Below are 142,487 nucleotides of genomic sequence, written 5' to 3'. Positions count from 1 at the left end.
GATGGGAAAGGCTAAAATTGTTTCAATTATTTTACCTGAAGCTGTTTCCAAATCAGATTGGAGGAGAAATCAGTAAGGGCCAGACTGAGCCAAAAGCAAGAAGAGACCATATATATCTAGAGTCCTGGCCCCATACCCTTAAAATTCTTTTTGGTACTGCTACATCCAAATCCACCAGCTAACAAATGCTAATCCCCCAGCTGTGAAGAATCCAGGTGACACAAGGGCACTGTGGTCAACCAGAGTTGGCATTCTGGTTTAGAAGGAAGCAACTCACTCCTTCCCCTCCCCCTGCCATACCCTCTGGCCTGGCTGTGCTTTCCCCATGGCAGAGACAAAATGTGGTGAGTTACCTGGGCCCTCTACTTTCCTTTGAATCTGGCCAGAAGGCTATACCTGTGATGCTGGCCATATACACCCAACAGAGAAGATCCTGGCTAGTCCTTGTTTCCAATGAAGGAAGGCAAAGCTCTGAGGCCTGAGCTAGACTGACCCTGGCTGGGCTGAGCTCCTCCTGGAGCTGGCCTGGCTTTTGGGGGTGCAGAAGCACTGACCATCTGGTCCCTGCGTCTTCTGGGGAGCTGAAACTCACAGGACAGAACTGAGCAGCACAGAACCTGAAAGCTGCAACTATATATTATGTTAAGGATCCAACCCCACTCCATCACCAATTAGAGTGCTGTGTCTCAGTGGGTTCCTTAGAAATCAGAATTCAAGGCAAAGTTTAGAGGCTGTAACACTTTATCGTGGGTCCAGACTTCAAAACGAAAGGACAAAGGGCAGGGAGTGGAGGAAGGAGGGCAAGCAGATTCAAAGAGGCCTGCCACAGAGCTGTCCACAGCCTCACCAGAAACACACCAGCTGCTCAGTCATCCACAGTGTCTGGGAGAAGCTTCGGAGAATCACAACGCCTCACAAGAACCTGGCAGGGACTGAAAGAGCAGGAACCTTCTCTGTTAGCTCCTTCCTCTCTCCTCTCGCTCACGCCCGTGGAGAGTGAGCTCTCCTATACTTCCTGCTTTGTTATCCACTGCTGGGGAAGCCTCAGGTCTAACAAAGTCAGGCTGCTTTTCTAGAATCCTTGTGGCCATAGAATATGGGAGAGAGAGCAACACAGACTTACTTCTCTTTATCTTCACCATATATATTTTTTAAACTGGCATCATCCAAAAAAAGAGAGGGTTTGTGCAGTTTGGGAGTTTAGTTGTGATGACTTAAGAGTCTTGGCCAGTGTCTAAAATCGCTGCAGTATTTCTCAAGAACTTCAAATCAGTTTTCAGAAACAGGAGAATATTAAAGAATTTATTACTTTTAAAACAGATATTTTAAAATAATATGCATTCAATTTTTTTTAGTGCACAAAAGAAGTCTAAATAAGACAACCACAAAGGCTAGTGAATTGGACACTTTTTCTCAGCTCCCTCCCCCACTTTTTAAAAACTTTTTATTTTGTATAAACAATATTTGTGATAGTTTCAGGTGAACAGCGAAGGGATTTAGCCGCATATATACAGGTATCTATTCTCCTCCAAACTCCCCTCCCATTCAGGCTGTCATATTCAGCTCCCATTCTACTCTTTCCATTGCTGCAGCAATAAACTTCACGCAGATGTAAACTTCCTCAGTGCTCTGTGTTTCTCTTGCTCTCTTCCCAGTGTGTCTCTAATGCAGGGCCATGGGACTCATGGGTGGTCTGAAAATGTAAGGGAGTTAACAAACCCCGGGACAACCCCTGACCAAGGAGGGAGGGAGTTGGTGGACAACGGATCCCCCTCCCGACCTTTGAGTGGAGAATCCAGGGTGCACTCTATAGGGCTTCTCAGAGGATGCCAGTGGCTTGAGGCCCAGTCTCCAACAGTGGTGAAAAACTGGAAAACACAGCTTTGCTTTGGCTTTCCCTTCCTCTCTGGTTTACTTTCCCCACTACCTCCTTCCTTCTCCTGAGAGTATCCTCCAAAAATTGCCTACATGTAACCCTATGTTGGGCTTTTACCTTTGGGGGGAATTGGAGGGGGTAGGCTAGAAGAGTTGGTACCAGAAATAATCGAAAGGAGACCCTAGAGTAGGATCCTGGATCTGAATCACTCTGTGCTCAAATGCAAGTCAGGAAGCTTCCTTGCCTGACAACATGAAGCAGGTATGACCCCTGTTGTGCCCAAGCATCCCAAGATTCTGAAGATGGAGATGCAGTGCAGGGTAATCAAGCGTTGGGATACAAGGTTGCTAAGGCGCTTGAACAATATGGGGGCAGTGATGATTGTAAGGACTGAGAGTTTGCTGGCTTATTAACTACTTTATAAGCCTTAAAGAAAGAAAGTAACAAGCCCAGCTTAGTCATAAGTAACAAAAGTCACTCTGTGAGTTCCAGAAAGATCCAGCCATTTTATTATTTAGATTAACTGCCTGAACTCTGTAAAATGTTAAGAGTTTGAAATCTCTGCCCTGGAGTCTCCCTGGGGGCCATGCTTCTCCCATCCAAGAGAGGCAAAGACTGCTTTTTTTTTTTTTCCACTTATAGTCAGCATCATAGACTGAGGGAATGGGACAAAAAAGGATATTATTAGTCATGACCTTTCACTTCATTTCGCAGATGAGGAAACTGATGAGTAGGAAGTCATAGAACATAGTCAAGGTTACACACGGGGTGGTAGCAAAACCAGGAGACAGTTTAACCCTTCGTTGTCTGAGTGCATAGCATTTTTCTTAGTGTACCCATCACATTTTGGAGGCCAGGGAAGGAGGGGAGGTAAGGAGACCTTTCTCACTTCTCCCTTTAGCAGTTATATTGACTTGACACCTGCTGTGCCCCAATACAAAACTATCTCTCTTGACAAATTTGGGTGTCTATAAACTACCAATGTCTGGCCCACTATTGGATAATCAAGCAATTATTTTTTAATGTAACCCAGGGATCACACTTCCCTTAAGTCTCCCTGAATCCCTATCCTGCTTACTCATACAGAACCCCATTTTTTTACCAAGATTTCTTGATGTTTCTGTTTATCCCCAAGATAAGCTTGCTGCTTAAAGATGCAACAATTCCATCCAAACTGTCCCTGCCTCTCCTGCCCCCTTGCCTTGGTCAGGACAGCTACTTTTTTCTACCGCAGGACAGTCTTTTAATCTCATCACTAGTTCTCCACACATGCAGAAAAATTTCCCCTCAAACCACTTTCTTTCAAGTCTGGACACAGATATATTCCTATATTTCCCAGGCATAGCATTTCACAAAATTTTGCTTCAGCCTTATATAATAATAGGACCAAGTCACACTGCAGAAAAGAAAATGCGTAACAGGTAACAAGTTGCATCGGCTCCTACATTGCCCAGATTATGCTCATCCATAGGAGATTACCCGTTAACCAGGGCTCTTTTTGCTCCCCCCCGGCCAACTTGCAGCAAAGTTGCAGGGGCTAGAGATGGGCCATTGGCCATTTCTGTACCTGGGAACATATTTCCAGTGAAACAAAGAAAATCTAAGTTTAAGGTCAGCTTTCCACCAAGTATAATGATTTACAGAGATGCCAAATCTACGCACAATGAAAACAAATGGTTGCATTATCTCCACAGCAGTTTGTTTCTTTCCTGTCCACTCCAGAGTAGTATTTTGGTTTGATTTGGCATAACCAAAAGGCCCTTGAAATATTTTCAGAGTCAAAAAAGCAAGGGCCCTGCTCCCCAAAGATGAATTTGAACCTTCACCATTGATGAAGCAAAACTTACTGGCATTGCAAATGAATGTGATTAAGAAGTCTTCGTCAATCTCCTACTGCTCAGGCTCCTGCACGGAGGTTGTGAACATTTGTCTTCTACTGCAAGGATGTTTGGAGTTGATGGCATGAACCATGTTCTTAACATCCCGTGCTTTCAGTATTTGGATGTATATTAGAGAAGGATTCTCTCTAGTTGCAAAATGTCCTAGAGTTAGTCTCAGGGCAAGGATGCTGATGTCAATGTCATTGCCTGTGCTCTGCAACAAGAGAAACCACCACAACTAGAGAGTTGTCCCTGCTCGCTGCAACTAGAGAAGGCCGTCAAAAAGAAATGAAGACCCAGCACAGACAAAAAATTAATAAATAGTAAAGATCTCCTGGAGGAGGAAATGGCAACCCACTCCAGTATTCTTGCCTGAAGGACCCACGGATAAGGGAGCCTGGTGGGCTACAGTCCATGGGGTCACAAAGAGCCAGATACTACTGAGCAACTAAGCACACAGCATGTATTTTAAAAAGACCATCAAAAAGAGAAGAAACAGGCCTGCTTAACAGCAAAACCATGCAACAGAAGCATGAGATACGCCCCAAACAGTAAAATAATGGGAGAATGAGAGCCACATCCTGCCCAGTGATGTATGTTAATGATTCCTAGGACATGTTCTTCTACGGCATTAAAAACAAAACTATAAGGATAAGGTGACTGTATACTGAAACCTGAGATGATTTACCATATCTTAGTATGTGTTACCACCCTTCTGCTAAATTGAATAGCACCATGACAGTCCTGGCTTGACCATGAGGGACAAGAAAACTCCCCCACTTGACAGGAAGGAGGAGCTGATGATGGAAATTTGACATCTATTCAAGAATGAGGAAGAAGGCCTTCTTCCTCTCCTCACTTTTCCTCTGATTGGCAGTGGTTTAGTTGCTAAATTGTGTCCGACTCTTATGACCCCCAGGATTGTAGCCCACTAGGGTCCTCTGTCCATGGGATTTCCCAGACACATATACTGGAGTGTGTTGCCATTTCCTTCTCCAGGGGATCTTTCTGACCCAGGAATTGAACCCAGGTCTCCTGCATTGCAGGCAGATTCTTCACCAACTGAGCTATGAGGGAATCCCGTTTCCTTTGATTATAAAAACGTAACCCAGTAAGTTTTCATGGCAGCACTCCCTTGCCTGGCAACCTGCATCTCTCACAAGCGTCCTATATTAATAAACTCTTTCCTTACTCGTCACTGCCTCTCCCTGAATTTTTTCTGTGCTGAAACAGAAGAATCTATGCTCTGTGTATGTGCATACTCAGTCTCTTCAGTCATGTCCGACTCTTTGCAACCCCATGGACTGTAGCCCGCAGGTTCCTCTGTCTACGAGATTATCCAGGCAAGAATACTGGAGTGGGTTGCCATTTCCTCCTCCAGGGAATCTTCCCCACCCAGGAATCGAACTCAGGTCTCCTGTATCTCCTGCCTTGGCAGGCAGGTTCTTTACCACTGAGCCATCAGGGAAGACAACCTAATTTCTACGAACTTCAAAAAAGAATTCTGTGGTTTCAGCATCACCTTAGGGAGGATGCTGATTAGGGAGAAGGAGAGATGGAGCTGGGAGACAGGGCACCTGGCGCTTCTGTGGGCTGATTGAACGCCAGCAGAGCTGTTGCGCATCAATTCTGGGAAATCCCTTCTATTTAACTTGTGGTAAAAAATTTATCATGGCACAAGATTCTGACCCCTTACAAATTCTTTTTGCTTTCTTTTTAAGAGAAAAAAGATGTGGAGGGAAAAAGGCAGAGTGGGGAGTTGTTGTCTAAGGGGCAGAGTTTCAGTCGGGGAAAATGAAAAAGTTCCATGGTGGTGATGGTCACACAAAAATGTAAATGGACTTAATGTCAGAGAAGTGTACACTTAAAAATGGTTACAGTGATAAGGGTTATGTTATGTATATTTTACCACAATCAAAAATTTATTTTTTAAATTTTTATGGAAATATAGTGGATTTACAATATTGTATACATTTCAGGTATACAGTACAGTGATTCAGCTATATATGCTTATTTACATGTATTATGTATTCTATTCTCTTCCATTATAGGTCATTACAAGATATTGATTATATTTCCCTGTGCTATACAGTAGGTCCTTTTTGGTTATCTGTTTTATGTATTTGTTGTTGTTCAGTCACTAAGTCGTGTTCAACTTTCTGCAGCCCCATGGACTGCAGCATGCCAGGCTTCCCTGTCCTTCACTGCCTCCCAGAGTTTACTCAAAGTCTTGTCCATTGTGTTGATGTTGCCATCCAACCATCTCATCCTCTGTCACCCCTTCTCCTCTTGCCCTCAATCTTTCCCAGTGTCAGGGTCATTTCCAATGATCATCTTTTCCCATCAGGTGGCCAAAGTATTTGAGCTCCAACTTCAGCGTCAGTCCTTTCAATGAATATTCAGGGTTGATTTCCTTTAGGATTAATTGGTTTGATATTTGTGCAGTTGAAAGCACTCTCAAGAGTCTTCTCCAGCACCACAGTTTAAAAGCATCCATTCTTTGGCACTTGGCACTTCAGCACTCTTTATGGTCCAACTCCCACATGCATACATGACTACTGGAGAAACCATAGTTTGACTATACACAACTTTGTCAGCAAAATGATCTGCTTTTTAATACACTGTCTAGGTTTGTCATAGCTTTCCTTCCAAAGAGCAAACATCTAATTTTATGACTGCATTTTCTGTATAGTGGTGTACTTTAATCCCAAACTCCTAATTTATCCTTCTCCCCTCCCCTAAAAAAATTCAAAGAAAGAAGATGCCAGCATCGGGAAGGACTTTATCCCCAGAAGCCAGGGACAAGCTTGCCAAGGGCGTTGCTACTTGGACCACGTGAAGCAGTGAGAGATTAGGAGCCGACACCAGAGCTATCAACTCCAGGAGGAGACACTTGGACCACAGTCCATGCCTAGCTGCCCCCACAAAGCTAGGGACTGGGTATTCATAATTCTTTAAAGCCAATAATGACAGTCTTCACATTATTAGGTATTTAGGTCCCATTGTATACATTTAAGAGAGTGATATAACAGTTTTATTTCAAAATGAATATTTAAGTTATGCCAGAAATTATTTTCTTTATAGTGATTTAAATGTAGATGTTAACTCAAGAATGGGTGAGCGCTGAATTCGTTTTTCAGAATTCTTTCCAGGGTTCATGGGCAAGAGTGTGGGGACCACGGCTTTCTCTGGCACTGTGATTGCCTTCGCACATGTGAGAGTGATGTAGACAAGAGAATGTTGGAGTTCACGCCAACCGGGTTCAAGTACCAGTGCCCACAGGCTTGTTCTCCCACACGTGTCATGTGGGTCTCCACTCAGAAGTCACCTGGACCTCCCTGGTGGCGCAGTGGGTAAGAATCCACCTGGCAACGCAGGAGACAGGTTTGATCCCTGAGCCAGGAAGATCCCGTATGCTGTGGAGCAACTAGGCTGGTGCTCTGCAACACGAGGAGCCACCGCAGCCAGAAGCTGGCACACCTCAGGGAAGACTAGCCGCCACTCGCTGAACTAGAGAAAGCCCATAAAGCAATGACAACCCAGCACATCCAAAAATAAGTAAATAATTGATTTTTTAGAAAAAGAAGTCACCTCCTCAAAAGCCTTCTTTGACCCCCTCAGAAAGCAGCAAGCCAGCGCCTTCTGCCCTAGATTTCCTGGCTTGATCTCCCAATTCTGCAACATGGTGCGTATTTCTGTGTTCACCATCTGCATCCCCACTAGAAGGTGACCTCCTTGAGGGCCGGACCTGAGTCTCTCTTGTTCTCTGTGGCATCTCCTGAGCTTAGGACCATGCCTGTCAGGGTGAGGTAGACTGGTTCACCCAACATTCCAGCCTCAGGACTCGCCTGATCCTCATAGCTTGGGTTCTATGGGAGATGATTTTGCCCCCAAGCAGACCCCCAGGCAAGACACGGCAGAGAGAAGGGAGGCGCAGTCACCACCGCAAGTAACAAGCAACTCGCAGCCCTGCTTAATGAAGCTCAGGGACAGAGCCACACAGTCGCAGCCCACACCTCACTTCTGCTTTCCTAGCTCTTAAAGAGTCTTCACAGACCAAACACAGTTTGAAAACTATGAGACAGAGAATGTTTTAAGCACAAACAATAGGAATAGGCAATTTAAGAATGCAAAATAATTGTTAGTTGCTGAGAAAACACAGAGAGTGCCAGTGGTGCTCCCACCTCAGAGCCAGGGGCCGGGGGGCAGAGCAGTTCTTACAGAACAGAATGCTCTTCAGGCGTGTTCTGGCAAAGAAACATGTGAGGCAGGTGCGGAAAGAGGTCGTTGACATCAGCTGGCAGGGAGCAGAGTGGGAAGCTACCTATCAGATCTGACATAACCTCCATCAGAGACTGCCCCAGGCCAAGTTCATCAAGAGGGTGACCCGAGAGAGGCCAGCATGTTTTAAGACAGCAGCCTAGGCCTGCTACCCCTCGCAGTCTCTCTCCTGGAGGAGCACCAGCAGCGGAGCCAAGAGCAGAAGGACATCGGTCAATCAAGTTAATCAGCCAGGTTACTGTGATCACACGGTCCACAGTGGGTAAGAGCCCCTCTGAGGGGGTCCATGGGGTGACGAGTGACCCTGAGCTATTGGCTTCATGCCCTGACTCACCTCATCACTCCTAGCCCTCTCACCATCCATAGGTAGAGAGAGGGCTTATCGGCTCTGGACTGTGGAGGAATCCAAATGGCAGCGGCAGGGGACAAGGTCTCAGAGAAAGAATAGCCTGAAGAGAGGGGCTCAGCCCCAAGCTGATTTGTCATTTTCTCCACTTCTGCTCCCAGCTTTGGCTTCACCATCACCAGGCATCTGTCCAGGGATGGATGGGGCCCATGTGGTGATCAGCAGCAAGAAGCAACGGAATGTGGGCCCGGCAGCGGCAGCGCTGCAGGGGGAGGGCCTGAGCATGAAGGGCACCATGTCCCATGGGACGAAGGGCAAGGGCCCAGACAGTTGATGGCCACTCTGAGGTAGAGTGATTATCTTAAAACTATAACTTGGGGGAATATCCTCAGGGGCCCAGAGGCTAATATTCTGCCTTCCAGTGTAGGGGGTGTGAGATGGATCCTTGGTTGGGGAAGTAAGGTACCAATGTGCTGCTAAAACAAAAAGAATTTAATGTCAAAAAAAAAAACCAAAAAACTATAACCTTGGGAACATGGAGCTTCTGAGACTGAGATTCCAAAAGAACCACTGGGAAGAGCTTTTAGTGTTTCTCCTAAACATGACTGGTAGAGAACATCCTCAAGCCAAAAAAGTTATTCAGTTCAGTTCAGTTCAGTTCCTCAGTCGTGTTTGACTCTTTGTGACCCCATGGGCTGCAGCATGCCAGGCTTCCCTGTCCATCACCAACTCCCAGAGCTTGCTCAAACTCATGTGCATTACATCAGTGATGTCATCCAACCATCTCATTCTCTGTCGTCCCTTTCTCCTCCCATCTTCAATCTTTCCCAGCAACAGGGTCTTTTCCAGTGAGTTGGTTCTTCACATCAGGAGGCCCAAGTATTGGAGCTTCAGCTTCAGCATCAGTCCTTCCAATGAACATTCAGGACTGATTCCCTTTAGGATGGACTGGTTGGATCTCCTTGCAGTCCAAGGGACTCTCAAGAGTCTTCTCCAACACCACAGTTTGAAAGCATCAATTCTTCAGTGCTCAGCTCTTTTTATAGTCCAACTCTCACATCCATACATGACTACTAGAAAAACATAGCTTTGACTAGACGGACCTTTGCTGGTAAAGTAATGTCTCTGCTTTTTAATATACTGTCTAGGTTGGTCCCAGCTTTTCTTCTAAGGAGCAAGTGTCTTTTAATTTCATGGTTGCAGTCACCATCTGCAGTGATTTTGGAGCCCCAAAAAAGTAAAGTCTCTCACTGTTTCCATTGTTTCCGCACCTATTTGCCAAGAAGTGATGGAACCAGATGCCATGATATTAGTTTTCTGAATGTTGAGTTTTAAGCCAGCTTTTCCACTCTCCTCTTTCACTTTCATCAAGAGACTCTTGTTCTTCTTCGCTTTCTGCCATAAGGGTGGTGTCATCTGTGTATCTGAGGTTATTGACATTTCTCCCAGCAATCTTGATTCCAGCTTGTGCTTATAGTCTAGAATAAAGGCAAACTTTGGCTATATTTCATAAAAGTGTCCACACACGTACTCCTAAGTGGATATTGAGCATTCGAGGGCAGCATGAAAACTGAAAGGTGGCCCTGGCCCTCAGGATGCTCTTAGAAGACACAGGCTGGAGGAAGGCAGGAGAGGGCTCTAATCCTGACCTAAGCTCCTCTTGTTCTCCTTCACTGTCCTCAGTCTCCACTTCTGTTCATGCCCCAGCTGTCTGTACTTGCCCCATTCATATGTGGCTCCCTTCTTTCTCTTTCCAGGGGAAGCTCTGTGGTTCTGGTTTCCTCCACTGGGGTGTACGCCCAGAAGCTGTAAGTATGAAGCTCTATGGCTTTAGACTCAGAGGCAGGATACCACTCCATGTGCCAAGAGAAGTGGAGAGGGCCAGGAAGATCCCAGGGCAGGCCATTGCTGGGTGTGGCACATCTCCATAAAATTTGGGTGGGTGTCTCAGATCTTTCTTCTCCAGAAAGGACACATATGGCAGCCTTTTATTTTTTTTTTTAATGACGTTATCAATGGTCTCTACAATTGCTGCTGGAGGGATATATTTCTAGACACAGCCTAGAAATTCAACTGAAACTCTTCTCCCAGTTACCGTGTATGTCATCTGCTTTCTTTTCTGTTCACAAAAACAAGGGTCCTACAGTGTCAGTAAAACAACCCTGCTGGGATACACCAAGAACTGGCACCAAACATCTGGGTGAACGGTCTGATGCCAGGAGTTTTCAGCCAGGTGGTGAGAACCAAGAACAGCTCCTGCTCCTGCCTCTCTGAGCCCTAGGGTGCCTTCCCCTGCCAGGCCGTGTCCCACAGGGACTTGGACTCTCAGACCTGGACCTGTGGACTCTCTTCTGAGGCTCTCATCCACAGCCTTTGGGATCAACAGTAGAATCAGGACTTTAGTCCTTTGTGAAGGACCAGCTCGGAGTGTCCCTCATCAGCCCTTTCACAAAGACACAGGCCTGTATGGTGTGGAGCCCATGTGACTCCATTTGTGTAAGCAGCAGTGAACTTTTGACTTCTCCTTTAGCTATTTGAGGACTCAGCCTTCTGCCTCACATAAAGGGACTCCATGAAATACAGAGGCAGGCTGTGAGTGAGGCTGTGAGTAAGGCAGTGTCCTTTGTAGATTTGGATTAACATGACCCCAGAAACTTCATGATGGACAAAAGACCATATACCATCTCTCTGCAGGCTGTTACCCATTCCGCTTTCTGGGATCTGATGACTCACCAAGCCCTGGGATGAATAGAAGTCCCTGCGGAGTCATGTCTCCATTTGCAGCCCTCCACTCATCCCCAAGGGGGTCAACTTCACAGCATCCCAGAGGAGCCCAGGGCTCGTGGGGAGGTGTCATCACTCTCAGCCCCACCTCGTCTTTTCATGCAGAGTTGGGTGGCCTGGGGACTGTGCAGAACCTGTGTCCTTCCTGTGATCTCCAGAGGCCAGCTGGATCACCAGCAAGAACATCATGGTAGCTGGCTTCTCCCCCCACCTCGGAGGGACATGAGCTCAGAGCTCAGGCTTGTCTCTTGATGTGACAGCTCCATGTGATTCTGTGTTGGAACACCTCTATTAATGATAAGCCTATGCTCCAAATACACACTCTATTTCAAAACCTTCACTGCCAGAAATAATAAAGGACAGCAGGAAAGAGGGCTTGGGGTATGAAACTACCATTAAAACCAGCTAAAATAATGTCAGCTTTGCCAGAAAATAAAATATGTGCTTGAGAGTCTAGGAAAGGGGAAGGAGCTAAAGATAGGAAGAGAGAGGGCTATAAGGAAGGGGGAAAATGCATTTTGAGCACACCGGAAAATGCTTCATGTAGATTATCTCCTAAACATCTCTATGAGCCCGATGTTTGTGTCTCTAATTAATTCTATGGTTAAGGAAGCCAACATTTAGAGAGACTGAAGGAAAATGCTCTGAAAACACAGAGCTAGTCCATAAGCAATAATTGAACCCCAGGCCTTGGCTCAACAGAAAAAGACCACAACAGAGCCGGAGGTGTCAAGGAGTGAGACCAGCTCTTAGGATCCTCATTCTTGCCCAGATGCCCATCCTAAGCTATCTGTATTCATACAGCTCAGCATTCCACAGACATGTGCCAGAGCAGTAACTATGATCTTTCATACAATGAATTTAGATATTTGGTACCTGAAAGTCAGGGACAGCAGACCTTATGGGTATCCCACCCATATCCCCTCAGCCCACACTGAACTCGCAAGCATCTTCAATGGACAACTCCCATACATACTGAATGCTTCAAATTCAAACACCTGTGTCTCCCTCCCTAAGGGCTTTCTCTGGTCACAGTAGTGTGACTCTAAACAAGAAAGCAGTTAGTATCTACAGAGCTGCCCACCCTAATAAGGGATGTGAGTTCGAAGATCATTACCCCAGCTGCTTGTCACTTGGTGGGACATTGCTGGAATGTGTTCTGGAATGTGTCTCAGAGTGTGCCCAGCAGTGGGCACTAGCCCACAGCTTAAGAGTAATTTGCTTTTCAGTGGAGACACAGACATAGAGAATAGACTTATGGACACAGGGGTTGTGGGGAGGAAGGAGAGGGTGGGATGGATGGAGAGAGTAACATGGAAACTTACATTACCATATGTAAAATAGATAGCCAATGGGAATTTGTTGTATAACTCAGGGAACTCACCGGCTCCCTAACAACCTAGAGGGGTGGGATGGGGAGGGAGATGAGAGGGAGGTTCAAAGAGGGAGGGGACACATGTATACCTATGGCTGATTCATGCTGATGTTTGGCAGAAACCAACAAAATTCTGTAAAACAATTATCCTTCAATTAAAAAATCAGATCAGATCAGATCAGGCGCTCAGTCGTGTCCGACTCTTTGAGACCCCATGAATCGCAGCACGTCAGGCCTCCCTGTCCATCACCATCTCCCGGAGTTCACTCAAACTCACGTCCATCGAGTCGGTGATAAATACATTTAAAATTAAAAAAAAAAAAAAAGAATCTTCAGAAAGAATCTTCAGAAAAGGAGTAACTTGCTCTTAAACACACACTTTCCTGGCTCTTCTCCCTTCCCTGTCTCGTTCCTCCTTCTCTTACTATTCCCCTCTGATTTGTTTCCTGAGGGAACTACGTACACCCAAATTTTAGTCTGAGGATCTGCTTTTGATGGAATCCAAACTAAACTGGGGACAAAACCTTTCATCTCACATTTATAAACAAAAGGCTAAAAATGCAAAAGTCTCATTGAAGCAGCACCGCGGCTGAAAATCTTTACCCTAAAGAATAGTAAGTCAATTATTATTTATAATAAAGCACATATAGTTAGAATCAGATTACTTTTGATTGTTTGAAGAGTTAGATATCAGGATAGTTGTTGCTTAAAGTTGAAGAGAGATCATCAAGTTTGAAAAGAAGCAAAGAAAAGTAAGAATTTATGTAAATGACTAACATCAAACCCTTTCTAAGGTTATTAGGGAAGGAGATAATGAACAAGATGGTACCGAGTACTTAAAAGCTAAGGAGGAGGTAACCCTAGAGAGGTGATACACAGCAGGGACAGAGAATGAGATGCCAGAAACCCTGAAGGTCAACAATGATGTCTTCACATCTTTTCTGAATCTCTATTTTCTGACTTTGTTCTTGGATTCACAGAAATTTCCTAGAGGTATCCGCAGCCTATAAAAGTGTATACACAGTGAGGAACCTGGAAGATGGCAGAATAGGAAGGACCAGGAATCTGTCTGCCCACCTGAATAACAACTGCACCAGCAGAATCTGTCTGATGTAACTATTTTGGAACTCTGGAGTTTATGGAAGGCTTGCAACTTCCAGGGGAAGACTTGGATAGTAATTGCAGTTAATTCAGTCAATTTCAGTTCTTAGCACAGAAGCAATTACCAATCTCCTACCCTAACCACCTGGTAGGTAGGTAGCTGTGCATTTGTTCCTAGAGGAGCTTGCCTACAGCTTCCAGGAGCCAGTGTGAGCAAAAAGGATGCTATCCTCCAAATATCTGGGACCAGTGATCTGATTGCTGCTTCCGATCACAGAAGCGCAGACCAAGAGGCCAAGAGTCATTGTTATTGCACCTCCTCCCATTATTGCAAGCCTCTCCCTTTCTGACTGAACAGGTTTCTGGGAGAATTTAAAAGGTGAGGGAGTGCTCGCCACCAGGAATTCTCTGGTGGCCTATTGGTTAGGATTCTGAGCTTTTACTGCCATAGCCTGGGTTCAGTCCCTGCTTGGGGAAATGAGATCCTACAAGCTATTTAGCACAGCATATATATATATATAAAACACACGGCATATATATATATATATATAAAAAACACGTATAAGTATATATTTATATAAACATATAAATACATGGCTTTTATAAATAAAAGGCTGACACTCTCCCCCACACACTTCATTTTTTGCTTTTTTCCCCTTTTTTGGGAGCCAGACATTAAAGACTAGGACATTCAAAAACAACTGTATATATAAGGAAATTTAGAAAGTAACTGTGCAAGCATAAGGCTCAGAAAAGACCTAAGAAGACCTTTAAGTTTACATCTCAGGCTGATCCTCAGCACAGAGACAACTTACAATTAAAAAAAAAAAAAAACTAGCAATCCTTGGAGAAAGGGGAGAATCTGACTTTCAGAGTTTCCACATTATTACATTCAAATATCCAGTATTCAGCTACCAAAAAAAAAAAAAAAAAAAAAAGCCATACAAAGAAACAATAAAGTATGAGCCATTCAAAGGGAAAAAAATCAGCAGAAACTGACCTTGGAAAAGCCAAGATGACAGATATACTAGACAAAGACCTTAAAATAACTGTCTTAAAGATGCTCAAAGAACTAAAGGAAAATGTGAAGAAAGTCAGGAAAACAATTGGTGAGTGAAATAAAAATATCAAGAGATAGAAAACTTTAAAAAATAATTCTTGAGCTGAAAATTACAATAACCTGAAAAATTCACTGGAGAGATTCAAAGGCAGATTTGAGCAGGCAGAAGTAAGAATCAGTGAGCTTGAAGATAGGACAATGGAAATTATCAAGTCTGAGGAACAGAAGAAAAATTGAAGAAAAGTGGACAGAGCCTGTGGGTCAACATCAAGTGGTCCAACTTATGGACCAGGGGGGTCTTAGAAGAAGATGACAGAGAAAGGAAGAGAGAGAATATTTTTTAAAATAATGATTAAAAATTTTTCCAAATTTGACAAAAGATATGAGCATGAACATCCAAGAAGCTCAATAAGCTCTAAGTTAGATGAACCCAGAGACATATTAAGTTGCTCCACAAATCTGTGCACAGTGTTCTTTATGACTTTTCTCTACCACACACCACCTCACTTCCAATTTGACTCCACCCTCCTCCCACCATTTCCCCCACTTCTTGGTGTTAGTCTAAAGATAAGGATAAGATAATGCACTCAATTCAGAGAAGTGCCATTTGGGCAGTTGAAGTTGACATAAACTTATACACCAGAGATGGAATCAGCTTTCCAGAGGAAAACTTCTTAAAGCTACTCATGCCTGCAGTCTGAATTGAAGATGCCTAAGTTGGAGTTATGGAGAAGGCGATGGCACCCCACACCAGTACTCTTGCCTGGAAAATCCCATGGACGGAGGAGCCTGGTAGGCTGCAGTCCACGGGGTCTCGAAGAGTCGGACACACCTGAGTGACTTCCCTTTCACTTTTCACTTTCATGCTTTGGAGAAGGAAATGGCAACCCACTCCAGTGTTCTTGCCTGGAGAATCCCAGGGACAGGGGAGCCTGGTGGGCTGCCGTCTATGGGGTCGCACAGAGTCGGACACCACTGAAGCAACTTACCAGCAGCAGCAGCAGCAAGTTGGAGTTACAGGAAGAACCACTCTCTCTATCACCAGAAAGCAGACAAATTAAGTGCAATCCATAAAACTCATCTACAAACTTGAGAAACTTCAATGTACAAGGAAGTTCTTTTTCTTGATGTTACAATAAAAAATGAAAACAGAAGTGCACCCCATTAAGTCTAGAAATAGGAGGTTAAAATATAAAGATATGTCACTTTCTCTTGAGCAATCTGCAGGAGAAAGACAACAGGAAAATTTGGTCCAAGTTAAATATTCCTTAGCTGAGATAGATGACAAATTGTCCATGATTTTGAAGAATATGTTAACATCTACCCAATATCATTGCCCAAATGCACAATTTATATTCAAACTGGAATTTCAATTGGAAGGAAAGTTATGACCAACCTAGATAGCATATTCAAAAGCAAAGACATTACTTTGCCAACAAAGGTTCGTCTAGTTAAGGCTATGGTTTTTCCTGTGGTCATGTATGGATGTGAGAGTTGGACTGTGAAGAAGGCTGAGCGCCAAAGAATTGATGCTTTTGAACTGTGGTGTTGGAGAAGACTCTTGAGAGTCCCTTGGACTGCAAGGAGATCCAACCAGTCCATTCTAAAGGAGATCAGCCCTGGGATTTCTTTGGAAGGAATGATGCTAAAGCTGAAACTCCAGTACTTTGGCCACCTCATGCGAAGAGTTGACTCATTGGAAAAGACTCTGATGCTGAGAGGGATTGGGGGCAGGAGGAGAAGGGGATGACAGAGGATGAGATGGCTGGATGGCATCACTGACTCGATGGACGTGAGTCTGAGTGAACCCTGGGAGTTGGTGATGGACAGGGAGGCCTGGCGTGCTGCAATTCATGGGGTCGCAAAGAGTCGGACACGACTGAGCGACTGATCTGATCTGATCTGATATTCAAACTGCATTTGAATATTTGAAATATTCATTCCAGTATTATTTTACCTATAGTCCAAATTCAGATGTAAATGGTCTAAACATTCCAATTAAGAGTTGAAGATCAATTAGATTGGATTTTTTTTTTAAAGCAATACACAACTGTCTGCTGCCTACAGGAAATGCATTCTAGATATAAAAACACAGATATGTTCTAAGAAAATGGGGAGAAGAAAGATACACCATGCTAGCAAATCAAAAGAAAGTTTGAGCTATATTGATATCAAAGCAGATTTCAAAGTAAAGAATATTACCAGGAATAAAGAACGTCATTTCATGACAATAAAAGTGTCAATTCATATAAACTCTTAACAATCCTAAATGTTTATGTATTTAATAACAGTGCTTCCAAATACATGAAGCAAAAACTGGTAGAAATATGAGAAGTAGACAAATCCACAGTTACAGTCAGCAATTTAGCGTCTTCCACAAAAGATGTGAAAGATCCGCCCATTGATAACTACAAACTGAAACTTCGTCGAAAAAATTTAAAAGACATAAATAAAATGAGAGATACACCTTGTTCATTGATTGGAAGACTCAAAATTTTAGATGTAATTCTCCCTAAATTAATTTATAAATTCAATACAATCTCAATCAAAATCCCAGCTGGCTTTTTTCTGGGAACTGACAAACTGATTCTAAAATTCATATGGAAATGCAAATGACTGAGAATTAACAAAACAACTTTGAAAAAGAACAACGTTGGAGAACAAATGTTACTTAATTTCAAAACTTATATTAAAACTATAGTAATCAAGAGTGTGATATTGTTCCCCAATCTTGGAAAGTTAAATATATACCTACTTTATGACCCAGCCATTTCTCCTGAAAATATTTATCCAAGAGACTCCTGCAGACACATGTGCAGAGTGAACTCAGAGCTAGGGCTTAGCTCTCTAAATAGGCACCATGTATGGCCATGTAGATTACCGTAGTATATCCTTTTTTGACTTCTCAAGTTTTCTAAATCTCTGTTTTATCTTCATTGGAACTCAAGATATGGAAAACATCTAGAGATGTCTCTGGCCTACGCAACTGCACACAGATGTGGGGGGGTTGGTACACTATACAGTATCCTGTTCAGCTTTAAAAAGAACATCTCAGCATTGTAAATGATTTCCTTTCTACTTTTGCCACTTGATTCTAAGAACAATTTATTCCCAGAAGACTCATTAAGTAAATTGTCACTGCACTTAAATTCAACTGAAGCACAGATTATTTGATTTCAGCAAAACTGTCATAAATAAGGCTCATTACAATTATAGTAGTTCATTTTCTTCTGATGACTTGGTTTAGAAGCAGTGATTAGTTTCATCCCATCACTAAGCATTTACTCATCTGACTTGTGCTCTGATCCTGGCTGTTGAGAGTTCTCTTGGTTTTCCAGCAAGTTCACCTTTATTTTCATCAAGGACAAGAATCATCATATTTCAGGATTGGGAATATTATCTAACTTTAATCCCTACTTGATGTTTGAATTCCCTCCACAATACCCTTGCAAAATGATCTTTCATCCTGTGTCTGAATAACTCTAATGTTAAAGAATTCATTATTTCTTATGGCAGTATATTTTATCTATGGGCTGCTCTGGGCATTTGAAAATACTTTCTTAAACTGAGCTGAAAAATGTCTCCCCATAGCTCTTCCCCATTGGTCTTATAGCAATCCGAGAACCACCACTGATCAAGTCAATTCTCTTTTCCCCATGACACCTCCTCAAACGATAACACAGCTCTGTCATCCATACCCATCACACTTTGGTCTGCTCTGTTCTCTGCTAAATATCTCTAGTTCCTTCTCTAAGCACCTTTGATCATCAGATAAATAACACTTACTAGCATCACTCATCCCACCAGGAAGATATTGATTCGACTAGAACTAGAAGCACATGAGCATTATCAAAATCTTAATTCAGTCCACACATTTTTTTCTGAGCTCCTAGCTCACACTTTATTTGTAGGATAAAACTGTTCTTGAAGCTACTAAATCTTTAAGTATTCTGAAAACCACTCAAGCATCACCAGCAAGCATCACTTAATTCAGATGAGTCAGAAGATTTTGAGAAGATTCTCAAGTTCTCTTGGCATCCTGCAGAGAAGCATCTTTGGACCCGGTTACAGCTGGACGTTCAATGGGGCTGTTCTCCATTTGAGTACTTCAGAGGAGAGAGGAGCATCTTGATTTCCAAGTAAGCAGGTATCTTGCTAGTCTCTACCCTTCACCTGAGGTTACCCTTCAAATGCTAATGTGAAGCCCCCCCTACAGGACTGAGCCACCAAAGTTGCCCTCTGTGGGCTGTAACTTGATAAGGCACTCCTGTTTGGCCTCCACGTTGCAGTGATCCTACTTTCTATCTCCCCTGGTGTGTTCCTTTCATGGGAACACTTCCTAAAAACCATTTTTACACAAATCCTTGCCTCAGGGTCAACTTTGGGGATTCACTTCACTCCCATGTCACCATCAAGCAGGCCCTGGATATCAGTGATTATTCTAGAATCTCAACCTGAAGCTCTACTTGCTAGGGTCACTCCTGGGTCCAAGTTATCTTAATTTGTTCCCTTGAAAGAAGGCCCTGAGATAAAGACCTTGGTACCAATCGTTTATTTATTTATTTAGGCTATGCTGGGTCTTCGTTGCAGTGTGTGGGCTTCTCACTTTGGTGGCTTCTCTTGTTGCAGAGCGCAGGCTCTAAGGCATGCAGGCTTTAGTAGTTGTGGTGCATAGGCTTAGTTGCCCTGGGTCATGTGGGATCTTCTCGGACCAGGGATCAAACCCATGTCCCCTTCATTGGCATTGGCAGGCAGATTCTTAACCACTGAACCACCAGGGAAGTTCCCAGGTAGTTTATTTGGTATGTAGTCCTAGGAAGTAGGAGTAAAGGAGCGGGAAGTGTGACATAGGCTTGGTGAAATCCTTTCAGGGTCCTTGGTAGAAACACCCAACTGTCACTAGCATATTCCTCACTGCATTTGTGTAACTAGTGTCTTCTAGGTCCTCCAGGGGACCACGATAGGTCAACAGACTCTTGGTCACATCTTTGAGGCCTCAGCTCAGATAACCAGGCTATCTCAGCTCTGCTCCTTCAATATGATGCTCTAGTTGGCTAGCCCAGGCTTGCAAACATGGAGGCAGAGGTCCTAATACACGGATCAGAAACACACAAGGACTCTGGAGACCAGAGCTCAGAACTAGCACATGGTCACTTTTGTACTAGGAAAGAACAAATCTGACTTCAGGTTGGATCTGTCTCTTTTACTTTAACCTTTATATTCTATTGCTTTTGCTACAAGTTAATCACTAAAAGGGATGCTGCCCATAGCTTCTGTGTATAGGGAAGCTATAGGCAACATCCCTTTTAGTGATTAACTTATACTTAGTGCCCCCTCTCTGAGAACCCTGCCTCCCATGCCTGAGTGTTTAAGCTAAAACATCTTTGTTTAAGCTCGCAGGAAACATTCTGACCAGGATCACCTGTGAATGGCTGCAGGAAAGAGAAAATTAACACATCCCATCTGGAAATGTTTGCAACAACCCATCCCCTTTTTTCTTTACCTCTTCACCGCCCTTCTTTGTTCTATAAAAGAGAACTTGGGCAACATGGTTCTTTAGGACACTAGTCCATCATCTTCTCAGTCTCTGGCTTTCCAAAGAAAGTTACTATTCTTTGCCCCAACACCTCATCTCTTGACTGATTGGCATGTGGAGCAGTGGGCAGTATGAGCCAGTAACACTTTCACTCATTCTATTGGCCAAAATAAGTCACAATGCCAACCCAGATTCAAGGGAAGGGAAAATAGACTTCACCTTTTCATGAAAGGAGGTTTAAACTCACATTGCAAAAGGCATGGGTACAGGGAGTAGCGAAAAATTGTGGGTATTCCTTTAAACTACTACAAAAAGCTATGTAGAAACTAAAAGCAATAAATTACTGCCATACACAGCATGGATGACTCTCACAAGTAGTGCTGAATGAAATAAACCAGACATCAAATAATGTATACTGTACTATCCTATTAATGTAAATTCAGAAACAGGCAAAACTTAAGTATAGGGTTTATAGATACATGCTGAATAAAGTATTTTTTTAAGTTGTTTCAAAGTAGTTTATTTAGGGGTTCCATTTTCACTCCTCAATAGATTTTATGTATTTCTCATATGCTTCTTCACTCATTAGTTCATCTAGTTCTGAAGGGTTACTGAATGTCATCTTGATCAGCCAAACATCTTCATAACAAGACTTGTTGACAAGTCCTGGATTTTCTGCTAGAGCTTTATTAATTTCAGTTACTTCTCCTGATAGAGGAGAATAGAGTTCACTAGCAGCTTTCACACTTTCCAAAGCACCAAATTCCTCTTGTTTGTTCAACTTTGTCCCAACTTCAGGCAGACTACAGTAAACAACATCTCCCAAAGCTTCCCGTGCAAAATTGCTGATTCCCACTGTTCCTACACCATTTTCTGTTGTTACCCATTCGTGTTTTTCTGTGAATTTCCACACTGACAGTAGAGCGGGGCCGGTGCACAGCGCCCGACGGCATCTGCTCGCAGTCCCCAGAGCCGTGGCGAGCAGGGCGCGCTGGGTGCGAAGATGGCGCACAGGCTGCCGACCGCGGCCCGCACGCTCCGCACAGCGCGCAGTGCCGTGTTTGCTGAATAAAGTATTTTTTGACTTTTTATTTTGTATTAAGGTATAGTTGCTTAACAATGTTGTGATAGTTTCAGGTGAACAGCAAAGGGACTCAGCCATACATAATACATATATCCATTCTCCCCCAAACTCCTCTCCCATTTAGGTTACCACATAACATTGAGAAGAGTTTCATATGCTATACAGTAGGTCCTTATTGGTTATCCATTTTAAATATAGCAGTTGTGTACATGTTCATCACTAATTCCTCAACTATCCCTTCCTCCCATCCTTCCTCCCAGCAACCATGAATTTGTTCTCTGAGGCTATGAGTATCTTTCTGCTTTTAAGTAAGATCATTTGTATCATTTCTTTGCAGATTCCATGTATAAGGGATGTCATAACGATATTTCTCCTTTGACTTACTTCATTATGACAGTCTCTAGGTCCATCCTTATTGCTGCAAATAGCATTATTTCATTCTTTTTAATGGCTGAATAATATTCCATTGTAGGTATGTCGCACATCTTCTTTATCCATTCCTTGTCAATGGACATTTAGGTTGCTTCCCTGTCTTGGCTATTACAAACAATGCAGTGAACGTTGCGATGAACATTTGGGTGCATGTATCCTTTCAGATTATGTTTTTCTCTGGATATATGCTTGGGAATGGGATTGCAGTCTCATACAGTAGCTCTATTTCTAGTTTTTTAAGAAGCCTCCATACTGTTCTCCACAGTGGCTGCACCAAAGATGCTGGAGTAGAAGGACAGGTGCTCGTTTTCTCCTGCGAGAGCACCGTAATCACAACTCGCTGCTGAACAACCATCGACAGGAGGATGCTGGAACCCACCAAAGAAAGACGCCCCACATTCAAAGAAAAAGGAGAAGCTGCAACAAAACGGTAGGAGGGGCACAATCACGATAAAATGAAATCCTGTATCCACCAGATAAGTGACCCACAAACTGGAGAACAATAATACCAAAGAAGTTCTCCCAGTGGTGTGAAGGTTCTGAGCCCCACGTCAGGCTTCCCAACCTGGAGATCCAGCAAAGATACAGTCAGATTCAAACCCAGGGAATCTGACTTTGAAAGCCAGTGGGATGGAATAAAGTATTTTTTAAAGAAGGGGAATGATTATCATAAGTGTTAGGATGGTAGTTACTTAGGGATTGGTAGTTACTTTAAGAATAGTGGAAAGACATTATGACTGACAAGCAACACACAGCAGCTTCTGGGTTATTGGCAGTGGTCCATTTCTTAACCTGAGTAGTAATTAGCTGGGTGTTCATTTAAAATCATTAAGTGGTAGATTTATGCCTTATTTTTCTTTGTGCTATATCTCATGATAAAAAAATTAAATACTGTATGATATGAGCATAAGAATAAAAAATGGACAATGGAGCAAAGAACTGAGAAACAATTCACACCCACAGATGAGAATTAGATATATAGTAAATATTGCATCACAATTTAATGACAAAGGAAGGACATGTTGTTTAAAAGAAGATACTGGAAAGACTGATTCACTACAGGGAGAAAAATAAAACTGAATTCCTTACTTTCTAACGTGTACAGAGAGCTCCAAAAAATTAAAGACCTCAAGGCAAAAGGTTATAAGCTAATGGTAAATATTGTGGATTAATGTCTTTCTGACGTACAAGGCAAGGAAGGACTTCTAAAGAAAAGTACAAGAAGAAATCATAAGGCCAAAGCTAATTAAGTTAATTGCATCAAATTAAGAAATTGTGTTCACTGAAGCACATCATGATCAAAGTTGACAAACAGATGACAAATTAAACATTATTTGTTCTATCTAAAACTTATTTTTTTAAAAATGAATATCTAACATATACAAGGAACTCTTAAAAAATTAAAAAACAGGAACCCCAAAAGATAAATGGGCAAAGGAAATGAAAAGACGATTTACGGAAGGAGAAATTAAAAAAGCTGGCAAGCATGTGAAGAGAAGCTCAAACTTACTACTTATCAGAATAATACAAAGTTTTAAAATAATAAGATATTACGTTACTAAGCTGGCAAAAATATAAAGCTGAGAATACCAAGTATTGGCAGGGATGTGGGGATCGTGGGACCTCTTATACTGTTGGTGGGCATGTGAACTGGTGCAAAAAGGCTAGAGAACAATCAGACAGTTCTTAGTTATATGTCATTGCATTTCGTGACCAGCAAGCCCCACTTCTGGATATATGTTTCAAAAAAAAAATTCCACTTAAATTCACAGGATGACATCACTAAGAAGGTTTATTCCACTGTTTGTGGTGGTAAGGAGCTAGAGGTGACCCAACTGGAAAATAAGAAGGAGTACTGTACTACAGTTAGAAGCAACAGTTACACATACCAGAGCAATATGCATCACGCCAAGTAAAAACAGGGAGGAAATAATGAGACTTAGAGCACATACCACTTATATAAATGAATATACCATACCCAACAGACAGTAACATCTTACAAGAACACGTACAACTGAAAGCACATACATTGAACTGGACGGTTTTCTGTGAGGGGAAAGAGGCAAAGAGCTATGGGACAACATTAAACTCACCAACATTCTCATTATAGGGGTCCCAGGAGGAGAAGAGAGAGAGAGAAAGGACCTGAGCAGTTATTTGAAGAGATAATAGCTGAAAGTTTCCCTATTATGGGAAAGGAAACAGCCACCCAAGTCCAGGAAGCATAGAGAGTCCCAGGTGGGATAAACCCAAGGAAGAGCACACTGAGACATGTAGTAATCAAACTGACAAAAACTAAAAGCAACAAGGGGAAAATGACAAATAACATTCAAAGAAACTTCCATAAGGTTATCAACTGATTTCTCAGTAGAAACTCTGCAGGCCAGAATAGAGAGGCATGATATGTTTAAAGTGATAAAAGGGAAGAACCTACAACCAAGAATACTCTACCCAGCAAGGCTCTCATTCAGATTTTTTTGAGAAATCGAAAGCTTTACAGACAAGCAAAAGCTAATAGAATTCAGCACCACCAGGCCAGCTTTTCAACAAATGCTAAAGGACTGCCACTAGGCACGGATGAGACTAGCAACTTAAAATAACCTTGCACACATATAGACTGCTATATCAAAACCTCATGGGAACAGCAAACCCCAAAACTACAATAGACACACACACAAAAGAGAAAGCAACCCAAACACAACATTAAAGATGGTCATCAAACCACGAGAGAAGAGAACAAAAGAGGAAGAGAAGGAAAAAAAGACCTACAAAATCAAAGCCAAGGGACTTCCCTGGTGGTCCAGCAGTTAAGAATCCACCTTCCAATGCAGGAAACACGTGTTCAATCCCTGGTCCAGGAGGATCACAAATGGCCCATGTGCCACAACTACTGAGCCCATGAGTTGCAACTGCGGAAGCCCAAGCACCCTAGAGTCTGTGATTTGCAACAAGAGGAGCCACCACAACGAGAAGTCTGAGCACCTCAAGTAAAGAAAGCCCTCATGCACAAACAAATTATGTATATTTTAAAAATAAAATATAATTAATTAATAATAAAAATAAATAAAGTGGATAACCAACAAGGACCTATTGTATAGCATAGTATTATGTAACAAGCTAAATGGGAAAAGAATTTGAGAAAGAATAGATACATGTATATGCATAACTGAATCACTTTGGTGTACATCTCAAACCATCACAACCTTGTCAATCAACTGTACTCTAACATAAAATAAAAAGTTTTTTTAAAAAACAACAAAGTTCCCTCAAAACAAAGGGAAAACCTCAAAGAGAACAGGGAGGTTTGAAATGAAAAATAAAATCTTTCTTCCTCCATAGTTTTTCTTTTCATGGCATCTGCTGCTAATGTGAATGTGTGTACTGCACATTTTGTAGAAAAATACTGGATCACTTACTAGCACATTTTTTTTTAAATTTCTATCACATTATTCTCTACCTTTTTCTCTTTGCTTCAGAATCTATTTTGGACACATCCTTTTAAGCACCTACAAACCTATCTCCTTTATTAACAGCGATACTATATTGATATCCTTCAACTTAAGTGTCCTACTAATAGATATTTACATTTGCTTTTTAAGTTGTTTGCTATTAAACAAGTTCACTTTTCAAATTGCTATTAAACAATATCTTGCAAACATTTTGCGCATAAATTTCAGAGAAATTTTAGCAAGCATATTCACAGTGTAAACCCCAAGTAGTGAAATTTCTCAATCCACACAGTCAAAATATACATACAATTAAATATTTGATAGATATTGCCAAACTGCTTTCCCATAAGTTGCAACAAAATAAAGCCCCATCAAAAAACATCTAAAAGTACTTACTTCCCCATAATTTTGCTAGCTCTGGATATTATAAAGCTTTTCTTTCTCTCCAATCTAAAAGTTGAAAGATTATTGATGTTTTGATCTCCATGTTTTTAAATATGAATGAGATGAATATGTTTCCATAATTTTATAAACCATTTATACTTTTCCTGTGAACTGTCTGTTCTTATAACTTGCCTATATTCTTCTGAGTTGTTTTACTTTCTCTCACTCATTTGCATGAGGGTTATTTTGCAAATTAAGGCAATTAGCCATTTTATCATATGTTCTGCAATTACACTTTCACAGTCTGTCTTGTCTTTTGCCAAACAGAAGTTCAAATTTTTACACAAATTTTTCAATCTGTTCCTTTATGGCTTCTGGGAACAGATATTTTAAATTTTATTTTGTCGCTTGAAAGTTTAAGTGCTTTTCTGAGAGGGCTGATTGAAGTGTCTGAGGTAAAAAGGGAGAAGGGGAATAATTGAGACAGTTGCCACTTTAAGGCAGAACAAGGAAGTTAAACAAAGAGGTGGCAGGGGTGTTGGTGGCAGTAGAAATAGTAGGCCAGCTGAGGTCCATTCCAAGGGGGAAGCACCCAGCACAGCCTGCTGGGTCCTTTCGCTTACTGGGAGCTCTTAGCTACACCAGTGAGCAGCCCAGACTGGTCATGAGATCTGACAAAACACACCTAGTTCTTCCTGGTCACATCAGGGAAGGGACTTCCCAGCTAACTGAAATTCATAATTTCAGTTAAAATTGATCATTATCTGGGTCTTTGGAGACATTTCAAAATAGGGTGTCATTGTTTATTAAGCTGGCAAAATTGAGCGTACTTATAAACCTCTCAGTTTGAGTTTCTCCATCAAGTGTCCAAGAGAGATGAAGACTGAAAAATAATCATAAACACGTCTTAAACTTTGCAAATTGGGTGATGTTGAAACTGGCCAGTGACAGAGCAGCTCCATTAGCAATTTAATTAGAGTGCTTTTGAAGCCTCCTATGGCAGCAAGGGTAGAACTGTGGTCATTTGGTTGAATGCATCTCAGTTTTGGATTTGTGATAAAGAAGGACATTGACAATTGGTTAGCACTGTGTATCACACAAACCGATGATGTCAACCTCACCCTCTGGATTTACCTGTCCAACCTTCCCTGACACACCGCTGAACATCTGGCAGGGGTGAGGGAGCTCTACAAGGTTTACAAAAAATCAGAAGGAAATTTTCATGTTCCCCAGCTGCCCTACAAGAGGTTTGCTGTTACAAATGTCACAAAACTTGGATTATGTAGCCTGGAAGTGAATTGTACCTATATATATTAAAGAAAACTGGGGTTGAGGGGGCTTCTCTGGTGGTCCATTGGTTAAAACTTCACACTCCCAATGCAGGGGGTCTGGGTTCAATCACTGGTGAAGGAACTAGATCCCGCATTCCACATCTAAAAATCAGCGCTGCCAAATAAACATTAAAAAAAAAAAAAAAGAACTGAATTGTATTGTGGATTTTTCTGTCTCTTGCAATTCTCTCATTCTGTTTTATACTTAACTAGCATTTGTATGTTACTGGCAATTTTTGAAGATGTGAGATGGAAGAGGAGAGTTCTAGGCTGAGCCCTACGGGCAATTCTGATAAATGATGAAGAATTACAATCTTCTGAGTCATTCCACTGCACCATTGCAAAAAAAAAAAAACGGCCTAAGGAAAAAAAACAAAACAAAACTCCTCTTTAGATGAAAACTACCCCACAACGGATTTTACACATGTTGATAATCCAAGTCATCCTAGTGCACTGTGCTTCGTTTGAGGCGAAAAACTTACAAATGCAGCAACAGCTCCAGCAAAATGGAAAAGCCACTTAACAATAAATTACAGCCATTTGACCCAGAAAAGGGCTGAATATTTCTAATGGCTACTGGAAGCTCAAAGCAAACAGAGAAAATCTTTCATTTACAAAAAAAAAAAAAGTCAGTGAAAAAGCTCAGGAAGCAAGTGATGGAGTAGGAAACTTGCTGCCTGAAAAGGACAAGTTCCAGAGACATGGAAACCTCCTAATTACAGCGTGTAAAATTATAGTGAGTAAAATACATGGACAGACTCACCACAAGACACTGAAAACTGTCCGTAGCAGGGTACATTGATGTATTTATGACTTCTCATATGATCCTAAAAAGGTTTTTATGTAATAAACTGAAAACAACCTCTTCTGTATCCAGGCTGGTAAGTTGACAGCTTTCACCAATGAATGACATGCTACAACATTCATTAATGGGTAAATAACAGTAAAATTCAAGAAAATTTTTCTACTGCAAAGTGGTACCTGAGACAATCAAAAGCCAAGATAAATTTCCTATTTTGCTCAGTATCTGGAAATGAAAGGTGTATCTCGGAGGATATTGGCACTGGTATTGATGATGCCCTGTGGACGGTTGGCTTTTATAAAATGCTTTGCCCCTTGTGTAAGATGAGAGAGTCCTGACATAATCACAACACACTGCTTTCTTCCCAGAAAGGTGATGGTGTCAGAAAGTCTAGGAGATCAAATGAAAAAGTTCTGAATGGTGGTACAAAAATGGTCAACTTGGGACTTCCCTGGCAGTCCAGTGATTAGGGATCCGCCTTCCAACTCAGGGGATGGAGGTTCAATCCTCGGTCAGGTAGTAAGATCCCACAAGTTGCAGAGCAACCAAGCTGGCCCGCCACAACTATTGAGCCTGCACGCCACTACTAAGACCTGATGCAGCCAAAAATAACATAAATAAAATTTTTTTAAAAATGGTAAAGAATCTGCCTGCAATGCAGGAGACCCAGGTTCAATCCCTGGGTCGGGAAGATCCCCTGGAGAAAAGAATGGCTACCCACTCCTGTATTCTTGCCTGGAGAATTCTGTGGACAGAGGAGCCTGGCAGATTACAGTCCATGAGATCACAGAGTTGGACACAACTGAGAGACTAACACTTTCACAACTTTATAAACAAAGACCTGGTCACTCAAGAGTGTCTTTGAAGCTGGAGTTAAACCTGAACAAAGAACATATAAAAATCTCTGTTACATAGTGAAGCCTCTGGGCTCAGCAGAGGTAGACTTCTAACAGGGTGCTGTGCATGCTCAGTCGCTCAGGGGTGTCGGACCCTTTGCGACCCCAAGAACTACAGCCTGTCTGGCTCCTTTGTCCATGGGATTTTCCAGGCAAGAATACTGGAGTGGATGGCCAGGGTGTTTAAGCTCAAAGGTGAATGCCTGGAGTATGTTCCAGAAAGTCCTGGGCCAGATTTTGCTGAGTGCTTAAAAGATAATATGGAGAAGGAAATGACAACCCACTCCAGTACTCTTGCCTGGAAAATCCCATGGACAGAGAAGCCTGGTAGACTACAATCCATGGGATCGAAAAGAGTTGGACACGACTGAGCGACTTCACTTCACTTCACTTTAAAGATAATAATGACTGCAGAAACACATCTACCTAGCAGACCCTTTTTATCACACGAGCCAGTTGAACAAGCCAATGAATGGCTGGGGAAAAATATTTTGGCTTCAATTGACAAGATTTAAAAGGAAATGAAATCTTTGGAAAAATCACGTTGTAAAAGGAGATCTTAAAGTATTTCTGCTCCTGTTTGGACTTGAGAGTGAGGAAGAGAGTAGGTAAGTATGAAAGTCCCAGCTTACTGGGATCATTACATGGGGTAGGAAAAAAGAAAGTCGACGTGTAGAAAAGAGAAAAAAGTTGAGGTGATATGGGAAAAAGTCACTGGATCATACTATTCTCCTCCCATAGGAAGCATTCTATAGGAAAGTCTCTAGTGGGTGTCCTCCAAATCCACCCTGTTAGTCTGAGTACACACTTATGATGACATAAACCAGCCTTTCTTGCCTCTATCTCCTGCTTATTTTAGACAGTCAGTGTTCAGGTGCCTGTTCCAATTCTCTATCAAGGGCTTCCCAGGTGGCTCAGTGGTAAAGAATCTGCCTGCCAATGCAGGAGATGCAGGAGATGAGGGTTTGATTCCTGGGTTGGGAAGATCCCCTGGAAGAGGAAATGGCAACCCACTCCAGTACTGTTGCCTGAAAAATCCTATGGACAGAGAAACCTGGTGGGCTATGATCCATGGGGTCACAAAGAGTCAGACACAACTGAGTGACCGAGTACATTCTCTATCAAACTATTACTCTGAGGATGAGTGTGTTCCTTGAGCTGAAGAAATGTGACTCAGTGGTCCAAATTGGTACAGTATCTTGTTAACTGAGGTAAATACCATGATCATCAGAAAACTAATCCACCAGGGTTTGCATACAAAGTATATCAGGCCCTTCCTAGGAGGAGCCCCCCTAAGCATTTATAGGAAGAATAATCCCCCTTCTTCAGAGTAAACAAGTGTTATCATAGCTTTTTATCCAGTCCATTGGTTTAGGAATAATCTCCCGTGTGTCTGGGTCATACATAGATACCTGTATTTGTTTAGTAGTGAGCTATGGGTACTACATCAACAAAAATGTATTCTTCCATTTTGCCATATTCTAAGCCAAGATGTTGCCCCTAAATCAGTGACTCTCACAATCTTTTATTTTAAATTTTTAGTTATTTATTTACTTGTTTCATTTTTGACTGCACTGAGTTTTTGTTGCTGTGCTCAAGCTTTCTCTAGTTGCAGCATGTGGGAGATAACTACTTCACACTCTACGCTCTGGTTTCAGTAGATTCTTGGTCTTGCTGTCTTCCAACCTGGACAAACTTCTTAGTGACCAAAGGTTGTAGACATGCTGTCTGCTGTCCCAGCAAAAATTTTCCCTTCAGAGGTGGCCCTAAGGCTAGCGAACACATCTCAGACTGGCTGAATCTGAACTTGGTTCATCATCAGATTCTACTCCGTCACTCTTCTACTTCCAGTTTAGCTATTACAGATAATCAGTCAGTAGGTCAGTTCAGTCGCTCAGTCGTGTCCGACTCTTTGCGACCCCATGAACCACAGCACACCAGGCCTCCCTGTCCATCACCAACTCCCGGAGTCCACCCAAACCCATGTCCACTGAGTCGGTGATGCTATCCTCTGTCGTCCCCTTCTCTTCCTGCCCTCAATCTTTCCCAGCATCAGGGTCTTTTCAAATGAGTCAGTTCTTCACATCAGGTGGCCAAAGTATTGGAGTCTCGGCTTCGGCGTTAGTCCTTCCAATGAACACCCAGGACTGATCTCCTTTAGGATGGACTGGTTGGATCTCCTTGAAGTCCAAGGGACTCTCAAAAGTCTTCTCCATTACAGATAATGATAACCACGAATTGTATATGTAGCTTGCTTCCTGTTATTTTCCATTTCCTTATGTATCCAATGAGCCAACTCCTCAGCATCTGAGTCTACCATTTCCAAATTCCAATAATAACTTTTACCTCTACTGACTGATCACAGTGCTGACTTAGTTCCACACCGTGGATAACTTGGTAGCCATCCAGGAATTGAAGGTTTGTCAATCCCTGCCCTCTCAGCCTTTTTCTTCCCAAACCATGTGTTTCAGTAAGTCAGGGTTGATCTAGCAAATCCCAATCCAGATTTCAGCTGCAAAATTAGCCAACTGTGAAGCTGGGGGAATAGCTCATAAAACCACCCTCACTCCTGACACCAACTGCAATTTTGGAGAGCCTCAAATTTCAATACTTCACTGCTGCTGCTACTGCTGCTAAGTCACTTCAGTAGCGTCCGACTCTGTGTGACCCCATAGACGGCAGCCACCAGGCTCCCCCATCCCTGGGATTCTCCAGGCAAGAACACTGGAGTGGGTTGCCATTTCCTTCTCCAATGCAGGAAAGTGAAAAGTGAAAAGTGAAAGTGAAGTCGCTCAGTCGTGTCTGACTCTTCGCGACCCCATGGACTGCAGCCTACCAGGCTCCTCCATCCATGGGATTTTCCAGGCAGGAGTACTGGAGTGGGGTGCCATTGCCTTCTCCTAGAAGAATTCAAAGGGCTCGCTAGAAGCTGTTATACTCACAGTTTATTACAGGAAGGGGACACAGATTAAAATCAGCCAAGGGGAGAGACACATAGGGCAGAGTGCAGGAAAAGTGCCACATGGGGTTTCTTCTCCCCATGGAAGGAAGACAGCATCACTTCCCTGGCATGGATGGATGACAGTACATGCAGAATATTGCCAACCAGGGAATCTCAAATAAGCCTTGGTATGGAGTCTTCGTAACCCACTCCAGTACTCTTGCCTGGAAAATCCCATGGATGGAGGAGCCTGGTAGGCTGCAGTCCATGGGGTCGCTAAGCAGACATGACTGAGCGACTTCACTTTCACTTTTTACTTTCATGCATTGGAGAAGGAAATGGCAACCCACTCCAGTGTTCTTGCCTGGAGAACCCCAGGGACGGGGGAGCCTGGTGGGCTGCCGTCTATGGGGTCACACCGAGTCGGACATGACTGTAGCGACTTAGCAGCAGCAGCAGCAGCACCATGGAGAGTCTTCACTGGCACCCCATTGTGTAGGCATGGTTGAGTGAAACATGTCTGATCTCAGTTTCCAGCCCCCTTAGAAGGTCACAATGTTATCATTCCACTGGCTCAAGGCTCTCATGCAAACAAAGACACTCCATCAGGCATAACATTCCAGGGCTTAGAAATTACCTCCCAGAAGCTGGGTGCAAAGACCAGACATCATTTTTGGACAATGGTTAAATTTGAACTTGTGGTGAAATTGCTCACCATCTAACAAGTCTTAAGTGTGTTAGTCACTCAGTTGTGTCCGACTCTTTGCAACCCCATGGACTGTAGCCCGCCAGGCTCTTCTGTCCATGGAATTCTCCAGGCGAGAATACAGGAGTGGGTAGCCATTCTCTTCTCCAGGGGATCTTCCCAACCCAGGGATCGAATCTGGGTCTCCTGCATTCCAGGCAGATTCTTTACCATCTGAGCCATCAGGGAAGCCCAAACAAGTCTCAGATCTTACTGAAAATATCCAGGAAGAACAGTCTTGACAAGTACCAAATTTGCAGTATTTCTTTCCTTTCCAAATAAGCATATAGCTGGGTGAAGGATCGTGTGTCTGAATCTGGATTTTCTGCATATCTTGAGAACTTGACTTTGAGGAAAGAGGAAGAACTTTGTGAACTGAATGAAGTAAATCACATGAGATTCACTAGTCTGCCCTAGAAAGTTCTGGATTTACGTAAGAGAAGAGTATCCTACCACTCATTGAAAAGCAACGAACAGTCTGCTGAATTTTCAACTTCTTAATGTGCAAGCAAGCTTTCTCCAGTTTAATGAGCATCAAGAACAAGGACAGATAACATCTCATTTCAGGTGAAAATGAAATCCCTGTACACTTATCACAAGTTTGACCCAGAATTGAGTATTTGTGCAGTGAAAAAGCAAGCACAGGTTTTAAATGAAAAACATAGACTCTATTCTTTCTTTTTAGCTTCAAAAATAATATTTAAATGCACATGCTGCTGCTGCTGCTGCTAAGTCACTACAGTCGTGTCCAACTCTGTGCGACCCCATAGACGGCAGCCCACCATGCTCCACTGTCCCTGGGATTCTCCAGGCAAGCATACTGGAGTGGGTTGCCATTTCCTTCTCCAATGCATGCATGTTAAGTCGCTTCAGTTGTGCCCAACTCTGTGTGACCCTATGGACAGCAGCCAAGCAAGCTCCTCTGTCCACAGGATTCTCCAGGCAAGAATACTGGAGTGGGTTGCATTTCCTTCTCCATTATATGCACATATAGGTGTACAAAAGAGATCAAGAAATTTATGTGTGTGCATAACTTCGTAATTGCTAAACTTTTATTTGAGCCTGATCATGTCAGTTAGTGAGAACATTTTTCAGTCTTAATAAAATAGTGTCTTAGGCTATTTTTATTCATATTGCTTTGGCTTGTGATTAATTGTTTTACTATTTAAAATTGTAAAATGTTTTTATATTATAGATAATATTAATTGAAATAATTTTACTACCCTTGTTTAAGTTAAATCTATCAAATTGACCTTTCAAAATTTGAATCCCTACTTTGGTTTAAGTCAGGTATTAACAGAAATGTATTGTGCTTGCCTTAAGAGTTTTTAAAATTTATGAGAAGGAAAGAAAGAGATTAATTTCAAGTAAGGTTACTTAATCTTTAGCTACCTGATTCTATTCAAGACAAATTGGCCCCGAAAAAAACCAACCTTTCTGGCTTTAAATATAGATAATTACTCTTGCATATATTAAATACCATGTACCATATCTCATTAGTATTTCTTACAGTATGACTGTATGATAAAACTTTTAGACCTACTTGGCTAATGTCAGGGGACGTTCAACTTTAAGGGATCCATATGTTTTCTTCCTTTGTGTGCCGTTTCTCAAGGACTCTCTTTTTCTTATCAGTTCCTGGAAAGCAGGAACAAGCAGAGCTGCACGCAGTTCTCAGGACTGAGATCATGGGAAAGAGCACCTGCTTGGATTCCCTTCAGTGACTCTCTTCAGTGACCTTTTACTTAAAGGACTATCCATTTTGTTGCAACTGGTGGAATTTCATTCTTTTCAATGGCTGAGTAATCATTTTATTGAAGATATATAAGCATGCGTTTCTGCAGATAAAGTACCCTTGTTTCACTCAAGACTTGGGTCCCCTGTGTCCTTCTTCTCATCGATCCAGTCCCCAGGTCCCGGTCTACGAAGACCGTGACAGGCTAAGATTTTTTTTTAATCAAGTAGGATTTTTTTTTTTTTTTACGGGAAAACCAAAGTCTCCTTGTGTGTACCTGTTCAGTTGCTAAGTCACGTCTGTCTCTTTGTGACCCCATGGGCTGCAGCCCGCCAGGCTTCCCTATCCTTCACCATTTCCTGCAGCTTGCTCAAACTCATGTCCATTGTCTCGATGATGCCATCCAACCATCTCATCCTCTGTCACCTCCTTCTTCTCTTGCCCTCAATCTTTCCCAGCAGCAGGGTCTTTTCCAATGAAAATGTGTGCACTACTGACTTGTAACAGAGTAAATATCCTTTCTGGGGAGGGGAAATCACACAAAAAGAGTAGGGTAATAAATTGGCTATAGTAAACAGATCCACAAGAAGCATCATTCTCTACTCAAAAGAACATGACTATTAATATTGGATAATTATATCTGTAACTTACTATCATAGTAGTGAACCATCACTTCTGCTGTAACAGTATTTATGCCGGAATTACTCAAGATCTTCCCTTGAAAAATATTTCAAGCATTCCTTGCAGATAGAAAGATTGGGAATGGCCTCCCTGAGATCCTGCTACCAGTGCGTCAGTGTGACAGGTTCCCGTGCCCTCTGGCTTGCTCACTGTCTAAGCGCTAAGTGCTCTGAGGAGCAAAATTCCCCTGACAGCCAAGCCCAGGTCCCATTAACAATCTGATTTTTGTTCAACCTGAGCACCAATACCCACTTGGACATCAGCTTTACTGCAAGATTGAAACACGGCTGCTCATCTCTGTATAGTCTCATCAGTTTCTCAGTCAAAAAGTACAGAATTGCTATTAAATAAGGTAAATATACTAAATGCCGACACAAAAAATTTCCAGGACACCTTATAACATGAAAAAAGCCAAGTTACAAAGTGGTATATAGTGTGAAGCACATTTATATAAATATACCAAGTTATATAGTTACATGAGTTCCTGGCTGATTATACATTTAGAGACGTAGAGGTGAAGCTAAAGATAAATTTGGTGGCAGAGAGAGAATAGAAGGAAAAAAAATTGCCCCATCAAGAACCATGGAAAATAAAGCAATTATAGGAAAAATAAAATGTTAGATGTAGCAAATGGGATGAGAACTATTAAATAAAAAATTACAGTGTATGCATGTATATATACATATATATTATGTTTATCTGTGTAAGTATAGACATAATTATATATTTATACATAATTTTATATGATACTCCTAGAAGTCAATATCATATCATTGAATCTGATATTCATATATCTGCCTGAAGATGGGGAAAACTGGTTCTTTCTTGGGGCAGGAACATGGAGTTATACCTTCATGACCTGAATCATATTATTATTTGTTCTGAATAAAATAATCAAAAAGATAAACAAATACTTTCAAGTGTAGGTTCTAATGCCAGTTACCTGTCAAAGACGTAAATCACTTTTCCTCTCCAAAGCATAGGTGGGGCTTCAGTGGTGTCCTGGCGGAGTGGACAGGCCCCTCCTGGCAGAGTGGACAGGCCCTCCAGTTGGTGATATGTGTAACACACCGACTTACTGTGACCTAGGAAAGGCTGCCAAAGATGTCTTCAACAAAGCATATGGATTTGGCATGGTCAAAATAGACCTGAGAACCAAAGCATGTAGTGAAGTGGAATTCTTTACTTCTGGTCACGCTTACACTGATACAGGGAAAGCATCAGGCAACCTAGAGACCAAATACAAATCTGTAACTATGGACTGACCTTCATCCAGAAGTGGAACACAGACAATACTCTTGGGACAGAAATCTCTTGGGAGAATAAGTTGGCTGAAGGGTTGAAACTGACTTGATACCATATTTGTACTGAACACAGGAAAGAAGGGTGGGAAATTGAAGGCCTCATATAAACCGGATTGTTTCAGTCTTGGCAGTAATGTTGATATAGATTTTTCTGGACCAACCATCTATGGCTGGGCTGTGTTGGCCTTTGAAGGTTGGCTTGTTGGCTATCAGATGAGTTTTGACACAGACAAATGCAAACTGTCACAGAATAATTTCACCCTGGGTTACAAGGCCGCAGACTTCCAGCTGCACACTCATGTGAATGATGGCACTGAGTTTGGAGGGTCAATCTACCAGAAGGTGAATGAGAAGATTGAAATGTCAATAAACCTCACGTGGACAGCCAGCAGTAACAACACCTGCTTCGGCATTGCTGCTAAGTACAAGCTGGACTGTAGAACTTCTCTCTGTGTTAAAGTAAACAATGCCAGCCTGATTGGACTGGGTTACACTCAGACCATTTGACCAGGAGTGAAACTGACCCTGTCAACTCTAATCGATGGAAAGAAATGCAATGCAAGAGGGCACAAGTTCGGGCTGGGATTTAAACTAGAAGTTTAATGTGGCTTTGAATAAAGCATCCGCTTTGTCCCTGGAGGTGAAGAGAAATGAACCCTCTATGTTTTGGCCTTAAAATTCTTCTGTGAAATTCAAAAGTGTGAACTTTTTATTCTTCCAAAGAATTGTACTCCTCTCCACACTGAAGCTTAGGTACCGAGTCCATCTTAAGGGAGTGCTTGAAGGCATGCCCGGAAGCTGTCACATTCGTGCCACGTTTCAGTTCAGCTCCGCAGTGTTATTATCAATGTGCTCCTCAGCGACGGTGTAGTGTCATGTTACAGAGGAGATGACCCGACTCTCCAGTTGTCCGTCATGTCCTGCATGTCCCACACCACTTTTTCATGACCTTGTAATATATTGGCCTCTGTACAGCAGTAGGATCTTTGGTTTTGCATCACAGTAAAATAAAAGAAACCCATCACATTTGGAACATAAATTGAAAAAAAAAAAAAGCATAGGTGGGGAATTCCCCAGTGGTCCAGTGGTTTGAGCTCCACGCTTCCACTGCAGGGGGCATGGGTTCAATCCCTGGTCAAGGGATTAAGATCCCACATTCTGGACAGCCAAAGAAACCCGAAAAACAATGACAACAACAAGCACATGTGGACTCATAGCCAGAAAAGGCAAACTACACTAGGCATACTTTGGCAAGAAACTGCCCGATACAGAAGGATTGTCTCTGTGTATTTAAGTCTGACTCTAAAACTGGTTGCAGAATCCTTGCTAATAAGACTTAGACATGCAATATTTGAAAAAGAACAGAATTATTCCAGGTATAATTCCTATTCCAAGGAATTAGGAATGGTCACCAGGAAAAGAATAAGAGTTTAGGGAGGCCCAAATGAAAGCAGGATGGGGAAAGAGGCTCCACAGTTTTCATCTTCGGTCCACACTTAGATACCCTCCTATGTCCATAAAGGTGTTGGGTCAGAATTCAAAATTATTTAAGCTCACAACATTTGATCCATTCCATTACTGAACCAATAACACACACACACACACACACACACACACAGATATATAGATATATTAATGCTGCTGCTAAGTTGCTTCAGTCATGTCCGACTCTGTGCGACCCCAAAGACGGCGGCCCACCAGGCTCCCCCGTCCCTGGGATTCTCCAGGAAAGAACACTGGAGTGGGTTGCCATTTCCTTCTCCAATGCATAAAAGGGAAAAGTGAAAGTGAAGTCGCTCAGTCGTGTCCGACTCTTCGCAACCCCATGGTCTGCAGCCCACCAGGCCCCTCCGTCCATGGGATTCTCCAGGCAAGAGTACTGGAGTGGGGTGCCATTGCCTTCTCCAAGATAGATTATTAGATTATTATCTCCAAGATATATTAATAAATACCTTAGAAGTTAAGAGCATGGGGCTTAGAGACAAATCCCTTTACTAATGGACAGTGATGATACGTGGTTCGGCAAGTTATTTAACTTCTCTATGACCCGGTTTCCCTGTGTGTAATGGGGATAGTATCACCTACCTCAGTGGATTTTTATAAAGATGAAAATACTTAATGAATCTGAGTTTGATACACAGTAAGCACTTAAAAAAAAAAAAAAGGCAATTGGACCCTCCTTGGAAGAAAGAGGCTGATTGTAATAGAAAACAACATCAGCTCAACCACACATCTGATTCCTCCAGCTGAATCTTAGGCTTTGACTCTTTGGGTCTCAACACACAAGACACATGATGCCATAAGAGGCTCAAGGCATCGACAGAGAAATGTCATTTTTTAAAGAGAACTCCGAACAAAACATGCAAACCTGAGCTTGGAGAAGTATAAAATATCGACTCTCCCCTTAAGGTGCTATCAGCCTGAAGAGGGTAGGAGAAGGCACAGGGCTGAGACAGAGGGTTTGGTTGGAAACACCAAACAGGTGTATCTAAGAAACCTTCCCTGCAGACAAAATCACCTTCAGAGGAGATGATGCCTGTGCTGAGTCTGGAGCAAAGAGTAGGAGCAATCCAGAGCAGGAGATTGTAAGTATAGAAATACAGGGATAGTGTGAGATTTCGTGTAAAAGGAGCTTGCGATGGCAAAGAGAAACAGGCCAGGGACAGATCAACAAAATCCCAGCCTTGGAAGCCAAGGAATTTAAACTATCAGAAAAGTCAATGGAAATGGAGAAGGAAATAGCAACCCACTCCAGTATTCTCAACAGGAACACCCCATGGACAGATGTGCTGAGCAGGTTACAGTCCATGGGGTCTCAAGAGTTGGACACAACTAAGTGACTAATCAACAACAACTGAATAGCACAGGGAAGTATATTCAATATTCTGTGATAAACCATAATGGAAAAGGATATTGAAAAAGAATAATATGTATGTATGTATGCATGTATCTGAATCACTTTGCTGTACAGCAGAAATTAACCCAACGTTATAAATCAACTATATTTCAATAACATTTAAAAAAAGAAAAAAGTTGATGGAGAGCCATTGTTGAATTTTAGCAAAGAGATGGACTTGATTAGATTTTCATCTTGGAAAGATCACCTCAGCTTAGTTTGGAAGCAACAGCAGAAAAGAAGCTACAACTCTACTCCAGGCAAGATACATGACCACCTCAGTAAGATAAAGTAGCAGTGGGATAAGGAGGAGGTCAGCTTACACAGAGCAGATATAATTTTGGCAGGACTTGGTAACAGTTGGATGTGGAAGAAGTGAGAGGAAGAATCATGGCTGATTCTGAGGTTTCTGACTTGGACGACTGAATGAACAGTGGTTAACACAAAATACAAGAAAAGAACAGCGGTCTTGGAAGCAAATGAGTACAGTGCTGTAGAAAGTCACAGAGGTCACTGTGCATGTGATGATAACAAAAGTGTTTAAGAGGCCTAGTCTGATGGACACAATATGATTTGGTGTCTTTAAATACCTGGTTTGGGGCTTTGGCGACTCAACAAAGTGATGGCTGGAAAGAGAGCATGGCGATCTGGTGGGTGTGTCCTGGGAGGAGGAGAAAGGCGTGGCCTGAGCTAAAGCGCAGAGGGGAGTAGCCAGCTGCCCAGACCCTGAGGCCTGCACACCTGAGAGCTCTCACTGTCACTGAGATTCTCTCCAGGCATCAAGCACAGCACCTGGGGCTCACCACCAAGGTAAGAAGAATATGTACAAATAGAATATTTTATACAGATATATTTCCTTCCCCATGTTACCAAGTGTCCCACCCACTTGGCCAGAGAATGCTATAGAACAATACCTGAGCAAAGACTTTCCAAGTAGGCATACATATTTTCAAGAAATTGATTTCCTCATTTATATGAAAGTTTAGAGCTTCCCTGGTGGATCATCTGGTAAAGAATCTGCCTGCAATGCAGGAGACCAGGATTCAATCCCTGGGTTGGGAAGATCCTCTGGAGAAGGAAATGGCTACCCACTCCAGTATTCTGGCCTAGAGAATTCGATGTATTGTAGAGTCCATGGGGTCGCAAAGAGTCAGACACAACTGAGCAACTTTCACTTTCATGAAAGTTCAGAAAAGGGAAATATATATAAAATTAATAGAGGCAGAAAGTAGATCAGTGGTTGCCTGAGGCTGGGGGTGAGAATGGGGATTAACTATAAAGGACTGGAAGGATCTTATTGGAGTGATGAAAATGTTCTAAGACTGTCTTAATGAGATTGTTGCAATGTCACTGTATACTTAATTTTTATAAGTAAAATATACTTCAGTAAATTTGCTTTTTAAAAGGGAAATCAATCTGCAGATCTTCAACTTCTATCTGTGGTCTTTTTGAAAAATGATCTTCCTGAGAATGCACCTGTGTTCAAAGTTATGCAAAATCTCCTTTTCTACCTCCCCTTCCCATTAGCCAAACTTTAAAAAGGAAGAAAGTCACATTATTCTGCTGTGACTCAGAGTGAAAAAAGTTCCCAGTTGCCAAGAAAAACATTCTAAATATCGGTTTCTGGGATGCTTCATTTAATATTTAAATGCCTTAGTGTTTCTTATCTTTCTCTTGTTTATATTTAATTTTGTTAAGAGTATAGCCTGGTATTAGAAATTAAATGTTTCAGCTTGTGTTGGGCTGTTGTGAATTTAGATAGAATGGGGGTGGGCAGTGGGTGTGTGGATAATTTTCATTTAAGGACCTTTCCACACCTCAGCTCTCATCAAGGAACACGTATGGGGGGTGGGATGGGGAGTTATACAGGAACAAAGCAAAGATAATATTGATACAAAAAAAAGTCGGTGTTGAAACTAATGTTTTCAAGAATTGGATTGGCTAGATATTGAAGAGGTTCAGAACAAGCTTCCTCAAAACATACCACTTTGTCATTTGGATTATTTTGACTTGAAGTCAATCAAAGCCTAAAAGACTCAGGAAGACCTTTTTATAATACCTCTACCTTCGATGCCTAAAACAACTTAGATAGAGGGCCTGGTCTAGGAAGAGAACTATCACCAACGATAACCACAAAAAATATGGGCCAAAGATACGGGAAGCTGGCAGGGAGCTTCAAAGTCCTCTCTATGTCCCCATTGTCTCTTCATGGCAGGGCAATAATTTATTTACCAAACATTTGCTCTTCCCATCTTCCTATGAATTACCTTCCTTCACTTTGAAGCCCAGAACCCTACCTTCTCTCCTTAGCTCAGAATGACATATAAGCCTCAATTACCTGACTGTCTGTGACCCTCTTAGGTCTATGTGAGGTTCCCACAAGTATGAAGTTACATTTGTTTTTCTCCTGCTGATCTGTCTTATGTCAATAGAGAGGGCATATGTGTGTCTTTGGAGCCAGATGGCCTAGATTCAAATTCCAGATCTGACTCTTACTAGCTGGGTCACCTTGGGGAAGTTCTTTAATCTCTCTTTGCCTCATTTTGCCCATGTGTAATATGGGGATACTAAGCCATGCTGTGTGGGGCCACCCAAGATGGATGGGTCATGGTGGAGAGGTCTGACAGAATGTGGTCCACTAGAGAAGGGAATGGCAAACCACTTCAGTGCTCTTGCCTTGAGAACCCCATGAACAGTATGAAAAGGCAAAAAGATAGGATACTGAAAGGGGAAATCCCCGGGTCGGTAGGTGCCCAATATGCTACTGGAGATCAGTGGAGAAATAACTCTAGAAAGAATGAAGGGATGGAGCCAAAGCAAAAACAGTACCCAGTTGTGGATGTGACTGGTGATAGAAGCAAGATCCAATGCTGTAAAGAGCAATATTGCATAGGAACCTGGAATGTCAGGTCCATGAATCAAGGCAAATTGGAAGTGGTCAAACAGGAGATGGCAAGAGTGAAGGTCGACATTCTAGGAATCAGCGAACTAAAATGGACTGGAATGGGTGAATTTAACTCAGGTGACCATTATATCTACTACTGTGGGCAGGAATCCCTTAGAAGAAATGGAGTAGCCATCATAGTCAACAAGAGAGTCCGAAATGCATTACTTGGATGCAATCTCAAAAACAACAGACTGATCTCTGTTCATTTCCAAGGCAAACCATTCAATATCATGGTGATCCAAGCCTATGCCCCAACCAGTAATACTGAAGAAGCTGAAGTTGAATGGTCTACCGCACAACTGCACTCATCTCATACGCTAGTAAAGTAATGCTCAAAATTCTCCAAGCCAGGCTTCAACAATATGTGAACCATGAACTTCCTGATGTTCAAGCTGGTTTTAGAAAAGGCAGAGGAACCAGAGATCAAATTGCCAACATCTGCTGGATCATGGAAAAAGCAAAAGAGTTCCAGAAAAACATCTATTTCTGCTTTATTGACTATGCCAAAGCCTTTGACTGTGTGGATCACAATAAACTGTGGAAAATTCTTCAAGAGATGGGAATACCAGAACACCTGATCTGCCTCTTGAGAAATTTGTATGCAGGTCAGGAAGCAACAGTTAGAACTGGACATGGAACAACAGACTGGTTCCAAATAGGAAAAGGAGTTCGTCAGGGCTGTATATTGTCACCCTGTTTATTTAACTTATATGCAGAGTACATCATGAGAAATGCTGGGCTGGAAGAAGCACAAGCTGGAATCAAGATTGCCAGGAGAATTCTCAATAACCTCAGATATGCAGATGACACCACCCTTATGGCAGAAAGTGAAGAGGAACTAAAAGGCCTCTTGATGAAAGTGAAAGAGGAGAGTGAAAAAGTTGGCTTAAAGCTCAACATTCAGAAAACTAAGATCATGGCATCCGGTCCCATCACTTCATGGGAAATAGATGGGGAAACAGTGGAAACAGTAGAAACAGTGTCAGACTTTATTTTTCTGGGCTCCAAAATCACTACAGATGGTGACTGCAGCCATGAAATTAAAAGCTGCTTACTCCTTGGAAGGAAAATTACGACCAACCTAGATAGCATATTCAAAAGCAGAGACATTACTTTGCCAACAAAGGTTCGTCTAGTCAAGGCTATGGTTTTTCCTGTGGTCATGTATGGATGTGAGAGTTGGACTGTGAAGAAGGCTGAGCACCAAAGAACTGATGCTTTTGAACTGTGGTGTTGGAGAAGACTCATGAGAGTCCCTTGGACTGCAAGGAGATCCAACCAGTCCATTCTGAAGGAGATCAGCCCTGGGATTTCTTTGGAAGGAATGATGCTAAAGCTGAAACTCCAGTACTTTGGCCACCTCATGTAAAGAGTTGACTCATTGGAAAAGACTCTGATGCTGGGAGGGATTGGGGGCAGGAGGAGAAGGGGACGACAGAGGATGAGATGGCTGGATGGCATCACTGACTCAATGGACGTGAGTCTGAGTGAACTCTGGGAGTTGGTGATGGACAGGGAGGCCTGGCGTGCTGTGATTCATGGGGTTGCAAAGAGTCGGACACGACTGAGTGACTGATCTGATCTGATCTGATCTGATGAAGACCTACAAGACCTTTTAGAACTAACACCCAAGAAAGATGTCCTTTTCATTATAGTGAAGTGAAAGTGACTGGAATGCAAAAGTAGGAAGTCAAGAAACACCTGGAGTAACAGGAAAATTTGGCCTTGGAGTGTGGAATGAAGCAGGGCAAAGGCTAATAGAGTTTTTCCAAGAAAACGCACTGGTCATAGCAATCACCCTCTTCCAAGAACACAAGAGAACACTCTACACATGGACATCACCAGATGGTCAACACTGAAATCAGATTGATTATATTCTTTGCAGCCAAAGATGGAGAAGCTCTATACAGTCAGCAAGAACCAGACCAGGAGCTGACTGTGGCTCAGATCATGAACTCCTTATTGCTGAATTCAGACTTAAATTGAAGAAAGTAGGGAAAACCACTAGACCATTCAGATATGACCTAAATCAAATCCCTTATGATTATACAGTGGAAGTGAGAAATAGATTTAAGGGACTAAATCTGATAGACAGAGTGCCTGATGAACTATGGATGGAGGTTCGTGACATTGTACAGGAGAAAGGGATCAAGACCATCCCCATGGAAAAGAAATGCAAAAAAGCAAAATGGCTGTGTGAGGAGGCCTTACAAATAGCTGTGAAAAGAAGAGAAGCAAAAAGCAAAGGAGAAAGGGAAAGATATAAGCATCTGAATGCAGAGTTCCAAAGAATAGCAAGGAGAGACAAGAAAGCCTTCCTCAGCGATCAATGCAAAGAAATAGAGGAAAACAACAGAATGGGAAAGACTAGAGATTTCTTCAAGAAAATTAGAGATACTAAGGGAATATTTCATGCAAAGATGGGCTTGATAAAGGACAGAAATAGTATGGACCTAACAGAAGCAGAAGATATTAAGAACAGGTGGCAAAAAATACACAGAAGAACCATACAAAAAAGAGCTTCATGACCCAGATAATCGCGATGGTGTGATCACTGACCTAGAGCCAGATATCCTGGCTGTAGGTGAAGTCAAGTGGGCCTTAGAAAGCATCACTATGAACAAAGCTAGTGGAGGTGATGGAATTCCAGTTGAGCTATTTCAAATCCGGGAAGATGATGCTGTGAAAGTGCTGCACTCAATATGTCAGCAAATTTGGAAATCTCAGCAGTGGCCACAGGACTGGAAAAGGTCAGTTTTCATTCCAATCCCAAAGAAAGGCAATACCAAAGAATGCTCAAACTACCGCACAATTGCACTTATCTCACACGCTAGTAAAGTAATGCTCAAAGTTCTCCAAGCCAGGCTTCAGCAACATGTGAACTGAGAACTTCCAGATATTCAAGCTGGTTTTAGAAAAGGCAGAGGAACCAGAGATCAAATTGCCAACATCCGCTGGATCATGGAAAAATGAAGAGAGTTCCAGAAAAACATCTATTTCTGCTTTATTGACTATGCCAAAGCCTTTGACTGTGTGGATCACAATAAACTGTGGAAAATTCTGAAAGAGATGGGAATACCAGACCACCTGACCTGCCTCTTGAAAAACCTGTATGCAGGTCAGGAAGCAACAGTTAGAACTGGACATGGAACAACAGACTGGTTCCAAATAGGAAAAGGAGTACGTCAAGGCTGTATATTGTCACCCTGCTTATTCAACTTCTATGCAGAGTACATCATGAGAAATGCTGGGCTGGAAGAAGCACAAGCTGGAATCAAGATTGCCGGGAGAAACATCAATAACCTCAGATATGCAGATGACACCACCCTTATGGCAGAGAGTGAAGAGGAACTAAAAAGCCTCCTGATGAAAGTGAAAGAGGAGAGTGAAAAAGTTGGCTTAAAGCTCAACATTCAGAAAACGAAGATCATGGCATCTGGTCCCATCACTTCATGGGAAATAGATGGGGAAACAGTGGAAACAGTGTCAGACTTTATTTTTGGGGGTTCCAAAATCACTGCAGATGGTGATTGCAGCCATGAAATTAAAAGACACTTACTCCTTGGAAGGAAAGTTATGACCAACCTAGTTAGCATATTGAAAATCAGAGATATTACTTTGCCAACAAAGGTCCATCTAGTCAAGGCTATGGTTTTTCCAATGGTCATGTATGGATGTGAGAGTTGAACTGTGAAGATAGCTGAGCACCGAAGAATTGATGCTTTTAAACTGTGGAGAAGACTCTTGAAAGTCCCTTGGACTGCAAGGAGATCCAACCAGTCCATCCTAAAGGAGATCAGTCCTGGGTGTTCTCTGGAAGGACTGATGCTAAAGCTGAAACTCCAGTACTTTGGCCACTTCATGCGAAGAGTTGACTCATTGGAAAAGACCCTGATGCTGGGAGGGATTGGGGGCAGGAGGAGAAGGGGAGGAGAGAGGATGAGATGGCTGGATGGCATCACCGACTCGATGGACATGAGTTTGAGTGAACTCTGGGAGTTGGTGATGGACAGGGAGGCCTGGTGTGCTGCGGTTCATGGGGTCGCAAAGAGTCGGACACCACTGAGTGACTGAACTGAACTGACCTGTATATGGGGATAATAAAGCACCTATCTTCAGATTGTTCTGTGGATTGACTTGACTCATATAATGTATTAGAATAATATTAGCCTTATAGTAAATATTTGATAAATGTAAGCTGTTGCTTTGTGTGGCTGAAGACATTATATAAATGGCCTCATACAATTAAAAAAAAAATCTGTCTTATGTCAGTTTAATGAATACACCAGCCAATAGGTAGGAGGAATTTTTTTCCTCCCCAACACTATCTTGTACTTGCCCCTTCAGAATTATGCCTTCCTTGTCTCTACTCTGTTTTGTGTTCTTGGAGGCTGTCTATAACTGACCTGTATAGATTACATCTGGCTTCCCAAAGGGTTCTGACAATGGAGGGCACCAGAGATGGTAATAGTATTGATAATAGTAGGTCAGAGAAGGGAAAGGAAAGAAGTTGTAGATTCAGAAAACGAAATCTTGAATCACTGTTTTGGCTTCCTCCTGCAGGGGGCCTGAATCTTGCCAAAACACTCGACCTGAAGTCACGGCTCCCGATGGGCAGCCCTCTAGCTCTCTTTGTTGGGGTAACCCACTTAAAGATGCTTGCTCCTTGGAAGAAAAGCTATGACAAACCTAGATGGTGTATTAAGAAGCAGAGACACAACTTTACCAACAAAGGTCTGTATAGTCAAAGCTATGGTTTTTCCAGTAGTCACGTATGGATGTGAGATTTGGACCATAAAGAAGGCTGAGTGCCGAAAAACTGATGCTTTCAAAATATGATGTTATCACTCATTATCAGAGAAATGCAAATCAAAATTACAGTGAGGTACCATTCACACCAGTCAGAATGGCTGCGATCCAAAAGTCTACAAGCAATCAATGCTGGAGAGGGTGTGGAGAAAAGGGAACCCTCTTACACTGTTGGTGGGAATGCAAACTAGTACAGCCACTATGGAGAACAGTGTGGAGATTCCTTAAAAAACTAGAAATAGAACTGCCTTATGATCCAGCAATCCCACTACTGGGCATACACACTGAGGAAACCAGAATTGAAAGAGACACGTGTACCCCAATGTTCATCGCAGCACTGTTTATAATAGCCAGGACATGGAAGCAACCTAGATGCCCATCAGCAGATGAATGGATAAGAAAGCTGTGGTACATATATGCAATGGAATATTACTCAGCCATTAAAAAGAATACATTTGACTCAGTTCTGATGAGGTGGATGAAACTGGAGCCTATTATATAGAGTGAAGTAAGCCAGAAAGAAAAACACCAATACAGTATACTAACATTTATATATGGAATTTATAAAGATGGTAATGATAACCCTATATGCAAGACAGCAAAAGAGGCATAGATGTATAGAACAGTCTTTTGGATTCTGTGGGAGAGGGCGAGGGTGGGATGATTTGGGAGAATGGCATTGAAACATGCATATTATCATGTGTGAAATGAATCGCCAATCTAGGTTCGGCGCACAAGACAGGGTGCTCGGGGATGGTGCACTGGGATGACCCAGGGGATGAGATGGGGAGGGAGGTGGAAGAGGGGTTCAGGATGGGGAACACATGTACAGCTGTGGCAGATTCATATCAATGTATGGCAAAACCACTACAGTATTGTAAAGTAATTAGCCTCCAATTAAAATAATAAATTCATATTAAAAAATTTTTTAATAAATAAATAAAAATGTGATGTTAGAGAAGACTCTTGAGAGGCCCTTGGGCTGCAAGGAGATCAAACCAGTCGATCCTAAAAGAAATCAGTCCTGAATATTCATTGGAAGGACTGATGCTGAAGTTGAAGCTCCAGTACTTTGGTCACCTGGATCCGAAGAGCTGACTCATTAGAAAAGACCATGATGGTGGGAAAGATTGAAGGCAAGAAGAGAAGGAGATTATAGAGGATGAGATTATTGTATGGCATCACCGACGGAATGGACGTGAGTTTGAGCAAGCTCCAGGAGTTGGTGATGGAAAGGAAGCCTGGCATGCTGCAGTCCATGGGGTTGCAAAGTGTCAGACACAACTGACTGACTGAATAACTTCCTCTTCTCGTCCCTTCAGGCCTGGATGGTAGCTGTTGCTGATTCCCCTGTTGCTGACTCCAGGTACCACACAATCCCGGCACCTTTCCTATACCGTACCTCTGAAAATAGTCCCTTCATGAAAACTCTCTTTAATTTATCCAGTTTGATTCTGTCATCTATTTCCTGACAGTATTCAATTGATTTAGGACCTTCCTGTCTCCTGCTACAGTAATCTCTTAGCTGCCAGATCAAACTGTGCATGAGCACATACATACACACACACAGAGAAATTGTCTCTAGAAGGCAAAAATCTAACCATGTCAATATCCAACCCTTTCACCTTCCTTATTAAATTTCAATATCTCCCCTCTGTCCTCTAGATAAAGCCCAGGCTCTCTATCTCAGCATTCAATAAGTGCAACCATCTGGCCCTTGACTAGTTCCCTAGCCTCATCTCCAGCCCATCCCCACTTCACCCTGGATGTTCCAGGAACACCCAACTCTCTGTAGTCTCTCCCACTGTGTTTTTTCTCCTTGCACCTTCCTTGCACTTGGTGTGCCCTCCCATATTCCTAAACTCCTTATTTCATTCATCCTTTAAGAATCAGCTAAGGAGGGACTTCCCTGGTAGTCCCGTGGTTAAGAATCTGCCTTCCAATGCAGGGTATACAGGTTCAATCCCTGGCCAGGGAACTAAGATCCCGCATGCCTCATGGCCAAAAAAACCAAAATGTAAAGCAGAAGCAATATTGTTAGGGGAAGCACACTGATTGAAACTGCCCACCCTGGCCAGGCACCATAGTAACCATTTGCATGGGTTGTTTTATGACAGGAGATTCTGATAAGGAATACAGAACTAATAAGCCACCACCAAATGGAAGAGTTAGGGAAAGGTTGAAAGCAGACACCACGTGTCTGTCCACTTCCCAGAATCCCTCGCGCTAGCATCCATCTTGGCTGAGCAATGCGTGCGCCACCAGGAAAGACTCTGAATTAGAATGATTGGCCAAAGACCACCCGGAAACTAATCCCATCACCATAAAACCCGAGACTGTGAGCCATGCGGCAGAGCAGTTCTCCTGGGTTCCCTTACCCTACTGCTCTCCACCCGCGTGCCCTTTCCCAATAAAATCTCTTGGTTTGTCAGCACATGTGTCTCCTCGGACAATTCATTTCCGAGTGTTAGACAAGAGCCTAGTTTTGGGCCCTGGAAGAGGTCCCCCTTCCTGCAACAATATTGTAACAAACTCAATGAAGACTTAAAAAATGGTCCACATCAGGGCTTCCCTGGTGGCTCCATGGTCAAGAATCCACCTGCCAATGCAGGAGACATGGGTTTGATCGCTGATCTGGGGAAATCCCACATGCAATGGAACAACTAAGCCCATGCACCACAACTGTTGAATCTGTGCTCTGGAGCCTGGGAGCCACAACTTCTGAGCCCGCGTGCTGCAACTACTGAAAGCCTGAGTGCCCAGAGCCCATGCTCCACGGCAAGAAGCCTCCACAAAAGAAGTACACACTTCCTACCGAAACTAGAGACTAGCCCTCGCTCTCCACAACTAGAGAAAAGCTGGTGCAACAACAAAAGACCGAGCACAGTCAAAAATAAGTAAATAATTTTTTTAAAAAGGTCCATATCACAAATAAGTAAATATAAGAAAGAGAGAGAGAGAGAGGAAGGAAGGAAAGAAAAAGAAGGAAGGGAGGAAAGGAAAAACAAAAGAAGAGGGGGAAAAGGTGGGAAGGATGGAGAAAGGGAAAATCCATCTGTACTGTGATCCCTTTCTGCAAAATTGAATACATGGATTTTATATGAGAATGCATATGCAGAGAGGTAGCTAAGGGAATTGTTAAAAAAAAAAAAAAACAATATTTAACTTGATATCAAATTTTTACTTTCTTCTGTTGAAAGATAATTTTTTATAAGGCAAAGTCATACTGTCATACAAATATAAAATGAACAAGTACCAAAATTTTTACTTAACTCAATAATTCATGAAGGGAACCACTAAGATATTATAACTGATTCAAAAGTGAATTCAAAGAACCGCACATAGAGGGAGACCATAAGGAAAACTAAAATAAATTTGCTTAATAGATGCAAAGCTGATTTCTTCCACAGTGGAGGGAAGGAAACCAATTGAATCTCCTCCAGACAACATTTATTTGCATCTGTGGATAGGCATTATTTGAATTGCTATCAGTTGTAAATAACTCAAAGGCAATGAAAGGTGCAGTGACCCCACAGAATCTGATCACCTGAAGAGTGTGCTAGACAAAGCCTGGCTTACCATGGAAGACATCAGTCCATTTCAAAGTCAGATTCACTATGAAGCCTTTCACAACTTTTCCCTGAATTTTCTCAAAAATTTTCTCAAATATATATTTTTTAATTTTACAGTGAACATTTACCCCTTTTTTAAAAAGCATGCATCTTTTAAAGTAAAAATCACAATAAGAAAAGCTCCTTTTCCTGAGTCCACTCTGGTATTACTTTTCCCAATATATTTTATCTAACCACTGCAACCTCAATGTTTGGAAACTGTGTTCATCATATTTACCTCCTAACACTATGGATAATAACCATTTTTTTTGTCTGCAGACCCAGTTCAGAGTATGAGAACTTTTGAAGCAGGGGGGAAGAGGGCAGGGCATAACCTTTTAGGGGCTTCCTGCATAGCTCAGTTGGTAAAGCATCTGCCTGCAATATGGGAGACCTGGGGTTCAGTTCCTGAGTTGAGAAGTTCCCCTGGAGAAGGAAATGGCAACCCACTACAGTATTATTGCCTGGAGAATCCTATGGACAGAGAATCCTATGGACAGAGGGGCCTGGCATGCTACAGTTCATGGGATCGCAAGAGTCAGACACGACTTAGTGCTACCTTTCTTTCTTTCACAACCTGTAAAAGAGTGACATAGCCTGAGGACACGACATAAATTGATTAGAACCAAATAGGTCCAAGCTGGCAGATGAGTCTACTTCTACCAGACCTTGAGCCTCAGAATATGCTCACTTTAACACATCAGCTAAATGACACACTCACAGGCTCCATGGCAGTTCCAAGGCCAATCATAAAGGTCAGAAAGTGGGCCGCCATGGCCCAATTCCTGGAAATGCCCACCCCTTTCCCAAAATAGCTAGAATACTCCTCCCACTCATTAGCCTGTGAAATTATCCACTCCAGACTGTGGAATCGCAAACAGTTGGACACAGCTGCGTGACAAAGCACGCACATAAAATCTGACAACCCCATACCACGGTGCTGCACTTGCCTTCCGAGATGGCCCACGTTCTGTCTGTGGAGTATGTTTCTCTCTAAATAAATTCACTTCTTTATCATTTTGTTTCCTACTGAATTCTTTCTATGTCATGACATCAAGAATCTGAGCTTCACTAAGTCCTGAGACCAGGTGAGTGATCTCAGTTAAAAGACCATGGGTTCAAGCCCCAATCTGAGTTGCACAACTTCACTTTGAGTACCAAAGGTAAAACTATGATAGAGGCGTCTTTGTATTCCACGCACTCAGTACATAGCAGGTTCCTACTAAATTTTTGTTGGAAAAAAATGAGGAAACTGGTACACTCCTAGATTCTGTATCTTTTTTTCCAAAATAAAGGAAGATGTGAAAGAAACAGGCAGAGGAGCAGGGGGAGAAATGCTTAGCTTTTTTATTTCCCCAGGTAGATTCTTCCTTGTCAAAAAGACTGAGAAATGGTTTGGGGAACGGAAATCGAGGGATTCTGTTCTTGAACGAGATGAAGCCCCGGAGATTTAAGAATAAACTGCCTGGAGTGAATCTGACAAAAAGTTAAGTAGGAGGATGAGGAAATCCTTCTATTTTGAATCCCTGGCTACAGGGGAGGTAAGGAACCATAATAAATGAATAGGAACCATAGGAGCTAAGTTCCTGAGATAAAAGATTATGAATTTTTGTGTATATAGTTTGCTTCAAAAGCACTACCTGCTTTGATATTTGCCTAAGATTTACCAAAGTTTAAGTGCTTAAATAAGGGAATTGGTTTTATGTAAATCAGTTCAGAACTATAGATTTGTGGAGATTTGAGCAGAGGGTCAGAATCCTAAACATCAGGAAAACACAAGTTCGCTGTGCACACAAGGCCTGATGCCATTCAAAGCCTGAGCACTTAAAAACCAAGAATGGCTTCTTGAAAGTAAATGTTTGCAGACACAGCCAGACAGCGCAGGGGAAGAGTGTGACTAAGAAAGTTAACCCAGGGATCTAAAGGGGTCCCCACAACCTCACTAGCTCACAGCAGCCAAATCTCAATTCATTCATTTTTTTTTCATTCCTTTAACAAACATCTGTTAAGCAAGTACCAGGTGGCGGGCACCCTGTTAAAAGTCATAAATGCAACACAGTCCATTAGAATTAGTCCCATAAATGCTAGAAGGGGAGTAAGCAGAGGACCACTAGGTCACATGGAGGAGATAATACATCAGAAGGGATCCCCTTGATGCGCTGAAAACAAAGAAGAGGCTGGGGGAGGGAAAGCAGGCAGGCCAAAGCACTGCAAGCAGGGTGAGCTGCATCCAGAGGCTCAGGCCAGGGGTCTCTCAAGGATAGGATGATGAAACGCACATCAACCCTTATAAGAAGCTACAGAACTGCTTATATTTTAGGCACTTTACAAAGCCCTTTCACACCTCAATTTGTTTGGTCTTCAGGCAGCAAACCTGTATAGTACATGTTCATTATCCTAAGGGTCTCGAGGAATAAATAATTTTTGAACCTGTGTGAGAATAGGTTAGGATTTGCTTCTAAACAGCAGAAACCACTCCAGTTAGTTTAAACAGAAAAGATTTCATATGGGAAAGTCTGTGTTCAGAAAACCATGAGAAGGACTAGAAGAACAGGCTCTAGGCTGAGCTTCCCAGGGTGATCCCTAGACTGCCCGGGATCTAGCCCAACCAGGGAGGTGTTGCATCAGCTCCTTACGCAGAGACGCTGCTGCCTGCAACTGTGATTAACTTTCTAGAAACCTCTCTAGACCAAGCTCACCAAGAGAAAGACCCTATGTTTAGGCCCCTGACCCGAGCTTGGAGGGGCCTCCTGCCCTCTAAGTCCTCGCTGTCCATGAGGAGCACCAGCAGGGGAGCCAGGGGTAACACCAACCCCATCAACAAAGTCGCCGTGGTCACAGGCTCTACAAATGCGTGAGAGAACATCTGGGGGACCTGGGAATTGTGGGCATCTCTAGATTTTGTCGACCTCGTTGTCTTAATTCATCCCCACAGAGCAGAGCCCACCAGGTAGAAGTGTCATAGTTTATTTGGGAATGTGACCCTAAGAAGAAACAAGGAGGGAAGCAGGAAAAGAGAGAAAGCCAGCGTGGGCCGGTCATGGAGTTGGCTGCCACTACAGGCCACCGAGTGCTTGGTTCTACAGGTCCTCCGGGCAACTTAGGAACTACATCTCAGAGCGTCCATCAGGGAAAGTCAGGGGGACAGTTCAGCCATTCGTGCCCTTCCTCCACTGATCAAGAGACGCCCTGGATGAAGTTAGATGCCATGCTTCCAAGTTGTGTGCTTGTAGGTGCCCAGTGGTTTCACAGACTGGAGGCAACAAACTCTCAGGTTGCAGTCGTTTGAATAGAAGGTGAAGCTAAAATCTGATATACACAGGCAGCCTGTCCAACACACCCATGAATGGAAGTGCCCTCTTGACTCTCTCCGGTCCTCTGATCATCCGTGAGCAGGGCACGAGGTTAGCTGCTCCAGGATAGTAGGAAATTCACTTGGGGCCTTAAGGCTAGAAATGCAGCAAGAAAGGAAGGGCTCAGCCCTGGGCTGACTGTCACATCTTCTCCATCTCTCCTGCAGGATCAACTTCACCATTGCCCAGTGTCTGGCCCAAGATGGGGCCCACGTGGTGGTCAGTGGCAGGAAGCAGCAGAAGGTGAACTGGGCAGCGGCAGCACTGCAGAGGGAGGGGCTGGGCATGACAGGCCCCGTGTGCCACACGGGGAAGGGTGAGGACAGGGAGGGGCTGGCGGCCACAGTGAGAGGCAGTCAAGGAGGTGGAGATGGAGCCACAGGGATACTGCTGCTTATAACCAGCCCTAGGGAAGGATCAATTCCGTTTCCTTCGGCCCCTGCCCAAGGAGTCTGCAGTCTGCCCCACAGATCTAGGCAGGAAGAGGAGATGCTGGTGTGCAAGAGAAGGTGTGCATGCTTAATTCTAGCATCAATATTGGCAGTATGTACAGTGTTGTCGACTAGGGAAGCTCACTCAACCCTTGGTGTCTAGAGGTTTTACTGGGAGTCGGTCACAAAACACTCACATGATTGATCTTAGCTACTCACCAGAGATCAAACTAATGCCATGTGTCACCATGAAGGGATTTAGTGCTTTTCTAGATATGAAGAGATGCAAGGATTGGAATCATGAAATCGGTTCCTAAAAGCATGAACTTCCTAAAGACTTGTTCCACCAGTTTCCCTGGAGCACAGAGTGCCTCACTCTCCACCCTGCACTCCCCTCAGCAGGTGTTGAAGGTCAGCAGCTGCAGCAGCACAGGCTTCAGTCTCTGCAGAGGCAGGAGACAGATGCCCTTGTTGTTGCTGTTCAGTCGCTGGGAAACGCTCTTGGCAAGAGCCAATTTGTAGTTGACAGGCAGTTTGTAGTTGACACTTTAAATTTGATTCAGAGACGGCTTCTCCAGACATCCTTAGCCTTCCCCCTTCATTCAACTAAGCAAACATTGTCAAACAACTTACTACATGGCGGTCTTGGTATCACATAGCGCCTTAAGTCTCAAATATTTATGTGCGATCAGTACACAGGTGACCATTAAAGTTTTAAAAAATCAAGAAAGCTGAAACTCTGTACTGGAGAGGGAGACAGGGCTGCAGGGACATCTGAAAACTAAGTAGTTGCAACAACTGTGGGGGCTGAAGACCCTGCATGAATATAACAGACACAGGTTATATACGTGGTGCTGACCATCCCATTTCCTCTCCTGCAGACATGGAAAGACTAGAGCTTCAGCCTCCTTGATGGCTAAATTGAAGCTACGTCATAATTTCTGCCTGTGCCTGGCTTTCCTATGATTCCCCCAAGAACCTTGGCTCACCCTCTCTCCTGTTGGTATGATTGGAAGTAAAGAATTCTGAAATGATGGCGTTGCCAGGTAGAAGCAGCCAGATTCCTTGAGTTTCTACTTGAAGAACAGCTGCCCAGGAGGGACACAGAGCCTGCACTCGACTGTGACGCAAGCAATAAATTCTTCCTGGGTTAACCCACGGAGATTTGGGGGTTGCTTATTACCTAACCTAACAGCCCGCCCGATTACCATAAGTGAGTAGGGAGGGGGAGGGTCAGGCAGTCACTTTTCCCCATCACTAGTAGTAATCTCAAGCATAGACTCCCTGAAGCCCAGAAAAAGGAAGGAACTGGACTCTCTATACAAGTCTGAGTCAGGGGCAAGAGCCTCCTCATAGCCTCTCGCCTTCCTGGAGACTATCTCTAAGACAGCCATGACTTCTCCTTCTGGCTAACTCCCTCCTACTCACAAAGGCTATGGCCTCCCCAGTTGACTTCCCAGGGAGTACCACCTGCCACCAACTTCAGGAGGAAGAACCAGCTTTAGGGGACAAACACGTGCAGAGACTGAGATGCCAGAATATGACAATGGACAGGTACCCACTGGGGCACTGGAGCAGTGGAGCCGGGAGGCTATTTCCAGAAGTCACCCAGGATATGAGTTGAGCAGATTTCTTTATTCCTCCTATTTAGAACCTACCCCAGTCCTTCCCAGGTCCATCCTAGCTATCCTGTGGCTTCATGCCCTGAGGGCATTGAAGCTATAAACAGGTTCTTGGATACCCTTCTCCACCCCTGGACACTTGCCTCATTTTTCTCACTGCAGTGATGTTGTTTAGCAATGGCATATAAACTTTCTAAGCTGAAGGCAGTGTGGGGTCATTCGGCCATCACATAGCAGCTTCTTGATAAATTCTTGTTGAATCATTAGGATAATTAAGGGAGCTTGGATCAGAGGCACACCCTTAGCATCTCCAAATCAGATGTGAAGAGAAACCAGTAGCCACACTAATCCCCAAACAGAAAACAGCCAATCCCACAGCAGGACCAGTGTTCCACCGTCAAATGCAGAGTCGTGAAGTTCTGGCTTAGAACTTAGAAGGAAGAACTCTTCCCTTCTCCAGCCCCACACACTGTCCAGTTACGTTTCCTGTGTCTGAACCAAAATGCTGAGATACAGAATCACTAACCTTCCCTCAGGGCCCCTGAGGAATTAATACTCCCTGGGAAGGCTAGACATTCCCTGGGAGACAAAGAGAGATAGAACCTGAGGGCACTGACCAAACCTAACAATTTTATCTCAAATCTAACTGGTTACCAGAAATGTAACAGGAACAATGGAGCGATTCCTCCCTTTGTGAATTATTGTTATACCAATAAAGGATATTAAACTGAATGAGGGCCTGAATTCAGACTCTGTAGACAAATGGTGCCCTGCTAGTCCTCCCCTGATGTATTATCCACTAGGATATAGTACTTGGTTCTTGGATGCTTGCAAGCATCCCAGCAGATCTCTCTTTGCTCCTACACATTTGCACAGAAGCAGAACTCCTAAGAGGAAGGAAGCTGAATCCCTTTGACAACCAAGGTTCCTACAGAATCTCTGAGGAGCTGAGTGGCCCTGACCAAGACCAGCTGGCAGGTCCACTGATGTGGTCCCTGAGAGAGAATTGTGTAGGGAGAGAAGGAGGTAGACGCGGTGGAAAGAGGACTCAGCTGATGCCAGAAACTGCCCTGACCCTGTCAGCCCCAAATCAGGTTTTTGCCCCCCCACCAAGGGCTCAGGGCTGTTTTGAGCAGGTGTAACCCAGGGGAGAGGGCATTATCTCTCCACACTACTCAACACACATACACACACACACACACACAAACACACACACACATTTTACACCCACCCATAACCCACTAGGAGGTGGCTGCTCTTACTGGGAAGGCGGGGGTGGTGGGTGAGGGCTGGAGAAGCTGCCAGGTGGCGACACACAAATGGATTCTCCACCAGGCTGCTCTGTCTGAAGTTTTAGAATCTAACTGACAAATATTTGCAGCCCAAAGACAGGAACAAAGTAGTAACCCACTCCCCAGTTCTTTTCCTGATTTCTGGATATTCTTAAACCCCATTCAATCATTTTGTTTTTAAAACAAAAAATGTAAAGAATAAAGTTTAAATGGCTTATAATACCACATCTCAGACATTTTCTACTAACCATTTACAAATGAAAGCAATATGATACTTGGATGTAAGTCAAATATTACAGAAAGGTATAAATTGCTTTTTAAAAACCTGCCATTTCACAGCCTGGATGGGAGGGGAGTTTGAAGGAGAATGAACACATATATATGTATGGCTGAGTCCTTTCACTGTTCACCTAAAACTGTCACAACTTTGTTAATTGGCTATGATGGTGGTTTAGTCACTGAGTCGTGTCTGACCCTTGTGACCCCATGGACTGTAGCCTGCCAGACTCCTCTGTCCATGGGATTTCCCAGGCAAGAATACTGGAGTGGGTTGCCCTTTCCTCCTCCCCAGGAAGATCCTTCCGGGGATCTTCCTGACTCAGGGATCAAACCTGGGTCTCCTGCATTGCAGGCAGATTCTTTACCAACTGAGCCACTAGGGAAGTTGATGGCTATACGCCAATATAAAGTAAAAAGTATATTTGCTAGGTACCCTAATACAAAATAGTTTAAAAAAGTAAAATAAAAACCCTGCCATTTCATTCCCAAAAGGAGAATCACTCCAAACAGTGATGCCAGCTGGGTAGCCAGTAATCCAGTTCTAAAACCCTGTGCCATCATCTGCTTTTTTAGAACACCCTGGTACCCACCATCCCTGCATGAGTTTCCCAAGAAGCCAACTCTGAAACAGAGATTAACATGGAGGAGGTTTGCTGGGGAGTGCTTTTGATACCAACACCTGGGAAAGGGAAGAGAAGGGAGCAGGGTTGGGCAGAGGATAAGGTCTAGCTGAAGGCAGTCTCAATGGAACATCTCAGTTAGTCCTGCAGGGAGCTGAGGATGGGATGACTCTTCAGAACTCCCCTGAGCTGGAGTGAGAGGCCTGGGCTCCATACCATTCATTCACCGACCACTGGACGTGGGTTGCCGGAAGGGGGGTCCTCTTTGGCTCTCTTCAGAAATCCCTGAAGGGTGTTGATTGCTGAGGACTTTCTGCCAGCCGCATTCGCAGAAGTTGAGATAATAAGTGTTCTTATCCTGAAGGGTAATTTTGGCAGCAAAGGTAAGCAACTACCACATAACCCAAGCTCTGGGACTAGTCATACCTACTATATAAACTCTGAGGTACTCTTTGTCAATAGAAAAATGTCCCTGGGGATTATGTGCTCTGTCCTCTGCTCATTTCCAGGAACACAGAACCTTGACATCATGCAGCCTGTGCCTTCACCAGTCTCAGAATCCATTACAATAATTTCTTTATGGCTCAATCATACGGCTGTTGGCAGGAGGCCTCAGTTACCCACAATATGGGCCTCTCCTTAGGTCTACCTCGCAACATGGTAGCTGGCTTTCCCCAGAGCAGGTGGTCCCAGAATGAGGGGGAAAACTCAACATCATTCCAATCCCAATCTCAGACACCACAAATCACTACTTCTGCCACATTCTATACTTCAAAAAGCAAGTCACTAAGTACCTCCTACACTTACGGTGAGGAGAATTAGGCTTCACCTTTTGAAGAAGTAGTATCAAATAACTGTGGACATATTTACAAACCGCAACATATATAGAGAAGGATATTTCCCAAATCAACAATGATAGATACTTCTGAGAAAGGGAGTAGACCGGAGGAATCAGGTAAAATGAAGTTTTTGTCTTCTCTGTTTTTTAATAATAAGATTGCATTCTTGTCACACTCTTGTAATTAAAAATTAAATATTTTTGACTACTACACATATGGCAAGCAATGAAACCGGTAGGAAACCAGAAGCTCACCTGAGGGACAGACTGGGACTTACCACCCACCTCTGTCATGGTTTCTCCTGCCTGAACCCACCCAGGAGACCCAAGGGAGCAAGGAAGAAAATGAGGATAGCTAAGAGCTTCTCAGAGGAGCCATCATTTTCCTAGCACACAAACGAGGAATCAGATGACTGCACTTTACTGAGAAATGAAAGGTTGGGAAAAAACATTAGAACCATTAGTCTGTTTCCTCCATCCCCATTCTTCATCCATAATTTCATTTAATGCAGAAATCATCCTATTAGTTTTGATGGCTTGATTACAGACTTTGGATGGGGTGCAGACAACCCAGGGAAAGTGTCCAAGAGGGCCGAGCTGGGGGATTCTACACCCTGGTGGCCCTCCTCAATCTGGACCCGCAGGTCCACTCCCATTCCTGTGTTCCACATAGACCTCTCATTCTTCAACAGCTAGGGCCAGCGCCAGCATCTCCGAGCAGTTAGGGGAGCCCTGTGGGAGAATCCGTCCCTGCCCCGGCAGAGAAAGCACAAAGCGGGTCGTTAGGGGCTATCCCCTGGGAACTGAGGGCCTCCTTGGAGTTTTCTCCCTCCTGGGAGGCAAGGTGTCGCCACCCTTCCTGGGCCTTTGCTGACCCCTTCAGGCGAGGGAGGGAACTTCAGCTATGTCCACACAAGCATAACACTTCCACCTCGTCAGGCCCCAGAGCCCCCAGGCTCTGTCCCACATGGATAAAACCTTGCCCATCAGGGCATCAAGGAGGAACAAATAGGACCTTCTCTCCTTCTCTTCCTATAAAGGAAAGTAAATGTGACTTATTCTATTCATTTTACAGGTTAAGAACCCCTCTGTGGACCCCAAAGGCATTGAGAGAGACACCCAAGGTTCAACCACTAGCTATCTCTAATCTAGATTCACGGCTCGTTTTTGTCTTTTTTGTGTGTGACTTACTTTTGGAGGAGATCATCATTGGATAACTTCTGGTTTGGAAGACTTTGGGGATTTGAATTTGACATTTTTTAATTTTGCAGGATCCAACAATGGATGAGTTGGACTGTGAAGAAGGCTGAGCGCCAAAGAATCGATGCTTTTGAACTGTGGTGTTGGAGAAGACTCTTGAGAGTCCCTTGGACTGCAAGGAGATCCAATCAGTCCATTCTGAAGGAGATCAGCCCTGGGATTTCTTTAGAAGGAATGATGCTAAAGCTGAAACTCCAGTACTTTGGCCACTTCATGCGAAGAGTTGACTCATTGGAAAAGACTCTGATGCTGGGAGGGATTGGGGGCAGGAGGAGAAGGGGATGACAGAGGATGAGATGGCTGGATGGCATCACTGACTCGATGGACGTGAGTCTGAGTGAACCCTGGGAGTTGGTGATGGACAGGGAGGCCTGGCGTGCTGCGATTCATGGGGTTGCAAAGAGTTGGACATGACTGAGCGACTGAACTGAACTGAACTGAACAATGGATACTTCTGGCTTGAAGAGTCTCAGAAAGGGAGATTTGGAACACCCAGAGAGTAGCTACAAGGAAAGAGCCACCCATGGGAAGTGGAATGCAGGCATCTGTCTTGAGTTGGAAGGGAACATGTGGGTGTAATAAATATCTCCACCTCCCTCTGCGCCCTCCATCTCCATGTCCTGCTGATGCCAACAGCAGCCGAACCCAACCAGAAGCCAGAACCCATAATAGTATGTTCATGATATCCATATGGGCCGGCCTGTCTGTCTGGGAGTGGATGGGTGGAAAGTGAGTCTGGAAGAGCAAAAAGAAGACACCCAGAGCAGGAGCCAATGGAGGAAAAGAGCTGAGCTGCTTTTTGCACCTGTCTCTATTAATGATGTGAACAAATTGAGAAAACAATCCATAGCGATTCAGGAGCACACCTGGGAAGGCAATGGTTTGTGGGGCACAGGGCTGTGCACCAGAATTTTGATTACAGTTGGTCCACTTGGTTTTGAGATTTATTTTGAAGGAGTTATTAACTTGAGCTTTAAACACGAACAAGCGGAATGATTAATTCTAAAACTGCTGCTGTTGCAGATCTTATCCTGAGTGCATCCTCATTAAAAAGAGAAAAATTCTTCCAAGTCATGAAACACAGTACCAGTCGATTTGTGTGAATGTGGAATCAGGAAGCAAGTGTCTGTGTCAGGAAGGCTTGAGTGAGGACAGCGCAGAAGTCCGATGGAAAAGACAAACGTCTTTAGACCTTAGAGGAGATGCAAAAGATTTAGGACAGGTCTTCCTAGCAGATGATGATTCTTCCTCTTGGCCAGATGACCTGCCTATTTTGGGGTTAATCATCTCCATTTTACTCCTTTCAACAGTCATGAGGACTGTTGGTGAAAGAACAAGATGACTGAGAACTCAGTCATCTCTTTGATCTACTAGGAAAGCTGGAAACTTTCTCTGTATGCATTTGTTTTTTAATTACGTACAACCCTAAACTTGATCTTCCATCTTCCCTAAATTCTATCTGTACTTAATTCTTTTGTGGAATCTTTTGGGTATCCACAAACAAGTCCTTCATAATAAGATAGTTTGAGAACCCTTTCTTATTTTAGGTGGGTAAACCAAGGTCTTTTTCTCATTGATTTTAATAAAAACTGAGGGTATAAACACATCAGTGTCTAGTACAGATGACTTCAGCAGCCATTTTTCACAAAGAGGACATGGAAGGGAGAAACTTCGGGTGATTGTCAGCAATTTTAACATCTGGGTATACAGTCAAGTTTCCTTTAATTGGAGCCTTTGGGTGAGCTGGGTTTTTGTCTCTTTGCTCAGAACCTCTGAAGGGGAAAGTTAAGAAAAGTTGAGTGTATTGCTATTAATTGCTTCTTCCCATTCCTGCAGTCCAAGAATCTAATGAGGTAAAACTAATAGGAAAACGTTTGCTGTGCTTCCACATACTTTGATAGGTGGAAAGACAGTCAACACAAATTTTCTATTCATTTGCTCACAAATGTGAGCCAATTTGGAGGTAGACTAGAAAGGATCGTTAACTCTGAGGTCAGGAGTTTGGTGTTCTAATTCCACTGTTTTACTAACTAGCTGTGTGTGCTCAGGGAAATTTTACTTAATTTTCTATTTCTTACAGCTTTCCAGCAGAATGATCGGAACATAGCAATCAATCTACATTCAGGAAACTAAAATGTCAGGTCCTAGGAGCAAGGGAGGTGGGGTATGGTAGCTGAGGGTGGTCACAAGGACAGGGGTCATACCACACAGGACCTCGGAGACCTGGTTAAGCATTTTACTCTTTATTCTAAGATCATCAAGAGGGCCCTGAAGGATTTCAAGCAGAGGCTGACATAACTACATACTGGCTTGAAAAGATCATCCTAGTTCCATTTTGAGAAATGTATCAGAATCCCCTATATAACATTTGAAGTTTGTTATGTCAAAACATGTTCACATTACATGTGTTCCTATGCTATGGTATAATAAAGAATGTGTCTGGTCTTTGTCCCTGATTCATGGCACAGAGCTTTTAAAACTCTTGGAATTCCCCAAGTGATAGAAGTATATTTGTTATTCCTGAGCCCCTGGGCCATACTTAAGTTTATATTAATAAGATCTGTATCCCGATCTGCTCCCGACCTGTATCCTTTATAATAAAACTGTGCTTTCCTGACTCAGGGACTTCCTTGGTTGTCCAGTGGCTAGGACTCTGTGCTTCCAATGCAGGGGGCACAGGTTTGATCCCTGGTCAGGAAACTAAGATTCCATATGCTGTGTGATGAGGTCAAAAATAATAATAAGATGACTTGAAGTAAAGTGAAGTCGCTCAGTCGTGTCTGACTCTTTGCAACCCCATGGACTGTAGCCTACCAGGGTCTGCCGTCCATGGGATTTTCCAGACAAGAATACTGGAGCGGGCTGCCGTTTCCTTCTCCAGGGGATCTTCCCAACCCAGGGATCGAAGCCGGGTCTCCTGCATTGCAGACAGACGCTTTACCGTCTGAGCCACGCTTCAGGATGGACTGGCCACTGGAAAGACCAACCACCCGATCAGAACTTTAAATGATGTGTGACCAGTCTAGTCCTACTCCCACCATGGGGAGACCGGGACTGGCAACTGCATTTAGTCAGCTGGTCAACGATTTAATCAATCATATCCATGCAATGAAGCCCCAATAAAAACTGAACCCTGGAGCTCAGGGGAGCATCCTGGTTGGTGAACACATCAGTGTGCCAGAAGGGTGAGGCATCTGGTTCCCTGGACACAGCAGAGAAACTCTGTGTTCAGGACCTCCCGAACCTCACCCCATGTATCTTGTCATCTGGCTGCTCCTGATCTGTATCCTTTATAATAAAATTGTAATCATATAGTGCTTTCCTGAGTTCCATGAGTCATTCTAGAGAGTTACCAAAACTGAGGAGAGTGTGGGAACCTCCTGGATTCGTAGCCAGCTGGTCAAAAGTGTGGGTGACTTAGGAACCCCGAAAGTGTGTCTTGCAACTGAAGTGAGGGCAGTCTTCCGGAGAACTGAGTTCCCACTGGGTGGGGTCTGCACGAACTCCAGGGGGTTAGTGCCAGAATTGGATTGCAGTTCACCAGGTGGCGTCAGACCAGTGTAGGTTGAAACAGAATCCCAGGCTCTTTTGTTTTGCATGCTTGTGTGCTAAGTCGCTTCAGTCATGTCCAGCTCTTTGCAACCCCACGGACTGTAGCCCGCCAGGCTCCTCTGTCCATGGGATTCTCCAGGCGAGAATACTGGAGTGGGTTGCCATAGCCTCCTCTAGGAGATCTTCCCAACCCAGGGATGGAACCTGCGTCTCTTATGTCTCCTGCATTGGCAGATGGGTTCTTTAGTCATTCTCAATAAATTTCAAGTCAAAAAACCTTTTGTAAAAAGGAGTTTTTAAAAAATTGTACCCAAACTAAGAAATGGACATGCTAATGCTAATGCTAAGTCACTTCAGTCGTGTCCGACTCTGTGCGACCCAATAGACGGCAGCCCAACAGGCTCCCCAGTCCCTGGGATTTCTCCAGGCAAGAACACTGGAGTGGGTTGCCATTTCCTTCTCCAATGCAGGAAAGTGAAAAGTGAAAGTAAAGTCTCTCTGTCGTGTCCGACCCTCAGCGATCCCATGGACTGCAGCCCTCCAGGCTCCTCCATCCATGGGATTTTCCAGGCAAGAGTACTGGAGTGGGGTGCCATTGCCTTCTCCAAAGAAATGGACATATTTGTCTGCATTGGAGAAAAACCACTTGCTTTGGGCAGCTCAAAATTCAAACCTGGTTACCTGGTAGCCCCCCTGAAGCCTCAGTGCCATTCATGCCTCTGGTTATTAGCCCTAATGTAACTTGGGAGTGAAATCTTGCTTTTCCATTACTGGCTATACTGCAGCCCCTGATATTTGCTTCTGAGATGTGTTACTTTCACTGGGCCTGGGGTTCTGCATGTCTGTCATCTCCAGCCATGCTGTGTGGACTTTCTTCCCAACAAACAATGTGGGCTGGATATTTTGGTGACCTTTGAAATGAAACTTCAACCTTTCATAGTTGTTTAAACTAGTTGCTTACATAAGCATTGTTTGCCAACTCTAAAACCCCTCCATTTTCATACCCTTTCTGAACCAGCACACTCTTGATTTCCCTGCAAATTAATAAATATTGAACTATGCTTGCAATCAGTCTAAAATTTTATTGAATATCTTCTAGAAATGACTATAGTAAAATTTCAGGTTAATAGTGGGCAGGACAAATAAGTGTCTTCCGGAATACTGTCTTAACACGGCCTATTTCAGTCCAGACAGATCACAGGTTACACATTCAATATGCCCAAGCTAGGCACTGAATTGGAAAGGTCCTTTTTTTTTTTTTTTTTTTTGACTGTGGTGCATGGCATGTGGGTCTCAGTTCCCCGATCAGGGATCAAACCCATGCCCTCTGCATTGCAAGTGTGGAGCCAGGGAAATCCAAGATACTGGTACTACATGATTTAACAAATTCTGCCATTAAAGTTCTTTAGACCTTTTATGGACTTCCCTGGTGGACCAGTGGCTAAGATTCTGTGCTCCCAATGCAGAGGGCCCAGGTTGGATCCCTGGTCAGGAAACTAGATCCCACCTGCCACAACCAAGTGTTCACGTGCCATAACTAAAGTTCCTGAGGCCACAACTAAGACCCAGTGCAGCCAAATAAATAATGTTTTTAAGTTTTTAGGCCCTTTTAATTATTTGTATTATAAATTTGGTTATCAAGTTTTTCAGAACTATAGATAAAAACCCATTACAAATGATTCAAAAGAACAGCTCTCTTCTAAGATATCCACAGCGTCAATGCTTCTGATCCCAGTAACATAATAATAATTGTCCAGGAGGAAAATCCTCAATTGTCCATCACCTTTATCATAGATCGAGCTGGAAGAACTCCACCTGGCCACAGAGGAATTATGTGTTTTTTCTGCCTCCCATTATATTAAATGCCCTTTTACATTTTCCTCTTTGCCTTACCATCCTGGACATTCTAATCATTCCTCCCAGAAAAACACAGAAAAACTAAATTTTTTAATGTTTAGAAGTTGTTAAGAGGAAAGGGTGGACTGGCATTGTCCTTGTGCCACTGGCCGCAGAGCTCCTGATGGCTCAGTCTCTGGGCCTCATTCTGATTCCTCTCGAGGTTCAGCATCGCTGTCACTACACTCATCCGCCTAAGGCTGGCTTTGCAAGAATCACATAGAACCACAGGGTAGAGAAGAGCTGGTGGATCCTGCCCTCAGCTTCCTGTGTCACCTTCTTTACTTCATGCCACCAAGACAAAGCTTAATTACAGGTTCTTACCCTTTCCAGCTGAGCTATTTAAAATCCTAAAAGATGATGCCGTTAGAGTGCTGCATTCAACATGTCAGGAAATTTAGAAAACTCAGCAGTGGCCACAAGACTGGAAAAGGTCAGTTTTCATTCTAATCCCAAAGAAGGGAAATGCCAAAGAATGCTCAAACTACCATGCAATTGTGCTCATTTCCTATGCTAGTAAGGGTATGCTCAAAATCCTTCAAGCTAGGCTTTCAGCTGGGAAAGACTGAAAGCAAATGGAGAAGGAGGCAGCAGAGGATGAGATGGTTAGAAAGCATCACCTGGACATGAACCTGAGCAAACTTTGGGAGATAGTGAAGGACAGAGGAGCCTGGCCTTCTGCAGTACATAGGGTTGCAGAGTAGGACATGATTTAGCAACTGAACAACAAATCTTAGTCAACTTTATCAAGACTTCCAGGGAATCATTAGAAATATGTCATTACTAATTGTTCCTGCGTATATAAGACAAGGATAACATTCTCTATTTTGGAGGAGTAGAAGGAAGAAAGTATATGGCATATAATATATGTCAGTTCAGTTCAGTCAGTCAGTCGTGTCCACCTCTTTGTGACCCCATGGACTGCAGCACGCCAGGCTTCCCTGTCCATCACCAACTCCTAGAGCTTGCTCAAATTTGTGTCGATATATATATATACATATATATAGTTATATATGTGCGTATAAGAGGTGAAAGATCTCACATAGGCCTCAGTACGTGTGTGCTCAGTCATGTCTGACTCTTTGTGGCCCCACAGACTGTAGCCCGCCAGGCTCCCCTGTCCATGGAATTTTCCAGGCAAGAATACTGGAGTAGGTTGCCATTTCCTACTCTAGGGGATCTTCCCAACCCAGGAATGGAACCCACAACTCTGTGTCTCCTGCATTGGCAGGTGGATTCTTTACCACTGGTGCCACCTGGGAAGCCCATTGCACAGAATAATACCAAGCTCTTATGAAATGGCTTGAATATACCAGCAAACCCTTCACAATCAAGTCCTGTACTGGAGTAGGTAGCCATTTCCCTTCTCCAGGGGATCTTTCCAACCCAGGGAAAGAACCAGGGTCTCCCTCATTGCAGGCAGATTCTTTACCATCTGGGTCACCAGGGAAGCCCCTATCTGTGTGCGTATTATCTATATATAGATACACAAATATACACACACATACATATTTTGGCTCTTTTTGTTTGTATGTGATTTCTATACCTTCTCACATGATTTTTCCAAAATATTTTCCCTTAGAGTATTCAGAGGTATTTTCAGGTAGTAGTTACCAGAAAAAAGAAAATCAGAGTGCTTTAATAAGCTTTTATGGTTTTCATCAAAAATAAGTATCTTTTTAAATATAACTGGTCCTTGTAGTTGTATAAATGTAGTCATATTAAACCCAGTAATGTAATTGATGAGATGTTTTTGATCTCCAATAATTGGACCAACTACAAAGCCATCTAAGATATTTAAGTGTTATTTTCATTCCCAAAGAAAAGAAAGGGGAATGAAAAAAAGATAAAACCTTCTTGGTCACAGCTAGAACCCAGAGGACTATTTCACCTGTCTCTTGGCATGAATTTTACCTCAAACGCACACATACAAAAATCTACTTCAAACAAACATCTACCATTAGCTCAAACCTGATCAATAAAGTCAGCAGAAGTGGGGCCCTCTTCATGCCATTAGAAAGAAAATATACCCGCATTATTCAGGAGATCTGAAGAGAAAGAGATCCAAAAAAAACCTTCCCCTTGAAAATAGTAAGAAAAGTAAATAGTCGTCTTTTAGATTCTGTGAATGGGGTGATATGGCCGAAACTTATTATATAGGTCTTCAAAAGATCCTTGTGCTGCTTTAGTTTTTAACCATTTTTTAATTTAGCTATAGTTAATTTACAATGTGTTAGTTTTGGGTATACAGAAAATGGCTCAGATATATATATACAGCTTCTTTTCCACTATTGGTTATTACTACATATTGAGTATACTTCCTGTGCTATATACACTAGGTCCTTGTTTTTATCTAGCTTATATATAGTAGTGTATATATGTCATCCCAAACTCCTAATTTCTCTCTTCCCTGCCTGCTATCCCCTTTGGTAACCATGTTTGTTTTCTACGTCTGTGAGTCTATTTCTGTTTTGTTAACAAGTCCATTTACATCATTTTTTAGATTCCACATATAAGTGATATCATATATTTGTCTTTGTCTGACTAACTTCACTTAATATTTCATTTCACTTATTATACAGGGTCTTCAGAATATCCTTGTTCTGCTTTAGATTTAACTCCAGGGCTTTGTTCATTCTGATAGTGGGATAACACATGTGTTATGAGATGAAACAGAAAATTCTCTTCTGCTAGCTGAAATGGACTTCCTCTCTTCAAGTCACAGGACAGGGTTTGTCCTCTTAGCTACAGAAATCGTTTATTTCTTCAGGATCTGAACCAAGACAGCACAGCTGCTCTGTGAAGGGCTCAGGATACACACCAGCTGGTGTCCCTTGGTGTGAGTGGGACTCACAGGAGCAGGATCAGCGGGGCCCAGGGTCCCTCCCATGTCCTGTAGAGAGATGTGCTGGGGCCCAGTGAAAGACATGTGCTGAGAAGACCCCCAGAGGGCTTGACCCACCCCTGGTATCCCTCTGTTTTATGAGATGTGTATAAAAGCGTCCTCACATGAGGGATTAAACATTTTATTTATGCACACCAAACATTTTCTTTATGCACACCAAGGCCTTCCCTCCCTGGTGGCTCAGATAAAGAATCTGCCTATAATGCAGGAGATCCGGGGTTTGATCACTGGGTTGGGAAGATCCCCTGGAGAAGGGAATGGCTACCCACTCCAATATTCTTGCCTGGGGAATTCCATGGACAGAAGAGCCTGGTGGGCCACAGTCCATGGGGTTGAAAAGAGTTGGACATAACTGAGCAACTTTCACATGCACACCAAGCAGTTCTCATCGTAGGCGCCCACTGTCGAGGGGGATTCTCTGATGCCTCAGTTTCCAGACCCTGGAAACTTCAGGGGGGACATTGAGTCTTAGAGCTGGCTCACTGCCAGGCAACTTAGAGAGACAGGAGCCCAGTGTCAGAGTCACTCACCAGACAGTGCTGCTTGTCTCCACAACACACAGCAGTACATGGCTGCACATACATACCTACACAACATACACAAGTCTACTGTTGCTGGGGAGAGATGGGAGTAATTAGTAGACTTTATTTTTTTAAGCAGGTTTTTAGTTTCAGGCAATGATGGTGTGTCAATGTACAAGAGGTGCCTCAGCTGCAACTATATCAGGTCTCTGTGTTTAAGGCAGACTTACGTTAGAAGCCGTCCCCTGGCTAGTTGGAATAAGGTGACTGGTTGGATTTCTAAGACCTTATAGAACTTATGAGTCTGTTGCATCCCACATGAAGGGCAGTTTGGCAAGGTCAAGAACGAACTGTCTCTGTCTCTCTCTCTCATTCTTGATGTTAGAGCTCCACATCCACCAAGCTCTTTTTTTTTGTTACTAGAAAAGACGATAATCTTTCTAATTTTCATTCTTTTAAAAGTACCTTCTCTTCCTGCTCGTTATCAAACGTGTATTTTCCTTATTGTTTAAAATGTGTGTAAGAGGGGACTAGGAGAGGCGTTGGGACACTATTACCGGGTTGGGCGGGCCGGGCTGGGGAGGGGTTTGGGGGTGAGCCCTGGGTCCCGTGCCCGCTGAGGAGATGGATGAGGATGGGCTTCCTCTCATGGGCTCAGGCATAGACTAAGGTGCCAGCTATTCAACAGAAAAGAACGGTGGCATTTCTAAGCGAGTTTGCGCTGCACACTGTACAGTTCCTCAACTGCTTTTCTAGTTTGTGAGAAGAAATTAGCAGACCTTTCTCTTCGTATCCAGCAGATTGAAACAACTCTCAATATTTTAGATGCAACGTTATCATCTATCCCGGCCTACATGATGTCACATTGAAGCATCTCCTGTAAATGTCACTAGGATCACAAATGGAACACATTCTGAAGCCACTTGAGAGCAATCACAGTGGAACAGTTTGCAGGACTCTGGACCACAGCAAAGTGAAGTAACACCAGAAAATCTCTTAACTGTAGCCAAGGATCCAGGATATGTCAGATATCTCAAAATGGTTCAAGTGGGCGCTCCAGTGATGGCGATAAGAAACAAAATGGTATCGGAAGGACTAGACCCAGATTTTCCCGAGAGGCCAAATGATCCAGTGCCTGATGGTGAAGGTGAAAAAAACACAGAAGAAAGTTCAGATGGCGAGTCTTCTTTTAGTGACTAAGCTTAATTTTCCTAACAATTACATATACGTGTGTTAGTGCACCTTTACATTCTACAGCAAAGAGAGCCTGAACTATAATTCTTAGTTATAAAAACATCAAGTGGCTACAGATCTGCCACCAAGCTTCCTCTATGTTAAAAAAAAAATAATAATAAAGCATTTATTTTAAAAAAAAATGTGTAAGACCCTCCCACTTTGGAGAGCAAGACCTGGACTTAACCTTGGACTCTTCACTCACTAGTTCTAACTTACTAGGGATAGAACTAGTTTATCCCTAGTAAGTTATTTAGCCTCTCAGAGGTTATTTTCTATCAGTAAAATGAGAGATTAATGATATCTGTCCACCTCATATAGTTATTGGGAAGATCCAAAGGAAAGACGTATGAATGTAATTAACAAAATGAGGAATAAAAACCGTCTGGTCATTGCACAGAACTGTTTTATAAACAGAAGTCACTCTTCAAATGTTCATACACGTTCTATTAGCCCATATGACTCCTCTCTATTTCAAATCTAATCTCTTATTGGTTCTGGAAAAATGTATTATTGCTTCTTTAATTATTGATTTCTTGCCTTTGATTTTGATTGCTTATTCAAGAGAACTAAGTATTCAGAAATTGCAATACTGAACTTGATTCCCCAGATCTGCCTTCTTGAAATGTTTCATTTCTCAGTTTCTTAAAATTCTGGATATATTGCTCAGGTTGTCTTCTTATTTAAGTGCCATTTCTGCTGTGTGCAGCTGAAACAATATTTTTAGTCTGTCTTTCACAATGATTGTTACTTTCATTCTTTTTCATTCTGACCTTCACTCACTTGAGAGGAAGTACAGTCCATTTCATTTCTTGGAAAAGAGGCTCCAACCAGTTTCTGAATTCTCTGTGTGGTTCCCCACGGTTACTCTTTTTCAGGATTAATTAAAATACGGTTTTCTGTACACTCTTTGGTCTTTTTGGAGTGATAAAATCTTTTTCAGGGAGCCCACATTAATTTTTCCTGTTTAATACATGCTCCCTTAAGTTATCTTAGTGACTGATCTCTGCCCTACTGCTGAAAATTCTTTAGTAAAATTTCTGATTGATTTTGATAGAATCTGTGATTAAGAGTTTGATTGGGTTTCTGCTTACTCAACCATCTTCCTGGATGATTTTCCTACCATGTCAGATCTTTCTTCCTTCTGGTTCAACAGTCTGGAAAACTTCAACAACAAAGGATGGGATTAAAACCAGAGAGCCAAGCATTTTCAATAGAAAACTGGAAAATGCTTTTTGGTTCTGCTGTCAAGACTCAGGCTGAGCCTAGGAAAGGGAGTGCAAGGGTAGAATGTTGAAATAAAATCTTGCCACAAACCCCTTAATAACTCTACTAATTAACCTCATTCCTAAAGTTTCCGAACCTTCCAGGCATCTTGCAAGTAGCAAAGGTTGCACTGATTTCCTTAGCTATAAATGAAGGAGTACTAAATTATTTCCAAGGTCATTTTCCAGCTCTGAATTTCTACATTAAATAATACTTAAGCTAGAGGTTCATATGAATTGGTGACCAGAATTATCCCCACTTCCTGATACCCCACCTTCAAAATGTACACGTGTCTGTGCATATGTGCTCACACACACACACACAGAGGCCTATTTTGATTTCCCCACTTGTAAATTTTTAAAATCAACTGTTATTAAATGTAACACGAACCAGTGAAAGGGGGAAATAAGAGAACTGAAAAGGAAATTCCTCCCTCTGGAATCAGGGCAGCCTCTGCACCCCCAGATCTACCTCAACACAGGAGGTACCCTAGAATAGACCCCACAGGCAGCCAAGGCCTGGATGGGCCACCAAGTCTCAGCCCAGTCTGGACTCTGCAAGGGGAGGCCCTGCAGCCCTCTGGTGGACACACTGTGGAACTGCAGCCTTCTCTGTATTTTTAAAAAAGCTCCAGTGACCTGAATAACCAAGGGCCTACCTAAGGGACAGGGTAGGTCTTTGCTTTGAAAACGGTGCCTTGTGTCATTTTGAGGCACATTATCCCGCAGCTGTTAGATATGAGTCTTAAGAAAACTCAAGGATGGATTTCAAACTGGGTACTGTTAAATGACCTACATCTTTACTAGTATTTTGAGTTCTCCCAGCAGAAGAAAAAAAATTTTAATTCAAGTGTTTCAGGCAAAGCCTCCAGCCTCAGAGCTCTTGTCTCTCCTCTGAATTTCAAGTACTCTTAATTTGCATTGTCCAAACCCACGTCTCAAGAAGATATCTGTGGCAACTAGTAGCAGAAAACTGAGGGGTGAAATTGTTTTGACAGGCTCTGAATGGGAGAGTTGTGACAACTTTAAATTATCGTTCAGCCAGTGCTTAATGCATATCTATTTGCGTATTCATGTAAGCTACAAATATTCATTAGCTCATGCTGCATCAGTCATTGCCTGTTTGCTCTCAGGCTTCTTTCTCATCCTTCTCTTAAAAACTGTTTCCTGCTTATCTTTGCCAACTATCTTCCAGTAAGAAGGGCCAATGGGAGGCACTAGCAAGAGACTGGAGATTGAGAAGTAAGGAGAAGTCAGATTCTTTTTGCTGACCATCTCTCTCTGTTTTGAGCATCATTTTCCCATACTGGTTCCAGTTCCCCATCAGCCAGCCCCTCCCTCCAGGGTCCTTGCCAGTCCCAACCATGGGACAGCCTCAGCCTCTGATTCTGGTGACACCATCCCTCTCCTGTGTGCTTCAAGCCTTTGTGGTAGTAGCATTCAGCTTCTCGTCTCTGTGCATGTCCTGTGTAATCAATTTCCTGTTTCAAATTCCCTCTTTGAAATTCCCTCTTTGAAATGCCCGGGATGATTCTGCTATACTTGGTAATAAGGATATTGCAGTGGGCAAGACCGGCTCCATTCCAGATAGCATGGAGCTCACAGTCTATTGGGGAAAACCAACATGAAACAATCAGTAGCATGATAAACATTTCAAAAGAGAAGTATATAAGAACATATATCAGAGAGACCTAACCTAGAATAAGAATAAATTTTATAGTTCCATAGGCGACACTAGAAACCCTAAGTCAATGGGTCCTTAAACAATGACACAGTCCCAAGAGAGATATTTGCAGCACAGCAAGTTTTAATGCTACCTCTCACCCTTCCTGGATCCAGCAGGGAAGAAAAGGGTCCCTCACCAAAGAGGGACATCAAGGGTTTCAAGGAGGATTCAGTGCATAGTAGTGGCAAAGAAGCAGAGATGGAGTAATTCTGACACCCTACAGGGGTCCAGGAAAATTCAGTTCTGCCTGGTCCAGGCAAGGGAGAAACTAGAATCGTGGAGGAATGTATCCTCCCCCTGGCAACCACCAAAACACCAAAGTCAGGCAATGTCCAGGCCAAGCCCAACTTAGAGAAAATGCCTTCCCAAAGATTTAAACGCTAACATTTCAGTATTTCCTGAGCCTCCTCCCACCCCATCACTGCCCCCAGCAGTCCAGTTGATTGCTGTGCTCTTTTGTCCTAACAGGTGTCCACCTGTGCCTTGATGGGCTTGGGACATTCTTATCCTCTCTATATACTCCTCCACCCTGAAGAATTCTAGAGTTACTCAACACTTTGATTTTTGACTTCTCTTGCCAAATCATGAGGTCTGGATTAATGCATCAGATGTGGGAAGCAAACTCTCTTCATTTGTGCCACTTAAATCACTGTTGACCAGATCTAAAGTGTGTTTTTAAATGGAGGTTTCTAATTCCACACTGTAGAGGAAAATCATCACTGAAATGCACAGCCATTCAGAGCCACTGTGCCTTGCAGGGGCTCCCCATATGGAAGGAGGGAGAGAGCAAAGTAGGAGGATCTGTGTCCTCCTCCAGCTCACTGCCTACCCTAGGTCAATACTGGAACTTGCACTCATGCTAAGTCACTTCAGTCGTGTCCAGCTCTTTGCAACCCCATGGACTGTAGCCCGCCAGGCTCCTCTCTCCATGGGATTCTCCAGGCAAGAATACTGGAGTGGGTTTCTGTGCTCTCCTCCAGGGGTTCGTCTCAACCCAGGGATTGAACCCATGTCTCTTATGTCTCCTACACTGGCAGGCAGGTTCTTTACCATTTGAGCCACCTGAGAAGCCCACACTAGAAAGCATATCTAAAAATGTTATGACTCAGCATACTACCACCCGCCTGTCTCTCCTTAAACTTCAATTATACGTAGGCTACAACACCAAAACTCATGACTCTGGGAGCCATTATGGGTCGGTTATGGCATCTGAGGCAGCCAAGAAAAGGAGGGAGCTCAGGTGTTGCTTGAGTCACTGGGACATAGGCCTGGAGCAGCCCTTCTCAATCTGGGTTCCATGAGAGAACTAAGCCCTAAGGCATCTATTATATGCAATGAATTATCTTGTATCTTTTATGCTTCCAGAATGGTACTAGCTATGTGCCATCCTTGGGAGACCAGAGAAAATAATCACTCCAATAATGTTCTATAGACTTTCATTCTCTCTAGGAACTCCTGTTGAGAAAGGCTGACCCAATAACAAAAGCTGGTCCCAGTAATGCTTTCGTCTCTCTCTTGGATTCGTCTGGTTCACAGGGTTATATGTGAATGATCCCATCCAGGGGAATTCCCTGGCCGTCCAGTGGTTAAGACTCAGCACTCACTGCTGGGTTCCTGGGTTCAATCCCTGGCATAGAACTAAGATTCCACAAGCCACAGGGTGCAGCCAAAATACAATGATTCCACCACAAACGTTACTGCGAGTTGCGGAGGGATGTGTTTAAGAATATGGTTACAGGGGACTTCCAGTAGTTAAGGATTTGCCTTGCAACGCAGGGGACACGGATTTGATATCTGGTCAGGGCACTGAGATCCCACATGCCCCAGGTCAGTTGAGCCCCTGCACTCTGGAGCCCACATGCCACAACGAGAGATGCTACAATGAAGACCCAGTGCAGTCAAATAAATAAAGAAATATTTTAAAATGTAAACATCATGAAGCCTATACCTAAATTCAAAAAAAAAAAGAATAAAAGGCACAGTGAGAGAACACGACAAAACAACCAGAGGAGCACCCAAGAAGTCCACACCCGGGTCTCCTAATGGCCTTTTATCTTCCCTCTGACCATTCAAGCAGCCAAACCCATCCAATTTTAACAGAAGATGAGAGAAGAATTAAATCTATTTTCACCTCTGAGCAGGATCCCCTTTGCCTGATCCATTTTCTGGAATTATCTCCACACAAACCCCTATCCTCAGCACTGAGCCCAGTGAGAAGATGGGGACTAAGTCTCATGATGTAAGAAGGGAGTCGGGCACGGAGGGAAGATGCCTATCACCTGCCTTGGGTCTCCAAGGTTCCACCACCTGGAATGGGGAGAGCCTCCCTCTGGGGGAGATGCAATGAGAAGGGTGGGAAGGAGGTACAGATAAATAACACTTAGCTGAGCACTTTTTTAAACTGTTGTTTTCTGTTTCATTGACATGTCCAATCTCTGCAGCTAGGCTGTAAATTCCTTGAGTGCAAGGACTAAGTTTACGCTGTAAATCTTTAATCTCCTACAGCGTTCAGCCCAGTGCTTCTCCTGCAGATGCTTCATCAGCATACTGTTGATTAATTAGCATCTGCTTTGGGGGGAAAAAAATGGTGCATCCTTGAAACAATTACAGTGTAAGGTTTATTCAAAAGCATTGGGGGAATATGATAAGGTTTAAAACATTGAATACTTGTGCGCTATGAGTCAAGGATCTCCCCACATCACCCCACACTGGGTCTCATAGGAGCCACCCACCCCACCCTGGACATCAGACAGAGAAGCCTGCATGAGGGAGAAACTCATCACAGCTGAAATTGAGCAGAGCTTCCCTTGCAGACAGAGCCCAAGACTTCTCTCTCATGTAACTTTCTAGGATTAGCGGGCCACACAGAAACAGAGGACAAAACTGACTCCATCCCACCCCATCTTCCTTCCACTTCTGCTCTGCTACCCAGAGTCAAAGGTTGCTCTCAACCCCCCCATGTGGACACCCCTTTGTTGCTGGACCTGAAAGTCTCACCAACAGTTCAAGCTTGCTACTCTCAGGAATCAGTGTGTACTGCCTGCACCCCCCTACGCCCCCCGCCCCCAACACACACACCCTGGGACTCAGCTCAGCCTCTGATTGAGGCAGGGGAGTGGCACTCCTAAGTCTGTGAGATCTGACTGCCCGCTTCAGGCTGAGTCCCAGTGGGCCCTGAGCCCCATGTGACTCTCAAATTGATCAGCCAGGAGCTTGGACAGTCAACACTTCACGGTGGGAGGGGGAATGAGGTAATGGCTCTCAGACCCCAGATTCACATGAAGTTGATTTAGTCTCAAGCCAGTGGACTCAGTTTGGGTGCAGAACAGGCAAATGATGAGAAAACAAGCCAGTGTGAGAAAAGGTTGTCTGCGATCCTTACCTCCTTCCTGGAGTAACAGTCAGAAGGCAGTGGAGTGACTGGAATCAGGAGAGATGGGAGGACCCTCCCGCCAGATCTTGACCATGCTGGTGAGCACCCACTCCCCACCCCGCAGCACACCTTTGGGTGACCAGAATGTCACGTCTACCAGAAAGCATGGCTCTTCCCTGGAACAACGCCAAACACCCTATGAATTCTTAACTCACTATGTCTCTATCCTAATGAGCTATCCTTGATGAGCCGAGGTCACCTTCCTTTTTCCTTAATCATTCCACTAGATTACCCACATATCCTCATTATTTTCTAAACATGGAACCAATCTTAAATCATTTGTACTGGCAAATAGAATCTTCAGCTGGTACCATGAGGCAGGGCTCCCAAGATTTTCCTGGGAAGATGGGTGTTTTGCTCTCACCTCTGCATTGCCTTCCAGAATTCATCACCACCGTATTTTGGGGACTGGGGCTCTCTGCCTTCCACTCATGGCCTCCAGTGAATTCTGGCAGCCAGGCTTGCCCCAGGTTCCTGCAGATTTGACCGAAAGCCTTGCCTGACCACTTGGCTAGGTCTCATTTGTTGTTACTGAGCATGTGATGTGTTCTCTGCCCTTCCTTTAGCTGCACTGACTTTGGGGGTAAATGTAGAGCATTTCTGAACACCCCACTTTCCCCATCCAAGCCAAGCCTAGAACCAGAGCTCTGGGGTGGCCACCCTGCCATGTACGTGGTCAGGCACACCATCCGGCTCTGCTACAAGACAAACTTGTTCTTCCTGCTTCTGCCAGTTGGCAAAAAATTAATAATCAATCATCATGACCTTTATATCACATTTATCAACCTTAGCAAAGGGAAATCTGGACTTTGAAAGCTGTTTGGCAAGCTTGACTGCCCAGAGAAGTTCAAAGAACAGCCTAGCCAATTGTTTCATAGTTGATGGCATTCTCTAGACCCATGACTAAAGCATTTTTTATTCAGTACATTTTAAGTCACTGTACTCAAACAGGCATTAAGATCTGGAATCTAATGTGCAGTTCCGATCCTGGGGTGTCCAGGAAAATTTCCAGCTCAGTGAGCCCCACAGAAATAGAGAGATAGTATAATGTGGTAAAGGACAGTGGCTTTCGCACTTTCAAGCTCCATAGTAGTTGATGCATGTTAAATGGCAACACAGATAGATAGACAGACAGACAGACACACACACACACACACACACACACACACACTTCCACATAAGTGAAACAAAAGTTTCTTGAGGGACTTCCTTGGTAATTCAGTGAAGAGTTCAACTCTTAACACCTAAGAATTAGCATGAAAAAGTGTTAGTCACTCAATCATGTCTGACTCTATGCGACCCGATGGATGTAGGTTGGTAGGCTCCTCTATTCAAGAAGTTCTCCAGGCAGAAATATTGGGGTTGATTGCCATTCCCCTCTCCAGGGGATCTTCCCCACCCAGGGATCGAACCTGGGTGTCCTGCATTGCAGGCAGATTCTTTACCATCTGAGCCACCCAGAAGATCAAGAATTAGCATGCCACAACTAAAAAAAAAAAGTTCCTTCATGCCACAACTAATGATCCCATGGGTCACAGCTAAGATCCGGCGCAGCCAAATAAATACATGTTTTTTTTCTAAGTTTCTTGAAACAATACTGCCTTAGAGGAAGATGCATGTGAAAGTAATTTACTAGGAAATGTTTCCAGGGGAAAGAGTTAGAGGAATGAGGAAGCTGGACCAGGAAGGGGCCAAGTAAAGGTGCTACATCAAGCCAAGTCACACAGAGGGTAATTTTGACTCATTCCCTCAGGGGACTTCAGGGAGCACTGTGGGTCACACCTCAAAATCATTCCAATGATAGGGCAATAGAGCTGCGTACATCCCAGTGCCGGCATTATCTCTAGCCAAGGGCCACTCACATTGGAATTCCGTTGGCGCACACAGAGAGGGTAAGGCGACTGACACTAACATGATATTGTAAGTCAACTACACTTCCATAAAATTCTTTTTAAAGATTCTTTCTGGGAATTCCCTGGTGGTCCAATGGTTAGGACTCTGTGCTTCCACTGCAGGGGGCCTGGATTCAGTCCCTGGTGGGGGAACGAAGATCCTGCAAGCCTCTCACTTTGGCCAGGAAAAAAAAAAAAAAAGGATTCTCTCCTAGATCAAACTCTAAAAAAGTTTAAAGAAAAAAATTGGTAAGAATGATCCCAGGTGGCATGGGCAGAGAAGGGACAGGACGTGCTCCAAACACCCTAACCCCTAACCATGAGTGATCCTCTGTGATGTTTTCTATTCCGGTTCTGTTTTGTCTAGTTCTTTAACTTTTTGGCTATGGATTCGAATCTCAGTGCAGCCACTTATGAGCCGCCTTTTAACCTGTTTGAGGTTTTTCCTCATTCCTAAAATGCGAATAACAATATCAACTTTTGCTCACTGTGATGAAAATAGGAATCAATATAGATATCCCTAGCAAATAATAGGTGCTCCATTTGGAGCTATTGTGATTCATAAATGTATCCTGAAGGGGACTTCCCTCTTCCCTGATGGTACACTGCTTAGGACTCTGACCCTCCACTTCAGGAGACACGAGTTCAATCCCTGGTCAGGGAAATAAGATCCTGAAAGTCACATGGCATGACTGAAATTAAAAAAAAAAAAAAAATATATATATATATATATATATATATATATATATATATCCTCAAAATTCCTGTAGAAAGTAATACCAAAACATCTGTATGCTCTTGACTGTATGCAAGACAGACATGCATAAAAACACAAGTGCGCTCCTTGGCAGAGATACAACAGACATCTACACAAATCTTCACCCCCTCCTGCCCCCACGCCTTAGCGCTTTATTCCCTTTGACTATTGCTGCTCATTGTTCAAGTTATATCTTACAAGTTCCTCTTTCGTGAAGCTTTTCCAGACCACTGCAACTGAAAACTCTGCTTCCTCTGAATTGCCATGCTGTTCTATTTGAAATTATTTTTTTATTGGAGTATAATTGGTTGACAATATTGTATTGGTTTCTGGTGTACAATGACATGTATCAGCCATATGTATACATGTTTCCCCTCCCTCTTGAGCCTCCCTTCCAGCCACCATCCCACCCCTCTAGGTCACACAGACCACCAAGCTAAGCTCCCTGTGCTATACAGAGCTTCCCACTGGCTGTCTATTTCACACATGGTGGTATATATATATCAATGCTACTCTCATTTTATGCCTCTCCTCTTTCCCTCCTGTGTCTGCAAGTCCATTCTCTATGTCTATGCTTCTATTGCTGCTCTGCAAACAGGTTCATCAGTACCATTTTTCTAGATTCCATATATATACATTAATATACAATAACTGTTCTCTCTTTCTGACTTACTTCACTCTATATGACAGACTCTAGGCTCATCCACATCTCTTCAACCGACTCAATTCTGGTCTTTTTTATGGCTGAGCAATATGCCATTGGGCTTCCCTGCTGGCTCAGTGGTAAAGAATCCTCCTGCCAACGCAGGAGATGCAGATTCCACCCCTGGATCGGGAAGATCCTCTGGAGAAGGAAATGGCAACCCACACCAGTATTCTTGCCTGGGAAATCCCATGGACAGAGGAGCCTGGCAGGCTATAGCCCATGGGGTCACAAGAGAGTCAAACACAACTTAATGACTAACCACCAACAACAAATATTCCACTGTATATATGTAATAAACCTTTTTTTATCAATTTCTCTGTTGATGGACATTACGTTGCTTCCATGTCCTGGCTATCGTCATGATCATTGGAGTGCATGTGTCTCTTTGAGTTATGGTTTTCTCAGGGTGTATGCCCAGGAGTGGAATTGCTGGCTCATATGGAAGTTCCGTGTTTAGTTTTCTAAGGGACCTCCACACTGTTCTCCACTGCAGCTGTACCAATTAAATTGCTACCAACAGTGTAGGCGGGTTCCCTTTTTTCCACATCCTCTCCAGTATTTATTGTTTGTAGGTTATTTTTACGTGATGACCATTCTGTTGAAATTAACTTATGAAACTTTTTCCACTTTCCTTTTACCTCTTTGCAGCATCTATTAAAATCCTGGTATGGGAACAGATAGAGAAATCAATGGAATGAAACAGAATCCAGAAGTAGACTCCAATACATATGGGAATAATAAAAATAATAAAGGCATAGAGGGATAATGCAAACAGTGCTGAGATAACTGATTAACCATTTGGGGAAAAAATTAAAATGGATCTCTATGTCACTTCCTATATAAGAGCAACTATCAGATGGCCCAAAGAGTTTAACACACACACACACACACACACACACAACCACATTCAATAGCTACACAAAAACATGAGTAAATTATTTATGCTTTTGGAGTAAGCAAGGTTTTTCTAAACACGATCTAAAACTCAGATGCCATAAAATAAAAGGTGAATAAATTTGATTCCATAAAAATTTAAAGCATCTACCTCAAATTAAAAAAACATAAACTCAAAAGTCAAACTGGGAAAAATATTTGCCCCACATAGCAGTCAAATGGTTAATTTCCTTTCATGAAGCATTTATAAGCAAAAATGAAGAAACAAATCAGTTCAGTTGCTCACTTGTGTCCAATTCCTTGCAACCCCATGGACTGCAGCACTCCCTGTCCATCACCAACTCCCAGAGCTTGCTCAAACTCATGTCCATCGAGCTGGTGATGCCATCCAACCATCTCATCCTCTGTCATCCCCTTCTCCTCCTACTTTCAGTCTTGCCAAGCATCAGGGTCTTTTCCAATAAGTCGGTTCTTCACATCAGGTGGCCAAAGTATTAGAGTTTCAGCTTCAGTATCAGTCCTTCCAATGAATATTCAGGACTGATTTCCTTTAGGAGGGACTGGTTGGATTTCCTTGCAGTCCAAGGGACTCTCAAGAGCCTTCTCCAACACCACAGTTCAAAAGCATCAATTCTTCAGTGCTCAGCTTGCTTTATAGTCCAACTCTCACATCCATACATGACTACTGGAAAAACCATAGCTTTGACTAGACAGACCTTTGGCGGCAAAGTAATGTCTCTGCTTTTTAATATGCTGTCTAGGTTGATCATCAGAGAAGGCAATGGCAACCCACTCCAGTACTCTTGCCTGGAAAATACCATGGATGGAGGAGCCTGGTGGACTGCAGTCCATGGGGTCGCTAAGAGTTGGACACAACTGAGCGTCTTCACTTTCACTTTTCACTTTCATGCATTAGAGAAGGAAATGGCAACCCACTCCAGTGTTCTTGCCTGGAGAATCCCAGGTACAGGGGAGCCTGGTGGGCTGCCGTCTATGGGGTCACATAGAGTCAGACACGACTCAAGTGACTTAGCAGCAGCAGCAGCATATATGCAGTTCAGGAAACAACAGTTAGAACTGGACATGAAACAACAGACTGGTTCCAAATTAGAAAAAGAGTACATCAAGGCTGTATATTGCCACCCTGCTTATTTAACTTCTATGCAGAGTACATCATGAGAAACGCTGGGCTGGAAGAAGCACAAGCTGGAATCAAGATTGCCGGGAGAAATATCAATAACCTCAGATATGCAGATGACACCACCCTTAGCGCAGAAAGTGAAGAGGAACTAAAAGGCCTCCTGATGAAAGTGAAAGAGGAGAGTGAAAAAGTTGGCTTAAAGCTCAACATTCAGAAAACTAAGATCATGGCATCTGGTCCCATCACTTCACGGGAAATAGATGGGGAAACAGTGGAAACAGTGTCAGACTTTATTTTTGGGAGCTCCAAAATCACTACAGATGGTGACTGAAGCCATGAAATTAAAAGATGCTTACTCCTTGGAAGGAAAGTTATGACCAACCTAGATAGCATATTCAAAAGCAGAGACATTACTTTGCCAACAAAGGTCTGTCTAGTCAAGGCTATGGTTTTTCCAGTAGTTATGTACGGATGTGAGAGTTGGACTATAAAGCAAGCTGAGCACAGAAGAATTGATGCTTTTGAACTGTGGTGTTGGAGAAGACTCTTGAGAGTCCCTTGGACTGCAAGGAGATCCAACCAGTCCATTCTAAAGGAAATCAGTCCTGGGGATTCATGGGAAGGACCGATGCTAAAGCTGAAACTCCAATACTTTGGCCACCTCATGCGAAGAGTTGACTCATTGGAAAAGACTCTGATGCTGGGAGGGATTGGGGGCAGGAGGAAGAGGGGACGACAGAGGATGAGATGGCTGGATGGCATCACTGACTCAATGGACGTGAGTCTGAGTGAACTCCGGGAGTTGGTGATGGACAGGGAGGCCTGGCATGCTGCGATTCATAGGGTCGCAAAGAGTCAGACACGACTGAGCGACTGAACTGAACTGAGGAGGGCCTGTTTTGTGAAATTAGTCAAGGTTTCTACTTTAATCATAATATCTGTTGTCCCTATAAAAGGTACTAATAAGGCAACAATACACTCATAACACTGAAACACAGACCTTGTGCACCTAGCATGTAAATAAGGTAGATTTGCCGAAGCTTGTTGTAAGTTAGGCTTTATGCTGCCATGGGCAAAAGTGAATCCCAGTGTGCAGCAGCCTACCCGGCCGATTGGTAACCAAGGCCAAAGGTTAGACCTACAAAGCCACTGGGTTCTGTTGGGCACCACCCAGCGGATTCCAGGGTTATATTTCCAATCAGAGCCTGGCCAATGGATAGACTGGTTGGGGTGGTATGTACCTCGAATGTTCGTTTACATTGTTTGGGGGATAGATACCCCATATATTTTAGTTCTTTTTGGTCTAATGGATGGTCACCAAACCCTACCCTTTGTTCTTTTTGTTCCCAGCATATAGCAGGGGGAGTAATTAATTGACTCTTTTCTGAGGTCATCCAGAAATATTCATTCCAGACTTGGTAGAATTGTTCAACATACCTAGAGGCCTGTCTTCCCTTGCTGGACAGGGAGCTTTTTCCCTTTTTGTTCTTTAAATATGAGGTATAGGCTTTTGTTACTTCTATGAAGCTGGTGTTTACATCAAATGTAACACCATGACCCGAGTCTACTGACTGTAGGTCTGGCTTACACCAAGAGAGCAGGGAGAGATTATGATTGACAAGAGAAAGGAAAGTCTCTTTTTGTCATCCCAGAAAAGAGAAGAGTGGTTCAAAATCTCCTTGGTGGAGCAGTGACACCCACCAAGGAAGTCCATCCATCACAGACAGAGGCACAGCCTCACATACATAGCAGTTGGAGGTGTTGTGGAAATCCGCATAGGAATGTGTCCATGAGATGAAAACATTGTCCTGAGTTGAAACGGACGTTAAATTCAAAATCATGTTGATGAGGCCAAGTGGCAGGAGTTGATTATGCAGCTTCATCCTGAAGGGGCTTGTTGGGGATCTTCTTTTCCTTCTTCCTCTTAAGGATGATCTTAGTCTCTTGAGAGTAAGTGGGGGCCCTCTGTGCAGTCCACTCAGCGTTTTCTGGGTCTGCATGGTATGCTGTCTTCACCCTCATGTGGTGGATTCAGGGAGCAATACCTGCAACTTTAACTGCAGAAGGGCTGGTTAGAACAACAGTATATGGACCCTTCCAATGTAGGGCCAAAGAGTCGCGTTTCCAGTCCTTGATGCACACCTGATTCCCGGGCACAAATTCGTGATCTGTTCCCCAAGGGGGAACAGCACCCTTTCTTGTACAAACTTAGTTACCTGATTTATTACCTTACCCAGCTGTTCCATCTGCTGTGAAATCTCCTCTCCTCTTACCTGAGGCAAATTTGTTGACACCTGTTTTATTATGGGAGGGGCCTCCCATACACAATTTCGTGAAGAAAGTAGCCATGGGACCGTGGGGTCATCCTGAGTCTGGGCAGAGATGTCGGAAACAAGTCCATCCAAGAGCACTCAGTCTCTATGATCCACTTGGAGAGTGTCTCTTTAAGTGTCCATTTGGTTCCTGCCACCATCCCAGAACTCTGGGGCCTATATGCTGTGTGTAATTTCCACTTGATGTTTAAAGTTTGGCTTACTTGTTGTACTAAATCAGCTACAAAAGCCAGGCCATTGTCCAATCCAATGCTAATAGGAAATCCAAATCTGGGAACTATCTCCCTAAGCAGGCACCGGGCTACTTCTGATGCTCTTTCAGCTCAGGTAGGAGAAGCTTCCACCCATCCTGAGAACATATATACCATGACCAGCAGGTAATGGTAGTGTCGGTGAGGCTTCATTTCAGTGAAGTCCACTTCCAGGTGTTCAAAGGGCAGCGTGCCTTTTAGCTGATTCATATGCCTTAAGCCTAGGTAGTTAACATGGACAATTATCAATAGGCCTGTGGTCATACCCCAATAAGCATAATAGAATTTATTATTCTATTTGGTTACACAGATAATTAGGGTATTCTTTTAGGTGATGGAGAGTCTAGGTACCCTGGGGCTCTTCCATCCGGGGTGTCTGGTTTTCCAGTTGGTATGTCATTTCCATAGATACTGGGCATATAGCTCAAAGTCCACGGTCCAGCCCAAGATGGAGTCCTGCTTTCAAGATGGAGCCTATTCTTTCTGTTTCCTCCTTCACTAAGGCCCACTTGACTTTGCATTTCAGGATGTCTGGCTTTAGGTCATCGTGGTTAATCTGGGTCATGAAGATCTTTTTTGTATAGTTCTTCTGTGTATTCTTGCCACCTCGTCTTAGTATCTTCTGCTTCTGTTAGGTCCATACCATTTCTGTCCTTTATTGTGCCCATCTTTGCATGAAATGTTCCCTTGGTATCTCTAATTTTCTTGAAGAGATCTCTAATCTTTCTTATTCTATTGTTTTTCTCTATTTCTTTGCATTGATCAGTTAGGAAGGTTTTCTTATTTTTCACTTCTATTTCTATTCTTTGGAACTCTGCATTCAGATGGGCATATCTTGCCTTTTCTCCTTTGCCTTTCTTTTCTTTTCTCAGCTATTTGTAAGGCCTCTTCAGACAACCATTTTGCCTTTTTGCATTTCTTTTTCTTGGGGATGGTCTTGATCACTGCCTCCTGTACAATGTCATAAACCTCTGCCGTAGTTCTTCAGGCACTCTATCAGATACATCTAGTCTCTTGAATCTATTTCTCACTTCCACTGTATAATCATAAGGGATTCGATTTAGGTCATACCTGAAAGGTCTAGTGGTTTTCCCTACTTTCTTCAATTGAAGTCTGAATTTGGCAATAAGGAGTTCATGATCTGAGCCACAGTCAGCTCCCAGTCTTGTTTTTGCTGACTGTATAGCGTTTCTCCATCTTTGGCTGCAAAGAATATAATCAATCTGATTTCGGTATCAACCATCTGGTGATGTCCATGTGTAGAGTCTTCTTTTGCATTGTTGGAAAAGGGTATTTGCTATGACCAGTGCATTCTCTTGGCAAAACTCTGTTAGTCTTTGCCCTGCTTCATTTTGTACTCCAAGGCCAAATTTGCCTGTTACTCCAGGTATATTTTGACTTCCTACTTTTACATTCCAGTCCCCTATGATGAAAAGGACATCTTTTTTGGGTGTTAGTTCTAGAAGGTCTTATAGGTCTTCATAGCACCGTTCAGTTTCAGCTTCTTCAGCATTACTGGTTGGGGCATAGACTTGGACTACTGTGATAATGAATGGTTTGCCTTGGAAATGAACAGAGATCATTCTGTCATTTCTGAGACTGCAACCAAGTACTGCATTTCGGATTCTTGTTGACTATGAGGGCTACTCCATTATTTCTAAGGGATTCTTGCCCACAGTAGTAGATATAATGGTCATCTGAATTAAATTCACCCATTCCAGGCCGTTTTAGCTCACTGATTCCTAAAATGCCGATATTCACTCTTGCCACTTTCTGTTCCTGTGCGAACAGGAAAGACCTGCGGCATGTGAACAGGAGATGGCAAGAGTGAACATCGACATTTTAAGAAAAAACAAACAAGCCGATGAAAGTGGACAAAGGACATGAACAAGCAGTTTACGAAACAAGAAACACCAATATCTATAAACATATGAAAAAATAACCTTTAATAAAGAAATATAAATCAAAAAGTTTTTTCACCTCGATTGGCAAAAATTTAAATGTTTGGTGAAACTGAGTGCTATGAGGATGTGATGAAAGGGACGCTATCACACAGAATTGCCTTCTCAGGAAGGGACCCAGAGGCTGGAAAAGGGCACAGCTTTTCTGGAGGGCAATTGGCAATTTCTCTCAGAAAGTCAAAGAAACATAATCTTTGCACTGTGGCTTCAACTATTTATTTGGGCCCAGTATAAAGAAGTTCTCCCAGCCAAGTGAACAAACATACTATTGCAACATCATATATATTAAAGCCATAGTCCACTGAAGCGGACTTCAATAGATAACTGATAAATCATCCAGATAATGAAACCAGGAATGAGGATGAAGTATGACCTGCTGGTCAAAGATCTCCAACACATGTCAAACAAGCATGCATTGACATACACAAATAAGGACACATAAAAAAAGATGGACACAAAATAAGGTCTATCGTCTAGTTAACAGTGTTGAACCAATGCCAGTGTCCTGGTGTTTACATGGTATGACTGATGTCAAGAAGTCACCCTGGGGGAAGTTGGGCAAAGGGTACACGGGAACTCTATGTATTACTTTTGAGTTTATAATTACCATGAAACTGTAATTACTTCAAAATCAAAAGTTAAAAAAAAAAAAGGTGGAGAAAGTGTGTAGCATATGATTATACAAAGTTTCAAAAGGTAAGAACAATCCCTTTGTCATTAAATTCAAGATGAGTGAGGAAAGCTTATGTAAACAGAGGACAATCCCACCCACCCCTTCACTCCTGAGGGTTTGCTTTCAACAGAATAATAAATTAATCTTAAAGTTCCCCTACTTCCTCTGCAGAGATTAAAGAGTGCATGCTGCTCAAGAATTTGATCTGGCCCAACAAAGAGAAAGCCCTCAGAAGTAGACTGCTCTGTCATTTTGGCAAGGTTTGTGACCGGCCTTATTCATTTCATACTAGAGGCCTCTTTCAATGCTCTAAAAGCAGGACAGGGTAACTGAAACTGCTTTGCATAATAATGGCAAATGTTATCTCCAGAGAGGGCAGGCTGGAACCTCTAGGGAAATGTTTCCCTTTCTTTTGTGGATTCAGCTGCATTGTCCCTAGGAACTTCTGTCGGTTCTTGGAAGATTGTGTGTGTGTGTGTTCAGTTGATCCAGAAATTTACAGGAACATGAAATATTTCAGAAGAGGCCAGGGAACATTTCTTCATCTCACACCAGCAGAGAGATCTCAGGGAAATACATAGAGCTCCAGGGCTAGTCTTGCACTATTGTGCTGGCCTGATATGGCCAAAGCCCGCCCTGCTGTTTTCTCCTCAGTCCCTCATAGAAAAATTCAGACTGGCAGGAACCACAGTTACAGAGGATTCTTGCTTCAGAGTGCCCTGCTGCTCAGACTGTGGGGGAAGGACAGATTCTCTGGGAGAAGACCCCCTGTGTGTTGGGAATGGGGTCTTGCACTGCAAAGATTATGAAGGAAAGAAACTGTGAGTACCCAACAAAGCAGATACCTCAATGGAATTAGGAGTCCAGAGGATTTAGTCAGAGTAACATCCGTGAAAGAAAGGGGAGGAAGCAGGATCAAGAAGGAGGAGCTGTGAGACACTGAGATGCAGATCTGACAAACGCCAGACCTACAGGAAGCTCCAAAGCAAAGAGCCCCTTAGATGAACCCCGTGTTAGGCACAGAAATGGCAAGGTCGTTGCGTCACCGTTCTGTCCAGGCACTGGCTGAGGCCATGCTTGGAAGGAGTTAACTGCCAGCTGGTGACTGCTAATCATACTCCCCACAGCAAAAGTGAGTCCTTTCTAGAAGAAGGATCTGAACAGTATCTGCATCTCCACGCCTGCCACAGGGACTGTCTCTGAAAGAGGAAAAGGGGAAATCACAATTTTGAGAACAGGGCTAAGAATTTGGATGTGCTCATAAAACACTCAATGTGAAGTCATATTAGGCATCCTATTTGGGGGGTTGTCCCCCTATATTGTATTCCAGGTGGCACTAGTGATAAAGAACCAGCCTGCCAATGCAGGAGACATAAGCAAGGATACCCCACCCCTTCCCAAACGCAGCAGAAGAAAGCAATCCTGGGCATAAGGGAAAAGAGAAGCCAAGGCCTGTCTTACATATATATATATAATATATATATTATATATATATATATATTATATATATATAAGATCCTCTGAAGGAGGGCATAGCAACCCACTCAAGTATTCTTGCCCAGAGAATCCCCATGGACAGAGGAGCCTGGCAGGCTACATAGTCCATGGGGTCGAAAAGCGTCGGACATGACTGAGAAGACTTAGCATACAAGCATACTTGCATATATTTATTTATTTTGCATATATTTATTTACTTATCTGGCTGCTCCAGGTCTTAGTTGCAGCCCGCAGGATCTTTAGTTGTGGCATTCAAACTCTTCGCAGCCTGAGGTATCTAGTTCCCCTGACCAGGATCAAACCCAGGCACCCTGCATTGGGAGCACAGAGTCTTAGTCACTGGTTCACCAAGGAAAGTCCCCAGTGTCTGGCTGTAAAAACCTCTGCATGCTGCTGTGCAGAGTTCCTGAAAAGAACCTGAACGAACACTGGGTGGATGATTTCCATACAGTGTCTACAGATCACTGCCTAAATATAGGGCAATAGGTGGAAAATTTTGAAAAACAAGAAGTTGAATGAACTATGCATTAGAGTCATGAGATTCTAAATGGAGCGATATCTCACAAAGTTAATAATCCATTACCTGTGAATAGGCAAAGACTGTGTCAGTCTCTGGCACCTACAGATAGATTCACTGTTTTTGTTTTTTTCTGTTGTCTTGGTTGGTTGATTAATTGATTGGTTTGGGGTTGTTGTTGTTTTTTAGCAAATTTATTGCCAACATTTAAAAATCAAACATTTCAGGATTTCCCTGGTGATCCAGTGGCTAAAACTCTGTGCTCCCAGTACAAGGGTCCTGGGTTCAGTTCCTGGTCAGGAAACTGACTCCACATGCCCCAACTGAAGATCGAAGATCCCCTGTGCTGCAGCTAAGACCTGGTGCAGCCAAATAAACAAATACATATTTTTTAATCAAATATTTCATATTAAAACCCAGATTCCTACCTTCTGTTTCCAGTTCCTAAAATCTGCAATCCTGGATTGGCCTTGTCAATTACAAACATGAGGGAGACCAGGTGTGCCCCAGGTCTGCAAGCAGCAGGTTGGGGGAGCCACCAATCCCATGGGTTCCCAGGCACTGAGACCAAGGTATGCTGCCTCTTATCGCCCTAAGCTTACACCATCAACCACAGTTTAAACCATTCTACACAGAATATATAAAAGGACAGAGCAGCAGGTAAATTCAGTTTAGAAAAAGTTTCATCAGAACTGATTAAATCTCTTTTAAGGTCATTTGACCATAGTCATCAATTGAAGACGTTTGACCCAGGATAAAATATACATATTTGTACCAAATACAATATATATATATATATATACACACATACATCCAAGGCTGTTCATTGTAGCAGTGTTTGAAACAGCAAAACACTGGAACCTATTTAAATGTTCATCGGTGGGAGACTGGCTAAATAAATTATGGAATATCCACACAATGGAATATCTTACAGCTATTTTTAAAAGGGAGAGACAGAATAAAGGGGACTATTGTGAACTACTCAGAACAATCGCCAAGAATGTATTTTAAGAAATGAAAGACAGAAGTGGGGGAAAAGAAGAAAGAAGAGAAACAAGCAATTTGAAGGACATTATGTGTAGTGCCATTCCATTCATGGGAAACGTTTAAGGGGAAAATATGCATGTAAATGCCTAGGAAATTTCTAGAAGGATACACAAGACTAAGAGCTATAGGGGGAGCAGATAAAAGAAGCATAGGGAAGAATTTATTTTTTACTTTTCACTCTATAACCTTGTGTCTCTTTTAAAAATTGTGAACATATGTTATTTTTGTAACTTAAAAAATAGATATTTCAATGATTTGAACAAAAATGCATTGATGCAAAAAATAAAATTCCAATTTAGAGAAAATTAATTTCCAAGAAAACTCATTCTCTAACGTCAAAAAAATTAAGAGTAGCTATTCAACCCTGACAGCAGGTCAGGTTGTCATGACTCATTTTGATTTCACATATGGAAATAAAACTGCCTACTTCACTGGATTAGACATATTCAATAAAAATTATAAAAAGCACCCAACAGTTGCCAGCACTTAGTAAGTGTTCAATAAAAGTCACTGTTATCACACAGTCCTCCCACACCACACAAGCCTGACTTGTGTCAGGGATGATGAGTCAATGACCAAAATGGAATAGCTATAGCAAGATGCAGGACTTGAATTCCACCCCAGGTGAACTTCCTTCCGGACTACAGTCAGCCTTTGAGGAAGATGAGAGTGCAGTCCTCAATCACAGAGGCATCTCCTCAAGATCTGCAGATGGTCCCACCTCTATATAAGAACAACCCCATTACCTATTAAAATCCCCACTTAAAAGAGACTCCTACACATATATGTATTTTCCCCCCAAATTTCCTACCCTCTTCTCCAACAAACCATCTTGATGAGTAGTAGAAGCTGAAGACTCTCACCCTTTTTGCTTTCCTTCTACATTTTTCTGTTCACAGATTACCCCCCCTAATATCTCCGGCATTCTCTGGAGGCTAAATATACCTTCCGCCCAGACAAGGAGGCTATGTGCTGTTTGTGAGCTCCCAGGCCAGAATTCTCCTTTCCCCAAACCCTTTGCTCTTTGAGAAGGCTTCTCTTGTTGCAGAGCGTGGGCTCTAGAGCATGTACACTCGGTGGTTGTGGCACAAGGGCTTAGTCACCCCGAGGCTTGTGGTATCTTAAGGCAGATTCTTAACCACTGGACCACCAGAGAAGGCCCTCAAACCTTTTGCTCTTTGGGGTGTGACCTCCCTCAGCCTCCACACACCCCCCACCCCCTGCTAACCTCAACTCCTGGATTTGGCTGCTCACCTCTGGACAGGAAGTGAAGAGAGATCAAATATGACTTACAGGCCTGTCCCTTTGAGCCAATGCCCTGAGAGGCTCTGCGTCAGTCCTAAATCCCCTCCCCCAGCCCCACAGGCAGGTGGCAAGCCCTGGGAAGGGTTCCCACAGTGCATTAGCTCTGAACAGGTCAGGAGGAAGAGGAGTGTCATGCTATCCAGCCTCTGTTGTCAATAATTCATGAGGTTCAGACTGAGGGGCACCAGTCAGAGTCAGTTTTCCCCGCACATGGGGAAAATTAGACTCAAGCTCTCTTATCTCATCGGGATATGCTGAATATCACAGCTGTGTAACATCTCGATTGAGGAATAAACTATAAATCCAGTGCATGCTTGTTATATCATTCACTACTCATACACTTTTAGATGCTGAAATCTTTTTGGCTGCTCAGCTGACTTACACATATACTACCTGAACCTTTAGCAAGTATGAATTCTGTTAAATAGCAATCCCCGGAACTGAATTTCACAGACCGGGATTCTCTCTCCTCTAATTGTAGGGATTGACATCAGGTTGCCAGACTGGTGATTTCACCAACTAACAACCCTTTTCTTAACCTACCCATCTGCTTTCATCACCTTCTCTTAACAGAAAGACTAACACCAAAAAAAAAAAAAAAAGCAAAAGCATATCCCAGAATAAAGGACTATCTGTTAAGTTAAATAAGCTTAGCTTTATGAAACACTGTATATTCTTTTTATTTTTTGCCTTGAACTAGTGAAAACTTTGCCTTGGATCTATACAGATTCTCAGTCTGGCATTTGGAGGCCACAGGGTTAAACCAATTCAGATGCTGACACTGGGTCTGTCGGGGCCTTTCTTCAGTGTATCATAAGCCATCCAGATTTATTAATTCTCCCAGAAACCCAGGAGGGAGATCATTTCAGCCCACTTGGCAGAAGTAGGGGCTGAAGTCTCGGATACAGAATTTATAGCTGGAGAGGACCTTATCTATTATCTACCCCAGTACCCTCAGCTTACAGATGGAGAGCCTGGCTTGTGGCAGCAATAATAATTACTCTATGGTGGCAATAATTACTATGTGTTTAGTAGTTCAAAGTTTATAAAATGCTTTTGCATTCAACAAATATTTATTGAACTAGGATGGAGGCTAAGACCTGGAGACACAGTGATTATGGAGAACTTGAGTGCTCCTGAGTGCTCTGAATTTCCACCACTGGTTAGGGGACACTCTAGCCTCCTTGCTACCACTTAGGCCTACAGAAGTCCTCTAGAGTGGAGGATATAAGAGATCCTGTCAGGTCAGGATCTTTAATTCTGCACACTGGTTACCCCTGGTAATCAGAGTCTGCCCTCCAGGCCTATGGGGATGGAGGAGAACTTGAGCCAGAGTGAAGGGCAGTGCGGGCCTAGCCCTGCTCCTCTCCATCAGGTGTCTCTCCTAGGCTCCTCCAGGCTCCCCTGAGACCCTCAGGAGGTGAGCTCCCTGGGGACCACGGGCCTCACCCCCATGAGCAATCTCAAAACACCTGCCCTCCTGGGGGCTGTCACAAACGTGGACCCAGACTTTCTTGGAAAACAAAACCCACCTTGAAGTTCTAGGAAGCAAAAGCAAACAGTTAAAGTCCCTTCTGCCCCAAAAACGGACGTGGGCAAGTAGATGTGGGAGGAGGAGCGGGAGGACAAGAAAGTCTACGAGCTCCCCAAGGTGGGGAGGGCCCTACAGGGAACCGGAACCGACAGTACCATCCCAAGCCGGGGCCGGCCCGGGCGAGCAGGGGATCTAGGGGCGCGGCGGCCACAAACGGCAGGGGGCGCTCTCGGCCACGGCCGGCTCCCCTGGCCAAGGGCCCGCGCGGAGCGGGACGAGCTGTCCTGATCTACGGCTTACCGGGAGCGGGGAGACGGGAGCCGGGAGCCGGAAGGCGAGCGGGCCGCCGAGCAGGAGGCGATTCACCCTTAGCCCTGCCCCTCGCCCTGCCCCACTGTCACCTCCCCTGGGCGGTGCAGAACCCTGAACCGCCCGGCTCCATGCTGAAGGTGAGACTGCCTTTGGGTGCCTGTGCGCGATCGTGGAAGTCGGTCCGGATGGCCAGCTGCGGGATGGCGCGCCGGAACCCGCTGGAGAATAAGGTGGCCCTAGTAACGGCCTCCACTGACGGGTGAGTGCCCGAGCCCGAGTCTCGGAGTACCCCGTTGTCTGCAAACAGGCACTACCCCTTGTCCTTGGCCTCCCGCGCCCTCTCTTCAATCCTCTCGTGTGGCCAGAGTTGACCCTGGAAGAAAGGCAGCACGTGGTTGGCCTGTAGCCCCCTTCGGATTGCGCTCCCCCCACCTTTGCAGTTAACAGCTCTCTTGTCACTGCCGCCTCTGGCCCGAGTCTGGCTGCCGCCTTGCTGCTGCCCCTCACCCCACCCCGTCTATCCTGTCTCCTGGGGTTCTGGGCCGCCCCAGTCAACTGGCTCCACCTAGAGTCTGGGAAGACCAGAGGCCAGAAGTCCAGGACAGTCCAGATTCCAAACACCCTATCCACTGCCTACACCGACTGTGGAAATGTTCCAGACACCCCACTGTGGCACCCCCAGGAGCCTCACAGAACTTTGCCCCTTCCCTAGAGGGGATACAAGTCATGTGTCCAGATTCTTGTTTAGTCCCGTGTATTGTGGCCTCCCTTGCCCAGCCTGTTTCTTACCAACCACTGTTAACTACCCTGTTTCTCATTCCCACAGACCCCTGCTAGATGCCAGCTCTTCACAAAGCTAGAATACATATAAATGGGGAAACCTAATGGCTAACAAGGAGAAGGCGATGACACCCCACTCCAGTACTTTTGCCTGGAAAATCCCATGGATGGAGGAGCCTGGTGGGCTGCAGTCCATGGGGTAGCAAAGAGTCGAACACGACTGAGCGACTTCACTTTCACTTCCCACTTTCATGTACTGGAGAAGGAAATGGCAACCCACTCCAGTGTTCTTGCCTGGAGAATCCCAGGGGTGGGGGAGTCTGGTGGGCTGCCGTCTATGGGGTCGCACAGAGTCGGACACGACTGAAGCGACTTAGCAGCAGCAGCAATGGCTAACAAGTGCAAAATGTGTGACCCTGGGGGCTTCCCTGGAGGTCCAGTGGCTAAGACTCCATGCTCTCAATGCAGGAGGCCCAGGTTCAATCCCTGGTCAGGGAACTAGATCCCACATGGACCAACCAAGACCCATATAGCCAGATAGATCTTTTTTTTTTTTAATGTGTAACCCTTTCTCCTATGAATGTAAAAAATTTATGTTTGTAACCAGAGACCCCCAGTTTCATATGTACCCCAAAACATAACTCAGTCAGTTCAGTTCTGATGCTGGGAAAGATTGAAGGCAGGAGAAGGGGATGACAGAGGATGAGGTGGTTGGATGGCATCATCGACTCAAGGGACATGAGTTTGAGTAAACTCCGGGAGTTGGTGATGGACAGGAAAGCCTGGGTGCTGCAGTCCATGGGGTCACAAAGAGTCAGACATGACTGAGTGACTGAACTGAACTGACTGAACCAGAGACCCCGTTTCATATGTACCCCAAAACATAACTAACAATAGAATATTGAGGTGATGTAGACTACTGTCCTAAGGAAACTATTTAGGGGTAGAGGCTTTTCTGAGAGAGACTCTCCAATCATGGAAATCACTGCTGCTTGCTATACCCCTAAGTCATTTCTCCCCTCAGTCCCTATAGGGTATGGAGCCTATGACCCATGGTGGATAACACCTGGGGAAAGTGTTATCACTTCCTGGGAACCTAGACTGAGGGCCAAAACCATAATAAAAAGAGTAAACCAGTGCCAAAAAGATGCTAAGCATGTCCATCTGTATGGTAATGGCTGTGCCATTAATCCTAACATGTGGAGGTCCTACAGAAAGAGCTGGAATTCAAAGCCCAGGCAGCCTGACTTAAGAGCCCATACTCTCACCCTCTTCCTGTACCGGGCTTTAAAGTCCTTATCTCTCTCTGCCCACAGGATCGGTTTTGCCATCGCCCGGCGTCTGGCCCAGGACGGGGCCCACGTGGTGGTCAGCAGCCGGAAGCAGCAGAATGTAGACCGGGCAGTGGCAACACTGAAAGGGGAGGGGCTGAGCGTCACGGGCACCGTGTGCCATGTAGGGAAGGCTGAGGACCGGGAGCGGCTGGTGGCCACGGTAAGCAGCAAGCATACGGGTCCAGAGCCATGAGATAGCGGAAGGGAGGCAGCCTGAGCTGGCCTTCCTGGACAACATGGGTGTGATCAAAACCAGCACTGTTCACTAAAATAAAATAGTGCATTCTGCATACCCACACCAGTCCACCAGCACATTTTCACGTGTGCCTTTCGGTTCTGTCTCCGAGAATCATCCCATCTCAGTCAGAGAACCAAAAAACACTCTACTGTTTCTACCCTGCATTGTGCCTTGGGGCACCCAAAAAACTCCAGCTGGTCCTGGTTCTCCAGTAGCTTCCAGTCTAATTGGGCAGATGAGAAGGGTAAATAGGCATTCCCACTATGAGCTAAGAAACAACCAATCCCCTGTTTTTCAGTTTATAAAGTTGAGTGCCCAGGAACCTATAGGAGGCAGCCCATTATGTTTCAACCACCCACTGTGTGCCATTCACTTTGTCTCAAGCCTTTCACAGGTTATCTCCAAACAACAACCCAAGCAAGGGCAGGACTATGCTCCCTGTTTAAAGAATGGTTCAGAAAGCTGGAGCAACACCCCAAGGTCCCACAACTAGTAAGGGAAGAGGTGTGAGCCAACCCAGACTTACCAGCTACCTGTGTGTTTGTGTTAGTCACTGACTTAGTCAGTTTAGTCACTGAGTCATGTCCAACTTTTGTGATCCCATGGACTGTAGCCCACCAGACTCCTCCATCTATGGAATTCTCCAGGCAAGAATACTGGAGTGCCTAGCCAGTCCCTTCTCCAGGGGATTTTCCCGACCCAGAGATCTAACCCGGGTCGCCTGCATTGCAGTCAGATTCTTTATCGTCTCAGCCACCAGGGAAGCCAAGCTACCTACAAACTACCAAGCATTTCCCTTCCAGGTCAGGCCTTAGGTGCCCTCTTGGACTTTAGTCTCAAAGAAAGTGGCTAAGCCAGTGTTGAGAGTTGGTTGGCACCAGTCTTGCAGGTAAACATCTTACAAAGGAGGCCACTCTTTCCTAGGCTCAGGGCACACCATTTATTTCTTGGAGTGGCAGGAAGAATCCACCCAAGGATGGGAAGCAAAAGATTGTGCTGACAGAATGAAAAGTGGTGGAAATAATTTGGGTAATCTTAGACAAGGAGGGCATGAAACGATTGTAGACAGTGGCATAGTAGACAGCATAAGTTATTCCATTTGTCAGGAGTCATTTGGCAGATGCTCAAATGTGCATTGGAGAGAGTCAACTGTGGGTCCAAGAAGGCCACCATGCCTGGCCACCTCTGCCATCTCTGCTGGACGGGAGCCTGAAAGCTTGATCCTCAGGGTGGGAGCCACCTGGGATCCTGGGCCAACTAGTGGCCATGTGAAATGTACGTGGCCACTTATTGTCAAAATCCTGCTGGGAAGGTGACTTTTGGACCCTCACTAGGTCCCCTTTGCCCATCCTGTAGCTCTGACCCAGAAGTGGGGTTTGAGCTAGACTTTGAGGAGTGGGTGGGACTAGGCAGATGGCATAGGGCCAGGATCCCAAATGATCCTGAAAAATGAGCAGATAGTCAAGGAAGGGAGGGTGGGGTGCTCTGTGAACCCACAGTGTGAGAGCAGAGGCTCAGGATCCCTGGTAGTAAATGGGTTGGGTGAGAAGGTTGGGGGACATGGACCTACCTCCATGGCCTTCCAAAGGAGTTTAGACATTCTTGGAGGAGATAAGAATCCACGCAAGATTTTGAGCGAGGTGGAAATAATTACTAAACAACAATAATCTGGCACTGGAAGGAAGGATATATTGGAGAAACGAAGACTCTGGGCAAGGACATTGGTGAGGAAGCTGACGCTGCCACTTGGGTCTAGACCAGTGGCAGGAAGACCAGAACAGATGTACCTAAGAGGTGTTTAGTGGAAACCAACCAAATTTTTCCCCCCTGGCTGGTGTCAAGAAATGGGACGAGGAGAGATGAATCAAAATTGACTCTCAAGTAGTTGAAAAGACCAGTGTCGAGTGGAGAACGATAGGATACTTGTTGGCAGTTTGAGATGAGTCCTGCCTATGGCCAGCCACTAGCCTGTGATGAGGGAAGCTGCTGCCCTGAGCATGGTTATTCCCCAGTGGCCTCCTAAGCTGCACCTTGAAGCCTCTCAAAGGCAGCATGAGCTGAAACCAGATCAGCCACTTCTCCACTTGATTCTACTTAAAAAAAAAAAAAATAGACCTGTCAGAGCACAGAGCAAGCAACTCTTAACCACTTCAGGGTAGCAATCACACAATTTAGAGCAAGCCTTAGAAGACACCTGGGTGGTCATAGCAAATTTGCCATTAATCTTCCATGGTTCTCTGTCTCTGTTCAGTCAAAAGCCAGCCTGCTCTCCTCTCCATGCTGATAGGCCTAGAAGGAGACTGGGACGGGATGCACAGACCAACTGGAAGAGCGCTCCAGGTGATTCTGCGGCAGTCCTCTGGCTCCCCACCCCTAACACATGGGTCCAACACGCATCACTTTCTGATGCATCCTGCATTTTCCTTGAGACTTACACAGAGCCGAGGCAGGTGACCTGGACACCAAAATTTAGACAGTGCAGGAGAGTACTGATACAGGTTTTGCAAAGATTATGTGATCTTAAAATGTGTTAAATTTACGTGTTGACAGCCCAGGCATCCCCCTCAGCAGTGTGGAAGCAACTGAGCTTAGCACCTAGTTAGCAAGAATAATTAGTTAAAAACGGGAGTTAGCAGATGGTACACATTGTTAATAACACCCCTGTGTGTGCCAAATCGGGAAGCACAAAGTTGATTGAGGGCCCATTTAGTGCCGTTTGCCCAAGGCATCAAAATTGCCAAGTCTGGGCAAATGTGAAGTCTGTTTGCCCAGTGGCAGAATGCTGGCAGAAAGACTGTTTGGCTATTCGTTACTCCAGCACATGCCTTCACCACCTACTTACAGTTTATTAAGGAGGTTAGCTGTTGGCTCTCTTGGTTTTCCCAGTTTAAATCTCAGTTTCTGCCTTGAATCTTCCATGCCTCCAGGCCAAAAAAATAAAAGCAGGAGGTGGGGGAGGGGAGAAAAAGGCATCATAACTGAGCATGGAACTGCTTTAAGCCCAGACTGGCGTCTCCTCCATCATGGCCCTCCTGGATAGCCAGTTTCATAGTGACCCCCAACGCACTTTTGGAGGACTCGTATGAATTAGCTCTGGGTTAGAAGAGTCAATTCTGCCACCACTAACTAGCCTTGTGCCCTGAGCATATCACCTCTCCAAAGACTCAATGACCAGAACTCCTCTTCTTAGCTGGTCCTGATATGTCATTACTGAGCTGTATGACCTTGAGAAATGAACTTCCCTGAACCCCAGTTTTATTACCTTCACCGTGAGGACATTGGGTGAGATGACCGCAAAGGCCCCTCCCAGTGGCAACTTTCTATGGGTCTATTTAAACTCATTTTTCCATTCAGGTACATGTGGACAGGCTGAGTTTGAGTAATGGTAACTCATTCAAGGGAAACTGGACAGTAAGCACTTGGAGAAATGGGGCTAGGATAAAAGAGGAAGGGTCTAGAAATGGATTTTGAGGCGAAAGCTGAGGCCATGAGAATAAAGGAGTTCCAAAAGGGAAAGTCAAAAGAGAAAGGATCAGTGACAGCCTTAGAAGAAGTGGGAGCAGGAAGAAGAGATTGCAAAAGAAATGAGACAACCTTAAGTGTTTTAGCAGTAGAGCTTGGGGCTTCCCTGGTGACTCAGTGGTAGAGAATCTGTCTGCCAATGCAAGAGATGCAGGTTCAATCCCCTGGAGAAGGAAATGGCAACCCATTCCAGTATTCTTACGTGGGAAACCCCACAGACGGAGGAGCCTGGCAGGTTACAGTCGTCAGAATTGTAAGAGCTGGACACTGTTTAGGGGCTAAACAACAGCAGAGCTTGGGGTGCTTTTGAAGAGAAAATGTTTTAAGGAAAAGAGTTCATTTTGACAACTGTCCTTAAGAAGGAACCCTTTACCAATATTGATAAATGCACCTCCCTTACTGTCCTGTATGAAAAGGCAAAAAGATAGGACACTGAAAGATGAACTCCCCAGGTCAGTAGGTGCCCAATATGCTACTGGAGATCAGTGGAGAAATAAGTCCAGAAGGAATGAAGGGATGGAGCCAAAGCAAAAACAACACCTGGTTGTGGATGTGACTGGTGATAGAAGCAAGGTCCGATGCTGTAAAGAGCAATATTGAATAGGAACCTGGAGTTGGGAAAGATTGAAGGCAGGAGGAGAAGGGGACAACAGAGGATGAGATGGTTAGATGGCATCACTGACTCAATGGACATGAGTTTGGGTGGACTCCAGGAGTTGGTGATGGACAGGGAGGCCTGGCGTGCTGAGGTTCATGGGGTCGCAAAGAGTCGGACACGACTGAGCGACTGAACTGAACTCAACTGAACTTACTGTGCTGTAGCCCTAATTCATATCTTCCTCCTCTCTAGGCTGTGAAGCTTCATGGCGGCGTGGACATCCTGATCTCCAACGCTGCCGTCAACCCTTTCTTTGGAAGCTTGATGGATGTCACCGAGGAGGTGTGGGACAAGGTAAGAAAGGATGAGAGCAGCAGGGGGTGGCCCTCAGAAGATGGCACACACTCAGTCTGCTTTTAGAATGCACTTGTCGAGTGCAGTGTAAATGTGAAGAATCTTTGCAATTTGCCACACACCTGCAGCACACCTGGTAAAGGGCGAATGAAGGTGGGGGGCTTCCTTTGTCCCTGTCTTTCTCTTTCATTTCTGCTTCTCCGCAATCTCGTTTTCATTGACTCCTTGCTAACTGTCTTCTGCTTCCCTCCCCCAGCTCTCTCCCCTCTACCACCGTGGGCTTATCCAAACTCTTCTTCCGGGTTTATTTCCAGCAGGCATGGCAGTTAATATGCCAATAACTAATACACTCAGACTTACACACCACCCTTCCCCCTCTCAGCTGCCAAAAACAAATGATTTTCATTAGTTGGAAAACTTTAATAGCTGCTAGTTAAGTGAAATATCAATTCTAGTGACATGAACTAAGTTGCCGATTTATGACATACAGCCTTTGAAAAAGACTTGCACTCTTTTTTAACTCCAATGTCAAGAACATCTGAGATCCAGATGTCTAAATTCAAGGAACAGAATATTGGTTTTCATGTGAGGGTGTATAATTACATTATATTTATAAGGTATATCACACATCTACATTCTTTAATTATAAAGCCTTAATTGAAAGATTTGTCTTTGTTTACTAAGGTTAATACTCCCACATGATTTGGAAATGCTAAATTTTTTATGATCTCCCATGGTTTTGCCTTTTACCCTGATGTCATCAATAATTTCTCAACACTGAAGTTTAAAGATACTAAAATATTCTAGTTTGTTTATCAGTGTTCCACAGACATAGAGACCAAAGTGCCAAAATGGTATTCAGTGAGTCAGTTTCTGATTGATATTCTTTAAAGCAGAGAAACATCTTTCATGAGCAGTCTGAATAGGGACCACATGAAAATCAGTTATAAACTGAGTAATTTTTCTTTCTAGTTGGCTTTTTTTTTAATATCATAATATATCAAATCTAAAAGCAGTGGTTGATCCTTGATTGAGCCCTGGACTTTTAAAATAAGGCCATTTGGGGGACAATTGGGGAAGATTTTTTATGGACAGTATATTAAGTAAAATCATGATTATCAATGTTAAATTTCTTGGGTGTGATAGTGAATGGTGGTGTGTAAGAACATTCTTGTTATTTGGAAATAATGCTAAAGCATTTAGGGCTACAGTATTATAATGTCTGCAACTTACCTTCCAAGGGTAAGGAAAAAGCTGCATAAGCACATAGTTAGGGCAAATGGCTGGAGAAGGCAATGGCACCCCACTCCAGCACTCTTGCCTGGAAAATCCCATGGACAGAGGAGCCTGATGGGCTGCAGTCCATGGGGTCACTAAGAGTTGGAGACAACTGAGCGACTTCACTTTCACTTTTCACTTTCATGCATCGGAGAAGGAAATGGCAACCCACTCCAGTGTTCTTGCCTGGAAAATCCCAGGGACGGGGGAGCCTGGTGGGCTGCCGTCTATGGGGTCGCACAGAGTCAGACACGACTGAAGCGACTTAGCAGCAGCAGCAGCAGCAGGGCAAATGGCACAAAATGTGAACAACTGGTGAATGTAGTTAAAGGATATCCAGATAGTCATTGTCCCTCTATTTCAACTTATCTGTAAGAGTGAAATTTTTCAAAATAAACAGTTACATGGGGGGAATGGGAGGGGACTATCCCAGCAGTGCCTGGAACAATGTAAACAAGGCTTATGCATTGGTTTTAAATTACAGATGTACAGTTTTGATTTTAGACTATGTCCAAGCTCCCCCAGTAGTGCCTCCTCATGATCCCATGTGCCAATAAGTATCCAGCCAGCCAGTCGATCCTGGAGGGCCAAGAGCATCTCCCTCCCTAACTCAGAAGCCAGAAAAGTGCTGGAACAACCCCAAGTGCCTGAGGTCAGGCCACATTTTCCCTGAGAATCACGGCTCACTCTAGGGCAGGTCCAGGAAGCCAGCCCAAATCCCAGGCTCTCGCTGGTTGGAAGACAGTCCAGCTCAAGTCCAAGAGAGTCTTGAGAGTTTAGATCCATTCTGGGTCAGATCAGACTTAGGAAACAAGATGAAGCAGGCTCCATTCTTTCTCACCCAAACCCCAAAATGGGTCATTCTCTAGCTGTCATTCTCAAAGCTCCCTCTCTTTGGGCCATGGTGTCTTCACTTATAAGCTCTGGGTAAATCATCTCTAGGACCTCTGCCAACCCTAACAAACAGATCCTGGGGACCCCACTCTAACTCTCCAACACCCTGCCTTCTGCAGCCTTCTGAAGACCCTCATGCTGTTCCCCCTCTTCTTTCTGTTGCAGATTCTGGACATCAACGTGAAGGCCACGGCCCTGCTGACAAAGGCAGTGGTGCCAGAGATGGCGAAACGAGGGTACAGGGAAGGAGGGGCCAGGGCGCGCTGGGCCCCTCGCAGGCCTCGGGCGTGGGTCCGTGACAGCAGGGTTATTCTGCTCTTTTTTCAGAGGCGGCTCGATAGTGATCGTGTCCTCTGTAGGAGCCTACAGCCCCTTTCCTGTAAGAACCCCCTTCTCTGCTACTTTTATCCTTTCCTCCATCCTGCACCTTCCATTCCTCCAGTCACCCTAGGAAGTGTGTGTCCCCTTTTGGAATCACACCACCTTCCAGCGAAATAGAGGCCTTGCCTCCACAAATGCTAACCTAGGGGCGGTTTTGCCATAAGACAGTTTTCTAACTGGGACCCTCTTTAACAAGAGATGCCCTATTACCAGTTGCCCGTTCTATCTTATGTTAAGAACCAAGAATGAGCTGGAGTTGAAGAGACTAACCCAATCCTCTCCTTTCCCCAGAGCCTGGGTCCTTACAACGTTTCTAAAACAGCCTTGCTGGGCCTCACTAAGAACCTGGCCATCGAACTGGCAGAGTGGAATATTCGGGTGAACTGCCTGGCGCCTGGACTCATCAAGACTAGCTTCAGCCGTATGGTGAGGAAGGGGAGTCCTGCATCCCACTGGGACTCTAAAGGGCATCTTCTCAATGGAGGAGCCCAGCTCCTGGGTTCTGAGCTCCCAACTACTTCCACCCCTGCCCTGGGCTTTTCCACCCTCCCGCTCCATACCGGCCATGTATCCAGACCAGATCCCCACACTATCCTTTCCCAAGGTGCACAGTGAAACTGAGGAATTCAGATGCCACTCAGGCCATTTGATATTTCCTTAAGTGGATGAGACCTGGGGCAACCCACCAAAATGCCTCCTTAGGACCTGAAGAGAATGGAGCAGAAGAGGGCAGTGGGTGGTGACTGGGAGCTGGGAAGGACTGGGAAATGAGGGGCACCTCTCCATCCTTCCTCTCAGTAGATGTGAGGGCGGGCGGTTTGTCCTTTCACGGTCCCTCACAGGAAGAGATTTTGCTTTTTCCTGCAGTTGTGGGAGGATCAGGCAAGACAGGAGAGCATAAAAGCAGCCATGCAGATCAAAAGGTAAGGCTGTCACAGGGGAGGGTGAGGAGGGATCAAGATGGAAAGGTCTGGTCCCTCGAAGCCCATAGCTTGCCGTCTGTCAGTCCCACAGACAACACAGCCATCCTTTCCTTGCTTCAAACACACAGACTTCACAAGTTTGTGAACAGAGCGTCACTACAGTGGTGTGTACAGGGAGTCTGCCTCCTTGCAAAAACCAAACACAGAGGCAACCAGGTTTAGCAGAGCAGAGCCCTGGGGGAGGCCCTGACTCCTCTCTCCACCTGGGTGTTTGCCTCCACCTCTGGGTGTCCCTAAGGATCAGGAAACAAAACCAAAGTCAAAGCATGCTTTTTTAGTTTCCCTTGAATAAAAAGAGTCATGTTTCCAAAGTTCAGGTTGATAATCCTACAATTCAAATACAAAGATCCTACAATTCAAATAAAAGTCTCCAAACTTCCCTTGCCTAAGAAAACTAGCCTCTTCCCCCAAAAGGTCAGGCACCTTCATCTGGTTCCCTGTCCTCTAAGTTCTCTGCCTTTTTCCAGTCTCTGGCTTCTGGGAGCTCTCTTGTCTTTAGCTCCTCCACCTTGTCCCCTCAAGGACATGTACCAGCAATGCCTACTTGAGGAGGGAGATGCTCTCAAGTGCTCCCAAAGCCATTCTCATGTCAGGCATGAGCTGCAGGCCTAGTCCATTAATCGGTCAGGGCATTGTCATCCTTGAGCCACAGTGAATGATCTGGCTCCATGCTTTTCAGTCTTGGATGCACATTAGAATCAGCTGAGTAGTTGTGAAACCACAGATGCTCAAGCCTCACTCCCAGAGATTCTTTCTTAACTGGTCCAAGGCAGGACCTAGGCATCTTTAGTGGGGGAAGGGGAGGGAAGGAGAAGTTGAGCCTCTCAGATGACAACAGTGTGTAGCTAGGATGGAGAACCACTAATCCAGTCCTTCTAGGTTTGAAGTACCCACTCCACCCACCTCTAGAGTATTCTATGGCAGTTAGATTAAAATGTTCCCTAACTATGCAATAACTGATACAAACACTGAGAATTAGCACAATCTCACAAAATGACTTTGAGACAAAAATAGATTCCTGAAAAAGTTGTCTGTGAATTGAAGCTGTACAAATGGAATCATTTTAAACAAATCATTTACTATCTCACAGACTCTCTGATATTTGAATAGTATGCACACATGTGAAACAAATTCTTTGAAGAATGAAATAGCCAGGTTATCTATATAACTTTGGATTTTGGTGTCCTGAGTTCTCTAAAAAACAAAGTATCCCTATATTATATGAATATAATGTGTGGTGGTTTTTGCAGAGTACAGTATTAATGCTTCTATTGAATTATAACAGCTTATAATAATGGTAGCCCTATTTTATGGACAATTCACTGATCCTGAAAAATCACCTGATACTTTAGCAAATTCCATTCCCTGTTTGATTTTTACTCCCTTCCTTTTTCCCTGCTTCCCAGGATAGGCAAGCCAGAGGATTGTGCCGGCATCGTGTCTTTCCTGTGCTCTGAAGATGCCAGCTACATCACTGGGGAGACAGTGGTGGTAGCTGGAGGGACCCTATCCCACCTCTAAGGATGTGGAGAGCATCTACCAGGGCAGAGATTGGGCTCCAACTCCAGAGTCCTGTTCCTGAATCAATCAACTGGCTTTTCCCATCTCTGCCTAGCATACTGCTACCCTTACACCGTAACACCCCCCTGCCACACACACACACACACATACATACACACACAAATCAATTATGCCCTGTGAAAAGCTCCAGCATTCTCTGCTATCAAGGTGTGGTCTTAGGAGGATTCACGCTATTGCTGTAGCCTTGGACAAAGACATCCCTTGAGAGAACAGGGCAGGCCTGCTGAGAGGGCTTAGAGTACTGTGATAAAGAGCAACTAGTATTATTTCTGGGCATCAGGGAAATTTGAGGGAGATGGGACAGAAGGAACTGGGAGTGGAAGGAACTGAGTTGGAAATTAACAACTCGCAAATGAGGTGCAAATAAAACGCAGATGATCACAATGCTTTGAGTCAATGTGCTCATTTTTCAGTGTAGGGTGCATAGGTGTGATGGCCGAGCAGAGCGTAAGTCTGAGTGGACTGGATTCCCCTAGTATGTTCCCAGATGCTAAGTCTGGATCCTCCTAACCCTCCTCCTTGTCTCCAGGACCTGAGCGTAATGCTGAGGGTGGAGGTGTTTGCAGAGCTGCCAGCTGGGAGGAGGTGGCACGGGAATTCCTAGGTGCTACTCTGGGCTCACACCCGCGGGGATGGTGCCAAGAACATCGCAGGGATCACCGAGGCTGGGAAAGCGGGAAAGGAAGGTCGAACTTCCCCAGATGTGGCCAGGTCCTCTCCTAGCATCGCCCTTGGCCGCAAGTTCCTTCCTTCGAGGGTCAGCGAGGACGAGCCAGACGCGTCCCGAGCAAGCAGTGAAAAGGGAGGAGCCTGGCAAGGATGACCCCGCGAGGGGTACCCAGGCCCACAAACAAAAGAAATACGTTCTGCTGACGGTGCCCGAGGAGTGGATGACACGGAAAGTAAGGGCGCTGTGCCCCCGCCCGGGAGATAGCGCGGGCTCCAAGGCGACACGCACAGGGTGTCGCACGCGGGAGCCGGCGGGAGGGGTGGGCGCGAGCGCGCGCAGGGTCTCACGCGGCCAGGAGGCGCGGCGCGCATGCTCAATCCAGCACCTCTCCGGGCGGGGCGGGAGACCCGGCGCTCCGAGGCGGGGGGAGGAGCGCTCGCGCAGCCGCCCCTGACAGGAGCGGGCTCCGCGGCTGCTGCAGCGCTCAGCGGCCGGGCCCTGCCGGAGCCGGGTCTAGCATGTGCCGCGGCTCCCCGGCGGCGGTGACGGCGGCTCCTCTGCAGCAACAGCGGCAGCAGCGGCCGCCATGGCCAAGTCCAGCGCGGAGCTCACCCGCGAGCTGCAAGGTACGAGGCTGCGGTGGTCTCTGGGACGCTCCGTCCGGGAGCCTCCCAGCCCTAGTGCGTTCCTCTCCGCGGTACACCCCAGTCCCTCCGCCCCTCATGCATCCCGGTTCCAAGGCAGCCCCCTGCCTCTGCATCCCAGCTCGGGGCATCGCTGTCCCCAGAGCATCCTCCGCTGCCCCCTCGCCTCACCCTTCAGGACCTACCTGTCCCAGAGCCTCCCGTCCCGATCTTCAGTGACAGGTGCAGTCCCTTCACGCTCCCTGGGGCTGACTCTCAGCTATCCTGGCCCATCCCTAGGCGAAGCATCCAGTCTCGCCGCCGGAGAGTCCCCTTTCCCCCGCCGGGCGGGGCCAGGCCCGCCCCGCCGGGTGATGGGAGCTGCCCCAGGTCCTGACCGCCTCTGGGCTCAACACCCTCCCTCCTCCCGGCCCCGCCCCGGAACTGGCTCCAAAGAGCCCCTCAAGAAGCCGGGCTGTGCCCAGGCCAGTGGGGGCAAAGACGGGAGTCAGGGAAGAGGGCTTGGACTGGAGCTAAAACCGGGAACAGGGTCTCTGCAGCTCACCTACAACAACCCTCATACCAGCCTGCCCCCTGCTCTCTACCCCACACCCACACCTCAAGGCCTCTCCTGTTTGCCTGGTCCTCAGACTGTTCCAAACCAAGACCGACCCCCCAGCACAGCCACAACCCTGACCCCCAGAGGTGGGAGCACAGGCTAGCCCAGGCAGAGACCAGGACTCTCAAGGATACTCAGAGGCATGCTACACTGTGCCCATCTCCCACACCTCCAGAGGCACACAAGCACAGTTGTGAGGTGTGTGTACCCACATCTTTACAGAAACTGCACACACACACACACACAGGCATGCACGCACGCACACTGGGATATCTGGATGATTCTCCAGCAGATGGATATGGGACTCATTTAAACACTAACTCCTTCCTACCTCCCTACCCCCCACCCACAGGAGAACTGGCTGGCTCTGTGCCCCTTTCACAACTGCAAGTACAGCATACTCATTCACACTTACCCATCCTCAACACAAGCTCCCTGGCATCTTCTTTACACACATAGTAGAAGGCAGACACCACAGCAGACCATCAAGCATGTAGTGGGACACCCCCACGCCCCTACACAATGACTCACTCTGTATGGGTTGACAGCTGCTGGAGTGCACGGGTTGGGAAAATCCTTCACACTCTCCCAGAGTGCCACCCAACTACTGTCCCTCAACTCAGGGACAGCAGAAGCCAGAGTTTTTTCCGTAGCACCCCTGCCTTTCTAATAGAAAAAGTTACCCAAGAAGGAAAGATCTCAATTCCTGTTCTTCATCTCTCTCTGATTCTCTCTCCTCCTCTCTGCCCCTGCCCCTGGAGGGCCTTGGGTATGTGGGGGTGGCTAGGGTAAGGGGGGCCCTGAGCAGCCTACTACCCACCTGCAGACAGCATCCGGAGGTGCCTGAGCCAAGGGGCTGTGCTCCAACAACATCGCGTGAAGCTGGAGACAAAGCCCAAGAAGTTCGAGGACCGAGTACTGGTAAGGGACTGGACTGGGGGAAGGAAGGGGGAATCAAGGGCACCTGGGCTGGTAAGGGCAAGGAACCTGGGGGGCAAAGGAGACAGGTGGAGGAGTGCTGAAAAGACATAGCCTGTGGGAGGGGGAGACTGGACTGGCTGGTTGTCCAGGAACCTGGGGCAGGGCATAAGAGAGAAGCAGGGACTTTCAGAGCAGAAGGCCAGCTGGCAGGGAGTGCACATGGGCTGAGGGCGCTGACAGAGGGCAGGGGGACTAGATCCCAGGAAACTACCATTTGCTGCTGATGCTCTATTTTTCCCTCTCTGAAGGCCCTGACCTCCTGGCGTCTCCACCTCTTCCCCCTTAAAGTCCCAGCCAAGGTGAGTTGGGCTGATGAGTGGGAGAACACCCAGGGTGCCCTCCTCTGAGCCCAGCAGCCAGGCCCTGACCAGGAGCTGCACATTCCCATGCCCCCACCCCTCAGGTGGAGAGCTCCTTCAATGTCCTAGAGATCCGCGCCTTCAACACGCTCAGTCAGAACCAGGTGAGCTCTGGAGCGTGGGCCCCACTCCTGGGCCAGCAGGAGGAGGGAACCTATGTCTGAGTCCCTGCCGCTCCCTCTCCCCCAGATCCTAGTGGAGACGGAGCGTGGCATGGTGAGCATGCGGCTGCCATCAGCTGAGAGCGTGGACCAGGTGACACGACATGTGAGCTCTGCCCTCTCCAAGGTCTGCCCTGGCCCTGGGTGAGTGGCAAAGGAGGAGTCTCTCAGGGGTCAGACAATAAAGAAGTCCCCTCCCCCCTCCCTCCCCTGGTCCTGGGACCCTGTGACACCAAGGAGAAGAGCTCTCATGTCCCCAGTGCTGCTTTTCCTAGGGATCCAGAAGCTGTAACAGAGGAAGAATTGAGAGCCTCTTTCCACCCGTCTTGGGATGGATTTGTTGTTTTTCCAGGAGTCTAATCCGGCGTGGAAATGCAGACACCCCGGATGGGCCCCGAGACACGTCCCCTAACTCTGAGACTTCCACATCCACCACCCACAGTGTCTGCGGTGAGCAGGGGCAGGTTTGAGGGAAAGGGGACCTACACCACCCTGCCCCTTGCTCAGAGTCCTCTGTGTATAGGGCTTGAGGCTCCACAGCTCCCAGACCTCGGAGGTTCATGATGCTGCAGGAACCCAAGACACTGGCACATAAAATGACCTTGACCTTTCCTTGAATGCTCCAAGTCTCTTCCCCACCCCCTTAGCCTTTAAGGAGCCAGCCCATCTCCTGCCCCACAGGTGGCTTCTCTGAGACCTACGCTGCCCTGTGCGACTACAACGGGCTGCACTGCCGTGAAGAGGTGCAATGGGTGCGTTTGGGCAGGGACCTGGCAGGCGGGCAGGTGGGACCCGGAGGGAGGGGCCACGGAGGAGGGGAGCAGATGCGAGCCAGTTCCACCTCTCCAAGGATGTGGACACCATCTATCATGCCGAGGATAACCGAGAGTTCAATCTTTTGGATTTCAGCCACTTGGAGAGCCGGTAAGTAGATGGGATAGAGACTTAACCCCGCATTCCAGCCTCAGCCCAGCCTTGGCCCTTCTAACCTCTCCCTTCTAGCCCCACAAAGCCTGGGATCTGTCTCCCAGCCCCGACACCCACTGCCCTCCACCCATCTAAGCTTTAACCACCCCATCCTTAGTCTCTTCTTTCCTGCCCCAGTCACCTGCTCACCACTTTCCTGCCCCCATCAATCTTCCCACAGAGACTTGGCCCTAATGGTGGCAGCCCTGGCCTACAACCAATGGTTCACCAAACTCTACTGCAAAGACCTGCGGCTGGTAGGGTCTAGGAGGAATGGGGGACGGGAGAGTAGTGCCCTCTCTGGCTCCTGACCACACGACCCCCTCTGTCCCCAGGGCTCTGAAGTGCTAGAACAGGTGCTACACACCCTGAGCAAGTCGGGGAGCCTTGAAGAGCTGGTGCTGGACAATGCCGGGCTTAAGACGTGAGGCCAGCCTCCTCCTTGGGCAGTGGTGCCCCTTGATGTAGTCTTAGGGTCCCAGAACCTCAGGGCATGATGTAGGCCTCGTGATGTAGAACCATCTCATCCAGCTCCTCACTTTACAGAAGAGGAGACTGAGGCCCAAAGAGGGCACACAGCAAGTCCCACCTAAGCCTCCCGACCCCCAGCTCCACGGCCTTCCCCAGTATCTCCGAGCCCCATCCCCTCCTGCCTTCAGCCGCAGAGCAGACTACTCTGCTCCTGTCTCGAGGGCCCGCAGCTGGGCTTTGTCTCAGCACCACTTCCCAGGTACTCCTGAGTGACAGCAGGCTCCCTGCAGGCCCCGAGCTGCTCCTCACCTGCGGGGACCTCTGACCATCGCAGCCCCAGCCAGGCAGGCAGATGGAGGAGGAGGGGAAGCCCAGAGCCTGGGACAAACACATCCTTCCTCCCCTTCCCTGAAGGGACTTTGTCCAGAAGCTGGCCGGGGTGTTTGGGGAGAACGGGAGCTGTGTGCTGCATGCCCTCACTCTGTCCCACAACCCCATCGAGGACAAGGGTGAGCCCCGGCCCTGAATCCTGCCCCCCACCGCAATGCAGAACCCCCCAGCCCAGCCCAGAGCCCAACCCAGGGCTGAACAGGGGCTCTCCAACCTGATGCCAGCCCCTATCCCAGTACCTCCATCCTAGACCCCAGGCCCACATTCCACTCAAGCCCCCTGTCTGACTCTGCACTGCCTGCCCCCACTGCCTATCTCTCAGGGAGGCCCTTTTCTCTCTCCACTCCCCAGGTTTCCTCAGTCTGAGCCAGCAGCTCCTCTGCTTCCCCACTGGCCTCACCAAACTGTGCCTGGCCAAGACTGCCATCTCCCCTAGAGGTACTTGCCCCGGGACCCCTGACCTCTGGCCCCTGACCCCTCCCCTTCCCGTACTACCTGGGTATCAAGTCCCAGAGGCCTCACCCATGCACATGGCATCCCAAGGATCACAGAAGGGACAGGAGCACAGCTGGGGAGTGGGGAAGAGTTGCATGCAAGGGGGAGAGGTGGGGGTGGGGGCCAACCCAGCCCAGTGCCCGCTGTGCTCAGGGCTCCAGGCGCTGGGCCAGACCTTTGGGGCCAACCCGGCCTTTGCCAGCTCCCTCCGGTACCTGGACCTGAGCAAGAACCCTGGGCTGCTCGCCACCGACGAGGCCAACGTGAGTCCACGCACGGTGCCTCAAGTCCCTGCAGAAATACACTCAGGGCCTGGAGTCTCTGCCCTTTAGCCCTGGGGACGGGAGGGACTCTGTCACCCCTCCCCTTGCAGCCCCCTCTGTCCTTCCTTCCCAGGCCCTCTACAGTTTCCTGGCCCAGCCCAATGCCCTGGTACACCTGGACCTGGCGGGGACTGACTGCACCATCGACTCGGTGAGGGGTTGGTGATGGGGGAGCCAGCCTGCAGGGACTTGGGGAGGCCAGGGTGGGTCTCTGCCTCACCTTGTACTGTCTGATCTCTGTACTCTCTTTGAGTACAGATGTGGGCCAAGCTGGCAGGACGGCTTCAGGTTCAGCAAAATTCCAAAGCAACCCCAAAGCTCACCCCGTGTGGCACTTTGTCTATGCGCTGCCCAAGGTTGTGCCAGCTGTGCCTGAAAGCCAGCCTGGCTCCATCCCCTGGCTGTGCACCCCAGCGCAGGGCTGAGTCCCCCCGGGGGAAAGGACTCCTTCCCTAACCTGAACCAGCCACCTTATAAGCCTGTGGTGGCCCTGGCTTTAACACATCCACTGCCTATGAGCCTCTCACACCCCTGGGGCCGGGCAGGTGGGAGGACACCCGCTTTCCACAGAGGGGAAACTGAGGCTTGAAGAGGCTAAGTGAGGCAGGCACAGCGGGACTTGCGCAGACTGACCACAGAGGGTGAAGCGCCAGGACCTCGGTGGGGTTGGAGGAGGGAGTCCGCACTGCCCCTTGAGACATGCCCTGTCTCCCTCACAGCTTCTGGGCGCCCTGCTTCACGGCTGCTGCTCCCACCTCACCTACCTCAACCTGGCGCGAAACAGCTGCTCCCACAGGTGGGAGCGCAGGGGTGTGGGGAGGGGAGGGGCAAGTCATGGGCACCCCCTCCCTTGCTGACCCCAGACATCTCCACAGGAAGGGCCGGGAGGCGCCCCCGGCCTTTAAGCAGTTCTTCAGCAGCGCCTACACTCTGAGCCACGTCAACCTGTCGGCCACGAGGCTGCCCCTGGAGGCCCTCAGGTCGGGTGGGTGCAGGGTTGGGGGCGTCCGAGGGGGAGCCCTGGGAGAAGGGGCGAAGGGTAAAGGTGGGCCCACTGACCTTGCTCCCACAGGGCGCTGCTCCAGGGCCTGTCCCTCAACAGTCACCTCAGTGATCTGCACCTGGACCTCAGTAGCTGTGAGGTGAGCCCTCCTTCCTCTGCCATTCCTCTGACCTAAGTCAAGCTCTGACTCCATGTTGCCTCTGCACTACCCCTCTGCAGCCCCACAACCTGACCACACCTCCACTCTTTCTAGAGGTCATTTCCAGTCTCCGATATCCCCTCCCTGAGCGCTTGGGGATGGGAAATACCAGGCTTTCCCAGCAGATGGCAGGAACAGGCTGTCTCCAGAGCAGCGGCCCAGAGATTTTTCTGGCAGAAGGAAGGGAAGAGAGCCCTAGGGAAGGATCTGGTGTGGAGAAAGGGCCTCCTGATTTCACACCCAAGACCCGATTTGACCTTGAATCCTGGCGTGACTCCTCTTATCTCTGAGCATTAGAGGGGCCCTATCTTCCACACCAGCCCCTGCCTCCTGCCTCACCCCCACTGTGTCCCTACAGCTCCGCTCAGCTGGAGCCCAGGCTTTGCAGGAGCAGCTGGGGGCTGTCACCTGTGTGGGCAGCCTGGATCTGTCAGACAATGGTGAGTGGGGGCCTCCCCCTTCCTGGGGGCCAGGTGGGGACAGGGGCCTGGAGCCTGGGGGAGAAACCCTCAGATGACTCCAGTGAGACTCAGGCCTCAAGTCCAGGCTTCTCCATCTGCTGGCCAGGGTTCGACTCGGACCTCCTGACACTGGTGCCTGCACTTGGGAAGAACAAGTCTCTCAAGCACCTGTTCCTGGGAAAGAACTTCAATGTCAAGGCCAAGTGAGGCCCCCCTCCCTATACCCACAGACCCCCGCTCCATCATCGGCTTATTCTTTTGGCTCACTGTATCACCCCTGACCACCTTTCTGCTGCTCCAGTAGCATGACCCCAGCCCCCTCTCCTCCTACTCTGAGCCCCAACTCCCTGCAGGACCCTGGAGGAGATCCTCCACAAGCTGGTACAGCTGATCCAGGAAGAGGACTGTGTGAGTGCCGGGGCCTGGGAGGGGACCTGCAGTGATGGGGGCTGCAGGGACTGGGTCCAACTCCCCACTTGCCCACACAGTCCCTGCAGTCACTGTCGGTGGCAGACTCCCGGCTGAAGCTTCGCACCAGCATCCTCATCAATGCCCTGGGCAGCAACACCTGCCTGGCAAAGGTGGATTTGAGCGGCAATGGCATGGAGGACATCGGGGCCAAGATGTTGTCTAAGGCCCTGCAGATAAACTCCTCCCTCAGGTGGGGCCCACACCTCGACCCTCTCACCTGGAGCCCCAGCCCTCCCCCAAACACACATACCTGCCCTCCCTGCTGCCTCACTGCTTATACCCCAGTTTCCAGGAGACCCTTAGTCCCAGGACTATCTCTGAGTCAGCCTTATTAACCAGGAAAGGTGGGAGGGCTCCCGGTGGGGCTGTCCCTGCTCCCTAAGAGAGGCCCAGTAGGAGGGGTACCAAGCTGATGCCCATCCTTTCCCCAGAACTATCCTCTGGGATCGGAACAATACATCCGCCCTGGGCTTTCTGGACATTGCGAGGGCCCTGGAGAGGTGAGTAGGCTAGGGCCCTGCCCTAACCAAGCCCCCAGTCTCCCTGTACCTGGATCCAGCCTGAACTTCACAAGCCCCATTCCAGTGCATCTGACCTAATTGCATAGAAACGTTAAGGAGGACTGTGGAGGGACGTGGTCAGCAAGAGGTGGGTGTGGGCAGCAGGAGCCTGCCCTGCCACCTCCTCCCCACCCAGCTGTGCCGCTCTGTCCCACAGCAACCACACGCTGCGCTTCATGTCCTTCCCAGTGAGCGACATCTCCCAAGCCTACCGCAGCGCCCCTGAGCGCACCGAGGACGTCTGGCAGAAGGTGGTGGCCTGAGCGGGGTGGATCCCCGGGGGCAGGGGCCAGCCCGCCTGCCCTGGTCCTGACCCCACCCACCCATCATCTCTAGATCCAGTGGTGCCTGGTGAGGAACAATCACTCCCAGACATGCCCCCAGGAGCAGGCCTTCAGGCTGCAGCAGGGCCTGGTGACCAGCAGCGCCGAGCAAGTAAACGTTTCCCTCGGGGACATGGGGGCGCACGTGGGCATGCGGGGAGCACAGGGGCGATGTGTTGGAGTGCAGGGCGGGGTGGGGAGGGGTCGGGAGAGAGGCATCCTGAGGTGCCTACAGCTGGACTGAGCGTGTGAGAGAGCAAACAGAATGGACATGCAGAACGTGGGCCCCAAACATGAGAGAACATGTGGGCAAACAGCAGGGGTCCCGGACAAGGGGTCCCAGGACTGTGGGAGCTCTGCTGAGCGTTCAAGAATGGCCTCCCAAGAAGAGGAGGGGACAGGCCATCGGCAGACGTCACCCTTGCCCTGTCAGTGGCGGCCAGCGACATGGTCCAAGGGAGCCCAGAAATGGGGCGCCCAGGGCCCACCTGGGAAGGTGAAGAGGCGGGGGTCCCCCCTGACACTCCTGCCACTGTGCTGCAGATGCTGCAGCGACTGTGCGGACGGGTGCAGGAGGAGGTCCGGGCCCTGAGGCTGTGCCCCCTGGAGCCTGTGCAAGACGAGCTGCTCTACGCCCGGGATCTCATCAAGGATGCCAAGAACTCTCGGGCGGTGAGCGTTCTGCAGCCCCGCCCTCCCCTGACAGTCTGGAGAGCACAGGAAGGCCACGTGCCAACCCAGGAGCATCCACCCCCTGCCCCGTGCATCTACCTTCCTAGCCCAGGGCCCCCCAGAGACCCAGCGAGGCCCAATTCTGGCTTTCTCATCAGACCCTGTTCCTTCTCCAGCTGTTTCCCAGCCTCTACGAGCTGGGCCACATGCTGGCCAACGACGGGCCTGTGCGGCAGAGGCTGGAGTCAGTGGCCAGTGAGGTGTCCAAGGCTGTGGACAAGGAGCTGCAGGCAAGTCCCGGGGGAGGAGCCCAGTGCTGACCAAGGCCCTTAGCCGAGGGCAGAGGTCAGCACAGGGGGATTACTGTGGGCAAGAAGGAAGTGCAGAAGACCACCTACATGCCCGCTGCCCCAAGGCATTGCCAAAAAACTGGGCTTGGATGTTTGTTGTTCCTTTCAGCCTTAGCCCCTGAACTCTGACCTCTCCCTCTGGACTCTGATCCTTAGACTGACTATCCCTTGTCCATGTGTCCATGTGGTAGGATGGCAGGAACACTGACCAGGATGTGGGGAGGCCTGAGTGTCCAAGGCTCTGCTGCTAACCTGCCCTGTGACCTTGATGAGCTAGACACGCTGCAGTCTCTTCCGTTGTGGGGCCAGCCCTGACCTCCTTGGGGCTCTGGCTTCCTTTCCTCCCACACTAGGTGATCCTGGAGTCCATGGTCAGCCTGACGCAGGAATTATGCCCCGTGGCCATGCGGGTGGCCGAAGGGCACAACAAGATGCTGAGCAACGTGGCCGAGCGTGTCACCGTGCCCCGGAACTTCATCCGCGGGGCGCTACTGGAACAGGCGGGACAGGATATTCAGAACAAGCTGGAGTGAGAGGCAGGGGCGGGGCTGGGACGGGCTGGACTTGGCCTTGAGCACTTAGGGACTCCGGGGCCCAGCTATCAGTAATGAATAATGAATGACAATCTCCATTATAAGAGATGAATCTTTAACCAACTGCAACCTTGCTATTTAGGGTCTGACTGGTCTTTGCCCTAGAAGTGTAAATGCTGAGCTGGGGTTTAGGAGTCCAGACAGTGCACACAGGTGTACACATACACACAGCCGCACACAGACCCCAGGAAGTGACCTCTAGAAACAGAGCACAGCCTCCTCAGAGGTAGGGACAAAGAATACGGGTACATGGACTGCACTGCCCATCCCCCCACATTTTCGTGGCCCCTAGAGCACTCTTTCATTCCAGTCTGGGTACCACCTCTCAAGACAAGGAAACAAAGGAAAATTATAACACAAACCCATGAAATAGGCAAGCTCAAGAAATACTGGTTCCTGCTCTTACAGCAGTTGTTGATGCTGTTCAGTCACTCAGTTGTGTCCAACTCTTTGCAACCCCATGGACTGCAGCACTCCAAGCATCCCTGTCCTTCACTATCTCCTGGAGTTTGCTCAAACTCGTGTCCATTGAGTCAGTGATGCCAGCTAAGGCCAGCAGAATTCACTCAGCAACTCAACTTACCTCTATCTGTTGCCCTGGAGCTCCAGGGACCTGACCCAGAGCCCCTGTGCTCCTCTTTCCCCTCGGTTCCTTTTCGTGCACCCTCCTCATCCACACACTCCTAGGCTGGAAGGGCTGTGGGTGGAGCTGAGTTCTAGACCCAGGGTACCTTGTATAGCAGCTGTGTTTTCCGTGGGCAGCCAGGGCAGCTGGCCCACTCCCTCAGGCATCTGGGAAAGGCTGGGGCAGAGACTCCAAGGTGGGGACGGGGTTGCTGAGTAGCTCCCCCTGTGCCCACAGTGAAGTGAAGCTCTCAGTCGTCACCTACTTGACCAACTCCATAGTAGACGAGATCCTCCAGGAGCTATACCACTCCCACAAGAGCCTGGTAAGACTTCTGAGCCTCCACCAGGCCCAGGGAGGCCCTCTACCCCATCCCACATCAGCCCACCTGCCCCCCTAACCCTCCCCATCAAGATCCTGGGAGGCGGGCAACCTCCTTGGGATCTTGATCTTCCTCGTTCACACCTGTCCTTCCCTAGGCCCGACACCTGGCCCAGCTAAGAACATTGTCAGATCCACCAGGGGGGCCAGGCCAAGGGCAGGATCTGTCCTCCCGAGGCCGAGGCCGGAACCACGACCACGAGGAGACCACAGACGATGAGCTTGGAACCAACATCGTGAGCACCCCCACTCCCCTCCTAACCTTGGTCCTGCCCCCGAACCTGCAAACCACTGTCCCTTTCTACATCCCTGGACTCCACCCTCTGCCCCACACTGGGTCTCATCCCCTCACCCCGATCCCCACCAGCCTCTTCCCTCATCCCATTGCCTCGGCTGCCTGAGGACGGGGAGCCAGGATGGAGTCTAAAGAGAAGACTTCATGAGGAATGGGAGGCTCCAGGTGGGTCTCCTGGGACTTGCCACCTGGCCCCATCATTCGCCTCCCTCTCTGCAGGACACCATGGCCATCAAAAAGCAGAAACGCTGCCGCAAGATCCGGCCAGTGTCTGCCTTCATTAGTGAGTCTTCCAGCCTCCGAGCTGATGGCACTGATTCTGTTTCTTTTATCTCTGCCTCTCCAGCCTGCTCTCTCCCCATCCCTCCTGCTAGTCCCTCTAATGCTGCTGTCCCCACAGGTGGGAGCCCTCAGGACATGGAAAGTCAGCTGGGGAGCCTGGGAATCCCCCCTGGCTGGTTCTCAGGACTCGGGAGCAGCCAGCCCGCAGCTAGTGGTTCCTGGGAAGGTCTATCCGAGCTGCCCACTCATGGCTATAAACTAAGGCATCAAACACAAGGGCGGCCCCGGCCCCCCAGGACCACCCCTCCAGGACCTGGTCGGCCCAGTGTGAGTCCCTAAGGCCTCACCAGAGGACCAACCTCACTTAGCAATGCCAGAGCCAGGGATTCTAGCTCTAGGACACCAGTGCCAGAGGTCCTAGTCTTATGGGATCGGGCGGGGGCCCAGGCAGGCCATGGAACAGAAGAGGGAGCATCCAGATTGGATGGAGCTAGACCTGGTCACAGATAGGAAATCTGTCTGCTGGACAGTGGCAGTTCTCATTTTGGTGAGAGTCAAGAGCCGCCAAGCTTGAGATACCCATGTAGCCTGAAGTCTGTGTTTGCATGGGGTCAGGAGGAGGCAAGGTCAAGTCCCAGGGGGCTGGCCTTGAATAGAGGGGAGGAGGGCTTCCTCACCCAGATAATATATCCTACAGGACTTTCCTCCCAGCAGGCGCCAGTACCAGGGACCCGTCAGGAGAACGGAATGGCCACCCGCCTGGATGAGGGGCTGGAGGACTTCTTCAGCAGAAGAGTCATGGATGAAAGCTCCAGGTGCGGCATCCAGGCACACCCCCAGTTTCAGCAGGCCCCGAGGCCCTAGGAAAGCTCCTGTGTCCACCCACCTCCCAGGGAGGTTTCTCCAGTGGCAGTCTCTCTGGGACATTTCCCCCCACATTCTTTCTTCCCCTCCCAGCCCTTAGTTCCCATGTTGTCTGAATCTCCTCAGGACAGCTGGAAGGAATGGGGCTGGAATGAACCACCAGAGTGGGACTGCAGGAGTTGGGGGTTGGGTAGCAGGCCCTGGGATGGGATGACGGTGGTACCCGGCCTGGAGGGCACATGCTGTCACTGTCCTGCACAGACGCTGCAGCCTGTCTCCAGAAGGAACTGGGTCACTTGGAGAGGCTGAGAGGAGTGGGGGAAGGCGTCCCTGGGAGGGAAGAGACTGCTGGAGGGTTACGACAGGAAAGTTGAGGACACCATCCCCTGGGAATATGTAGACAGGGTTATGGAGCAGCAGGGAACCCTAGATGAGAGAGAGTGGGGGATTCTGAGAACCATGAACGACCTCAGCATCTGGCACTGGGCTCTCCCCACGACTTAGTCACTAACTCACCCCGACCTTGCCCAGCTACCCCCGGACTCTGAGGACCCTGCGTCCAGGCCTGTCCGAACCTCCACTGCCTCCACTGCAGAAGAAAAGGCGCCGAGGCCTGTTTCACTTTCGCCGGCCCCGGAGCTTCAAGGGAGACAGGGGGCCAGGCTCCCCCACCACCGGGCTCCTCCTCCCTCCTCCCCCACCCCCACCCCCAACTCAGGAGAGCCCCCCGAGCCCAGATCCCCCCAGCCTTGGCAATAACTCCTCCCCCTGCTGGAGCCCCGAGGAAGAAAGCAGCCTCCTCCCCACATTTGGCGGGAGCCGGGGGCCTTCCTTCCGCAGGAAGACGGTAAGTGAGGCAGGGGCTCTGAGTCCTGGTTCCCACACAGCCCATCCACCCCAGGCAATTAGTGGCAGGATGCTAGAACTCAGGGATCAGGAGAACTTTGTCATCCCAGGTCTCCACTCCTTGGCTCCTTGGGCTAAGCCTGGTGACCCAGACTCCCAGCATGCAAATGAGGGCAGTGGAAGGACTCCTCAGAGGGCTTCCAGACAGGGGACTTGGAGAGGTATGGAGCCCCTTCTCCATAAGAAACTGCTTCTAACCTGTAACCTTGTTCCAGGGCACTGAGGGGGCAGAGCCTGGGGAGGGAGGCCAGGCCCCCGGGGCAGCACAGCAGCCGAGGGTCCACGGCGTCGCCCTTCCTGGGTTGGGAAGAGCCAAGGGTTGGAGCTTCGATGGGAAACGAGAGGTGAGGGGAGCCCAGGGTGGCAAACTGGGGGTCCTGCAGGTCCCTGCTTACCACCCTCCCCTCCCCATGGGCCTACCCGCCTCCCCTCCCCAAGGGCCTACCCCCTCCCGTCCCCATGGGCCTGTGGTTCGTAGGTCAGTGGAGAGCAGTGCTTTGGAGAGCAAGGTGTGTGCTGTGGCTCTGCCCCTACACTTGGTGCAGAACCCTGGACAAGTCACTTAAGCTTCCGGAGCCTCTGTTTCCTTGTAAAGTGTGTGGCCCCCAAAATACTTAACTTCTAGAGCGGATTCCCAAATTTTAGTGACTTGATCACCAGCTTTATGACTGCTTTAACCTTATCCACATACCATGGCATTATTTACATAATATTTTTATTGAAATCAACTCACCTTTTTAAACTCAGTGTGGACCTAAGCATTATCATCTTTTAAAATCACAGGCTTGTACTAGTCATGTTTTTTCTACGACACATAAACACATATTAAAATAACACTATATTCATTCATGTAAACCATTTCTTATGTCCCCTAGGGGTGGTATGGGTATCATTCTTTGAGGAAAAGAGTCTGAGTGTCTAGGGACCAATGACATGAGATGCTAGAGCAGAAGCCCCTTGCTAACCACAGTCCCCACACGGAAGAGACTTTTTTATGACCTGACTCAGCTGTCCTTTCAGGGCACAGGTCCAGACCTGGAGGGCAGCGTCCAGGCTTGGCAGAAACGGCGTTCTTCGGACGACGCAGGTGAGAATGGGCGCCCTCACTTCCTTCCTTTGACCCCACTCTCAGCCCCACCCAACATGCATTTCCCCCCTCTCTCTTTCCCACCCTCTCCTTCCACTCCAGGGCCTGGAGCCTGGAAGCCCCCGCCGCCCCCCCAAAGCACCAAGCCGAGCTTCAGTGCCATGCGCCGAGCAGAGGCCACGTGGCACATAGGTATGGAAAGCCTCTTTCCTGGCAGCAGCTCTGAAGGCCCGAGTGTGTCCAAACAGACAAGCCAGTCAAGGTGGGGCAGTACAATATCAACATTGTAAAGATGCTTCAGGGTATTTACAAAACTACATCCAAAAAAAAACAAACCACCGGGTGCAAAGAAAGGCCCCATGGAACAAAAGTGCTTTGCCAGGCTGAGCCAACAGGAACAAAACTTTGTGGATGGTCGCGGGGAATTCTCTAGAGCAGGGGCCATCAGCAGAATGGTACTCTCCATAAAGAAGGCCTCTCTGTGTACCTCAGCTGGGGAAATGGTGGGCAGTACCAACCAGGTCCACCTCAAACATTCCAGTCTCCTCCACAAAGAGCTCACCAGACAATCCTCTGCCCACACAGAAAGGTGCCAACCAGAAGGGGCAAGAGCCCCCCCCCCCCCGCCTTGGGGGTCAGACACCCTGGGTGTTCGATTGGGCTCAGCCACCACCTGCAGTGTTGACCTCAAACAAGTTATTTACCTTCCAGAATAAAGGGTGGGGGATCATAGTATGACACCTCCCTTCCGCTGGGTTCAGAGCACCTTTCATTTAGGGAGCCGCTAACGGAAAACCAGTCAGCTTGGCATCATTCTCAGTTCCCACAGGCCTGGAATGTGACCCTCCAACAATACTGACAGGGACAAATCTCCCTGGAGAGGCTGACACTCCCTTCCCTCCTCCACTCCCACCCCAGGCCTAGGGCATGAGGGTGCCCTGCAGAGCTAGGCTGGCCTGAGGTTTGGCAATGCCTGGGCACCTGCCCCATCCTCCAAGGCCAACACATCATGTGGAACATCTTCCCTGATGATCCTGTCCCATAAGCAGGCTAGTTAAGACACCCGAAGACGGGTTCCAGCTTTCATTTAGGAGACCACGGTTGTGGGGGCTGGGGGGAGCACCCCGTCCCCCCACACACACACCTACTTCCACACCCTCCAGGTCTTCCTTACCTGCACCTCACAGATACACACACAGACAATCCCATCCACGTAACGTATCCTCAGGTCTGGAGTGCATAAAGCCACAAGGCGGGGCTAGGGTGCAGTGAGAATGCCAGGCACCTCTCCTCCAGATTCACCACCTAAATCAGACTGGCAGAGAGTCCTAGGAAGGCCGGGCTGCAGCCTTGGCAGGGCCCCGGGGCACTGCAGCCCTGGATGGGCGACCATGCCTGTGAACCCAGCAGGCCCCAGACCCTGGCTCTGTCCCTGCTCTTCAAGAGGGTCAGCCCGAGCTCCCTGCAGAGGTGACAGGCTCAGGAGGATCCTGGGGACCAAGGGCTAAGGAAACTGGAGCGCAGAAGGAGACATCCAAGGCAGAGACGCAGGAGCAGAGGGGCTTGGAGGGGAAAGTCCTGGCCTCCAGGGCTTTACAGGGGCAGGGGACTGGGAGGGCTATGCAAGAATGTCTTTTCCTGCAGTTTCTCCTCTCTTCCCATCCCCCAGCTGAGGAGAGCGCCCCCAACCATGGCTGCCAGAGCCCCAGCCCAGCCTCCCAAGATGGAGAGGAGGAAAAGGAGGGGGCTGTCTTCCCAGAGAGGACGGTTTCCACCAGGAATGCTAAGGTGAGAGCCAGCAAGGCCGTGGGGAGGGACCTTTGATGAAGCAAAAGGACAAACTAACTGACCCGGCTTCCTTCTTTGCCGGCTGCAGGACCCTCCATTAGCTCTGAAGCCCCCCAAGCCCGTGGCTGTGCCCAGGGGCCGCCGGGCCCCACAGGAGCCAGGGGGCCGGGAGGAGGTCGAGACTGGGGGTGCAGCCCCAGGAATGAACAAACCCCGGCTGCAGCTGGGCTCACAGCAAGACCAAGAGGAGCCTGAGATCCAAGGTGCGCCACCTGCTAGAGGGGCTGGGGCACCTCTGGGGCCTCGCTGCCCCCCCCGACCTCGGGTCCCTTCCTGGGCACAGGATGAGTGGCAGACAGCCAGGAGCCACAGCTTGGGTGAGCACCCAGCCCGGGAGCCCCACTCACATGCTAGGCCTGCCTTGACTGTCATTGCAGGGCCCCCAGATCCAGGCCGCCGGACTGCCCCCCTGAAGCCTAAGCGGACACGGCGGGCGCAGTCCTGTGACAAGCTGGAACCTGACAGAAGACAGCCCCCTGACCCCACAGGTGCCAGAGGGGCGGTGAGAGGGTGGTCCCCCTGCCCACCCATCCATCTGACGCAGCATCCCCGCACGGGGTGGCTGGCTCTCCTTGCTGGGGAGACAGGGTTCCCTGGATTTTCCCAGCAGGAACCAGCGAGCCGGGAACAGACTGACAGCCGCTACGGCACCCTCCCCAGCCCTCCTCTCAACATGTGCCTCACAAGGACTCCGACCCCCACCCGCCCCCACACCCCCAAGCCCCTCTGCCAGCCCCTGTCCCAGGGGTGCAGGATGAGGCATGGGGGACCAGAAGTCGGGGAGCAGCCTGGAGAGAGGGAGGCTCTGCTTGCTTTGCAGATCTCCTCTCCTGGGAGGGCAGATCTGTCTCTCTATCCCCAGGGGCTCTCTCTCCACTTGTATAGAATAAAAAAACAAAATCACTGCCTGCCTGAGTCTCTGTTGCCTTCCTCATTCTCTGCTCCCATTCCCCACCAGCTGCTCCCCTTCCCTCAAGCCCCCACAGTGGAAAAGTGGGGACCATCCCCCCAGAGATGGGGCTAGAGCTCTAAGGGAAGAGGCAGGAAAGACTGGAGAGCTGCTGGGTGGGAGGGGACGCAGAAGCCCCCAGGCAGGGGGGTGTCATTTGCAGGGTCTGGGCTGAAAGCTGGCTGCAGAAGAGGCCAAGGTGGCAGAAAGCAGCATCAGTGTGTGTTGGGCTTTGCGGAGGTACAGTGGGATTGGGGAGGTCCTGGTGTCCCAGGAGGAGATTGGGAGCACTATGCCATGTGTGTGTGCGCGTGTGTGCATATGTACAGGCAGGCTCACTAATGGTGGAATTAAATGGTGATATGCCATCCCGGGGGCACCATCAGTAGTCCGAAATCTCAATAGTAGAGTGGCCTGCAGGTGAGCAGAAGTGCCTGTAGCGAGAGAAGATCAATGATTAAAATTAATTGTTTCCCATCAGTATACTAACAAATGCTAGCTTGGCATCCAAGATGCTGCTCAAGAGCCTCTTCCTCTGTGAAGCCCTTCCTGATGCCTTCCCCTGACTCATCCAAATTGAGCCCTTCCTCTTGCCTCCTCAACAGATCCATACTTTTTGCCTGTCATATCTCAATGCATTTGTTCTGATCATCTCTGTGGGATTTTTGTTCTATATGCACACACCTCCCCGAGGGGCAGGAGCTGTGTCTTAGTCCCCAGTGTAGCCCCCACCCCTGGCACAGTGCCTGGCACCCAGGAGATGCTCCATAAATTATTGCCACCTTAATACATGAGCAGCTTTGGGGATGGAAAGTGAAGTGCCCTGGTGACCCTTCTGTCGTACTCATCCAGACCACCATGTTCCCAAATGTCTTCACGTGCGGCATCCAGACAATTGCTCCTTTCCCCTGGCCTCACTAAGGAATGACTAATGTCTTGTTTGCTCAAGATCAGTGCGTGGCACGGCCCCTCCCACAGGATGTGGCCATATGGGCTGAATCTCGGGGTTGGGGGTAGTTACGGGCACCAGGAAGATGCCTTCGGAATCAGTCCAGCATATCTCCACACTGGGAAGCCCCTATCTTCAGGGGGCTTCGTGACCGGGATGTGACACTGTGTGCTATTAAGCAATTGTGTCCGTTTCCTTGTCTCCCTGTTAAAAGGTGGAACTTTGATTTCTAAAAGCTACGAGGCTCAGCATGATATGTAGTGGTCTTTAAGGGACACGTGAAGATCTCCATTCTGTTGTATTCAGGTTGGTGGGCGTGGATGAGGGTATGTGTGTGTGTGTGTGTGTGACGACTATAGCCCCGTGTTCTTCCGTGTGTGACCGCGAATGTCCTTAACAAATGTGATGTGGAGAGCGACGTGAGACCGGGTGTGTCTCCCTGTGTGCATCCCCAAGACTGAAACTGTCATGGTGTCATGGTGAGTTTATGTGCTGGCACCTGTTCGTGTCAAGACTGTGTGTGAGCCTGTGAGTCGTGGGTGCGTATGTCTCCATCGCCTCCCGGCGTGAATGTGTGTGTGTGCATGCACCACCGCAGTGTGTGCCTCTCTGTGATGCTGGGTGTGGGTGTGGCAGGAGGGGAAGATGTATGTCACTGTGTCTGCGGGGGTCCTGCCTCTGAGCCACCCTCAGCCCGCCCTCCTCCCCGGCTCCGTGGCTCCTTCCCAACCAGTGGCCCTGCCCCCCTTCTCCCTCCCAACCGGTCTGTGCAAGCGGGGGGAGCTGGTGCTTCGGCCCCCCCACCCCTCCCCATCCAGGCCCCATAAATAGCACCAGAGCCGGAGCCAGAGCCGGCGCCAGCGGCTGGAGCAGCAAGGGAGTCAGGGCCAGGGCCAGAGAGCCGGAGAGAGGAGCCCCCGACTAGAGCCCAGGTGAGCCCACCCTTCATCCCTCGCCCAGCCCCGGCCCAGCCCAAGCCTGGCCCAGTCTCCATAACAACATCGCCCCCGGCCCCCAGAGAGGTCTCCAGTCCTGCCCAATACCCTCACCATCACATGCTCCTGCCCGACTCAGGGGATCTGTGAGAACTGGGAGACTTGTGGCTAGAAGGCAGAGCCCACCCCCGCCAACCCAGACCCTCCCTCACGTACCCAGAAGGGCACACGCTGCGGGGAAGGGGGACCCAGCCAGGGAAGGGTCCCAGTTCTGAGGGACGTACAGGAACTGTCACAGCCTCCTGAAGACAGACACCCGACTAGGGGATAGACACGGGGTGGGGGCATCAGACACACCAACGCACACTTGCCGGGGAAGCACAACATGAGATCAGACAGCCTCACCCTGAGAAGTGGACAGACACAGAGAGACGGATGGACTGGCCGTGAACTCGGGCCAGTGTACCCCTGCATGCTGCTGCCCGAAGCTCGGTACCACTGTTGGGGGAGGGTGGCGTGCGTGCATCCCACGGGCAGCATGGAGGGGGCCGAGGCGCCCCAAAAATCCTGTCGCTAAGAGACAGCGCCAGTGCTGCCAAGAAGTGTGAGAACAAGGGAGGTGGGGAGGAAAGCCGGTGTTGTCATAGTGGGAGCCACTGCCAGGAACCTAGAGAAGCTTTCAGCAGGGGCCGAGCTCTGCTGCTCATTCTGCAAGCCCACCACCCCTCCCTTTCCATCAGCCAACCAGAAGGTGAGTCGGGGGAGGTGGATGGGGACAGCCCTGCAGGGCACCTTCCAACCTGTCTCCTCCTGCCCACTGCAGCCTCCGTTTCCTGACCCTCCTCTTCAGACTTGCCGGGGCCCCTCCACTCCCCTCCCCACCCCCTTGCCCCAGTTCAGCTTCCTCAAGCCAAGACTGAGTGCAGTGCTGGCTTAAACATCAGTCAGGAAATAGCAGAAGGTGCTGATATAGCAGAAAGTGTGGATCAATCGATTGCCTAGGAACCAAGGCTGCCAGGAACCCCCAAGCCCTCTCCAGCCCCATCCGCGCATACAAGGCCAGCAGGGGTGACAAGAGCACTCACTGGGCTGTGCCGGAGTGAGAGGCTCAGAGCTCAGGGGAAACCGAGTGAGGTCAGAGGGAAGAAGATCCATGAGATGCCAGGGCCTTGGGAAGCAGGGTAAGGGGGTGGGGCCCAGGCTCCCAGAGATAGACCCCTCCTCTGGCAGGTGTCCCCCTTCCAGTGGCCAGTGTCTGCTCTGTCCCCACAGAGACATGTCCGACCCAGAGATGGCCTGGGTGCCCGAGCCCCCAGCCATGACGCTGGGGGCCTCAAGAGTGGAGCTGCGGGTGTCCTGCCACGGCCTCCTCGACCGAGACACACTCACCAAGCCCCACCCCTGTGTGCTGCTCAAGCTCCACTCCGATGAGCAGTGGGTGGAGGTGAGAGTGGCTGGCCTCTCCTTCACGGACCTCTGGGACGCAAAAGAAGGAGGCTGGGTGGGGGCAGCCACGAGGGATGGTCAGGACTCTCAGGGGCCTCTTCCAGTCTGTGTGGGTAACCATAGAGATGCGGGTGCCATCGTTACACACACAAAGCATTTCACAGGGATCAAAGCTCACAGGGTCCTATGGGGTCCTGAGATGGCCCCCAAAGGCCGTGGCACTGCTTCCAACTATGAGAGCCCCTGATGGCTGATGGTCCTAGGGGCAGGCAGCACCCTAAGCTCGGGGTTCAGCCCAGGGAGGGAGGAGCCAGTCTCTGGGGCACGGGAACCTGAGGAAAGCTGGCAAGACCGGGGGCGGTCCGGGGCAGAGCAAAGCAGCCCGGGTTCCCAGAGGTGGGCTCCCCTCCTGCCGCAGGTGGAGCGCACAGAGGTGCTGCGCTCCTGCTCCAGCCCCGTCTTCTCCCGGGTACTGGCCCTGGAGTACTTCTTCGAGGAGAAGCAGCCCCTGCAGTTCCATGTGTTTGACGCCGAGGACGGATCCACCAGTCCCCGCAATGACACCTTCCTCGGCTCCACCGAGTGCACCCTGGGGCAGGTCTGCATTCCCACCCCCACCCCTACCCCCACCCCCACGGTTCTACCTCCGGAGGCCAGAAGAAGACAGAATAAGCTGTGGAGTTAGTTCAGTCGGGGGGTTGGACCCCATCTCCACCATTCACCCGCTGTGCAGCCTTGGGCTAGATATCTAACCTCTCTGAGTCTTAGTGTCCTCATCTAAACAATGAGGGGTCACAGTGCAGATCTCTTAAGGTTGCTATGGAAATAAAGTCCAGTTCTAGCCCAAGTGCATCCCCTGTGAGCGATCAAAGGGCACTTATTGCCCTGTCCCTTGTACCCTGGCCAAAGCAGGTGGGGGTGTCACAGCTGGGTCTCCCTCCACCTCCATCCCCAGATCGTGTCACAAACCAAGGTCACTAAGCCTCTGCTACTGAAGAATGGGAAGAACGCGGGCAAGTCCACCATCACGGTAGGCAAGGTCACCGGTACTCACCCTTGGGCAGGGCATTCAACACCCCTGCAGGGACAACCATGGTGACATCCTGCCCCCAGAGCTGGCCCCCACCCAAGGGACAGGGCTTTGTGGGGGTGGCGTGGGGGAATCCTGCCACTTGTGTCCCCCTTGCAGATTGTGGCCGAAGAGGTGTCTGGCACCAATGACTACGTGCAGCTCACCTTCAGAGCCCACAAGCTGGACAACAAGGTTGGAACCCCAGAGTTTAGGACCCCATCTCCACTGTTAGGTAGCCTAGGCCTCGGGGTTAGGCACCTCCCCTTCAGACCTCACCAGGCTCAGGGGCCCTTTCCCCCTGTGTCTCCAGGACCTGTTCAGCAAGTCTGACCCTTTCATGGAGATCTATAAGACCAACGGGGACCAGAGCGACCAGCTGGTCTGGAGAACGGAGGTGGGTGCCCGAGGCCATGGGGAAGGCAGGAGGAAGGGCAGAATGGGTGAACCTAGACCGGGGGTGACCAGCTCTCTGTGCCTCTCCAAGGTGGTGAAGAACAATCTGAACCCCAGCTGGGAGCCGTTCCGTCTGTCCCTGCACTCCCTGTGCAGCTGTGATGTCCACCGGCCTCTCAAGGTGAGGCCCCACGAGTAAGGGCAGCCTGGTAGAGCATCCAGCCTCTGCCTGAGACCATCCACCTGAGGGTGCAGGCCCCTCCCTCTCCCCCTTTCCCACTGTGGGATAAAGAACCAGTCACAGCTCAATGTTCCTATATCAATGGTCCTTCTATCAGAGGCCAAGTCCCAACCAGACCGAGCCAAAGGATTAAGTTCAGCAAGTGGCTTCTGTGGACAGGTTGAGGACATCTGTTTGGCCCTAGTGACTGTTAGGGCCCTACTTCCCTGAGTCCCTCCTCCTGCCCCCACTGAACCACTGCAAAGCCTCTCTGATCCTGACCACCCACCCCCCTTTCCCCTTGTCTTTTCAGTTCCTGGTATATGACTATGACTCCAGTGGGAAGCATGACTTCATTGGCGAGTTCACCAGCACCTTCCAGGAGATGCAGGAAGGAACAGCAAACCCTGGGCAGGAGGTACTGCAAAGACCTCCCCCTCTCCCCAAGAATCTCACCAAGATCCCTGGGAAAATCCTGAAGGAGATGCTGAAGAGCCCCTCACACACGATAGGAGGTGGAGAGGGTGGGAAACTCAGGGCTCAGCCTAAGGACTGAGTCATGAGGTTCTGCTCTGGGAGGCTCCACTGCAAGGGGGAGGAAAGGTCACATGATGAGACCCTGGGCTTGTGGGGTGTGTGGGGTCTAGATGCAGTGGGACTGTATCAACCCCAAGTACCGGGACAAGAAGAAGAATTACAAGAGCTCAGGGACCGTAGTGCTGGCCCAGTGCACGGTAAGTCCCAGTGCCCATCTCAAGCCCTTTCCCACCCCCTACAACCCCCATGGCAACCTCAGATTCAGCCTTGCCCTCATTACAAAGAGCATTTCCCTGCTTCTGGAAACTGAGAACCCTCGTCCTATCCACCACCAACGTCAACCTCAAAAACTCTGGCCCCTCCATTTCCCCTGCAGAAGCCCCACCCAGCTCCCTCCTCAAGGGACCAGCATTCCACCTTATCTGCCCTCTCCCCACCAGGTGGAGAAGGTGCACACCTTCCTGGATTACATCATGGGGGGCTGCCAGATCAGCTTCACGGTAAAGGCCTGGGGGAGGGGACGCAGCCAAGGGGGAGGGGCCAGGCCCTAGTGGACAGAGGAGCCCAGAATCCACACTGCCCTTACTTGGACCTCTAATGAGCCTTAGCGTGGTCAGCTTGCTCCCCTCACCCGACTCCAAGATGAGGCTACCTGAGAGCTTGCTCAGATTCACCTTAGTCCTCCCTACAGAACCCAGCTCTGGCCTAGCCTCCCTGGTGGTCTCATGGATGCAGCATATCCTCTCCCTATCTCCACCAGGTGGCAATCGACTTCACGGCCTCCAATGGGGACCCAAGGAGCAGCCAGTCCCTGCACTGCCTGAGCCCCCGCCAGCCCAACCACTACCTGCAGGCCCTGCGTGCAGTGGGAGGCATCTGCCAGGACTATGACAGGTAGCAGGAGATGGGGTAGGGGATGGGCAGGGATGCCTTGCCCGATGGGCCCCCATAGCCTTTTCTCCTCCCCAGTGACAAGCGGTTCCCAGCATTTGGCTTTGGAGCTCGAATTCCACCCAACTTTGAGGTAGGCTGGGCAAGGATAGGAGAGGAGATGCTGGGAGACTCAGACAGGAAGGAAAAACATCCTCTGGCTGGCCTCACCTTCCCCTCACAGGTGTCCCATGACTTTGCTATCAACTTTGACCCGGAAAATCCTGAATGTGAAGGTAAGAGAGGAGATTCCCACCAGCCCTGCCTCCCTTCATACAGCTTGCTGCCCACTCCTGTGCACCCCATGCAGGAGCACAGACTCCATTCCCATGGGCCCAGCTCCCTGCCCCTTCATGCTTCCAGTGTCTGCCTGCATTTGGTAAGACTTTCAGCCCCTGACCATATATCTGCCCATTCAACTCTACCAGCAGCTGAACCATCCAACTCTCCTGCTTAGTGAGGATCACGGTAGCAGGGCAGTCCTGAGACAAGGAAATGCCTCCTTACTTTAGGGAGTCTAGAAGAGCTCCCTGCTAATCTCTGCCCTCTCACCTCTTTGCCCACAGAGATCTCAGGTGTCATTGCCTCCTACCGCCGTTGCCTGCCCCAGATCCAGCTCTATGGCCCCACCAACGTGGCCCCCATCATCAACCGCGTGGCGGGGCCAGCTCAGCGGGAGCAGAGCACTGGCCAAGCCACGGTTAGGTGTCCTGGGGGTGGAGCTGGGGGTGGGGGCGGGGGCGGGGGCGCCAAGGCCGCAGAGCTGACCCTTCCCCCACTCTGTCTGTCCTCAGAAGTACTCGGTGCTGTTGGTGCTCACGGACGGTGTGGTGAGCGACATGGCTGAGACCCGCACTGCCATCGTGCGCGCCTCCCGCCTGCCCATGTCCATCATCATTGTGGGCGTGGGCAATGCTGATTTCTCTGACATGAGGCTACTGGACGGCGACGATGGTACCTTGCGTTGCCCCCGAGGGGTGCCCGCGGCTCGCGACATCGTCCAGTTCGTGCCGTTCCGGGACTTTAAGGATGTGAGTGCCCGGAGCCCCCTCCCGGCTGAAGGGCTCCTCAGCTCCTCCTGCCCTCCAGATCTGACCCATCTCTCCCACCTGATTGAAGTCCCAAGAAAGAGCCGGAATCCAGCTGGCCACCCGAAGCCCCGCCCCCACCTGAGCCCCGCCTTCCCTCACTCCACCTCCCCTAACCACTTCCCCACCCCAACCCCGACCCAGGCCTCACCCTCTGCGCTAGCAAAGTGTGTCCTGGCCGAGGTGCCCCGGCAGGTGGTGGAGTACTACGCCAGCCAGGGCATCAGCCCCGGGGCTCCCAGGCCCTGCACGCCAGCCACGACCCCCAGCCCTAGCCCATGACTGCCGACAACCTGACGGACACTCCCTCAGTCTTTCAGTGAGTCCTGGGACACTAGAGGTTGGGGCTTGGTGGAGTCCATCTGGGCTGGGTGTGTGGTGTAGAAGAGGGTGCTTATGACTATCCCACTCTCCCCCAGGTGCCTGTTCTGACCCTTGTGACTCAAGAGACCATGCCTCTCCCTCTTGGACCAGGTGTGCCCTCTGGGTCCCGGAAGTGAGTGGTGAGCCCTACCCCATCTCTTCAAGCCCCAGACCCCTCAGCCTCATGTCCCCTCAGTGATTTTCTTCAGTGATCCTGACTTTCTGGCCATTAATAAAGGAAAGCACTCCTAGCACCTCAGCTGTACCTATCATGTGTCAGATGCCCATTGGGCCGTCCATAGCACCCTACACACACCATTAAGAAATTGGGACCAGCACCTTTTGAACTCTGAGCCAGAGATCCCAGGCAGTCTGGTATCTGCAGTTTCACCCCATCTATGTGTCAATGAGATCTGAGGAGTCCCTACCCTCACCTCCCAACCTTGGGGTGGGTTGTGTGTGGGGGGTGGGGGGGTACGGGGGGGTAACCCAGGCTCCCTGGTGGTTAATTACCAGACATGGAAGGGTAATAAGGGGCTGTCAAGGGGGCAAGTTGATGCCCTCTTAAGCTGTCTCCAGAGAATCCTAGTTGAGTCCCCCAGGGGCTGAACTCCAGCCTCCACACAGCTGTGGGGCGGGCTGAGAAGAGGGGAGTAGAGGACTGAAGTAGGGAAGCAGGTCTGCTAGTGAATTAGGAATACAGAGTGGGTATCTAAGATCTGTGCAGCCTGATTTTCCTGGTGCATGAATGTGTGTGTGTGTGTTCATGAACTGCATAGGCCTTTAGTGGTTCAGAAGTCCAGCTGTGTACATTTTTTGTTGTTGTGCCTCGAGGTTTGTGGGATCTTAGTTCCAGAGATTGAACCCAGACCCCCACAGTGAAAGCTCTGAGTCCTAACCACTGAACCGCCAGGGAATTCCCTGTGTACTCTTTATAATATGGACAACAAACATTGCCATTTAGCACATATGAAGCTTTGTGTTTAGTGCTTTAAATGTGTTCATTCTCATTAGGTAGTTACCATTATCTTCCCCATTTTCCTGACAAAGCAAATGAGGCTTCAATGAAGCTTACCTAAGGTCAAAGAAGATTAATAGGCCTAGAACTTGAGTCTGGGCCCATATGAATAAGGGGCCCACACTTAATCATAAATGTGCAACTTCCATTTGCGGTGTATCCATGTGACCCGCTTGTGACCCCAGGGTGTGTAAACATGGCCCAGTTATGTGTATGGGTGTAGATGCCTTGGATGGGCATCTCTGCCCTTCTGTGTGTTGTGCAGAGCCTCAGCCAGTTAAAGAAGGCAGGCAAGAATGGTGGTGGGTCTAGATCACAGCTGTAGAGAACACATGAGGATCCAGGGGACAGCCAGAGTGACGGGAGAAGAGCTGGGCTCCTAGAAGGACCTTCCCTGCCCCAGCCTCTCCCTTCAAGGATGCCAGTGGAAGGGGATGGAGGAGGAGGTGCTCAAGGTGCCATGAGCCACTCATAGAGAAGACAGAGCCCAAGAAGGTGACCAGTGGTCAGTGGTGGGAAATGAGAAGAGAAAGAAAATTCTGGTGGAGATGGAGGAGAGGACTCTCATCGCAGGCTCCTGAGTGGAGGAGGGATGAGCTGGGCTAGAACTAGAGGACGGGAGGAGGGAACAAGAACAGGGATGGGAAGAGACAGCTGGGGAGGGGGCGAGTAGAGGGGGCAGAAAGGAAGAGAGACATATGGGAGCTTCTTCCCCCACACCCAACTGCTTCTCTCCATTTATTATGTCCCTTAGAGGACCTACCACTGCTGCTAAGGTAACTGCTCCAGCCCAATGCCTCTGCTCTGCCCAGAGCCCCGCCCATTCTCTGTAGGCTGCTGAACTCAAGGGCTGGGTTACCATGGCAACTACGAGCCATCAGGATAGCCACAGGCAGGCCTGGCTGGGTCACTACTGTTCTTGGGCTTCTATGCAGTGGAGGTGGGAGCGCAAGGTTCCATCTGGCCCAATCCCCGCCCACCACCCCAATTTCCATTAGGCCTTAGAACTGTGATCCTCCACTCAGCCCAGGTGGGGGCTATCCAATCTCTTCTCCCACACCACACTTTGTATCTCTCTCTCTCATTCTCTCTCTCTCACACACACACATATGCACACACACACTTACATAGGCCTGGAGCAAGGATATAGAATAAACACTTCTTAAATTGCAAGAACATCTAGCCAATAGCATACGGTTGTGCCTAGACTTCAAGTTTAATTCACAAAAGCTGCATTCTCTCAGCTCCTTGTCAGGCTGGGGAAAGTCTCACCTCAGCCCGCAGAGAGGCAGAAGGGAGCAGGGGCAACCTATGCAGGTCTGGAGGCCAAGGCAGCATGGAAGGAGCAACCCAAAACCAGTGCATGGTCTCATCCAGGGCCTAGGCTGCAGTCAGGAAGCTGGAACAGGGCAGGAAGTCCCTTTAATGAGGCTGAGTTGAGGGATTCTCAGGGAGACCCCTAGGGCTTCCACACTATGGAGAGGCCAGAACTGGAAAGGTGTCAGAAGTCATCCAATCAAGTGAGCATTAGATGAGGTCGTCAAAACCCAGGGAGCCAGTGATTTGCTCAAGGTGCCAGAGGTATCCTGTGGCAGAGCTGAGACTAGCACCCAGGTTTTCAGACTCTTGCTCAGGGTCCTCTCCCAGACCACACCTACCACCCCCGGAGCTCTTCTGGCCTTTGCTGCTCTAGACCTTGGGGGCCATGGGATTAGCTAGGACAAAAGCCTCTTGAATCAAGTTTCTGGTCTGTCTTGATAATGGGAATTGAAATCTTGAAAATGCAGTTGTCCTAAAATGGGGAGGTTACGAGCCCTGGAATGAAAACATAGCCTCATTGCTAATTACCACCTTACTGCACTACAGGTTGAAAGCCTTGAATTAAAATCTAAACTGATCTGGGAGCAGCAGGACTCCCTCACCTCCCATTCACTGTACGTCATCCACACCTCCTTGCCGCCCGCCCCCTACACAATGCTGGCACTGACCCCCGCAGATTTCAGTGACCCGGTCCTATAGAGTAGGGCAGAAAGTGAAGGGTTTCTGTGCACGTCCTGCGTGAGGGAAGGGGACCCCTCTCCCAGGAAACGACCAGCATCTAACCTCAGAGCATGCCTTGAGGGTCCAGGAAGTTTGGGGCTACTTGTGTGGGTCATCCAAAGGAATGTCTGGCACCAGAAGGCGTTCAGTAACCATCTAGTGAATGGTGCAGGCGCCTCCGGGGTGGTGTGCACCGCCCGCCCACCTACTCCACCACTCGGTGGCCAGGGGCTCAGAGGAAGAGGTGGGCGTGGCCTCTGGCCCCAGGCCGCTCGGGGCCAGCAGTTCACAGCGAGCCTTGTAGAGGTCGCGTTCCCTAGCCAGGCGGGCCACTTCGGCCCGCAGCGCGTCCAGCTGGGTGGCCAGGCGGGCGCGCTCCGCCTCCAGCCCCCGCCGCTGTTGCAGTCGCTTGGAGCGACAGGCCTGCGCGTACCCGCGGTTCTTCAGCGTGCGGCGCCTCTGCTTCAGCCGCAGCGCCTCGTCGCGCCCGCAGCCCCGCAGCTGTCGGTTTAGCTCCCGCACAGACATCGACACCAGCGCCGCGTCGGAAAACCGCTCGGCCAGCTGCAGAGAGAAACGGCGGGGCGCCGGTGAGCGCCGGTGAGCGCCTGGCTCCACGCTCCGATGGCCCCGCCCACCTGGCCCCGCCCCCGGCTCCCACCTTTACCTAAACATGCGCCTTCCCCTGAATCTATCCTGCAGCCTAGATCCTGTTCCAGGTCCCAACACGCCCTCCACTGCCCTCCACCATCACCAAGGGTCTTCGACCCCTTTGGGTGGTCCCCGCGTTTCCCACCCACCTTCGGGCAAGCCAATCGCGCAGCCGAACCCCACACTGCCTTTGCGGGGTCTTGAGCGGGGCTCCTGGCCTATGTGTGTCCCAGGGCAGACAAACCCTGCCCCTCCAACACACCTCGCTCCCCTGTCCTCCAACACACCTGGCTCCTCAACCCTGTGACCCTTAAAGGATTTGGATTATATCTTAATGCCCTCAACGCCCCCATCTGTCTATGATTAATAGGATGAGTCCCAATCCTTCCTGAGAAGGTTGGGTGCTGGGGAAGCACCGAGTCTTAAAAAGGCCAACTTCATTCCGGTTCCTACAGTCTCAACTCCACTCCATTCCACGCACAACCCTTTCCTGGTTTCCACAAACTCAGTATCTATATACCTGCCCGTAATCAATCATTCCTGATGCCCTTTAACTCTCAACTCTCCCCTTTCAGTTGGTCCTCTTCTAACCTTGTCTTCTCCCTTTTCCTCCTGGTTGAGCCTACTCATTTCTCTCTATTTAGGGGTGGGGTGGGGGGTGGGGATTGCAGAACAATGGTTTTCTTTATCTGATATCTTCTAAAGGTACCTCCCTTCCTCTGTCCTTTGTTCCTTTCCCAAACTGGTAATCCTCTCCAGCGACTCTCCTTCCTCTCTGGGTTGGCCTCCCCTCACCCTGCCCCCTTCTCCGACCCTCTCACTGACCACTCACCTGGGCATGCGGGGCTCCTGTCTCCTCTGGGCTCCCTGGGTAGTAGGCATGGGGCCCTTCAATGGGGACTGGGCTCTGACCCTGCAGCAACTCCACAGCCTCCTCAGGACTTAGCCCCAGCACCTCCCCAGCCCCCAGCTGCTGTTGCAGGGTGGCCAGCCAGTACAGCTCCTCCAGGCCTGGCCGGGTGCCCTCAGTGGCCCCCACCATGCCTGGCTCACTGAAGGTCGGTGAAGGAGGCACTGAGCTGTAGGGTGTAGAGCCCAGAGAGGCTGTCGGGGGGCCAGATCGCCCCTCTGAGGGCTCCCGCTTTACCTCAAACTTCATCAAGTCAAAGTCATTGACATACTCCATGGCCAGGGGACTGGGAGGCAGTGCCATTCTGAGGCTGGATTAGGAGGGGTGCACCTGCAAAGAAGAAGACAGGTTCAGAGCACCTGGAGACTTCCTGCCAGTCTCCTCCCCCAAAGCCCAAGTGCCATGGAGACAGAATTCTGGAAAGCTGGGGTGATGGCACAGTCTGTTCCCTGCATAGTCGCCTCCAGGCTAAGAAACAACTTCTTAGGTGGCAGGGGCTCCTGACCAGGGGCCAAGCCGCTTAAAGCCTGAATGAGAAAGGGGATAGCACAGCCTCCAGCCTGCTGGTGCCTCTGGGATCTATGAAAAACAAGAAGAATATGGCAGCACTCCCAACTCTAGTGCTGGGACATGCTGAATGTCTCTGTCATCTCAAGAGGCATCATTTCATTTCCAAGCAATTAAAAAAATGTTGCTTAATTAACTGTGACAGAGAATGTGTATATTTTAGGGCATTGGCAAGGCACATATGCTGTGGATTTTAATATAGCTGGATCACATGCTGTAGTACCTCGCTCTCTCAGAACATCCAGGCCAACACCTTGCACATAGAAGACCCTCAGTGCACATTCATTCTATGGATTAATCAAGGAGCAAGAGACTCTTCAAGGAAAAAAGTTCCCAGAATCAATTCTAAAAAGATCAGAACAGAGTGGTGACCATCTTTCCTCAAGGCCAATCTCTCCAAGGAAAACCAACCAAGATTAGTTTTCCTCCTTCCATCCAGGACCTAAGACATGTGAACTTGAACAGGTCACCTTCCCCTTCTGACCCCAGTTTCCCCTTCTGTTCAAGGAAGGTAGTTAGACTTTAACAATTCTCAAAGACTGTTCTGCAAAACATGAAGTCTGAGAAATAGCCAAGGAGGGGGTCTATGCTCAGATCATTTTGAGAAATGCTACCTCCAATCCTCACCTCTTGAAGGTTCACAGAGCACAAGCAACATAGTCATCTGAGAAGTCCTTCAGTAAGCCATCTGCTCAACTTCAACAGAGTTGAACCCCAAACTTGTGTCACCCAGGAACCCTCCTCTCCGTTATCAACCACAGAGCATGTGCCCACCTGAGGCACCTCTGGCTAGGTGACCTTGGAGAGACTTCCCAGCCTGGAAGTCCCAAGCTTGAGCCCAGCTCCCAGTTCCAACAGCCCCAGGAGGGACAAGGCAGGGACTTCCCTGTAACTCAAACAATAAAGAATCTGCCTGCAATGCAGGAGACCAGGGTTCAATCCCTGGGTCAGGAAGAGCCTCTGGAGAAGGGAATGGCAATCCACTCCAGTATTCTTGCCTGGAGAATTCTATGGACAGAGAAGCCTGGCAGGCTACAGTCCATGGAGTTGCAGAGTCGGACACGACTGAGCAACTAACACACACACTTAGCCCCAGGGTTTAGAGTTTGGCTCCATCTTCCTGCCTCAAGCCTAGGTAGCTGCTTTCCAACCACATCTCAGGCCAAGAGATGCAGGTTCTGCCCAGAGAGGCAGGAGGAAGGACAAGGCTTCTCTCTCTTCCTGTCCCAGGTGTTGCCATATCTATTGAGCTCCTCACCCTTGAGAGGGTAGAGGGGATGGGAACAAAAACACACATTGAAGGAATTGATCTTTGACAGAGAGATGATGAGACACAGAGAGAGGTGTCCAGATAAAGTTGGATGAAAACATAAGTGAGGAGGGCTGTTTTTCTTTCTGATGTGATAGCAGTGAGGGACCTAAAGCCAGTTGAGGTGGGAGTAGACCAGGGGGCAGAAATGTGAAGATTCCTGAAAACAGAAAACAAAAAGCCCAACAAAAAGCTGATAGCAGGTGTTGGAGGAGGGGGCTCTAGGTGAGAGGCCTGACACTCAGGGAGGCCTCAGACATACTCACTTTAGGAGTGGCAGAGATGATTGGTCAAATGTCAGAGCCAGGCAGGCACAGCTTCCCCAGAGAATGGAGGCCCCATTGAGCAGGGCCTGGCACCTCTGTGCTCAGAACAAGGGGCTGTGGGCACAGAGCCCACTGGGCACTCTTAAAGGGCCAGCTCTCTTAGGTCATCCATGGTTCTCAGGCCTCCAGCCAATGAGGTGAGGGGATCATTTGCATATCTCATTGATCTGGGGGGTTGCAGGAAATGAGAGGACAAGTCTGCCTGGTCTCAAGGAAGGGAAGGGGGCATCTTCCCCAACAAAGCATATCACAGATGGTCCAACTCACTGTTCCCCGTTCCCCAGTACAGAGTGCCACGTTGGCCCCCATCGGCAACCTCATGCAGACACAACCCTCAGCCCTTGGTGACTGAAAGCCTGGGACTGGAAAAGAGGGCCAGACAAGCTTCCAGCACCCTTAGCCTCCAAGGCCCTGCCATGCCTTGTGGGTATTTTAGGGGAGTATGAATTCTCCCAAGCCCACTCTCACCTGGGCTGTTGAATCTGTTTCCTGTTTTCAGGAATCCTTACATTTCTGCTGCCTACCTCACTCCCACCTCATGCCCCTCACAGTTATGGCATCAGAAAGATAAACAACCCTTCAGGACCTGCCTAATCTATTCCCAGCCTCTCTCATCGCTGGGGACCCAGCCCCAGGACAGGCAGCTTGGGAGCAGGAGCATAGGGGAAATGAGGAGCCCTGCTCCTTCTTTCCTTCCAGGCCACCTTGGGACACTGAAATCCAATCACCATCAATCCATCCAAGGCACTTTTGAAACTGCCCTCATTTGCCCTCTGCTTCCCCTCACCTTTTCCTTGTGTGTCTCTGAACCGCTCTCTTCCTCTCTCACTCCTCCTGGTTCCCAGATGGCTGGGGGGTGACCTATATTTTCAGCCTAATCCCCTAACACCTCTTAGAGCTATCATCCCCATGTAGAAGTTGGAACAGGGATACTAGGTATTAGCCAAGGAGATGTTTAAACCTGTCTGAAGCTGTTTAAATAGAGTCTGTACTAGAATAGAACTCCAGGAGTTAAAGGCTATTCTCTAATTTCTAAGGACATCCAAACACTCCCATGGGGTTAACAGGTCTTTCCCCACCCAAAGAGAAACCTGGGTGTCCATCAGCCCCAAGGATCATCAATTATAAAAATTAACTGGGTCCGAGCCTTTGGAGTTAGGTTAAGAGCTGGTGGATTCGGATGATCTAAGACAGCGGTTCTCAGACTGGGGTCCCCAGATCAGCAGCACCATCTGGGAACTTGTTAAAAAATGCAAGTTCTCTGGAATCACCTCAAACTTACTAAATCAGACGCTTTGGGGTTGGGACCCCAAAACTCTGTGTTTTTATAAGTCCTCCAGGTTATTTTGATGAGCACTAAAGTAGAACCCTTGGTCTACAGAATACCTGTAGTCAACTCAGCTTTCTTTGGGGCATGTGTGTATGTGTGTGTGGGGGGGGGTGGGTGGGTGTGGTCTCTCCTCTCTCTCTCTCTACACATATATAAAAAGACCTCCATCAGAGGACACCTGTCTTTCTACACTTGGCCTCCATTTTATGGAGCAGAAGCCATTGTCATCATTCAAGTGGTGTGATGGCCTGGATCTAGTGTTATTTTTGCAAAAGAAAAACAAACAAACAAAACCCAAGTCCTGGGAACAAGGCCACAAAATGGGAATGGGAACCATGGAGACTAGGGACCCCATACATATGCCCATGGAATGTGGTTCTAAGGAAATCCACAGGAAAGAGGCCTCAGAATTTCCCTGTGAAGAAGAAATAGCAAGTGTTGACTGCAGCCCCTTTCGTAGGCCCGGTCTGGTCTAGCCAGACACTTGCCCCCCAGCAGCTGTCAGGTCTGCACTGATCCTCTTGTTTACTGGAGCGCTCAGAGGAGAGGTGGGAGGGCTAAGCCTCTAACGGGCTAAAGGAGTCAGACTAAACAAGCTCAGGCAAGTTGAGCCGCTCGGGGCTCAGACCAGGCGCCACTGACCAGGGAAAGGAGTCTGGGGGGTGAGGGCTGGGCCAGGGGAAAGGACTAAGGGCACAGAGAGAAGAACCTGCAGTAGCCAGAGAGGACCCACAAGGTGCTTCATGGGTTTTCTTGGCAGGAGGGGGCCACATGCTGAGACTGTCTGGCTCAAGGACAAGCAGGGACAGGGGATGAGAAAGATGAAACCAGGTGGACTCTGGGAAGGACAAAACAGAGTAAGGGAGGTAGGAAGACTTAGCTAAGGAGGCAGTAAGTATAAACTTGGGCAAGAGGACAGAACAAGTCAGGGGCTCCCCAGCAATCTGGATTGAAGGAGCCAGAGGAACATGGGTACAACGCAGAGATGGGCGAAGGGCCATGGGGAACTAAAAGAGAGAAGAAAGTTTCCAAGAGGGGACCAAGAGGGAGTAAGAGGTGACGGGAACAAGGGCTACAAGAGTAAAAGTGGCAGAAGAAGGGAGAGAGGAAGGTAAGATTGGCAACCAAGAACTAGAAACAAATACATAACAGACAAATCGATGGTCGGGCCACAGAAAAAGAGCAGTGGACAAAGGAACTAAAGGTAAAAGGATACAGACAGAGGGATGCTAGACCATGTGGAGGGAGCCCAGGCCGGCAAAGGTCCTGGAGGAGTGGGGTAGGGAACAAAGAGAAAGGAGAGGAAGGGAGACAGAGCCAGTGATCTGGGGTTCCCTGCCCTTCTCTTCTGTCCTGCACCCTCATTTTTGCAGTCCTGTACAACCTGTACAACTAGATCATCAGTAATGCATCCAAATCCTCAGACCTCTTCTTGGTTTACCTCTCATATATTCATTCATTTGACAAATATTGATTAAACACCTACTCTGCACCAAACAATGTGCTGGACACTAGAGACCCTCAGTAAATCAGACCATCACCAGCCCCATCTTTGTGGCGCTTACAGACTGATGAACCAGGGAAATGTCAGTTTATTGCCCTTGGGCCCAGGTAGGAATAGCCCCTGCCCTGGGCCCTGTGTTTTGGAAGGCATCTCTCTGGCCCTCTTCTGGCTATGTCCCTTGCAGCGAGGAGTCCAGGCCTCCCCTGCCCATACCCCAAGCGCCTTCCGGACTATACTCCACGTACTTAGGAATTCTCTGTGCAAAGGGCCCCAAGCCCACTTCTAGGGCCCACATGGACCTCTTTCCTGGGTTTGCCCTCCCAAGGGTAGATCACACTACTCACATACACATCCTTACACCCAGGGGGTGGCCAAGGAGTGGCTATTGGCAGGAGACTGTGGACAGAATTGGGCTGTGTAGACAGGAAGGTCTACATGCATGCAAAGGAGTCCCCTTGTGGTAGAAGATGGTGTCAGAGGTGGGAAAAGAAGTGGATCCAAAGAGATGCCTTCCCCCACAATATCACATTCTGCTGTGGAATCCTGAGAATTCCAAACAAAATCCAAATTTGAATTCAAATTCCAGACCATTGTGTGTGTATTTGTCAAGGTAGAAGAATAGAATATATTTTGTTTAATAGTTGTTAGCTTGTTTAAGTCATACCTTTCAAATATTTAGAGCCTCTAGTTAGGGATGGGCCTACGTAAAAATAATTCATTATATGAAGATGGGTGCTATGCAAGAGAAGGGCAGGGACCTATGAGACTTTATTTCATGGGAACCTAATCTAATGTGGGGGCAGGGGCGGCAGTGGCATTATAGCAACAACTAGCCTAAGGAAGTCACATTAAACTGAGACTAGTCAGGGGAGTAGTCTGGAGGGGTGGAGAAGATGGGGATTCCAAGTCACAGGAATAATCTATGCAAGGGCTCTGGGCAGGGAAGAGGTAAACACATGCATGAAATAGAAAAACAAAAACACTGTAGCCAAAGGGCAAAAACCAAGCAAAGTGGGAAGAAGGGTGATAGGTGAGGGTGGGGCTGGATCACGCAGAGACTTGTAGGCCAAGTTTAGGACATGGACTTTAAAAAGAACGTGCTGAGTCGCTTCAGTCGTGTCCAACTCTTTGCAAACCTCTAAACTGTAGCCCACCAGGCTCCTCTGTTCATGGAATTCTCCAGGCGAGAATACTGTAGTGGGTTGCCACTTCCTCCTCCAGGGGATCTTCCCAACCCAGGGATCAAACTCACGTCTCCTGCGGCTCCTGCATTGCAGGTAGAGTCTTTACCTTTGAGCCACTGGGGAAGCCCTTAAGAACAATGAGAAACTACTAAAGGATTTTCAGCAAGGACGTGGAATGATCAGGTTGTGTTTAAAAGATCACTTCAGATCTACTGTGAAGGATGGCCAAAATGGAATCAAGAGTCCGATTAGGGGGTTAATGCAGTATCCAAGTTGAGTTGGGGAGATATCTTAAGCTGGAAAAAAAAATAAGTAACTCCAAGATGGAAACTTGTGTATAGGTGGTTTGATGGGAGGATTTTCAGAGTCTGTGAGGGAAGCAGCATTGGATAGAGAGAAGAGTTGAAGAGCATTATGGCTGAAACAGAGGCTTCAGCTGACCCTATAGGAGCTCTGGAGCTAGGATGAAACTTCAGAGTGTCCTCAATTGAGAGAAAGGGGCTGGGACTCTGG

The 142,487-nt window shown here is 47.3% G+C and overlaps 4 protein-coding genes and 3 pseudogenes across 5 annotated transcripts; 5 read left to right on the top strand and 2 right to left on the bottom strand.

The window, feature by feature from the left end:
• Window positions 1-20,733: 20,733 nt before the first annotated feature.
• On the bottom strand, window positions 20,734-26,755 carry LOC129620741 (glycine cleavage system H protein, mitochondrial-like; annotated as a pseudogene).
• A 9,022-nt stretch (window positions 26,756-35,777) lies between these two features.
• Window positions 35,778-36,530, top strand: LOC129620426 (voltage-dependent anion-selective channel protein 3-like; annotated as a pseudogene).
• Window positions 36,531-69,479: 32,949 nt separating this feature from the next.
• On the top strand, window positions 69,480-70,055 carry LOC129620425 (WASH complex subunit 3-like; annotated as a pseudogene).
• A 23,217-nt stretch (window positions 70,056-93,272) lies between these two features.
• LOC129621048 (dehydrogenase/reductase SDR family member 4) lies at window positions 93,273-105,659 on the top strand. The gene is made up of 8 exons (XM_055537020.1): window positions 93,273-93,591; window positions 95,429-95,606; window positions 100,057-100,158; window positions 102,496-102,566; window positions 102,658-102,709; window positions 103,003-103,137; window positions 103,579-103,634; window positions 105,101-105,659. The coding sequence occupies exons 1-8, from the start codon at window positions 93,461-93,463 to the stop codon at window positions 105,213-105,215; spliced, it is 840 nt and encodes a 279-aa protein (XP_055392995.1). The 5' UTR covers window positions 93,273-93,460; the 3' UTR covers window positions 105,216-105,659.
• Window positions 105,660-106,433: 774 nt separating this feature from the next.
• On the top strand, window positions 106,434-122,889 carry CARMIL3 (capping protein regulator and myosin 1 linker 3). Its single transcript, XM_055537019.1, has 40 exons — window positions 106,434-106,571; window positions 108,014-108,108; window positions 108,417-108,467; window positions 108,572-108,631; window positions 108,717-108,832; window positions 109,041-109,138; window positions 109,370-109,440; window positions 109,539-109,612; window positions 109,836-109,911; window positions 109,990-110,078; window positions 110,540-110,634; window positions 110,867-110,953; window positions 111,164-111,273; window positions 111,407-111,484; window positions 112,053-112,129; window positions 112,209-112,313; window positions 112,406-112,475; window positions 112,894-112,975; window positions 113,103-113,199; window positions 113,350-113,404; window positions 113,485-113,657; window positions 113,899-113,967; window positions 114,185-114,278; window positions 114,364-114,462; window positions 114,894-115,022; window positions 115,199-115,312; window positions 115,726-115,901; window positions 116,828-116,915; window positions 117,070-117,207; window positions 117,486-117,549; window positions 117,667-117,875; window positions 118,263-118,363; window positions 118,944-119,259; window positions 119,534-119,662; window positions 120,339-120,405; window positions 120,508-120,597; window positions 122,075-122,199; window positions 122,282-122,456; window positions 122,631-122,741; window positions 122,864-122,889. Exons 1-40 carry the CDS (start codon window positions 106,532-106,534, stop codon window positions 122,887-122,889), a joined length of 4,119 nt encoding a protein of 1,372 aa, XP_055392994.1. The 5' UTR covers window positions 106,434-106,531.
• A 3,471-nt stretch (window positions 122,890-126,360) lies between these two features.
• On the top strand, window positions 126,361-131,377 carry CPNE6 (copine 6). The gene is made up of 16 exons (XM_055536274.1): window positions 126,361-126,530; window positions 126,951-127,130; window positions 127,488-127,562; window positions 127,722-127,796; window positions 127,915-127,998; window positions 128,089-128,178; window positions 128,531-128,635; window positions 128,865-128,951; window positions 129,195-129,254; window positions 129,515-129,648; window positions 129,724-129,778; window positions 129,869-129,920; window positions 130,251-130,384; window positions 130,479-130,715; window positions 130,917-131,091; window positions 131,192-131,377. The coding sequence occupies exons 1-15, from the start codon at window positions 126,363-126,365 to the stop codon at window positions 131,052-131,054; spliced, it is 1,674 nt and encodes a 557-aa protein (XP_055392249.1). The 5' UTR covers window positions 126,361-126,362; the 3' UTR covers window positions 131,055-131,091; window positions 131,192-131,377.
• A 1,959-nt stretch (window positions 131,378-133,336) lies between these two features.
• NRL (neural retina leucine zipper) lies at window positions 133,337-136,057 on the bottom strand. 2 transcript variants are annotated; one of them, XM_055536272.1, is made up of 2 exons: window positions 135,677-136,057; window positions 133,337-134,757 (listed from the first exon to the last, which is right to left on the bottom strand). In XM_055536272.1, the coding sequence occupies exons 1-2, from the start codon at window positions 136,055-136,057 to the stop codon at window positions 134,350-134,352; spliced, it is 789 nt and encodes a 262-aa protein (XP_055392247.1). In that variant the 3' UTR covers window positions 133,337-134,349. The 2 variants fall into 2 exon arrangements, with proteins under 2 accessions (XP_055392247.1, XP_055392248.1); XM_055536273.1 differs by having other exon boundaries at window positions 135,992-136,057.
• Between the last annotated feature and the right edge of the window lie 6,430 nt (window positions 136,058-142,487).

Source organism: Bubalus kerabau, chromosome 10 (assembly GCF_029407905.1).
Source record: "Bubalus kerabau isolate K-KA32 ecotype Philippines breed swamp buffalo chromosome 10, PCC_UOA_SB_1v2, whole genome shotgun sequence".
NCBI lineage: Eukaryota > Metazoa > Chordata > Mammalia > Artiodactyla > Bovidae > Bubalus > Bubalus kerabau.
The sequence above is the reverse complement of the archived record's forward strand: the minus strand, read 5'-3'. Positions and strand labels throughout refer to the sequence as shown.

Excerpts from the sequence above, each read along its gene's own strand:
- NRL (XM_055536272.1), bottom strand. The coding sequence starts at position 136,057 with ATGGCACTGCCTCCCAGTCCCCTGGCCATGGAGTATGTCAATGACTTT. Across the intron at positions 134,758-135,676 it reads CAGGAGCCCCGCATGCCCAG|CTGGCCGAGCGGTTTTCCGA; the intron begins GTGAGTGGTCAG and ends TTCTCTCTGCAG.
- CARMIL3 (XM_055537019.1), top strand. The coding sequence starts at position 106,532 with ATGGCCAAGTCCAGCGCGGAGCTCACCCGCGAGCTGCAAG. Across the intron at positions 111,485-112,052 it reads CTGACTGCACCATCGACTCG|CTTCTGGGCGCCCTGCTTCA; the intron begins GTGAGGGGTTGG and ends TCTCCCTCACAG. Across the intron at positions 112,476-112,893 it reads TGGACCTCAGTAGCTGTGAG|CTCCGCTCAGCTGGAGCCCA; the intron begins GTGAGCCCTCCT and ends GTGTCCCTACAG.
- CPNE6 (XM_055536274.1), top strand. The coding sequence starts at position 126,363 with ATGTCCGACCCAGAGATGGCCTGGGTGCCCGAGCCCCCAGCCATGACG. Across the intron at positions 127,131-127,487 it reads CCGAGTGCACCCTGGGGCAG|ATCGTGTCACAAACCAAGGT; the intron begins GTCTGCATTCCC and ends CTCCATCCCCAG. Across the intron at positions 129,921-130,250 it reads GGAAAATCCTGAATGTGAAG|AGATCTCAGGTGTCATTGCC; the intron begins GTAAGAGAGGAG and ends CTTTGCCCACAG.
- LOC129621048 (XM_055537020.1), top strand. The coding sequence starts at position 93,461 with ATGCTGAAGGTGAGACTGCCTTTGGGTGCCTGTGCGCGATCGTGGAAG. Across the intron at positions 95,607-100,056 it reads GGGAGCGGCTGGTGGCCACG|GCTGTGAAGCTTCATGGCGG; the intron begins GTAAGCAGCAAG and ends CCTCCTCTCTAG. Across the intron at positions 103,138-103,578 it reads AGACTAGCTTCAGCCGTATG|TTGTGGGAGGATCAGGCAAG; the intron begins GTGAGGAAGGGG and ends TTTTTCCTGCAG.